The sequence below is a fragment of the Salvelinus fontinalis genome, chromosome 15 (assembly GCF_029448725.1).
Source record: "Salvelinus fontinalis isolate EN_2023a chromosome 15, ASM2944872v1, whole genome shotgun sequence".
NCBI lineage: Eukaryota > Metazoa > Chordata > Actinopteri > Salmoniformes > Salmonidae > Salvelinus > Salvelinus fontinalis.
In genome coordinates, this window is record NC_074679.1 from 32,827,178 (window position 1) to 32,971,356 (window position 144,179).

The 144,179-nt window shown below is 42.4% G+C and overlaps 2 protein-coding genes across 8 annotated transcripts in view; both read left to right on the forward strand.

The window, feature by feature from the left end:
• The window catches only part of LOC129811833 (fermitin family homolog 2), a 123,629-nt gene extending 120,073 nt beyond the window's left edge, over window positions 1-3,556 (forward strand). For all 6 annotated transcript variants that reach the window (XM_055863483.1, XM_055863485.1, XM_055863486.1 and 3 more), the window contains 3 exons: window positions 203-327; window positions 557-698; window positions 896-3,556. In XM_055863483.1, coding sequence (XP_055719458.1) covers window positions 203-327; window positions 557-698; window positions 896-1,069 — 441 coding nt within the window. In that variant the 3' untranslated portion in view covers window positions 1,070-3,556. The remainder of the gene's footprint in view (window positions 1-202; window positions 328-556; window positions 699-895) is intronic.
• A 13,625-nt stretch (window positions 3,557-17,181) lies between these two features.
• LOC129811835 (syntaxin-binding protein 6-like) lies at window positions 17,182-101,986 on the forward strand. Of its 2 annotated transcripts, XM_055863490.1 has the most exons (7): window positions 17,182-17,459; window positions 33,692-33,908; window positions 88,490-88,620; window positions 88,780-88,945; window positions 93,353-93,463; window positions 98,289-98,446; window positions 100,622-101,986. In XM_055863490.1, the coding sequence occupies exons 2-7, from the start codon at window positions 33,755-33,757 to the stop codon at window positions 100,643-100,645; spliced, it is 744 nt and encodes a 247-aa protein (XP_055719465.1). In that variant the 5' UTR covers window positions 17,182-17,459; window positions 33,692-33,754; the 3' UTR covers window positions 100,646-101,986. The 2 variants fall into 2 exon arrangements, with proteins under 2 accessions (XP_055719465.1, XP_055719466.1); XM_055863491.1 differs by lacking the exon at window positions 93,353-93,463 and having other exon boundaries at window positions 17,184-17,459.
• Window positions 101,987-144,179: the final 42,193 nt, after the last annotated feature.

A 144,179-nucleotide genomic window follows, 5' to 3' on the forward strand; every position in this document is an offset into this window, starting at 1 on the left:
TTGTTTCTACCTGGTAGTGAATTGCACTCACCTGGTGTCCCATGTCTGAATTAGTCCCTTATTAAAAAGGGAGGATGAAAACCAGAAGTGTTTCAGCCTTCCAGGACCAACATTGAACAGCCCTGGTCTGGGGTTTGGTTTCAGAGTGGAGGTGGTGTTTGTGTGTCACGTGTTCAACAGCCTTTCGATATGTGTTAATCAGATTTCGGCCCGGATCCTGGAGGCACACCAGAACGTGGCCCAGATGAGTCTGATCGAGGCCAAGATGCGCTTCATCCAGGCGTGGCAGTCCCTGCCCGAGTTTGGCATCACTCACTTCCTGGCCAAGTGAGTCCCTCTTCTTCCTCATACAGAAAATAACAGACATTTTCCCAAGTCTGTGTCTCTCTGTCTGCCTCTCTCGGTGTCTTTGTGTTTTTGGACTTGTTGTTTTATGGCTAACAGAAATGTTTTTGTCAGATACAAAGTTGCATGGTTGAAATCCATAGCAAGCATATTAGTTCCAAGAACCACATCCCAAGCAGTGAGCTCACTTGGAATTCTCTGTCATTCCCAGATTCCAGGGCGGGAAGCGGGATGAGCTGATCGGCATCACCTACAACCGTTTGATCCGGATGGACGCCAACACCGGAGACGCCATCAAGACTTGGAGGTTCGCCAACATGAAGCAGTGGAACGTCAACTGGGAGATCAAGATGGTACAAATTTCAGCTTTTAGACCAGGAAAAAAACTGTTTGAGACAACGTATTCAATACTCTAAACAGAGTCACCGTCAGTTTGTTTTCGCTTTATCATCTTAACATGGCATTTCACATGTAAATCTTTCACATCTTTCCTAAATGAATTGTCAGTAAAGTCCTATGGTTTTGACTGTGTGATCACCCTGTGCCCTAGGTGACGGTGGAGTTTGCAGATGAGCCCAGCCTGGCCTTCATCTGTGCGGAGGTGGACTGTAAGGTGGTACATGAGTTCATCGGAGGCTACATCTTCTTGTCCACGCGCGCCAAGGACCAGAACGAGTCTCTGGATGAGGAGATGTTCTACAAGCTGACCAGCGGCTGGGTCTGAGTCTGACTACCCTGTGCCAGGGGTCAGAGGTCAAGAGGGGAGGGAGGGTGGGGACTAGATCTTATGAGTTTATTTTATTTGTTATATATTTTTGATGGTTTTATTTTGGAACTGTGCTAAAGAGGCCCACACGGCCGCCCACTATCGTTATTGCTGTTAAGAAGCTGACACCCTTTATTTTTTGTTGTGTTAATGCTAACAAAGGTATTTGTAAACACTAATATTTTGCGCAATGCTGCAGCCCAGATGATCTCTGAACTCCAAACCCTGCCTGTGGCTCCCCCATCCCTCTCCAATGCACAGGGGACATCGTCTACTTCCTCAAGCAGTGATCACAAAGCTACGTCCATGAGAAAGTATCACATGTCAGGAGGCCTCTCTCTCACAAAGACTCTTTCTAAATCCCCCCCCCCCCACTCCGACTCACCTGAAGGAACTGATCAAATTGGCCCGTCAGCTACTCCACTACGTCGTCATCGTAATCCGACCAGACCACAAAATCATGTATCAGTGTTAATGAAGAATCACATAATTTATTTATCCCTGTTTTGTTTTCCTGTTTTAATTTAGCATTTTAGTAAGATGTGGCGCTCTACTTAGTTTTTGAAGTGGCCTGTGGTTTGCCTCACATGCTACTCCTGTGATATGATACTTTGTCTAATTTATGCTGCGGAGTGCCACTTCACTCTCACGTATTGTATAAATATAGGCAGTAGCAATCACCACAGTAAGAGTATCGGCGAAACGGCGACACACTTTTACTTCCTCGGCAGAGACAGGAAGTGATATGGGGTAATTTCCTTCCGTCATTAATGAAAGGCTGAGGAACGCATAGCTCATGGAGAGACTTGGGCACTGTGTCCTCTCCACCCAATGAAGGATTTTCACTTGATCTAACTAGTCCATATGAAGTCACGTGTAAGCACTTCTCCAGTGTACATATGATCCCTGAATAAGCTGTAGTAGTTAAATTAATTTGTTTTGTTTTTTTACAGTGTTTTCTTTGTCTGAGCATACCTCCAGTGGCAGTTTCCTCTCCCCTGTGTTCAGTAGTGTGCTTTAAGAGTTGAAACAAGCCTTGGTGCACACCTACAGTAGTGCTTTCCTGTTGTCTGCATTAGTTAGTGTGTCAGCAAAACAGGTTCTGAATATTCACAGAGCTCAACCAGGGTGAATGTCCTACAATGTGTTCTGTAAACACCTGAATAACCATGCCTAGTTCTTACAGCTAAAATATGTCAGTGTGGTGCTTGATCATCTAGAAGGGGTCACTGAAGGATACTCTGTTTGAGAAGTTATTTTTATGGTTATCTTGTTGACAAGTTCTGAGGTAATTACTAAAAATGCGAATGAGTATGTTATTGTCATGGAACATGTGGTGCCATGAAGGCTTGTTGGCCAAATGATGTGGCTCAGGTACATGCTGCTAGCCACATAGGGTTGTCAGATGCCCACAGCATGTAGGAAAGGCCTCAGCTCTGCCTTGAGACTCATACCCTTGCCATTGCATTGTGCATGTATAGTACAGCTGGAGAGATATTACCAATAATAACAGCGTTCCCAAGTGCAGCAGCCTCTTTACGTTATCGCCATTCATTATCTTACACCGTATAGTATTATTATTATTCAGTACCATTTTCATTGTTACGCACCAGCAATAGGTCACCAAGTTTGAAGAATGAATTATGCAAAGTCCGGGTTTCTTTTTTCCTCGGTATGAAGGAACATTAAATGAAGTATTCGTTTTTTGTAACTTATGTAAAAACACAGGTTGAATTGAATTGTACAGTTGTTCTTTTGTTGCTGCTTTTATTCTTGTTTTTTTTTGGAAGTGTATTTTTGTTTCCAGATAAGAGGGGAGCCATTGGTCAACATTGTGTAGTATGAAGATTTGTGCCTGCCAATGTTACGGTCTCATTGAGTTTTTAACATGATCTATATATGAAGATAACACTAGTCTCAAACTCCAGGTTGGTAGAAAGTTCATGAAGATTTGTCTCACACTACATATTATTATTATTACTCAGAAACATTGATAAAAGGGCTTTTCAATGTACTTTTTTCTTGTTGCCTCCTATAATCAGAATTACATTGCTAATTTCTGTTCTTGCCTTTTTTTGGAACTGAATTTGCGCTCTAGCTCTGTAAAATTTCACCAATGACACCTCCCTATGCTATCAAACTCTTACTCTGTTCAGTGCCTTTAAAAAATATATATCACTTAATTTTCAGATTTGATCACCATTGTAGCTTTTCTTTGAACAATGTTTTTGGTATGAAGGAGACCCTTTTAGTTGAGATAGAACCTAGTGTTTGAGACAAACGAGCATAAATGAACTGAAGAGAAGGAAGCTTAGCCTATTTTTTTCCTACTATAACGTTGTTTTTTGTTTGCCTCCAATGTCCAGAGCAGCAGTGCATGGCCTGCTGTTTTCAGACTGCAAAGAAATGCATTTATTTTAAAAAATAAAAATACTTTTTATTTAAGGTTTGAGTTATAATATTATATTCCTACTTATTCAAACATCGAGGAAGTGATGATCACAGATTACTGGGGACCAGAAATCATTCAGGATACCGCTTTAAAGCTACAGTATGTAATTTTCTGTATCTGCAACAATCGAAATTTGGGTGATTCTACCCTGTCTCCACCAGAGGGCAGTACGTAACCACCCCATCTTCCACCCACTGCTGCAGTCACGTCATATCCAGGACTGGATCCAAACTTCTCACTCACTGTTCTTAAAGCGGCTTCCAATGTTATCTGGCATCCGTCAGAAACAGAGTGGCAGATTGATGGGGAGTTAAAATGAGCTCAGAGTGTTACCAACCGTCTTCGTTTACAGGCTTTTGGCGCCCGATCCCTTTCCCGCCACGGCAACCGTCCGTCTGTCACCTGTGGAGCAGCTATGGTGTGGAGGTGGAGGTGCCATGATGATGGCACTCAGGCCACCTGGTGGCTGCAGTGTTTTGGCATCCTGTAGGGTGGGGTGGGGTGTGACTCAGACAGGTGACAGAGGTGCGGGTGGTGGGGGGATACTCAGGAGGTGTGTCATAGGTGTAGACGGTTGGATTTATTCTGTCTCTTTGGATTATACATATGTGATCGTAGCTACATTATCTGAGAGAAAATGTTAACATACACATCACAGTGCAGTTTCGAAAACAAAATGGGTAGCATAGTCTAGTCATGTTCATGGAATCGCAGAGACGTCTGAGCATGTAGGATTATTTATGGTGACATTCAGTATCCCTCTATGTGAATAGAACTAAGTGCTTGTCCACTCGTCTCCACCCTCAGTCCTGTCCTGAGGTCAGATGAGGTGTTACTGGTGTAGCTCTGGGTACAATGAAATCTCCAGGAACATCCTGCCTTCAAAAAGATGTCAAAATGACAGAATAGGGATAAAACGAGGCATTCTTCTGCAGTAGCATTTACACAGTAAAGTACTATTCAAAGCACCCTTATTTTTATCAGGGGTAGTGGTTCAGACATGTATATCTGCATGGAGGATGTCACTCAACCAACTAAAGCTGTGTGTGTATCCTCAGTGTGCTTTTGTGTCAGTACCTCATCTCACAGCCAGCCGCATCCTTTCCCCACGTTCCCTTCCCTGCGTCTTCTCCAGAGGGAATATTCCCATTGTGTGTGATGCTGAATGGGAAGTGGGGAAGTGCCTGTCCTCAACCAGTCGCCACTCCACCTAGTGTCACAGAATTCCTATGACCTCATGGTACAACAGGGTGACGTCCACCAAGATAGGAGCAGAAGGAGTAGAACTCTTCAAAGAAAATCCACTCCGTTGAGTTTGAATAGAATTACATTGAGTTTCAACTGATTTAATTAAATGACACACATTAGACACGGAGGGTATCTGACACCACCTGTAACTACTGAAGTGCCAGCTGTCTTCCACAGTTAATTTCTAAGAAGCATATTTCCTCGTCTTCCTCATACCTAGTTAAGGTAATGGAACTGAGGGTTGATTCATTTTAACTTGATTGGTTGAATGAGGATTTTTATTTGTTAGGGGGGGTGCAACTCAATATTAGGAAGGTGTTCCTAATGTTTGGTATACTCTGTGTGTGTGTGTGCACATTCATACTCATCGAGAGTGATGTTTAAAATGTGTGCACTGCTTACATTTCCTCATGACTGCATCAAAAGGCCAACTATTTGGCAGGCGACTCTATACTCCCAGTCTATCGGAAAAGTGAATGTTACACATTGGAATAGTGTAATGCCGTCCAGGAAAGCAGACCATAATAGGCAATAAACCAATGGGAAATTACAAACAGTCATTCTCTGGAGCTGGATATTAATTTATTTCAGGACTAATGCATCTTCCCATACTGGGGAAACATGTTTGTCTTTGTGTTCAGATGCTGACTTAGTAAATAGAGTGATTGCTTTCTGGAGAATGGATGTATTATGTCCATCTTGTTGTATTTCTCCTTGCCTGTAGAGGGTACTGATTTCCACTGAGGTGCTATGTGGCGCACATGGTTAAGGTACATTAGTGCACGCACATCAAATCCTGTCAAGTCAATCATTAAACACTTAACTTGTACTGAACTTCCTCCGCCTTGTTTGATTAGAAAGGACCATTGTTACGCACCAATGTACAGATGTCAGTGATGGACCTGTTGGCTGGGGCCAGGGCATGCGCCTTAAGTGTCAAGCTTGTACGTCATAAAGACTTAGATCATGTGCCAAAGGGTGTCCTCTCTGATGAGGTCACATGGTAAGATGGTGTTTATAGAGATGAGCTGTGTCTGTAATGGGAGCCAACAAAGTTTGTATAATTTGCGGCAAGTCGTTACTTTCACACAGACATGCACACTGGTGAACACCCCTCTACACACTCCCAAAGGATATTGCAAAAACTTTTCTTTGGATCAAATTCTAACTAAATATCACAAAATAACCACATTTTAAATATAATTTCATAAGTCAAATCTGCATCTTGGTAAACATTTTATAATCTCTCTAGTTGTGTTTACAGTCAGAACCTCTCAAGGTATAATCCTCTCTCCCAGGGCAGGTTGCAGCTTCAGGCATTCTGACTCAAAATTGGCTCATTTGCATTACCGTCGCCCCCGAAAGCCTCTTTAATTCAGTACAATCTTGTTTCTCACACGAGCTAATGCAGTCTGGAGCATTGACCTTATTTCAGAACATGGGAAACGGGTGTGAGGATCAACAATGAGAGTCAGGCCATGCAGGTCCCAGCACCCCTAAGGGGTTTGTGGGGTTTGGAGCTGTGCTCCATTGACATAGGCCTACATTACATGTTGTGTAAGAGCTGTAAAAAACAACATCAATCTCAACACTAAACCACTGAGAACGGTAGTCAAGGGAGGAATAAAAATGTATGCAAATGAATTACATACAATAGCCTATTTCGTTATGTTTGGAAGAAACAGCCATGTTGTCAGAGACGTCTCAGCGAGATCTCTCTTAATTGTGTGTTGCCAAATGACATCACCTCAACACAATCAATTATAAATGTATTATTATCAATGATCTTGTCCCTGACAGATCACTGACAGGAGCCCCCCCCCCCCGGGTCCAAATCTACCCTCTTCTACGTCAGCTCATCCGTTTCCAAGTATCTACTGATTACTTATCTGCTGCTTCACATCTCTAACACCCCCCCACCATAGAAACGTAATAGGCAATAAGCTCCGTCTCCACCATTCATCCCCGGGATCCGGCAGCCTACGTGTCTCCACATTATCCCTCTGCAGTATAGATATGAGAACTTCCCGATGTGACACACTCACTCTGACTGTAATAAAGCCCAAATTGGACTTTGGAAAATAGAATTGGATCCTCAGCTGCTTGTCATACCCAGGGCCTGTCTGGCCATTGATTGACTAAATTAGCTGGCCGGCTGACGGTTGTCTGACAGCAAAACAATAAAGAGTCAGCACTGATTGGGTTACTGCCTGCTGGGGACATGGGGAGACAAGGGTGGGACGTGTTGAAGATGAGGTCTCTGCAGTTGATACAGGGACAGCAGAGGAGAAGCTATCATATGAACTGCAGTGTATATGTAAAGATAGTGCAGTCTTCTAAGGATCTCATTCGTCCCAGACCGTGATAATGGATTGGTTCTTGTTAGCAGAGTGCGTTGGTGCTGATAAGTGAGGCGGTGTGAAATGTTCTGATGAAGAAAGACCCAAGCTATACTCTAGGTTCTATATTGGCTGTATAAACTATAACTAATGCCCAGGTTTTTTTTCTTGGTCAGGGTCCTAGTGATGACTAATGGTGGATGCATCACAGCCCATTTAGCTAGCACTGCATGAACATGGAGTATTACTGAATATGATCTGAATATGATCTGATACAGGGATTCCTCTGAAATTCCTGCTTTCACGTCTAAGTTAAGCTACCTTTAGGCAAAGAGTGAGATGAAATGTTTTCTCAGTGTTAGCACAATGCACTTCATATTGTCACACACTGGAGAGGTTAAGTGCAATGTGTTGTTTTACCGGGTCAGTCATAGCAGTACAGCACCACTGAAGCAAATCAGGGTTAAGAGCCTTGCTCGGGCCTCCCGGGTGGCGCAGTGGTCTAAGGCACTGAATCGCAGTGCTAGCTGTGCCACCAGAGATTCTGGGTTCGAGCTCAGGCTCTGTCACAGCCGGCCGCGACCGGGAGGCCCATGGCCAGGTGCAGTGCACGCTGACCAGGTCGCCAGGTGTATGGTGTTTCGTCCGACACATTGGTGCGGCTGGCTTCCGGGTTGGATGTGCATTGTGTCAAGAAGCAGTGCGGTTGGGTTGTGTTATGGGGGGCGCATGGCTCTCGACCTTCGCCTCTCCCGAGTCCGTACGTGAGTTGCAGCGATGAGACAAGACTAACTACTACCAATTGGATACCACGAAAAAGGGGTATATATAATATAATTTAAAAAATAATAAAAAAAATTAAAAAATATCCTTGCTCAAGGGCATATCGACAGATTTTCACATAGTCAGCTCGGGTATTTGAACCAGCGATCTTTTGGTTACTGGCCTAGTACTCTAACCGCTAGGCTACCTACCGCCCTACTACAAGTACTATTTGTTTTGACCAGAAATCCATTACTTGTGACTGCTTGAAAGCCCTTAATTGATTCATACTTATTGTCAAAGTCTAATCAAAGTGATTTTGTAGAGTTTATATAGAAAATTAAAATGCTGTAAATGTCTTTTCAATAATATTTTCCTGCTGAAATGGCTGCTCAGGGAAGTCTCCATATAAAAAGGCACTGGCAACATGTAAAGCTTCCTTCCAGTTTAACATCAGTTCTAGAGTGCATCGTTGGCGGCCCACTATTTAGTATATAATTGCTCTGCAATACATGTCAATTCTCCCTTATGTGTTTATTGTGATAATGTTCAAACTCATGAGTTTATATTGGAGCGCAGATTCTTCTTCTTGCTGATAAATATTATATAACATACTGGGATATCCAGCACCTGCACAAAACAAGGGTATGTTTGTGTACAGTCTACTCTTTTTCTTCCTGGTGTATACCACAGGCTAGGCTGTAGTGTAGAGTGGATCTGCTTTCACCTTGTGATTGAAAGGTCATTGAACAATCCTAGTCACGTGACACATTGTTCAACAGCAGAGAAAGTCTTTCTAAAGACGAACCGTTATGCCTGACCGAGCCGCATCAAGGAAGCAGTAGTTGTAATTATAAAGCTTACTGCACCTTCACTCTAAACATTGTTTCATTGTTTTCTTTAGAAATGTGCAGTCGTATGACCATAGTGAATCTGATCCTATTCGGAATGCTCAACAGAGCTTAATTACTTCCGCTTGTGTGGAGCATTGTGCTAGAATAAAGTATGATTAGGTATTAAACTGAGATACACTCGAGCAGAGAAACTTAATTGAACAAGGAAATCGGGAGACATAAAGCAGAACACAAGAAAAGTTAGGTTATTTATAATGCGAGTCAGGTCACGACCCAACTGTGTGACTAAAATAAGTGGTTTGGCTATGGGTGACGTGTCACAGAAATTCAGCCTGCCTCTCCTGTCTAAAGTCAAAGGGTTGTGAGATGAACGACGATTAGTGTTTGACTTCACACAAACCTACTCGAATTGGAACAAAATCATTTGGGTATGCACTGTCCCCACTTGCGTCAAGATGTCCACTATTGGTGCGGTCTGCCCAAAGCATTTCGCTACACCGGCGAATAACATCTGCTAAATATGTGTATGTGACCAATAACATTTGTTTGATTTGAAATGTTGAAAACTAAGATAAGATTTATCAAGAGCCAGTAAATCACTCTGATGAAAGAATATAAAACATGCTCTCTGTTGTTTGATTTACTCCCACTGTTTGGTGGTTCATATACACATGTATGGTTTATATACACATGTATATTAATCTTACAAGCAGATCTCATGCCCTGCTTTCCCACCCATCAGATAATAAAAGACCAATTCTCTCCTACATTTCTCACGTAATCCTATTTCACTGTAATGACCAGGGTATGAACTCTTCAACATACTGATTTGAACAAACAAGCCACATGAATGCCCTGTTTGAATGGAGCGTTTGATCAGTCAGAGGAAGGGAAGGGGGATACCTAGTCAGTTGCACAACTGAATGCATTCAACCGAAAAGTGTCTTCCGCATTTAACCCAACCCCTCTGAATCAGAGGAGGCAGCCATCTGGCCGCATGGGGAGAGGAGAAGCGGCCCGCGCTAGGAGAAGAGCAGAGGGTCCGGCCTTGCCGTTCTGCCCCCCTCCCCTCTCGTCCCCCTGTTTACACTATTCTCTACACAGGGACTGGGGCGCCTTGTTCTCACTCCCTCCTCTCCTGGAGCCCAGCTCCAGCTCCACCACAGTGATGTCATGGGCAGGAATGATGTTTATGTGTTCCAATGTGAGGAGTGTGTGTGAGGTGTGTGTGTGAGGAGTGTGTGTTGCAAGGGTTGGAAGGGGTGAAAACAGCCCTCAGGGTGATGGAACTCAAAGAGAGCGAGTGCTAGGGTCTGCAATACTGCTCCTCAACCAATCAAAGTTATATTAGATAGATGGATACAGTGTAGATACAGTTTGAGTCAAATGTTTGGACACACCTACTCATTCTAGGGTTTTTCTCAATTTTTATTATTTTCTACATTGTAGAGTAATAGTAAAGACATCAACACTATGAAATAACATACGGAATCATGTAGTAACCAAAAAAGTGTTAAACAAATTAAAATAGATTTTAGATTCTTCAAAGTAGCCACCCTTTGCCTTGATGACAGCTTTGCACACTCTTGGCATTCTCTCAACCAGCTTCACCTGGAATGCTTTTCCAACAGTCTTGAAGGAGTTCCCACATATGCTGAGCACTTGTTGGCTGCTTTTCCTTCAATCTGCGGTCCAACTCATCCCAAACCATCTCAATTAGATTGAGGTCGGGTGATTGTGGAGGCCAGGTCATCTGATGCAGTACTTCTTCACTCTCCTTCTTGGTCAAATAGCCCTTACACAACCTGGAGGTGTGTTGGGTTATTGTCCTGTTGAAAAACAAATGTTAGTCCCACTAAGCGCATACCAGATAGGATGTCTTATCGCTACAAAATGCTGTGTGTGCTGTCAAAATGCTGTGAACTCTGAAGCATTTATTTGGCATACAATTTCTGGTAACACCAATGAACTTATCCTCTGCAGCAGAGGTAACTCTGGGTCTTCTTTTCCTGTGGCGGTCCTCATGAGAGCCAGTTTCATCATAGTGCTTGATGGTTTTTGCGACTGCACTTGAAGAAACTTTCAAAGTTCTTGAAGTTTTCAAGATTGACTGACCTTCATGTCTTAAAGTAATGATGGACTGTCGTGTCTCTTTGCTTATTTGGCTGTTCTTGCCATAATATGGACTTGATATTTTACCAAATAGGGCTATCTTCTGTATACCACCCCTACCTTGTCACAACACAACTGATTGGCTCAAACACATTAAGAAGGAAAGAAATTACACAAATAAAAATTTAACAAGGTATTGAAATGCATTCCAGGTGACTACCTCATGAAGCTGAGATGGCAAGAGTGTGCAAAGCTTTCATCAAGGGTGGCTACTTTGAATAATCTCAAATATATTTTGTTTTGTTAAACACTTTTTTGGTTGCTACATGATTCCATATGTGTTATTTCACAAAATAAAGAAAACCCTTGAATAACTAGGTGTGACCAAACTTTTGACAGGCACTGAAGATAGATACATGGGTAGATAACAACCATAAAAAAGTGTTCCACCCATCTGACACGCCCACATAGCCTCTTCTGCCCAACTGAAGATGTGGCATCTGTCTGGTCTCTGTGGTGTGGGAGTGGTGTACGAAACACCTATTTACAAGATCTTACAGAATTGAGCAATAACTACTCTCTGTTTTTCCACTTATTGAGCAATCCTTTCCTGCAGTTTGAGAGGTGAGTTGAGCCTTTGTAACCTTGACTCAGTTTCATGCTGAATGTTTTGTTTCTTTCATCGTCTCCGCTTCTCAAATTCCCAGTCTCTCCTCAGAGACACACAGCTGCCCAAATTCCCAGACAAGCCGGCAGGAAATACCTGATGGCCCTCTCTAACCCCCTGGATTCTCTCTCTCTCACCCTCTCTGTTTCTCTCTCTCTCACACACAAACACGCACACACACACATTCCACATGGAACTACTGAAGAGGAAATATGACTCATTAGTTTGAGTCTGTTTGTCAGAGTGGGGTACCGTAGAGACGGTAATGCTACTATATCCCTGCCTCCACCTTGTCCTGTCCCCGTTGGCTCAGGGTAAGAGCAGCAAACTGCTACCATACAACATAGAGGTTCAAATTTACTAGCAATAATAAAGTCCCAGTAAATCACATTGCAGAGGTTCGGAAAAAAAGTATGTCCCAGAAGAGTCCCAAGAATCACAGTCAAAATGTCAATTCTTTCAACGAATGCTCTCCACATGTTGAACTAGATGCTTGCATGGTTCGAGATACTGAAAACACAACACAGAACTTCACAAACTATTGGAAATTGGTCCAGAGGAAGCTTTGACGGCCAGAGAAACAGTTCTAGTTCTATGACTGCCAACATAATCTACTGTATATCTAGGACTATCAGTGCTTGTGCTTAGGGAATTTTATACTGATCTCCAAATGACTCATATTCATGGGGCAATTAACCCGACCTTACCCCTTATTCTCCAGAATGGTGGATTCATGTCAGTGGTTGATGTTATGATCAAGTTAACAGGACTACAAAGAGTGTAGTGTTTGCTGAAAAGCAGGGAAGCGATGGCTGGTGCAGTACTTTCTGCAACAAGAAAATAGGTGATAGATAGCGAGAGGATTTATAATCTCTTATTCAAAAATCATGGATCACCATTGTCATAGCCACATCCAAGTGTCCCAATAATGACCAAATAGTCTTCAATGATTTCCTTTTGCTAGTTTATTTTCCTCGTGACCAGTCATGAAAGGAGAAAAGGAGGAGAACCTTTTTAAAACTACTGAGACATATTAAACCTGTTCTCCCTGTCTTTGGTGTATAAAAGAGAAACTCTGCCAGGACAAGAGTTAGAGGTCTCTAAAGAAACTGGATGACTCGTACTCAACCAAGCAGAAAACTGGACACACACACACACACACACAGCACACTCAGGGTCTGATTAATGCAGGGGCTTACCGGGGCTGAAGCCCCTGGGCCCAGGCCCATGAGGGGCCCAAGAGGCAGCAGCACAGAAAAAAAATAATCGAAAAAGTCTCAAAAAAATAAATAAGGAAAAAAATACAGTATATATTAAATATTCAGTACAGATTATATATATATATATATATATATATATATATATATATATATATATATATTTACTGCAACTGCCAACCACAATGAGTGTGGATAGCCTGCTGCTGCCTGCTGCTATGCTAATTGTCAGATGGGGACGAGAGGAGGTAGGGGGTCCACATGGATAAGTGGGTGGCCCTGCCTTGATTGGGTAACTGATTCATTAAAAAAATAAGATAAACTGCATAACAAATAAATGTGACTGGTCAATTGTGTCATTCAGGGGCTGGGCCCCCCAAAAATACATATACAAATAACATACTTTTTTTGCCAACCACAGGAATGTTCTCAATGTTCAAAATACACCAGAGAGCATAATTTACCCACAGAGGATCAATAGTTTATAAAAATAATTACTGTGGATCACAGGAGGTTGGGGGGAATGGGCTGATGGTAATGACTGGAGTGGAACCAGTGGAATGGTATCAAATACCTCAAACACATGGTTTCCAGGTGTTTGATGCCATTCCATTTGCTCCGTTCCAGACATTATTATGAGCAGTGGATGAAGTTTTATCACAAGCACATACAGGTAATTGCCAAAATAAAGGAAACACCAACATAAAGTGTCTTAAAAGAGTGTTAGCCCACCACAAGCTGCTAGAACAGCTTCAATGCGCCTCGGCATAGATTCTACAAGTGGACCTAAACAATACCAGGAAAATGCACCTCACACAATTACATATACTTTGTATCCCTCATTTATTCAAGTGTTTCCTTTATTTTGGGTGTTAATGGTATACAGTTGAAGTCGGAAGTTTACATACACTTAGGTTGGAGTCATTAAAACTTGTTTTTCAACCACTCCACAAATTTCTTGTTAACAAACTATAGTTTTGGCAAGTCGGTTAGGACATCTACTTTGTGCGTGACACAAGTCAGTTTTCCAACAATTGTTTACAGACTGATTATTTCACTTATAATTCACAGTATCACAGTTCCAGTGGGTCAGAAGTTTACATACACTAAATTCACTGTGCCTTTAAACAGCTTGGAAAATTCTAGAAAATTATGTTGTGGCTTTAGAAGCTTCTGATAGGCTAATTGACATATTTTGAGTCAATTGGAGGTGTACATGTGGATGTATTTCAAGGCCTACCTTCAAACTCAGTGCCTCTTTGCTTGACATCATGGGAAAATCAAAAGACATCAGGCAAGACCTCAGAAAAAAAATTGTAGACCTCCACAAGTCTGGTTCATCCCTGGGAGCAATTTCCAAACGCCTGAAGGTACCACGTTCATTTGTACAAACAATAGTACGCAAGAATAAACACCATGGGACCACACAGCCGTCATAACGCTCAGGAAGGAAACGCGTTCTGTCTCCTAGAGATGAACGTACTTTGGTGCGAAAAGTGCAAATCAATCCCAGAACAACAGCAAAGGACCTTGTGAAGATGCTGGAGGAAACAGGTACAAAAGTATCTATATCTACAGTAAAAAGAGTCCTATATCGACATAATCTGAAAGACAGCTCAGCAAGGAAGAAGCCAGACTATGGTTTGCAACTGCACATGGGGACAAAGACCTCACTTTTTGGAGAAATGTCCTCTGGTCTGATGAAACAAAAATATAACTGTTTGGCCATAATGACCATCGTTATGTTTGGAGGAAAAGCCGTTTGCAAGCCGAAGAGCACCATCCCAACTGTGAAGCATGAGGGTGGCAGCATCATGTTGTGGGGGTGCTTTACTGCGGGAGGGACTGGTGCACCTCACAAAATAGATGGCATCATGAGGGAGGAAAATTATGTGGAAGGAAAATTATGTGGATATATTGAAGCAACATCTCAAGACATCAGTCAGGAAGTTAAAGCTTGGTCGCAAATGGGTCTTCCAAATGGACAATGACCCCAAGCATACTTCCAAAGTTGTGGCAAAATGGCTTAAGGACAACAAAGTCAAGGTATTGGAGTGGCCATCACAAAGCCCTGACCTCACTCCCATAAAAAATTTGTGGGCAGAACTGATAAAGCGCGTGCGAGCAAGGAGGCCTACAAACCTGACTCTGTTACACCAGCTCTGTCAGGAGGAATGGGCCAAAATTCACAGAACTTATTGTGGGAAGCTTGTGGAAGGCTACCTGAAACGTTTGACCCAAGTTAAACAATTTAAAGGCAATGCTACCAAATGCTAATTGAGTGGATGTAAACTTCTGATCCACTGCGAATGTGATGAAAGAAATACAAGCTGAAATAAATCATTCTCTCTACTATTATTCTGACATTTCACATTCTTAAAACAAAGTGGGGATCCTAACTGACCTAAAACAGGGATTTTTTACGAGGATTAAATATCAGTAATTGTGAAAAACTGAGTTTAAATGTATTGGCTAAGGTGTATGTAAACTTCCAACTTCAACTGTACCTACAGTCGTGAGTCCGCAGTTTGGGCAGCATGTGTGCAAAATATACAGCTTGTGGCCATAGACATATAATCCATAGAAGGGTTTTGGAGCCTCTTACCCGTGCAATTTGACTGTTAAACTCATGGGTAAACTAGCAGTGGGTGCCAGTCCTGACTTGAATGGGAACTGCCATCTATGGATTATATTTCTATGGTTGGTTGCGGTTGTAGGTTTGCTTTTTGCAGATTTCAAAACACAATTGCTGAAAAAAAATTGGTTTGGAAAGCAAATGCCCACTCTTGTCTGTAGAACAAATATAACGTTTTTTCAGGGCCTCCCGAGTGTCACAGCGGTCTAAGGCACTGCATCGCAGTGCTTGAGGCGTCACTGCAGGCCTGGGTTCAATCTCAGGCTGTGTCACAACCAGCCGTGACTGGGAGTCGCATAGGGCGGCGCACAATTGTTCCAGCGTCGTCTGGGTTAGGGGAGGGTTTGGCTGGGGGTGGCTTTACTTGCTCATCGCGCTCTAGCGACTTTTTGTGGCGGGCCGGGCACCTGCAGGCTGACTTCAGTCATCAGTTGAACGGTGTTTCCTCCGACACATTGGTGTAGATTTGGTAGGTCATATTTCGGAGAACGCATGACTTGACCTTTGCCTCTCCTGAGCCCGTTGGGGAGTTGCAGCAATGAGACAAGATCGTAATTGGGGAGAAAAAGGGGGTAAAATACCCCAAAAAAGAGAAACGATTTTTTCTCAACAACTTGCAAATTTTTGTGAACAGCAGCAGTGTTCTTCAAAGTAGCTCATCTTGAGATAATCTATTGCCACAACAAGCACATCGGCCATCACCATGAGTAGCCTATGGCTTCATCTTCATCATTAGTAGCTTACTGTAGTCTATAATATATATATTTCCTCCTAATATTGTACAATCTATGTGTCATTTCATTGGCCTGGGCTATTGTTGGTTTGAAGTCAAGACCAGTTTAATCTTAGTTTGTCAGTGTCAGAGTAGCCACTCATTTCAGTCATTTGTGTGGTATTAAAAAACATTCAACTAGTGTCTTCCATCATGTAAATGAGGTGGAATTGCATGAAATGCATTTTTAAAAGGCAGATTTATTTTCAGACCCTGCCCCCCAAAAAATCCCATGGGTGGAAATCCTTTAAACGCCTCTGCTCAACTGTAGCCTATTCCACATCGCAAATGTTATTATGGGTTTATTATAAAGAGGCTTTTTCTTCATCAGTTAATTTACCACTCATCGAATTGCATCTTGGTGCATGGAGTTGTTTGCAGAAAATTATGGTCTGGGAGGCGCAAAAAAAAAAAAGAAAAGAAAAAAAGCCCTGGGGCCTATGATTTCTTAAACCGGCCCTGGGTACACTCTGTGGGAATTCCTATGGAACACCACACTGTGGGCATGGCTATGGGAATGAACACACTAGCATGCAGGGTGGCAACAGCTGGCATTTGGGGAGAGCAGGCATGTGGTGTGTACATTGACAACATTTATTTAGCCTAATAGGCTACCAGTCAATTAGTGCAGAACTTTGTGCAGTTAATCAAGGAAATATACATACTGTACGTTTCCAAGCAATAATTCCAGGCAATTAAATGAAGTGTTGCAAATATTGGTTTCATGAAAGTTTATAGCCAACAATTGAAAAACAACTTTGGTTGGCCTACCAAAAGAGAGATCGAATGCATTATCATGGATGCATAGGCCTATTCAAGGCCAATATTTAAGATTTGATATCAAGCAAAGTAAGAAAATATAGAAGGACAACAACTATAAATCCTTCTCATTCGAAGGAAAACAACTATAAATCATGGCAAACATTCTTGTTATTTTGGAGGAGTGCTTTTGAGAGTCAAATCAAATCCAGATTGCATTTACGTAGCGCCTACTCCACGTGACTGGCGGTTTGGAAACCTTGCTGTGAGAACCTGCTACTGCTTTTCCATCGAGACAGCAGTTGTGGCGCGCTAGTAGTCTAGCTCTGCGAGAGTTTGTGGCGCGCTGTCTTTCTTTGAAATACGACTGTTGAACGAAATTAGGCTACTTCTATGTCAAACACGACATGCTACCTTTAACTTTGATTAGATAACAGGAACGACTTTGCAAGTGAAAGTTCATGGACTCACGGTGATATCCTTTGAGGCTTTGACGCTTGAACCACACGTGAAACAGTCGCCTAACAAGAAGTGAGTTACTTTTATATTTACTGTTCTGCTTACTCTCGGGTTTTCATATTATGAAAATGTTATATACACATAGCAAGTTCAAATTGTGTGATGAGTTAGTTATCTACGTTTGTACATGGACTTTCGTTCAACTATTAACATTAGAGCGCAGAGTCCTGTTTGTGTCACTCTGTCTTCACGGTGTCTGTAGCAAGATTCAGCTAAATATCTCCTAGAAGTTGTTACTGTTAAAGGCACTTCATTAGTTTACGACCTATTGCACACGTCAAAACATTCATTCAATGGATTATTCAGGATTTGAAGACTTACATCTTGTAAAATGTATGCAAATCAAATCTTAAGTATTTGGGGCTGAAGTCTGACACCAAGTTAATTTCAATGCTACACTGTCTAAGTAAAGTTTGTTCAAATTGTACAGAACATTCGACTATTGCAAAATATAGCTTTCAAAGGCATGCCACTCACAGTACACCGCAACCACGCCGCCTAAGTTTGAAGTCTGATTTTCCCATGCTCATAATTTTCAAACTGAGACTATGGTGTTTTGAACACTAGCCAGACATTGTTCAAACTTCAAATAGCCCCCGATCTGATTTCAGGGAGGCTTTTGTCACAAGCTTCATAGAATGGCAAAAATGTAATTTATGCTCCTAATAATAATGCATCCTGCTAGTTTCATATAAGGATGCTTTATTGCAAGAGCTATATTTTCATAACCTGAAGCTCATTATGTGCTCATCTGTATATTAAGACATTAACTGTGGTTTGAACTTAATATAAAATGTCAGTCAGGCTCAGGGGAGAACGACTGACCCCTCTCATTGAAGCCACGACGTTCAAGGCCGACCACGGTACTGCAGGCACTCTTTGCAGAAAACGGGATCTCCCATTTTATAGGGAATGGGGAAATGGCCATTTTATATTACACCTGATGTATGTCCTTGAACCGATTATTCTTAAATCGCACACAGAATAAGTTATAAGGATCATTTAGTAGCTATTGGCAGCCTGCAGTACCCCGGTCGGCATTCTGCTTGACATACTCAATGAGAGGGGGCAGTACTGAGCTAGCCTGCAACGTCAATAAATCTCCCACATGAAACGACATTTTAAGACTTCCTTGGCTTCAAATGCACTATTTAGTGTTCTCATAGGAACGAATTGTATCACGTGATCGATAGCTTTTTCCATTCATAAATAGTCATTGGTCAGGCTATTGAGAAAGTCATTAATATACGTGGGATTTGATTTGTTTGAATACCACACCCAGCAATAAGGAAAAGTCACATGAGTATTATTGATCATAAGTTTGTTTGACTTTTATGGTTTATAAAAACCCAGGATGTCCTGTTCATATGAAGCTATTGTTGAAAGCAGTAACCTAATGGAAGGTGGTTTTCCATGAGAAAAAACTAAATATTTACCAGGCTAATGGCCAGATACTATTGTGTATGTGTAACAATGCAATGCTCAGACAGCTGATTTGAAATGGGGGTAGTACTTGACTTCAGTTCTCTCACACACCTGCACACACACAGAGAGAGAGAGAGAACATTTTCCACATGTTCACTTTAATAAATACAATCGTGTACCACGTGATCCTATGGAACATTACAAGAAGGAGAATGTAAAACACAGCCAAAAACATGGCTTGCTGAATCTATGGAACATATGTTCTGAAGTTCTGTGTTTTGAAGCACTTGTGGAAACTGTATCGTTTTGCAGGGCTATTGGCCCTACTCCAAAACCATATCAAAGCAATTCATTTGTTATTAGTTCATGCAGATGTGCATGTTGCTGTAACCTTGCTAACCTACAATATTACTCTGTCATAACTTAGTGGCTATCATATTGGACTTGAGTAATATCAAAAACCTCTTAATTTGATGTCATTGCAAAGCAATTAGGCTAGCCCCAAATGTATTATGTAACAAGTCTAACAACATGTCCGTTTTGTTACTACTAATTACAGTAGCCTTCAGGGTTACTCAAATGGCATGAGTGGAAGGTAATGTAAGGTGTGAACCCACTAAAATCAGGCTGTTACTAATCATTTTCCTCTGAACATTGTTATTTTTCCCAGTTCCATAGTGTTTAGGCAAGCTACAATGCTGAGCTTGAGTTTGTATTGGAGCCAAAGCGTGGAAAAAGCCATTTGGAAAGTGCAATACATTTAAGCTGGGTGGTAATTGCTCATTGCAGATAAATCCTATCTCTGTATTGCCAAGTCTCTGACAGGTTGGGGCCATGAGGGGCTGCTGCTTCCACCTTATTCACCTCATCTCTTGCTCTCCTTAATACTACTTCTTATCTCCTAGCTGTTGACCAACCCAATTAACTCCAAATGCACACCACACTCCCATGAAGTATTTAATTACAACATTTAGGCTGCTCGAGTACACCATGAAAGATAGGCTATTGGAAATGATTAGACTATCTAACCTATTACACATGGTGTGATGATTTTGACTGGTTTTTCTCTGAATATCCACTGCCATGCTTGCTGGAAGGGAAAGTGGAGGCACTCCTTTTTTGTGCAATGAGAAGATAGCCGAACTAACGAGGCCAGTTTCCTGTCTTCAGTGGCTCATATAATGGAGAGTGGAACAAAAACAATCCTTGCTAGTTTCCGATGAAGCTTCAACATGGGAACACACTGTCCCATCCCACCACTTGGCTGGAGGATGCACACATGAAATGACATCACTAGGCAAGTGTGTATGGGCAAACAGCCTTAACACACTTTATACAAATTACAAAGCATATTCATGCAAAACCAACACAGCTAAGGGAATGTTCAGTGAAACTTAAATAACAGGTTTCCAATTTGTCATACATCAGCTAGTTTGGACCTTTGTTTGTTTTACAGGTAAGGAGGATCCATTGACACTGTAACTTTGCTTGTAATACTTGCAGTGCATTTGGAAAGTATTCAGACCCCTTCCCTTTTCCCACATTGTTACGTTACAGCCTTATTCTAAAATCGATTTAAATACATTTCTTTCCTCATCAACCTACTCACAGTACCCCATAATGACAAAGCGAAAACAGGTTTTTAGAAATTTTAGCAAATTGAAAACATATCTTATTTACATAAGTATTCAGACCCTTTTGATATGAGACTCGAAATTGAGCTCAGGTGCATCCTGTTTCCATTTTTCATCCTTGAGATGTTTTTACAACTTGATTGGAGTCCACCTGTGGTAAATTCAATTGATTGGACATGATTTGCAAAGGCACACACACCTGTCAAAATAAGGTCCCACAGTTGATTGTGCATGTCAGAGCAAAAAACAAGCCATGAGGTGGAAGGAATTGTCCATGGAGCTCCGAGACAAGATTGTGTTGAGGCACCGATCTATGGACGGGGTACCAAAACATTTCTGCAGCATCAAAGGTCCCCAAGAAGACAGTGGCCTCCATTCTGAAATGGAAGAAATTTGGAACCACCAAGACTCTTCCTAGAGCTGGCCGCCCGGCCAAACTGAGCAATTGAGGTTGAAGGGCCTTGGTCAGTGAGGTGACCAAAAACCTGATGGTTATTCTGACAGATCTCCAGAGTTCCTCTACTGAGATGGTTGTCTTTCTTGAAGGTTCTCCCATCTCTGCAGCGCTCCACCAATCAGGCCTTTATGGTTTTATGGTAGAGTGGCCAGACGGAAACCACATTCAAATGTTTTGACATGATTTAGAAATTAATACCGTGAAGTCCAAGGAACTGTCCGTAGATCTCAGAGATATAATTGTCATGAGGCATATATCTGGGGAAATGTATAAAACATTTTTAGTGTTGAAAGTTTCCAAGAACTCAGCGGGAAATGGAGAAAATATGGAACTAACCAGACTCTGCCTAGAGCTTGGCTGACCAACTAAACTGAGCAACTAGGCAAGAATGCCCTGTGTCAGGGAGGTGACCAATAACCCAATGACCACGCTGACAGAACTAAAGAGTTCATTGGCTAAGATGGGAGAACCTGCCAAAAGGACATCAGTCTCTACAGCACTTCACCAATCTGTCCTTAATGGGAGAGGGGCCAGATGGAAGCCATTACTGAGAAAAAGGCTCATGAAAGCATGCCTGGAATTTGCAAAAAGGCACGTGAAAGATTCTGTGGTCTGATGAGACAAATGTAACTATTTGGCCTGAATGCAAAGTGTAATGTCTGGAGGAAACCAGAAACAGCTCATCACCCATCTAACACCATCCCTACCGTGACGCACGGTGGTGCATCCCCACAGCATCATGCTATGGGGATGCTTTTCAGCAGCAGGGACTGGGAGACTGGTAAGGATAGAGGGAACATGGCGCCAAATACAGGCAAATGCTTAATGAGAACCTGCTAAAGAGTGTAAACAACCTTTGACTGGGGGTGCGATTTACATTCCAACAAGACACTGACCCCAAGCATACAGCCAAAGCAACGCTGGAATGGCTTCAGAACAAGAATGTGAAAGTCCTTGAGTGGCCCAGACTTCAATCCCATTGAAATTCTGTGGAAAGACTTGAAGATTGCTGATCACCATCACTTCCCATCTAACTTAACAAAGCTTGAAAATCTGCAAGGAAGAATGAGAAAAAATCCACAAATCCAGATTTGCAAAGCTGATACAGACATACAAAACACGACTCAACTGTAATAGTTGCCAAAAGTGCTTCTACAAACTATTACACATTTCTAAAAACATGTTTTCACTTTGTCATTGTGTGTGTGTATGTGTGAGAGAGAACCTATTCAAGCTGTAACACAACATAATGTGGAATAAGTCAAGGACTTTCTGAAGGCACTTCAATAGAATGAATAGAACGCATTCAAGTCAATGATGGCATAATGGGTGGACTGGCAGCCTTTGCGAGTGTACCCATTAGAGCAAAGCAGGAAGTGTACCCATCAATATGTGCTATGATTTTGTTGATTTAACTCCATTGACATTACGAAAAATCCATTGCATGAGCCATATCAGTTAACATCATTTGAATTAACATTCTACATTGGCATGGAGAAGATTGCATCATCATATCAAGCAGCTATTGCGAGTGTACCCGTAAGATAACCAGTCAAATTGCCAGGGTTAGAGGTTCAAAGTCCATTATATTCATTGTTTGCTACAATACCTTGCTTGTTTCAGCAAGGGGCAAACATTTTTAGCCCATTGTTAAGAGTCCATATTATTGCCTCCCGAGTGGCGCAGTGGTCTAAGGCATTGCATCGTAGTGCTTGAGGCGTCACTACACACCCGGGTTCGATCCCAGGCTGTGTCACAACCGGCCGTGACTGTGAGTCCCATAGGGCGATACACAATTGGCCCAGCATCGTCCAGGTTAGGGTAGGGTTTGGCCGGGGAGGCATTACTTGGCTCATTGTGCTCTAGCGACTTCCGGTCGTCAGTTGAATGGTGTTTTCTCCGACACATTGGTGCAGCTGGCTTCCAGGTGTAAAGAAGCGTGGTTTGGCGTGTCATGTTTTGGAGGACGCATGACTCGACCTTCATCTCCCCCGAGCTCGTTGGGGAGCTGCAGCAATGAGAAAAGATTAATTGGATATCACGAAAAAGGGGGTAAAAAATGAGTCCATATTATTGCAGAAACGGAGTCAACCGCACAAATGCGGTCTTTGTTAGCTGTTCGTTCCAAACGGTTATGACTGTTATTTTCATGACACTCTTCATCCATAACCGTCGGTTACACGATTATACGGTAATTGTGCCAGTCCTACTACACTGTGCCAGTGTAAACCAATTTAAGATTTGTACTGTTTCTCACCTCACGTGATAGTTTTATGTGGAACTATGCCACTAATGTTTTCAGTGAATGTGTTCTTCTGCAATGTATTTCTCACCTTAGGCCTAGATCCTTCAATAAATATAGCATAAAGAATGTTGTCACCTCGTTTTTTAAAACATTGTGCAGACAGTGACCATTGTGCAATTGTGCAATCTCTCTGCTGTAAGTAATACTCTGGAACAATTTTCACACACCTGTTGTGGAACATTTCAAGTTAATGTAGGTCTATCTTCTACATACTGCATCCATTTCCAGCACAATGTTTTACCTGCCAAACGCTATGCAACTGTATTCCTTTAGAAATAAATAGTATTTTCCCTATATGAATATTCTCATTCCTCCCCTGAAAGACAGCTGTTTTAGAGCGGGCTCCCTCTCATCATCCTTCCTGCATTCTACTCTGTTAGAGGCCCACCCTCTACAAACTCACACTCGAGCAGAGCTGAAGAGTAGCTGTTATTCCTGTTGAGTGTGGAGCGTTCTCTAAGGAATGTGAATGGAAGATAAGCCCCAGGAATGTGATTTCCCCTGCTTATCGCCGTCTCACTGGCTCGATCTGCAAACTGCCATCTGAAAACAACACTGGATGTGGCACAAAGAAAGTTAAACATAACACCTTGGCATCACACCAGGCACGGTGCTCCAACTGTTGGTTGGTTAGTGCACAGATTAGTTGGGCCGTATTTGGGTGGATTTTCATACCGTTTTTGTACCATACCGCACAAAACAATTCAGGCAACAGGGATCTTGATCCAGAAGGGGATTGAAGATTGAATGTCTGTAGTCTGGTACCAGTCTTTGCCACTCTATCTCATTGCCAAAGAGACTGGCCTTTCAGCAGTCTTAATGTTCAATATGCAGCTGGATTTAAGGCGGAGTTGCGCGTTGGTTGTTGGAAATAACATGAATATGTTGATAACCTGTGAGGGTTATCAACTCATCAGTTCTCCTCGATCATTAATGATTGAATGTTCATATTTGAAGATGACAGAAAGGCCAGTTTCTTTGGCAATAACGAGTGGTAAGGAGTGGAATGTTAGCTAAAGAGACTCGTACTTAGGCTAGAATGTCTCTGCTGTAACCAAAAAGCTTGATCTAGCCACTTTCTAGCAAGTTAGCAAAACAAATGCATAACTGGAGCCCTGAGCTGTGTGTATATACTTTATTTGACACATCTTACATTTCTTGTAGTTATACTTCATTTATAGTCATAAACATTGCAATATCATACCGTCTGTATATCAAAATACCCCAGTATAAATGGTATATCGCCCAAGCCTATTTCAAATCCTCCCTTTTCTGAAGGATTCTTCAAAGGGTTGTTAAACCCTAAACTTTCTCCATTAACTGTAAATGTCAGAGGAAAGTAGCTGTAACAACAGCATTCCAAATTTCTCACTATACCAAAGATTAATCATAAACAATCAGGAATCAGTTGTTTCTTGATTTTTCTGGTTGTTTTTTAAATCAGTGTTTGGCAATTCTGGAAGATATCAAACTAATTGAACTGGCTTTGTGGTAGCCTCCGCTTTTGCTAATCCTGCACCTGTCCTATTGTTGTGAAGCTCTCTCAGCCTGGCTGTTGTGCCAGAATTCTATTGGCCTGTGTAAAGAAGTAAGCAGGGAAAGGAGTGGTGGGGAGTGCTGAAAGTTTTGGCTGTGGGCTAAAGTGAAGCACCCTTACTCAAGAGGCCTCTGGAGGGCCGTGAGCTCTGGCTGAACAGATTTCACGTTAACACGCTAAGCAAAAGGAGAGACTGCATCCGGCACCGACCCCTCCTTTCACCTCTTGGCGAGGTACAGTGATTTAAGTGTTTCTGGGAAGGGAGGGATTGTCACTGGAAAATGGGGTGACAGACATGGTTACAACGCAAGTCTCGTTTTCAGTGTCGTAAAAATACTTTAAAGTATTTTTGGGGGGGTATCTGTACTTTACTATTTATTTTTTACAACTTTTACTTCACCACATTCCTTAAGAAAATAATATATTTCCAAAAGTAGTCATATTTTGAATGCTTAGCAGGATAGGAAAATGGTCCAATTCACACACACTTATCAAGATAACATTCCTGGTCATCCCTACTGCCTCTAAACAGCCATCACTAACATAGAGAGTCTGCTGCCAACATATGGACTCAAATCTCTGGCCACTTAAATAAACAGACTTAATAAAGGTATCACTAGTCACTTTAAATAACGGCACTTTAATGTTTACATATCCTACATAACTCATCTCATATGTATATACTTTATTCTACACCATCTACTGCATCTTGCCTATGCCGCCCGCATGCCATCGCTCATCCATATATTTATATGTACATCTTATTCATCCCTTTACATTTGTGTGTATAAGGTCGTTGTTGTGAATTTGTTAGATTACTTGTTAGATTTTACTGCATAGTCGGAACTAGAAGCACAAGCATTTCGCTACACTCACATTAACATCTGCTAACCATGTGTATGTGACCAATACAATTTGATTATTATTTGATTAATATATATAAAATGGTCCCTTCTGGTTTGCTTAATATAGGACTTAAAAAGGATAATTATATTATAGCAATTATGTTTACTTAAGTATATTTAAAACCAAATACTTTTAGACTTTTACTCAATTAGTATTTAACTGAGTGTCTTTCACTTTTACTTGAGTCATTTTCTGTTAACATGTATTTACTTTTTCTATAGTATGACAATTGGGTACTTTTTCCACAGCTGGTTTTCACCATTGCCAGGCAGTGTCGGAATGTGAGGCTGATGTAATTCAAACCATCACTGAAAAGTGAAATCCACCCTCAATCTCCAAGGTCCTCCCTTCCATCCCTCACGCTTCAGTTGCCCACCTGAGGCAGGATATAGACTCCCCACTGTCTGCCGACAGCTTTGGGAGACACAGGGAGCCTTCTCTCTCTTCATTTGATTTGTGTTTGAGGCCATCTTTCAAAACAAAATCGAAGTTTTCATATGTTTTATTCATACGCGTAGGTGCTTAATGAAGCGTATTATTCCCACTATTATTAATTTCATTTAAGTTCTGAATTACTAGAGAATCATTTGTACAGAGATTGGTGGGCACCACTGGGCTGAAATGGTGGAAGAACAAAGTGTTTCTGTTTTTTATAGGAAACTGAACAAGGCCCTATCTGTCTGTGTGTACGCCTGTGCCATTTAAGATTAGGTAGGACTAGGGTTGCACATTTTGGGGAATATTCAGGGGTGGAAACTTTCCGTGGGAATTAACGGGAATATATGGGAATTAATATTAATACCATTTAAATGTAGATGTTTTTTGCATTGGATATATTTACCATATCATATGGAGACATAAACCTTTTACCTTATCATAAGTAGACATAATTGCAAATGATTAAATCCTTCCACTAAAAATGATCAAACTATTTTAGTTATGAATTGAACATTAATTAAATGAGTTGATTCTTCACATGGGATTATTTCACTGAACAACAAAAGGGAATATTGAATGATCCCCAATGATCCATCCCATCTCCCAAAAACGTTTTCAACATACATCTGTAAAATGATAGTCTAGAAACTAAAGCTTTGGTTTCTTCCCCTCAGGCTTCCGTGTCTTCTCCCTGGACCTCAATGTCCACCTCTTGAACATCAGTCTCTGAGGCCTCATCTTCACTGTCACTTTCCAACCTTGTTGAGGATGGCTCGTTGTCAGGCTCAAAAAGCCACACATTTGCCCGGATGGCCACCAATTTTTCAACCCTTGTATTGGTCAGCCTGGTGTGTGTTCCCAAACACGGGCCAGTTGTGCTCTGAGGTGGCTGATGCTAGTGGGATTTGGAGGATGATGGAGGCAACCGGGGAAAGAGCCTCAGATCCACAAAGTCCCTTCCACCAGGTTGCTGATGAGATATGTTGGCACGACTGCCATATTGCATCCATCCTAAAGCCCTTGACTGGAAGTGTACTTCGCCAGACTGCCAAGAACCTTGCCCTCATCCAGGCCAAGGTGGCGAGACACGGTAGTGATGACACCATAGGCCTTGTCGATCTCTGCACCAGACAGGATGCTCTTGCCAGCATACTTGGGGTCCAACATGTACGCTGCGGTGTGTATGGGCTTCAGGCAGAAGTCTTCATGCTTTTTGATGTATTTCAGAACTGCAGTTTCCTCTGCTTGGAGCAACAGTGAAGTGGGCAGGGTAGTATGGATTTCTTCTCTTACATCTGCAAGCAGTCTGAACTTCAGACAGGATGGCATTGTCTCCCTCAATCTGTGCAATGGCTACTGCTATAGGTTTCAGGAGTTTCAGGCTGCTTATCACTCTCTCCCAAAATACATCATCCAGGTGGATCCTCTTGATGGGGCTGTCCATATCGGCAGACTGTGATATGTCCATTTCTTGGAGAGACACCTTCCCCTCCAGGACCCTGTCAAACATGATGACAACACCACCCCAACTGGTGTTGCTGGGCAGCTTCAATGTGGTGTTCTTATTCTTCTCACTCTGCTTGGTAAGGTAGATTGTGTGGTGTAACTTGCTGACCCTCACATACCTAACCATTTCCTTGGCTCTCTTGTAGAGTGTATCCATTGTTTTCAGTGCCATGGTGTCCTTGAGGAGCAGATTCCATGCATGAGTAGCACAGCCAATGGGTGTGATGTGAGGGTAGGACTCCTCCACTTTAGACTAAGCAGCCACCATGTTTGCAGCATTGTCTGTCACCAGTGCGAGTACCTTGTGGTCCAAGGTCATTGATGACTGCCTTCAGCTCATCTGCAATGTTGCTTTTTCTTCTACATTAGCTGCAGTGAAATGTCTCTACATATCACATTGTGCCCGTGGCATTTTCTTGTAAAGATTAGTTAAGCAGTTAGATTAAACAACTCATTTTTTAAGATGTTTTAAAATGAAACGTGTATGGAAACCGGTGAATTAACACTCCTCAGTTAGCAGGCTCAAGCAAGCTAAAACCCACATGGTAGCAAGAACTAACTAGCAGAAATTGTTAACAAGTTAGAAATTATTTAACACACTTTGCTGTAGGCTACTATTTACTAGTTGACAAAAAATCATGTATGTTAAATACAATATATTCACCCCACCCAGTATTGTAATCAAAACTTACCAGAAAGCATGTAGTCCTTGGCTCAGACAGTGTAGTAGTGTGGCCTCAAGAGCTTCTCATTAGTGTGCAAGATCTTGAGAATCAGCTGTGCATGTGATGGAAGAGTGCACTGCACATGTGATAAAAGAATGCACTTTTATGAGCATGGCATAATTTTTGGGAATGTAGTATTATTGTTATTATTATTTGTATTTTATTTTTCTCCCCAATTTCGTGATATCCAATGGTAGTTACAGTCTTGTCCCATCGCTGCAACTCCCGTACGGACTCTGTAGAGGCGAAGGTCGAGAGCCATGCGTCCTCCGAAACACGACCCTGCCAAGCCGCACTGCTTCTTGACACACTGCTCATTTAACGCCAATGTGTCGGAGGAAACACCATACACCTGGCGACTGAAGTCAGCTTGCAGGCGCCCGGCCTGCCACAAGGAGTTGCTAGAGCACGATGGGACAAGGACATCCCGACAATGCAGTGCCATAGACCACTGCGCCACTCGGGAGGCCCCTACATGGCCTTATTTCTATTACTTCATATTGGATGACTCATTCATATTTCATTCACCCAGCTCAATGTAACATCAATAGGTTTAGGCTACTACATGTTCATGATACTATACCCATCATGAGGTTCTACAACCTAGTCTTCGAATGAAAGTTTACAACGTAGGTGCACAGGTCGAGAGAGAAATTTGAGTAGCAAGGTGACAGACGGTGACACATTCAATACCACCTTGCACACACTTCCCTGCATCTAGCTGATCTAGGGTTTAATCATTAGTCCAACAATTGGAAACAAGAGTTTCTATTGGACAAATTCAGATATGTTTATCCCTGTTCTGTCTGCTTACGTTAAACATTTTAACAGAATCGCCGAAATGAATACACCCCTGATCACCCGCACACACACTTCACTTTAATAGCAACCACATATAAACCGCATGGTCACTTTGCTTGTTGTATATTTCCTTCTCGCATCTACACGCACTCCTCCTCTCACCTTTTCTCTTTGCTTGTGGACTTCAGTGCCCAACACAACAGCTGTCTGTGACCAGGCGAAAAACCTTTCCAAGCCAAACCTTCATACTATAACCAATAACCGCTACACACAGCTTACATCGTTGTCACCATATTAGCTAGTCATAGTCAACATAGCTACTAGAACTAACGTGTTAGTAAACTCACTACAATCATGCAGTACAGCAAACAGTTAAGCAGTTACACTTGTGGCCCCGGTGGTAATAAATGTGATAAAACCAAAAGTTTACCTTGACTTGGAAGAGTTCCAGTGTTGGGTAGCCTTAGCCAGCTAGCTAACATAGCATCCCTCTCTGTTTGAGCCGGCTGTTTGAGTAGGCTAAACTAGCTAGCTGCATTTGCTAGCTGTGTAAGTGAAAAAATACAATGGTCTTGCTTCATTTCTAAAGAAATTAATTTGTTCAAAACTGTTCAACTTTTGTCTTTCTGTCTCTTGAGTCAACTATACACCCCATTTCATGCACTGCAGTGCTAGCTAGTTGTAGGTTATGCTTTCAGTACAAGATTAATTCTCTGATGCTTTGATTGGGTAGACATGTCAGTTCATGCTGCAAGAGCTCTCATAGGTTGGAGGGCACCCTCCTGAAGTTGTCATAATTCCTGTGTAAATATGGAAGGGGGTGAGAACCATGAGCCTCCTAGATTTTGTATTGAAGTCAATGTACTCAGAGGAGGACAGAAGCTAGCTGTCCTCCGGCTACCCCATGGTGCTACCCCAGGGAGTGCTGTTGAGGCATCAAGTGTGTTTTTATCAATTTGTTGATGTGAATATGTAGAATAGTTTTATCATTTTTTAAATTTTACTTTTACATTTAACTATTCACATTTTTATGAAATTCACTGAGGAGGATGGTCCTCCCTTTCCTCCTCTGGGGAGCCTCCACTGGTGTATGCACATGTCTGTAGATTTAGGTGTTGGATGTTTTAAACATTACAAGGAAAGACACTTTTGTTGGCTAATTGCTCTCAAAGAACTCTTGGCTTGTATGGTGTTTACTCTGAGAGAGACAATTTGCTTAGAGCCTCGTCTGCTGATGTTTTGAAATGCCATTTGCTGAGCTGGAATGTTTTACTGTTTGGTTTTTAGGCCAGTTAAATTGTGCCCTGTGGATAGGTGTACCTAGCAGTAGAAACAGTTACTGTGCCAATGCTTAGAACTAAATCTCGCCAGATGCAGCACCATTCATGATTCAGAAATCAAAATGTCTGAAAGTAAACAATCCTGTTTTTTCTGGATGGAATCTCGATGTCTCTTGACGTTTCATATCACCTGTTGTATTTATTGTTCTCAAAGAAAGACCACAATGTTTTTCTAGCTGGACTGTTGAAGATGAAGAGATGGGTGTTCAGTGTTTCCTCTATCTCAGAGCTTCAGATAAGTGTTTGGCAGTTGAGGAGGAGAAACAAGGAAACAAAATAGTTCCACAGAAACATAATCCGCAGCGTTGGAAGCTTAACCTTGATGTACAGTAGTTTGTTTATCTGGTTTAATAAGTCAACTGTTCTTCCTCCATCAAAACTACAAAAAGCTGTTAGTGTTTTCCCTACAATTAATTAGTCTTGGCAACGCTTCTAATGCTGCGGATTATGTTTCTGTGGAACTATTTTGTTTCCTTGCTTCTCCTCCTCAACTGCCAAACACTTGAAAAACAGTTATTTTGGGCCTGCTTATTAGAAATCCAAATTGACGATGGCAGTGTTGCTATGCCTCCTCTGAGTCGCCTAATTCATGTAGCATTTGTTGTGACGGACAGTTATATTTTTGTATCACCAGTGCACCACCTCCGTGTGTGTGTGTCTGGCTGAGACGATGATTAAACGCCATAGTTCTCTGGAGAGCATTTGGACACAATTAAACGCTGTTGTTTATGACTGCGTCCTCCATTAATGTAACCACAATTGCACTGTCTCAGCACTGCTTTCTCTGACACGATCAGCAAAGCACATTGTGTTTGAGGACCTGGGTGTTCCGTCTCATTCGATGACTAGCTGCCAGTTTATAATGTGAACAAAGTTACATTTAAAAGATATATTTCAAGTAATGTCAAATGTGATGACTGTTCAATGGCAATGAGATGTTTCTGAAAAGTTTCCTAACTGAAGTCATTAAAATTTTGCAGCAGATGTTGGAGGGAACATTGCCTGTGTAATATTAAGAGAGATGTTGATATTTGCACCACTCCACTGAAACGATGGCCTGTCTTCCATATTGGAGGCGGTCACTCATTCTGTCATTACATTTTTTTATAGGGCCATTTATTTTGGGGAGCAGAATGTTTCTGAAATGAGATTGGAGTGGTCTTTCTGACGCTGGGGACTGGAAAAGCACAAAGCAGTCAGATGTAATGGCCATTTTTCTTTTATTTCTTCCGGGACTGATCTCTCACTGCTTTCGCAATGTGATTTTTGGGTATGTGATTTCTTCTGACATGTAACAAAGACATTGTTTCTACCAGTGTGTCTTTTCCTCCCTTCATAAAAAGAATAATTCAGTGATATGGGCTGGACTGATTGATTTAGGCTACAATGTTCTGGAGAAAGTTTGCATTGACAATGCATGATTTATGTGAAAGTGAGAGCTACAGGTAACTGCCAAAATAATGGAAACACTTAAGTAAATGAGGGATACAAAGTATATTGAAAGCAGGTGCTTCCAGACAGGTGTAGTTCCTGAGTTAATCAAGCAATTAGCATCCTATCGTGCTTAGGGTCAATTGTAAAAATGCTGGGCAGGCAATTATTTTGATCATTGTTTTGGCTACAATGGCTATGCCCCAACAAGATGACAATGCCCCCATCCACAGGGTACGAGTGGTCACTGAATGGTTTGATGAGCATGAACATAATGTCAACCATATGCCATGACTGACTCAGTCACCAGATCTCAACCCAATTGAACACTTATGGGAGATTCTGGAGCGGCACCTGAGACGGCGTTTTCGGGGTCACCTTATTTTTTTCATTGTGAAGATAGATTTCTTTGCAGCTGCAGTGTTTTAAAACAGCCTATCACTCGAATGTTGTTGTATTAAATCAATGCATGCGCAAGCACTCTCGCAGTCTTCCTCAATTAGATTCAAATTGCATCCAAAGTAGATCATCCTGTTCAAGATTGATATATGCATATATATATATATATAGATGTCCTCGCTTACCTCTTTCAGGTAATACCTTCAATGCAGCATTAGCCTTCTATTTAGCTAATTAATGATGGGTTATGCATAATAAGCTTCTAACTTATAGCCTCTGTCTCTTCTCCTCTGGCCTCTCTCCTTTAAAAAAGCTCCTTAGCTCTTGGAGTCCCATGCAAGAAAAGCTAGACTAGAATAGCTTGTCGGACATTTTTTTGTGTATTTCTCATAGCAATAGACTATTCAAAGAGGGATGCAAGCTCGTGTTTGCTGAATGTTAAATACAGCAGCCAATAGAACTCACGGGTAGTTTGAAAGAAGAGCGAACGCGCGATGGCGGTAGGCGAATGCATTCATTTATTCAGACACATAACCATTCAATCTTCGTGAAGAGAAGTGAAAGCCATCAATCTAATTATAGTCCTATTATACAAGCATGTCATTAGAATAATGAAGATGAGGACAACAAAACGTATTTAACTGTTGTGAGGAAAGAATGAAGCAACAATAGAAGAGGTAGGCTATAACATTAGGGGCAATATTATAAAATGTATATATGAGTCAGCCTCCTAATACAAATAGGCCCTATTATATTTTAAAATCAAATTCTCTAGCCTATACTTATAACTGTGTAGGCCGTATGTAATGCACCAGAATCCGCATTTGACGCACCAGAAAGTTCTGTCCCAACTTTATCATGAGTTGGACTGGAATTATGCACCTCCTTCATGTAATACAGTTCACACTCAATAAGATTAGCCTACTGGAGCTTGTTTAATTTATTTACCCAAGAGAGCATATAGCTAGCTACATCAATGGGCTTTTATGTTTTTATGACATGCGTAAAGCCTATAAATCAAATGTATTGGACAATCATGTAGACAATCATGTAGGCTTTTTTTGGGCTTGATTTCATAAAATGTATTTAATGTATAGCTTATCAGGCTCAGGAAGCATCAGGCTTGATTTAAAAAAATATATATTTATATGCTTCATATCTTTTTGAATTACACTTCCGGTTTTGGCAGGAAATACTGGGCTACCCGGGAGAAAAGAGATTTATTCTCAGGATGCAACATTTGTAAAATACTGGGAAAATATTAAACCCTATAACCTTACCCCTTCCACCAAAGTCAAACAGTAACACTCACCAATGATCTTATCTCTTTCCATCCACAGAGGAGCGCTGACGACCTCCTCTCCATCTACCCTCTCTCTCTGCGACTCTCCCCCTCCCCCAATATGAGTGCCAAGTCAGCCATCAACAAGGCGGTGTTCACGCCCCACGATGAGAAGATGCTTGCAGCCGTGCAGGTGAAGAGGAGGACCAAGAAGAAGATCCCCTTCCTGGCTACTGGAGGACAGGGAGACTACATGACCTTCATCTGCCTCTCAGGTACTACAACCCTCATTTTTCACCTTTTTCATTTATTTGTCTTTCCTCTTTTTACCTCCTATCCTTTCCTAGTTGTACCTCTTTTTCTCTCGTTGTTCTGCCATTCCTCTCTTTACAGTCTTGTGTTCCTTTCCTCTCTTCACATCTGTGAGTGCTGGGGCTCCTGGGGCTCCTGTGCTGATGATGACTACTCCAGACTGACAGGTTTCCCTGTAGCATTGTCTGTGGCATGTGGCTATAATGTCCCTGCTATTGACAGGTTTTTTGATGGCAGTGGTATGAGTGTGTGTGTGTTTATTTGTATGGATGTGTGTGTGTGTTGGTGGCCCGACTAGAGGGTGCTGTGCTGCATCTGATCGAACGTGTGCCCAGAGTGATTATCCTCACTGTCAATGTTATCAGCCTGGAATTGAGGTAACATGCTAGAGAGACCACAGTCACATTGCAACACACGTCCCCTTCAATTCACCTTCTAATACGCTCTCTGAAGAGCCTGTTTACTGTTGCTGAGCCAATATAGCAAGACCCTTAACCAATTTAGGGGTTAAATGGATGACATTTACTTTGAAATATATACTTTTTTTAAACTGAAATTGGGTTTAAAATAGTTTCTGAAAGATGTTCTATCCTCTGAAATATTGCACTCTTAATCAGTCATGCTCATTAATATATGAGAGATCGAGAGGAACGGGTACAGAGCATTTTTTACTAGGCTAAATTACATTTCTTTAACCCATTCTGCAGTCCTATTAAACCATTCTTTGGCAGCATAATTATGTCATTATCTCAAGGTCTCAACTCATTTAATATGGATAGTGTGGGGAATTGATCTATCAGTTACACGCAACCTTGAAGGCCAGAACTACCTCGCTGGTGCCACCGTGTCAAGACTCAATGTAGTTTCCCAGTAAGTAATTACAACATGGTGCAATATGACAGTTGACACTCTTTTTACCCTGATGTCTCTAGTACTGTACTGCACTCCTCTTCACCAAAATATTTTAATATGTTATTATTATAATTATTCTTTTTAAATATTAGGCACCTTTCTTAGACCTTAAGCACCTACAAATTCGTAACGTGTTGTACGAAGTGGATTTGTAACATATACGAATTGCAAGGAGAAAAATAAATATTGATATATGCAGCCATGCAATCTCCTTAGGTAAACATTGGCAGTAGAATGGACTTACTGAAGAGCTCAGTGACTTTCAACGTGACACCGCCATAAGATGCCACCTTTACAAGTCAGTTAGTCACATTTCTGCCCTGCTAGAGATGACCCGGTCAACTGTAAGTGCTGTTATTGTGAAGTGGAAATGTCTAGGAGCAACAATGGCTGAACCGCGAAATGCCACACAAGCTCACAGAACGGGACCGCTAATTGCTGAAAATCGTCTGTCCTCAGTTGCAACACTCAATACTGCGTTCCAAACTTGCATAGTGCCAACTGTAAAGTTTGGTGGAGGAGGAATAATGGGTTGGGGCTGGAGTTTGGGTAAAGCCCTTTCCCGTTTAAGCATGACTATGCCCCAGTGCACATAGCGAGGTCCATACAGAAATGGTTTGTCGAGATCGGTGTGTAAGAACTTGACTGGCCTGTACAGAGCCCTGACCTCAACCCCATCGAACACCTTTGGAATTAATTGGAACGCTGACTGCGGGCCAGGCTTAATCGCCCAACATCAGTGCCCGACTTCACTAATGCTATTGTGGCGAAATGGAAGTAAATCCCTGCAGCAATGTTCCAACATTTAGTGGAAGAAATAAGAAATTAAGGAAGTTGTGCAAAATTGTCAGGGCCCATTTTGGCTTGTGAACACTACTTTCAAAACTCCTGGCTGAAATTATTCAAAACCTCCTATAGCGTCACTTTAAATATCACTGTAAATATGTGATGCAAAAACTGTGTTGATGGGAGTTGTTGGAGGGGGAAGAAGATGAATCCTCCGTTTGTCCCACTGACTGCTATAATGTGAATGGATGCACATTCACAATTCCATTCTGGGTTCCTTGTACATGTAGCTAGGTCTACTACTACATCTTGTAAGGGTTGTGCTTTGTGGAGCATCACAGATCCTGTCCCTCTATATGGCTCATCAGCTTGTAGGAGCTGTACACATTCACTACCAACTAGGCCAGGCCTGGGCAATTATTTTCCATGGAGGGCCACATAAGAATATATTTTTGCCATCGCGGGCCAGGCTCATATTACAGGACTATACATCATGTGTATGACTGTGTTGGCAGATATATCTACTGTAAATCACATCCAGATATGCTACATATTTCACTTTTTTAACATGCACAGAAATCAACCACATCCATGTTCTCATTTTGGTAGGTCATTTCATTATTAAACATGCAATGAACTACACGGAGGGAAAAGTACACTGTGCATTCAGCACCACGGACAGAACTCTTGTTAACGGGTATGAACAAACACACAGAGAGAGAGCTCTACATTACATTTAAACTACTCAGTGTGAGTAGATGATGTGTGAGTAAATGATGGGCACTGACTAGAGCGGTGAAGTCAGGTACAGTTTCTGACGTCGTTATGCGCAGGATTGCTAATAGGTGAGAGTCAGTAAGAGATGATCTGTGCCTTTTTATTTCATCACTGAACATGTCTGTTCACATACGTAGGTTGACCCAAACAGTACAAACATCTTCTGGGCATGACTCTTAATCTTTGGAAAGTTTTGTTCATCGAGAGATGCATAGAACCTCGTCAGTGACATTGTTTTGAATAGTTCTCCTATCACTGCATCAGACTGAAGATTGATAAGCTCAAGTAGCAGGTCAGTGGGAGCGTTATCCACATTGAAGGTGAAAGGAGAGGAAACCAACAGCATGTCATTTTCCAACACTTTGAAATCCTCAAAACAATGAGAGAACTCACTGTTCAAAGCACGTAGCAGCGATGTATACTTCTCCCGCTGGTCATCTGATAGAGAACAGACTAGTAGTGTCGGAAGGTGGGTGAGATTGTTGGCTTCTACTTGGCGGGTCAGGAGGAGTAATTTTCCCTTGAAGGCTTTGACAAGGCTGTACATGTGATGTGCAAACTACTTCCCTTGTAGTTTGGAATTAATTTCATTCATGAGGGCCATGATGTCCACGGTGAAGGCAAAATCATCCAACCATTCTTTATCTTGCAGTTGATACTCAGCAATCTCTGACTTCAGATTGGCACTCCACCAACGTTCAGTCAATAAAATAAACTAACATAACTCAAGTAGCAGATATAGGATATGGTAGAAAGAGTATGTGGCCTTTTCTGTAGTCGACAGGCTGGAGGTAAAATATATGATGTAATAAGACGAACACTTTTTACATAATGCAGGTTTCTCCGATCAAATGGCCGAACCTAAATGGACATTATGGAATGGAGGAGTTTCACCCCATTGTCATGATCAGTGGTTTCAAGTTTGAATCCGTAATTCTTTTTGACAAGCTGATCATGGCGAAAAAGAAAATACTTCTGCATTTTTGGCTGTGTAAACGCATTGCAAATAGGCTCGCGATAACTCCTGATAAGGTTGGGTAGCTGATATTCAGTGCTTAAATAGCCAACTTTATTAGTCATAGGAATCAGGACTAATTAAGCCAGTGCAATGGGCCATGTGGATGGGCATTCATAAAATTCCTTTGTGCTCTGACGTGGTAGGCCACACCCTGGTCTAGCCCGGATGTCGTTTTTTGGTGCTTTACAGACGGTAGGCTTACCACATAGATAGCCATTCATAAAATTATATTTCAGGAAACACTGTAGGCTATACCTCAATAAGCACGGACCGATGCCTTTTGGCTGTCACTTCCACGGACATTGGTCCAGACAATCTAAACCAATGATAGATGTTTATGTTTGGTTCAGATTTTGTCCGGTCTAGACCAGCCTTGATTTGGTCCAAACATAGACCTCTATAAATTACTTATTTTCAACTTTTATTCAGAACCGAAAATTAACCTGATTTCAACATCCGGATTTTTTTGTTGTTGAAAATGACGACCAATCGAAAGAACAGCTGACTCTTTGTTGACCACCATTTATGACATTTTTTGTCAGGGAAAGCCATACTTCTGTGCGTGCTTGTGTGTGTGGGAAAACCTCAAGGATGCGTTGACAATGCCATGACTGCTGCTCCAGTGGTACAGAACAGTAGGCAGTGAGGCTCAGGGAAATACAGAGGCACTTTTATTATGTAAGAAGCTATTGACACGCCTTTGGTACAGTAAGGCTGCTGTGTTGACATGGACACCATACTGACCTAGGATCAGTGTGCCCAGAGTGCTCTACTGTACTTCACTTTCTCTGGCCACTGAACGTAGTGTACCGCTACAGCTAGTGACCCCAGGCAAGATGGATGCCGTTCAGATCGGTCCAGTCAGGCCATTACTGGTCTAGTGCCCTACCGCATGTCTTTACTCAAGCAGAGAGTAGAGCATCCTTTCATTCAGACTATGCGAGAGGTCTCTCAAAGAACATTGTCATGAATGGTCTCGTTACGTTTGCATACAATGCACTTTATCATGACATAACCATTATTGAATAGTTTGGTACAAAATGTTACCAAGTAGCCTGATTTTAATTTATTGGTACTCAATGCACAGTGAAAATAAATTACTGACGATGTTGGTCTTGACAAGGTGTTCTTTACAGCGTACAGCATTGATCTTAAATCAATTCACGCTCATGGCCATGATTTTGTTCAATTGACCTTCTAGCAACAAGAAAGCTAAAAGTTTAAAGGTGTGTGTTTGTTCACTGAGTGTGAGTTTAGTGGGTGTGAATTGGATGGATGTTCTGTTGTTCTCAGGGAGCTGTGCGGTCGGTGCATTCTTCACTGAACCCTATAGGCCTGGACAAGATGCTGCGACTGCACTTTTCCTTGTTTTCTTTCACTTCTGTCTCGGCAGGAACCACACGAACGCTCGCTGACTTGACTGTTTGGCCAGAACTAGCGAGTGAGTCAGTGTACTCTGGGATCATCAAGTAGAATAGTGTTACTTAAATGACTCTACTACAGGGCATTTCCTGTAGCATTATTTGCCTAAAATCAATGGGCTGGCTATTAAGATTTACTATCGCTGCACTGTCAGTGTTATAGGAATGTATTAAACAGGGTGTGATGTATACACTGTTGGAATAATGGCTGGAAACTCTTGCACTGCTTTTTATAAAATGGACTTGAATTGGTGGAAATGTAGTCAGACATTGGAAGGAAGTTGGGACATAAAAAACAGTGGTACAGTGGATGCTGTTGTTGCTGTGTGTGTGTGCGCTTAATACGCTTGTATAAAAGGACATTGATCTCAGTTTCTCTCACACACACCTAAAGGATAGTGCATCAGGGCTTCGTACTCCATATGAGAGAAAAGGAAAGTGCTGGCGTAGTGCCAGGGACCCAGGCAGGGCCAAGTCAGTGGGATCAGACTTTGATCACCGTGTTCCCATGTCTGTCTCTCTCCAGTACTGAATCTCAGGGCTTTTACACTGGGCAGGACAGCTAAACAAGTGTTGAAGACTATATTGACAAAGTACAGTATAAACAAAGGGCAAACTAGCACCTTTGCAGTTTTGGATGTTCTTGTATCATTTTCCCGTTTGTCTGTCTGTGTGTCGGAGGCTGGTCAGGGCTTAAGGGAGTTTAGGGCAGGAAATGAGGAGCAGGCAGTGATATGGGGCCGTTCCTGTCTTATAATACACAGCAAGACCCTGCCATGTCACACTAACAAATTTGTGTGCAGGTGTTGTGTTTTGGTGTGAGTGTTTGTATTGTAAGTGCTTATGCAGGTGTAGTTTTGTGTGTGGGAGCACATGCTTTTGTATGCATGATGTGCTTGTGTGTTCACACCGGTGTGGATGACCATGGTTGCATGTGTAAAGGGTCTCTGTGTGTGTGTCGACATTCCAGCAGCCCCAACCCCCTGTAGGTAAATGTGAACTTGAGACATACTCCACCAAGCACAGAAGGCCTGACAAACATGAACGCATTGATCTCGAACTTGAATTGGGACCAATCCGTCACTGATTTTATGAACATTAGCCGCCTCCCCCTTCCAGGTCCCCACCAGTAAGCAGTCAGAACAGATTTGGCTCCTTCTCTCACCCTATTCTACTAAACAGATCAGACTCCGCAACAAAAGCCAAATGGCAATATATCCATTTGGAATATTGAATAGTTTTAGAATGTCGATTTTATGGTAATCACAATACATTGCATTCACATGACGAATACAACTAGTCATCACCTTCATAGATTATTGATTATGTAGGGAGATTGATTGGTGTGTAGCTCCACAGGCATATTTGTAGACTAAGCTTCTTAGCTGTAGTGAATAGGTAAGTCAAGAAAGCTGTTTGAATCACAGCAGAAATCCTCCCCACCATGATTATGTATTCACATGTGGTTTTGCAGAGAGGTCAGTGTAACCCACACGGTCCAGATGGAACGAGGATGGATGCATATTTATTTAGAGAGATAGATGGATGGCTTTGACACCATCTGTGCTACAAGATGGATGACAGTGCTTTTAAAGGCAGGTATCCATCAGGGAAAGGTTACACTGAATCTCTCAGCACTTCAAAGTCTCATGTAGTTAACTTAAGAAATATTGGATCATTGTACTTCTCCTCTCTCCTCTGCAACTCTCCCCTAGGTCGTTGCTGTATGAAAAAGTGTTTTCAGTCATCTTACCTCGTGAAAGTAGTCGTGACGAGAAAGTCAAAGATTTGGATTTACATTTCTTTGCCAGGATTTGAAAAAAAGTTACTGAGTGTTTAGCTTGAAATGAAGTCAATGTTCTCAGTCTTGACAAATAAGTGTTTGACTTGGTTGGTCTGGTATTGGTTTTGAGGAATGTTCTGTATTCTTCTCTCAAGGCTGATGATGCAGCAAGCCACTGCAGATTGATGCGGCACTTTGCTTTCAGTATTTACAGAGTGGAGAGAAATAGTGCAGGACTCCCTCAGCCACATCAGCAGGATGGTATCTGTGTGTAGGACTGTATGTGCCTGTCTGCGTGTGTGTGTGTGTGTGTGTGTGCAAGCTAGGCTTGGGCGGTATACCGCATACCGGGTTATTTGGAAAAAGCCATAGGATGGTTTCTCAATACTGTCAATTAGAGGTCGACCGATTAATCGGAATGGCTGATTAATTAGGGCCGATTTCAAGTTTTCATAACAATCGGAAATCTGTATTTTTGCACTGATTTGGCCTATTTTTATTTTATTTTATTTTTTACACCTTTATTTAATCTTTATTTAACTAGGCAAGTCAGTTAAGAACATTCTTATTTTCAATGACGGCCTAGGACTGGTGGGTTAACTTCTTTGGGCTGCAAGCCCGTGCAGGGTGCGAAATTCGAAATATATTTTTTAGAAATATTTAACTTTCCCACATTAACAAGTCCAATACAGCAAATGAAAGATAAACATCTTGTGAATCCAGCCAACATGTCCGATTTTTAAAATGTTTTACAGCGAAAACAGCACGTATATTTATGTTAGCTCACCACCAAATACAAAAAAGCACAGACATTTTTCACAGCACAGGTGGCTTGCACAAAACCAACCAAACTAACCAAGAACTAACCAAGAAACAACTTCATCAGATGACAGTCTTATAACATGTTATACAATAAATCTATGTTTTGTTCGAAAAATGTGCATATTTGAGGTATAAATCATAGTTTTACATTGCAACTACAATCGGAAATAGCACCGAAGCAGCTAGAACAATTACAGAGACCAAATTGAAATACCTAAATACTCATCATAAAATATTTATGAAAAATACATAGTGTACAGTAAATGAAAGACAAACATCTTGTGAATCCAGCCAATATTTCCGATTTATTAAGTGTTTTACAGCGAAAACACAATATAGCATTATATTAGCTTACTACAATAGCCAACCACACAACAGCATTGATTCAAGGCAACAGTAGCGATAGCGACAAAACCAGCAAAAGATATTAATTATTTCACTAACCTTCATAAACTTCATCAGATGACAGTCCTATAACATCATATTACACAATACATATATGGTTTGTTCGAAAATGTGCATATTTAGAGCTGAAATCCGTGGTTATACATTGTGAAAACGTAGCAAATATTTTCCAGAATCTCCGGATATATTTCTGACACTCACCTATTCTGACCAAATAACTAATCATAAACGTTACTAAAAAATACTTGTTGTACAGCAAATGATAGATACACTAGTTCTTAATGCAATCGCCGTGTTAGAATTCTAAAAAACGACATGCAGCTTACGTTATAGCGAGACAGCGCCAAAAATCAAGGAGGAAAACACAACAACACATTTGACAGAAATAGGAAATAACATCATAAAATGGTCCTACTTTTGTTGAGCTTCCATCAGAATCTTGTACAAGTGGTCCTTTGTCCAGAACAATCGTTGTTTGGATTTAGAATGTCCTTTTTCCCTCTCGAATTAGCAAGCAAAACTTGCCAAGTGGCGCAAAGCTGTCCATCGTCAACAAACGCAGAGAACGGAACAAACCAAAACTCCCGAAAAAATGTCAATCTGATTAAACTATATTGAAAAAACATACTTTACGATGATATTGTCACATTTATCAAATAAAATCAAAGCCGGAGATATTAGCCGTCTATAACAAAAGCTTTTCAGAAGCCAATGCGGAAGTCCTTTCCGCGTCTTCCTGAACAAAGGAAATTGGGGTCCTGTCATTCCAAGCTCTCTCTTTTGACCATAGAAATAGCTATACACTCCATTTCACCTCTCACAGCCTATTGACATCTAGTGGAAGGCGTATGAAGTGCATGTATACTAATAGATTTCAAGCAAATGATTAGGGAGGCCCTGAAACAGAGCCTCGATTTCAGATTTTTCACTTTCTGACAGGAAGTTTGCTGCAAAATGAGTTCTGTTTTACTCACAGATATAATTCAAACGGTTTTAGAAACTTGAGTGTTTTCTATCCAATAGTAATAATAATATGCATATTGTACGAGCAAGAATTGAGTACGAGGCCGTTTGAAATGGGCACCTTTTATCCAAGCTACTCAATACTGTCCCTGCAGCCATAAGAAGTTAACTGCCTCGTTCAGGGGCAGAACAACAGATTTTTACCTTGTCAGCTCGGGGGATTCAATCTTGCAACCTTACAGTTAATTTATCCAACGCTCTAACCACCTGATTACATTGCACTCCACGAGGAGCCTGCCTGTTACGCGAATGCAGTAGAAGCCAAGGTAAGTTGCTAGCTAGCATTAATCTTATAAAAAACAATCAATCAATCATAATCACTAGTTAACTACACATGGTTGATGATATTACTAGTTTATCTAGCGTGTCCTGCATTGCATATAATCGATGCGGTGCGTATCGTTGCTCCAATGTGTACCTAACCATAAACATCAATGCCTTTCTTAAAATCAATACACAGAAGTATATATTTTTAAACCTGCATATTTAGCTAAAAGAAATCCAGGTTAGCAGGCAATATTAACCAGGTGAAATTGTCACTTCTCTTGCATTCATTGCACGCAGAGTCAGTGTATATGCAACAGTTTGGGCTGCCTAATTTGCCATAATTATGACATCACATTGAAGGTTGTGCAATGTAACAGGAATATTTAGACTTATGGATGCCACCCGTTAGATAAAATACGGAACGGTTCCGTATTTCACTGAAAGAATAAACGTTTTCGAGATGATAGTTTCCGGATTCAACCATATTAATGACCCAAGGCTCGTATTTCTGTGTATTATTATGTTATAACTAAGTCTATGATTTGATAGAGCAGTCTGACTGAGCGGTGGTAGGCAGCAGCAGGCTTGTAAGCATTCATTCAAACAGCACTTTTCTGCGTTTTGCCAGAAGCTCTTTTCTGTACTTCAAGCCTATCAACTCCCGAGATTAGGCTGGTGTAACCAATGTGAAATGGCTAGCTAGTTAGCGGGGTGCGCGCTAATAGCGTTTCAAACATCACTCGCTCTGAGACTTGGAGTAGTTATTCCCCTTGCTCTGCATGGGTAACGCTGCTTAGAGGGTGGCTGTTGTGTTCATGGTTCGAGCCCAGGTAGGAGCGAGGAGAGGGATGGAAGCTATACTGTTACACTGGCAATACTAAAGTGCCTATAAGAACATCCAATAGTCAAAGGTTAATGAAATACAAATGGTATAGAGAGAAATAGTCCTATAATTCCTATAATAACCTCAACCTAAAACTTCTTACCTGGGAATATTGAAGACTCATGTTAAAAGGAACGACTAACTTTCATATGTTCTGAACAAGGAACTTAAACGTTAGCTTTCTTACATGGCACATATTGCACTTTTACTTTCTTCTCCAACACTTTGTTTTTGCATTATTTAAACCAAATTGAACATGTTTCATTATTTGAGGCTAAATTGATTTTATTGATGTATTATATTAAGTTAAAATAAGTGTTCATTCAGTATTGTTGTAATTGTCATTATTACAAATACATTTAAAAAATCGGCCAATTAATCGGTATCAGCTTTTTTTGGTCCTCCAGTAATCGGTATCGGTATTGGCGTTGAAAAATCATAATCGTTCGACCTCTACTGTCAATACCTTTCTTAGAAGTTTTTCATTACATTTGAATATTTGTAGCTACTTTTTTAAGTTAATACCTGCAGTCAACTTGTGCAATATGTTAGATGAAGCATATTGCGTTCTTCATTTCACCTGTCACATTATGAAGCTTAGCGTAGTTCCCCAGAACAGTCACGTGTTGGTAAATAGCACAACGGGAGGAAGCGGGAGCCGGTGAGTCTATCGTGTTCTATAACTATTGGAGAGTCTACGTTGTGCAGCGCACAAGAGGTGATGAAGTTACACTTGTATGCAATTCATTACTAACATCAGATATCTTATAATGGCTTTCTGCTAGGAGTCAAAGAGCTCTGGATGAGTTATTTTTTCCTGTGCTTCCTATTAGCGTTTTTTTCCTCCTCCATTCTTCTCCCCTCTGCTCAGTGTACACATGCTGCTCTTCCTTTGGAAAAACATTCATCACAACTTTGTTCCTTTAAAAAAAAAAAATCTCATTCACTTTCGCTTGTAAATGTCCACACTCATTGAAAATGACATTCGGTTGCTACTAGCTATGCTTGTATAACTTTATGAGCTGGATATGCCTGTCTGCAATTAGTTTGTTTGTTGTAGCTTCTAATTTTTTTCGAATTTTGTCGAAGTGATTTCACTATTTTATGCTAATTCTGTTAGCGTTCTGGTAATAAAGGCCTTTTCTTGCGTTTTTAGTACCCCCTTGTGTGCCATACCGGTAATACCGTACATCCTGAGATGAGCGAAGGACAGTATGATATGAAAATCTGGATACTGCCCAAGCTTAGTATGTGCCAATGCCAGTAACTGGGTCTGTAGTTAGATTTGTATGCACTAGTGGTTGCCAACCTTTTTTGAACAGTTGCACAACTTGAAGGGATATAAAATTCTGTGGCACACCTAAAACTTCCCTATGAATTTATTTAGTGGTAATGACCTCCATTTCATCTGGTCCATACTGCAAACCTACTATTTTCTGTGACAAAATTCCATGTCACGTTTATACACTACATGACCAAGAGTATGTGGACACCTGCTCTTCGAACATCTCATTCCAAAATCATGGCCATTAATATTGAGTTGGTCCCTCCCCTTTGCAGCTATAACAGCCTCCACTCTTCTGGGAAGGCTTTCTACTAGATGCTGGACCATTTCTGAGGGGGCTTCCATTCAGCCACGAGCGCATTAGTGAGGTCGGCACTGATGTTGGGCGATTAGGCCTGGCTCACAATCGGCCTTCCAATGCATCCCAAAAGTGTTCATTGAAGTTGAGGTCAGGTCTCTGTGCAGGCCAGTCAAGTTCTTCCACACCGATCTCAACAAACCATTTCTGTATGGATCTTGCTTTGCACACCTGGGCATTGTCATGCTAAAACAGGAAAGGGCCTTCCCCAAACTGTTGACACAAAGTTGGAAGCAAAGAATCATCTAGAGTGTCATTGTATGCTGTAAGATTTCCCTTCACTGGAACTAAGGGGCTAACCATGAAAAACAGCCCCAGACTATTATTCCTCCTCCCCCAGACTTTATGGTTGGGATTATGCATTGGGGCAGGTGGCGCTCTCTTGACATTCGCCAAACCCAGATTTGTCCGTCGGACTGCCTAATGGGGAAGCGTGATTCATCAGTCCAGAGAATGCGTTTCCACTGCCCCAGAGTCCAATGGCGGCGAGCTTAACACCACTCCAGCCGACGCTTGGCATTGCGCAGGGTGATGATAGGCTTGTGTGCAGCTGCTCGACCATGGAAATATATTTCATGAAACTCCCGTAGACCAGTTTTTGTGCTGATGTTGCTTCCAGACCAGAACAATTTGCCGAACTGACTTGTTGAAAAGGTGGCATCCTATGACGGTGCCACTTTGAAAGTCACTGAACTCTTCAGTAAGGCCATTCTACTGCCAATGTTTGTCACCGGAGATTTGCTCGATTTTATACACCTGTCAGTAACGGGTGTGGCTGAAATAGCCGAATCCACTAATTTGATGACATGTCCACATACTTGTGTGTGTGTGTGTGTGTGTGTGTGTGCTGGTGTGCATGCATAAGACAAACTCTAGAGAGAGACAGCTTGTTATGTGTGTGTAATAGAGGATGTTCTATCCAAGCCATCAAACTAACCTCGGTAAAGTCTGACCGGTTCCGCCACATAGCTCCTTTTCACTTAACTTCTTAAGGTTGCAATCCCGTTAACGGGATGATTTGACAACAGCCAGAAAGTGCAGGGCGCCAAATTCAAAACTACAGAAATCTCATAATTAAAATTCCTCAGACAAACATGTGTCTTATACCATTTTAAATGTAATCTTGTTGTTAATCCCACCAAAGTGTCCAATTCAAATATGCTTTTCAGCGAAAGCACCACAAACAATTATTTTAGGTCACCACCAAGCCACAGAATAAGCACAGCCATTTTTGCAGCCAAAGATAGCAGTCACAAAAAGCACAAATAGAGATAAAAGTAATCACTAACCTTTGATCTTCATCAATGACACTCGTAGGACTTCATGTTACACAATACATGTATGTTTTCTTTGATAAAGTTCATATTTATATAAAAAAATCTGAGTTTACATTGGCGTGTTACGTTCACTAGTTCCAAAAACATCCAGTGATTTTGCATAGCCACATCTATTCAACAGAAATACTCATCATAAATGTAGATGATAATACAAGTTATACACATGGAATTATAGATATACCTCTCCTTAATGCAACCGCTGTGTCAGATTTCAAAATAACTTTGCGGAAAAAGCAAACCATGCAATAATCTGAGACGGCGCTCAGAACTATAGTCAAATTAGCCGCCATGTTGGAGTCAACAGAAACCAGAAATTACATGATATATATATATATATTCCCTTTGATGATCTTCATCAGAATGCACTCCCAGGAATCCCAGGTCCACAATAAATGCTTGATTTTTCTATAATGTCCGTTATTTATGTCCAATTAGCTACTTTCGTTAGCACGTTTGGTAAACAATTCCAAAGGCACGAAGCGCATTCACTATAACGTGACAATGTCCAAAATTTCCGTAACAGTCAGTAGAAACATGTCAAACGATGTATTGAATCAATCTTTAGAATGTTGTTAACATAAATCTTGAATAACGTTCCAACCGGAGAATTACATTGACTTCAGATGTGCGATGGAACGGAGCTCACTCATGTGAACGCGCATGGTCAAAGAATGGTCACCTCATGGCAGTGGTGACTAATACTTCTCTCATTCGGCCCCCCTTCACAGTAGTCATCAGACAAAGTTATACAGACTGTTGACATCTAGTGGAAGCTGTAGGAAGTGCAAACAAATTCATATCTCGCTGTAATTTCAATGGGATCTTGGTTGAAAATCCACCAGCCTCAGAATTTCCACTTCCTGTTTGGATTCTTTCTCAGGTTTTTGCCTGCCATATCAGTTCTGTTATACTCACAGACCTAATTCAAACAGTTTTAGAAACTTCAGAGTGTTTTCAATCCAATACTAATAATAATATGCATATATTAACAACTATGACTGAGGAGCAGGCTGTTTACTCTGGGCACCTCTGTGCACCTTTCATCCAAGCTACTCAATACTGCCCCTGCAGCCATAAGAAGTTAAACCTCTTCTCCTTCTCTGTCTAACTCTATTCCTCTGGCTTTTATTACCATAGATATATATTTATTTGTGTTTTATTTAACCTTTATTTAACTAGGCAAGTCAGTTAAGAACAAATTCTTATTTACAATGACAGCCTACCAAAAGGCCTCCTGCGAGGATGGGGGGCCTGGGATTCAAAATTTAAAATAAATACAATATAAATACAGGACAAAACACGCATCGCAACAAGAGAGACAACACTACATAAAGAGAGACCTAAGGCAGCAACACATGACAACACAGCGTGGTAGCAACACAACATGGTAGCAGCATAAAACATGGTACAAACATTATTGGTGCACAGACAACAGCACAGAGGGCAAGAAGGTAGAGACAACAATACATCACACAACAGCCACAACTCTCAATAAGACTGTCCATGATTGAGTCTTTGAATGAAGAGATTGAGATAAAATGGTCCAGTTTGAGTGTTTGTTGCAGTTTGTTTCCAGTCGCTAGCTGCAGCAAACTGAAAAGAGGAGCGTCCCAGGGATGTGTGGGCTTTGGGGACCTTTAATAGAATGTGACTGGCAGAACGGGTGTTGTATGTGGAGGATGATGGCTGCAGTAGATATCTCAGATAGGGGGGAGTGCGACCTAAGAGGGTTTTATAAATAAGCATCAAACAGTAGGTCTTGCGACTGGTATACAGAGATGACCAGTTTACAGAGGAGTATAGAGTGCAGTAATGTGTCCTATATGGAACATTGGTGGCAAATCTGATGGCCGGATGGTAAAGAACATCTAGCCGCTCGAGAGCACCCTTACCTGCCGATCTATAAATGATGTCTCCGTAATCTAGCATGGGTAGAATGGTCATCTGAATCAGGGTTAGTTTGGCATATATATATAAACTCCTCCATTACAGCTCTTGCCACTTGGCAGCCCATTAACTTTACTGTGGTCCTTTCTTTGGCTGTGTAGAAGTAACATGTTTTTGTTTAGCAGTAGGGATCCCCATCTCTTTATTTTTTATTTTTTTATGACTGGAACTCTGATAGTTGAGGGGAAGAGGAGGCGGTGTGTTATTTAGATTTGTTTTATACATTCCTCTCGATCGCTCTCTCCTCCCCACCTTGCCCTTTGGCTGCTACCTCTCCTCAGCTCCTGATTTAAGGCTGCACAGAGCCTGTGAGGGTCTTCTCACACTGGAGGGGAACAGAGGAGAGGGGAGAGGTGGAAGGGGGATATTTGGACAAGGAGTTAGTGCTTTGAGTCCCCTCCAAGATTTTAAACCTATAATGGACAGACTTGTATTGAATATCTATGCATCAGACAAATTATCTGGAGATGGCATACTGCTATGTATTTGAGTTAGTGTGCCAATTTTGTGTACTTGTGTGGTGTAATGGATCAGAGCTAATAAGCTTATGTTTACAAAATGTGGAATTCTTGATGCTGTGAAGATGTTTGTTGCTAGTCTTCACTGCAGTGGAAAACTCAGCATGTTTTCTTGTAGATGCCACAAAAATTAATTGTATAAGTTTTATTGCACCCAAGTCTGAGTGAGGCTTTTAACAGCTTGGCTCAAGGCCAAAGAAGAATATGTTCACAATCTTCTCCATGAGACCAGTAAACAAGCTCCTGGGGCGGCAGATGGCCTAGTGGTTAGAGCGTTGGGCCGAATCCCAGAGCTGACAAGGGAAAACTGTCGTTCTGCCCCTGAGCAAGGCAGCAACTGTTCCCCGGGCGCCGAAGACGTGGATGTCGAATTAAGGGAGCCTGCCGCACCTCTCTGATTTAGAGGGTTTGGGTTAAATGCGGAAGACATTTCAGTTGAATACATTGTTGCACAACTGACTAGGTATCCCCCTTTCCCTCATGTCCTGTAGCTTTGGAGTACTCACCAATGCCCATGTTTGACTTACAGTAACAACAAGTGGGGTCGGCTGCTTCCAAACTCTTAACACGTAGCAGAGGATGCATCTTACAGAGGCGTTTGTAACCAGACAAACTCGAGTTTGGATGTCTCTTCTCTGCTGAGAGATGTAGTTACTTTCTAAATGATTGAAAGTCATGGTGGTTAATGTTTCACAGCTTGTGTTGTGCTGATGCTCGTAGGGGACAACGGTGCAGAGGATAACAATGAGGTGATTGGATAGTTAGATACACAAGGGCAACCGCTCAGCCAACGTACTGTATCATGACCAGAGTTGAACCAAAGGTATATTTCCTCTTTGCAATTGAAACTGACCTAGCCGTCCTCAGGATGTTTTCGGCAGTTTGGTTGTACCAGAGCATAATCTGTGAGGTGTGCAATGTGTTAAAATAAATTGACAGCATTGAAAATGTAGGGAGGATGAAAATGAAAATAAAGTAATATACAAAGTCTCTGTAGTGGCTGTTGTAAAAGGCAGCCATGCATATTATTGGCCAGTGCCCTGTACTTGTCAAACGGAAGGCCTTCATGACTTAACACTTAATAACCTGCTTTATTTACAGCTTCTCAGTGACTTCCAACCACTTTCTACTTCAGCAGTAATTAACTGCCTCAGATGTTTGGAAAAATAATGGTTTGAGAATTAATGCTGGCCAAAGATGAAAAAATATTAATGCCAGCTTTTGAACACATTTAATATTTTATTAATTCATACTTTCATTAGTTCATATTAATATTGTAGAGCAAAGTATCCAATGCTACATGCTACATGAGACTGTTGTAGAATGTAGCAATCATAGTGACCCTTTCCCTCTAGAGTCAACTCAAAATAAGCAAACAAAACCAATGTCTTATTTAAAACCTCAGGATCAGACCCATTTTCTCCTAAAATGACATACCCAAATCTAACTGCCTGTAGCTCAGGACCTGAAGCAAGGATATGGATATTCTTGATACCATTTGAAAGGAAACACTTTGAAGTTTGTGGAAATGTGAAATTAATGTAGGAGAATGTAACACATTAGATCTGGTAAAAGATGATACAAAAAGACATCATGCATTTTCTATTATTAAATGTTTTTACATCTTTGAAATGCTAGAGAAAGGCCTTAATATAATATTGCAGTTTAGTGGGTGGCAGCAGTGGGTGTGTGCAAAGTTTCAGATTGATCCAGTGAAGCATTGCAATACTGGACAATATTTTGTATCAAGTCTGCCCAAATGTGCCGAATTGGTCAATTGATACATTTTCAAGTACATAACTATAGAGAACATACATTTTGTATTACCATATATCATTTTTGTAAGTTTGCACACTCCCAGGAATGTCATACATGATGGATCATTTACATTACATTTACATCCATTTACATTTAAGTCATTTAGCAGATGCTCTTATCCAGAGCGACTTACAAATTCGTGCATTCACCTTATGATATCCAGTGGAACAACCACTTTACAATAGTGCATCTAACTCTTTTAAGGGGGGAGGGGGGGGGGGGGGGTTAGAAGGGTTACTTTATCCTATCCTAGGTATTCCTTAAAGAGGTGGGGTTTCAGGTGTCCCCGGAAGGTGGTGATTGACTCCGCTGACCTGGCGTCGTGAGGGAGTTTGTTCCACCATTGGGGTGCCAGAGCAGCGAACAGTTTTGACTGGGCAGAGCGGGAACTGTACTTCCTCAGAGGTAGGGAGGCGAGCAGGCCAGAGGTGGATGAACGCAGTGCCCTTGTTTGGGTGTAGGGCCTGATCAGAGCCTGAAGGTACGGAGGTGCCGTTCCCCACGCAGCTCCGTAGGCAAGCACCATGGTCTTGTAGCGGATGCGAGCTTCAACTGGAAGCCAGTGGAAAGAGCGGAGGAGCGGGGTGACGTGAGAGAACTTGGGAAGGTTGAACACCAGACGGGCTGCGGCGTTCTGGATGAGTTGTAGGGGTTTAATGGCACAGGCAGGGAGCCCAGCCAACAGCGAGTTGCAGTAATCCAGACAGGATCATTCGCTTATACTCTAACTTTCACACATCTAAATGGCTGAGCGGGGCGGGTGTAGAGCCAAAGACGGCAGCGGTTTAAACTGTACATTTGTATATAAAAATTGATTTTTATCAAACTATGCTACATTTTTATCTCTGGCACCCTCAGGGTGACAAATCAGAGCAAGATTACTGAATGTAAGTACATTATTTACCTTCAGAGGTGAATGTATTAAACCAGTTTCCGTCATGCATCTTTTTAGTTGTTGTGCACTCTCCTCAAACAATAGCGTGGTATTCTTTCACTGTAATAGCTACTGTAAATTGGACAGTGCAGTTAGATTAACAAGAATGTAAACTTTCTGCCCACGTAAGACATGTCTATGTCCTGGGAAGTTTGCTGTTCCTTACAACATCATGCTAATCACATTAGCGCACGTTAGCTTAACCGTCCCAGTATAGGGACACCGATCCTGTAGAGGATTTATTAAAGTTTCCCTGCCCTTGATTTGGTCTTTCTAAAAAAAAACACAACAGGAGACCACAGCCATGTAGTCTGAATGAGGTCTGAATGGTTTGGGTCTGGTTCATTGATCTGTCTGGTGTGTTTATGCTCCTGCAGGATAGGAGGATGTCTGTGGAGAGAGAGGAGAAATAGAGGGGGAAGAGAGAGTGAGTTCTCCAGGGACTTAGCATCTGATAGGCCTTACTGGGAAAAGAGGCATGGAGATGTGGAAAATATGAGTGGTGTGGTTTACCCAAACGCTTTTAATAGGTCTTTGGTTTTACAAAATCCTGACCAATTGAGGAGAGAATATATAATGTAACATATCAAATATTGATCCAAATGTCGGTATTCTGTAGCCTTCAGAGTTCTTTTTTTTTTTTTTTAATATGGTAAAGGACAACGCCATGTCTTCTACCGTTCCAAACTAAACCAACTGACAGTATATTCCCAGTTTGACTGTACTACATAGTGTAAGCTTTAACACATTTTCAATTTATTTCCAGTAGGAGCAGAAATGTCATTGAGGCAGCAGCTCAAGTTCCCCCTGTTGTTTTCAAATAGGTTTATAATTTTAAGCCATGCTGTGCATGAATACGCCATGCTAGGAACAATGCAAAACAAAGACGGTGGATCCAGCTCGCAGTAAATCACAAAGTGTGCCTTATCTCAGGACGTTACATGAGCCAAATGCTTATTCCACAACTCTTAATTCCACACACACTCATACGTGGCTCTCAATCTTCCCAAGCGGCGGTGGGAGTGTAATTTGTGCCGTGGACTGATATACAGCCCCCCCCCCCCAGTCCAACAGAGAGGTGTCGTCCGAGACCCCCAGTGCTGCATAAATAAAACATTGAGAGAGACGTTATCATGAATTAGTCACAACCTCTGGATGATTATGGCTCCCGGTGCTGTCACTGTCTTTCCCTCTCTTTGGGATCCCTCCAGGGCTCATGTTTCTCAGTGCCTCCTGCCTGTTATAGAGAAGCCTCTGTTGCTTTCGGATGCTCCCAGTTGAGGCAGATCTAGTTTCCACCACGCATTGAGATCTCAGATTGAGCTGTCTGTCACAATACAGAGGCAGTAGGCAGGAGGCTACTATCTCCCTACAAAAATCTGTGTCTATCTGGTACAAAATCCTCAGGAATATATACATTTCACTTACCCACAGAGATGCTTTTTTGTAGTGATATTGTGCTCTTGTCTTACTAGGCAACGGGTGTTTTCTGAAGCAGTTCAGATGCAGTACTCCTCTCAGTATCAGCATCTTCACCCCACTGGTTTCCCCATGAGGGAATAATGTCATTGGAAACTAGAATGATTGAACAAATTATTTACGTTTCTTCATGATACACTACGAATGACTACATGTAATTCAGCCTAATGCTTTCCTTTCAGTGAGGGTTTTGCCCCTTAACACTCTCTGCCTTTTGCACTGCAACCAAAGTCTGCTGAACCAGTCCCACGAGTATGGTCTCCTAGTGCCTCTGTGAATATAGATTACACTGAGAAAAAAACTACCCTATCTGTCTTAACAAAATGTTGCTTAGGGTCGTTGTCAACCCAACCCAATTCCTCAGGACAATGAATTGGCTCATTGGCTGGTTGTAACTTATTGTGTCAGTGTCAGAGAATTATCGATCAGCTTTTTGCAGAACAGTCTGCACTTTTCTCTTTCTCAAAAGCAAATATTTGTTCTGCTCTCTCACCGGCCTTGTGGGTTGGTAACAGGTAATAACAAATACAAGGCTCCTTTACCCTGGCACATAAATAAAGATACACTTTTTGGAGACTTCAGATTGGTGGCTTTGTCTCGTTACTCATTTCCATTTTCACACATCAAGGCGTATTCCTCTTGCCTGTCACATTTTATCTTTGGCACTTGATCCATTTGCTCCCACTCTACTGCAGCAGCTGGAGCAGAATTTGCCCCTAAAGCAATTTTGGATTAATGACATTCCCCAAACTCAGGTCGTAGGTTCCTGTCCATTTTATTACCCTAAACTGCCAGGAGTGTTTTTCAGCCGCAATCCCTCAGCGTAGTCTTGCAGTATGCTCAGGCTGCCTATACACATTTATCTTATTGCATGGAGGGAGAATGGTCTTCAGGAGTCCCCTTCACTGCATATTCATTGAAGATTATTTCTGAAAGGGGGGCGATTTTAAGTGAATGCTGCACGTTTATTGCTTTCATTTGTCATCTGCGTTGAGTGCCGTATACCATGAATAATCCACACTTTCACACGGGTGACATGCTCAATGAGGAATGCACATAGCTTCTAGCGCAAGGGCCTGTGTAAATGTAGCAAACACACACACACTTACATATACAGTGGCTTCAGAGTATTCACACCCCTCAATTTTTTTCACATTTTGTTGTTACAGACCGAAATTAAAATAGATTCAATTGAAATTTTGTGCCACTGGCCTACATGCCAATACCCTATAATGTCAAAGTGGAATTATATTTTTTTATACATTTTTACAAATGTATTGAAAATGAAATGCTGAAATGTCTTGAGTTAGTAAGTGTGCAACCCCTTTGTTTAACAAGTGTTTTAACATGATTTTTGAAGGACTACCTCACCTCTGTACCCCACACATACAATGATCGTTAAGGTCCCTCAGTCAAGCAGTGTATTTTAAACAGACTCAACCACAAAGACCAGGGAGGTTTTCCAAGGCCTCGCAAAGAAGGGTACCTATTGGTAGATGGGTAAAAAAAAAAGCAGACATCGAATATCCCTTTGAGAATGGTGACGTTATTAATTACGCTTTGGATGGTGTATCAATAGACCCAGTCACTAAAGATAAAGGCGTCCTTCCTAGCTCAGTTGCCGGAGAGTAAGGAAACCGCTTAGGGATTTCACCATGAGGCAAATGGTGACCTTTAAAATAGTTACAAAGTTTAATGGCAGTGACAGGAGAAAGCTGAGGATGGATCAAAAACATTGTAGTTACTCCACAATACAAACTTAAATTACAGAGTGAAAAAAAGGAAGCCGGTACAGAATACAAATATTCCAAAACATGCATCATGTTTGCATAAGGCACTTGAGTAAAACTGCAAACATTTTTGGCAAATTAACTTGTCCTGAATACAAAGCATTATGTTTGGGGCAAACACAACACATCACTGTGTACCACTATAAATATTTTTAAGCGTGGTGGCTGTATCATACTATGTGTATGCTTGTCATCGGTAAGCACTAGAGTTTTTTAGGATAAAAATAAACGGAATAGAGCTAAGCACAGGCAAAATCTTAGAGGAAAACCTGGTTCAGTCTGCTTTCCAACAGACACTGGGAGATGAATTCACCTTTCAGCAGGACAATAATCTAAAACGCATGACCAAATATACACTGGAGTTGTTTACCAAGACGACGTTGAATGTTCTGGAGTGGCGTAGTTACAGTTCACTTAAATCGGCTTGAAAATGTATGGAAAAACTTGAACATGGCTGTCTAGCAATGATCAACAACCAACTAGACTGAGCTTGAATAATAAAAAAATGATCATGTGCAAATAGTGTACAATCCAGGTGTGCAAAGCTATTAGAGACCTAACTAGAAATACTCAACTGTAATCGGTGTTAAAGGGGATTCTAACATGACTCCGGGGTGTGAATACTTATGTAGATTATATTTCTGTATATAATTTGTGACTCGTTTCAGGAAACTAGGCATATGTCGTGGTTCACTGCTTCATAGGAGAGCCATTTGAACGTAAACTTTTTTGGGGGCAGAAATGCCTTCTGGAACATGTGAAGTTTCATGTGCCTTAATAACAGACTTGTATGCCATCTGTAAATACAAATACAATTGTTAAATTACGAGCCTAGTTGGTTTACCCACAGCAAAAAAGGCAACCTTCCATGATTGGCTGAGATGAGTGGGCTGGGCATACCAAGAGATGAGTTTGGATTGCTCTGCCATATAGCACACTTCTATTTGAGCTGGTCAGTAATGAGGTAATCCTGTCTAACACTGCTTTTTAAAAAAATGTACCGCGACCTGTTGCTCTCCACTTTCTGGAGGTCCGAGGTTTGAAATCAGTGGAGTTAGAGTATAATAGCTAAGGAGATGGAGAAAACACCTGTATCCGGATTACATCTTCAAACTAATGGCAACCATGGCATCTGTGACAGGGAGAGGCATACATCCATGATGTATACGGGTAAGATGATCTAGTTAACTACATTTTCAGATATTACACGTTTCTAATTTTGACAGTCGTTTTCATTTCAAGTTAGTGTACTGTTAGCTAGCCAGCTAATGTTACATGTATGGTCTTATTATTCCTATCTCAGAGCCATTTGCTTTGCTAGTTTGGAATTGGTATTTTATTAGGATCCCCATTAGCTGTTGCAAAAGCAGCAGCTACTCTTCCTGGGGTCCTACATAAAACCCTAAAAATAATACAGAACATCAATAGACAAGAACAGCTCAAGGACAGAACTACATGCATTTAAAAAGAGGCACACTTAGCCTGCATATCAATGCATACACACAAACTATCTAGGTCAAATAGGGGAGAGGCATTGTGACATGAGGTGTTGCTTTATCTGTTTTTTGAAACCAGGTTTGCTGTTTATTTTAGCAATATGAGAAGGAGGTTCCATGCAATAAGGGGCTTTATATAATACTGTACGCTTTCTTGAATTTGTTCTGGATTTAGGGACTGTGAAAAGACCCCTGGTGGCATGTCTAGTGGGACAAGTGTATGTCAGAGCTGTGTAAGTTGACTATGCAAACAATTTAATATTTTCAACACAAGGTTTCTTCTAAAAAGAACTGACGCAGTCAGTCTCTCCTCAACTCTTAGCCAAGAGAGACTGGCATGCATAGTATTTATATCAGCCCTCTGATTACAATGAAGAGCAGAATGTGCCGCTCTGTTCTGGGCCAGCTGCAGGTTAAATAGGTCTTTCCTTGCAGCACTGGACCACACAACTGGACAATAATCAAGATTAGACAAAACCAGAGCCTGCCGAACTTGCTTTTTGGAGTGTGGTGTCAAAAAAGCAGAGCATGTCTTTATTACGGCCAGACCTCTCCATCTTTACAACCATTGAATCTATATGTTTTGACCATGACAGTTTACAATCTAAGGTAATGCCAAGTAATTTAGTTTCCTCAACTTGTTCAACAGCTACACCATTCATTACCAGATTCAGCTGAGGTCTAAAACTTAAGGAATGATTTGTACCAAATACAATGCGCTTAGTTTTAGAGATGTTCAGGACCAGTTTATTACTGGCCACCGATTCTAAAACAGACTGCAACAGCTTTGTTAAGGGTTTCAGTGACTTCATTATAGCATAATGTTAGCTAGCTAACAATGTACCTAGTTGGTTAGCTACCTGCAGATTCATGCAGGGTAGTAACGTCATGATTTGGGATTATGCTTTATTGTTTAGCTAATTAGCTACATGTCTTCACAAAAGACTCCACTATGCAAGTATACATTTCAATAGAATGTCAATGCGACAACTGCTAATCGACGTAGCTGGTAAATTCTTTCTGGCTATCTACTTCAATTTCAGAGCACGGGTAAGATAGTCTAGCTAGCTACATTTTCAAATATGTCACACTTCTAATTTTGACAAAGCCGTCTTCCTTTCAAGTTAGTGTACTGTTAGCTAGCTAGCTGACGTTAGCTGACTGGTTAGCTAACATTATGCGTATGATATTATTTTTATCAGAGCCATTTGCTTTAATAGCTAGCTAACATTAGGCTGTAACTAACATTGAACCTGGTTGGTTAGCTACCTGTAGATTCATGCAGGGTAGTAACATCATGAGTTGAGATTATGGTTTGTTTACCTAGCTAGCTAGCTACATGTCTTAACAAAGACTGCAATATGCAGGTACCAATTTCAATAGAATGTCACTGCGACAACTGTTGATAGATGTAGCTGGTAAATTCGCTCTTGCTATCTACACAGATTTCATTGTTGCCAGCAGCACAGTTGCAGTCACCAACGCTCTGAATAAAATAAAAACAGCCTAACCAACTCTGCTAGGGCGAGTAGAATGGTCAGTGAGCTGTTCTCTCATTTGTGTCTGGAAGTAGCTAGCAAGATAGCCAACGTTAGCCAGTTAGCTTGGGTGCTTAACTACTGTTGTTAGGACAGAAAGCGCAGATCAACCCTTGAAGAGATGGGTGGGCTAAAGCTTAAGAAAGTGTGAATGATGCTGAATGGGTGTTGACAGTAGGTACTAAAACATTCAAAGGCCATTTTCTTTTAAGTGAGGTTACAAGTTTATCAACTTTCAAAGTAGAATTACTTTCCCCTTGTTCCTGAAAATGCAAAAAAAATAAGCATTTCATATTTTGCTGCGTAAGACCGAATCAAGGCTGTCGGTCACATTTTCAATAAACATTTTCTTAACATGTTTTCACTGTCATTATGGGGTATTGTGTGTAGATGGGTGAGGTAAAAAAATCTACTTAATTCATTTTGAATTCAGTCTGTAACACAACAAAATGTGGAATAACTCAAGGGGTATGAATACTTTCTGAAGGCACTGTATGCACATACAAACACTTGTGCACACATTAACATGCATTAACATGCATGCACACAGTCAACAATTAGTTTCCCTAATTGTGGGTGGGTAGAGACTGCTAGCTGTGACAACAGGCTCTTATGCAATTTCCATATTCACAAAGCTGATCACTGTAGGAGGAATACTTACATGTAATTTGAAAGGTCTTTGCAATGGAATCTAGCTGTGATTAACCATTGAAAAGGTCATCTCGAAGTTACCTTTCGGTCGATAACTAAAATTACAATGTATTTAGGTCAATGTTTGGAGTTGTACTGTTGAACTGTTGAATACAAAAGGAAAACAATGTGAGGATGTTGAGTAAGTCCTTTACACTCAGTGGGGTAAATGTTCATGAATCATTAAAGTTGTGATGACTCAAGTTTGACAAAGTATATTTGTTTCTCTCTGAGTCTATTTACTTACCGTATCATTTTGTTATGTTGACCAGGAACCTTACTTAGCGTGAAAACACTGAAAACCTGGTTGTCTGCTTGAAAACACTGAAGTTACACACACCAAATGGGCTACATTACGCATATAAAATTGTGCAATTGTCCATAAAACATGCCTAACCTGGTGGCCCCACTCTAGAGTCCAGCACCTGTGTTTCCTGTGCTTAGGCCTATCGCTTCATCACTAAGATTACTCCTCTAGCATTGATATATCCCTAGCAATTTCAATTTACTTTTTAATGTCGTTCCCTCACCTTCCCTGTCAACGACCTGCCAGACTGCAGCTGTTTGAGATGACAGATATTTAGGAGAACTGAGGGAGCGGCTTTATAGGGAATGTTCTAACAAGCCGCACCACAATTGATATCTACAGACTTAATGAATTCAGAAGCGTATCTGATTCCAGCCTCATGTGCCAGCCCGCTAGCAGATGATTCTTATATCATTTTAAAGCCGTATTGATTTTGAAGGTGCACAGAATCTAGTGCTTCTGGAGTTAACTATCACTTGTAAGAGTGAATTAATTAAGATTTTCACAGCCTCGGATAAAGACTGGTTCAGCTTCTTTCTTTTTTTAAAGTTACCCCTATGGAAAGCTAAGAGGTTTTATTAAGCCGATTTCATTAATACAGCACTTGCAGTAGGCTGCATCTGTTTGTGGACGTAAAGAGTGGAAGTATTTCTGTTCCCATAGATTCCTGCACTCTTGGATAAACCTACAGGAGCCGTATATATCCCCCCCCCCTAAAACTTTAGTGCCTACATTTGGAGCTGGGCAGGGTACCAAACAAGCCTCTATAGATCCCTGTCTTAGACTCTCAGTTTATAATCCCCCCTCCAGACCCTAAGCATATGTAGGGCAGTGGTTCCCAAACTTTTTATAGTCCCGTACCCCTTCAAACATTCAACCTAAGGTTCCAAAGACAAATCCACGTTTTATTCGTAAGAGAAATTTGAACTGTTTTAATGAGCAGGCTTTCTTTCATGATTTGTTTTATTTTGACTGGAGCAAGATTGAGTTTATCCCTGATGTGGAAACTGCCTGGATATTCTTTCATGATGTTTTTTTCCAAATAGTAAACAAACATGCCCCATTCCGCAGGTTCAGGGTTAAAGGGCTGGATAATCCATGGTTTTCTTCTGAGCTGTCTTGTATTATTCACGACCGTAATCTAGCCTGGGCTAAAGCAAGGAAATCTTGTTCTGATGCTGATTGGCTTATTTTTAGGCAGTTAAGAAACAAGTGTTCTTTTCTTCTCAGGAAGGCCAAGTCTGAATATTTTATGTCTGTTACCACTGATAACCTGAATGACCCTAGAAAGTTTTGGAATGCTATTAAGTCTATGTCTGGTAACAGTAATGTTAATGAATTACCGTCATGTGTTTTGAAGGACTCTGTTTCTATATATGACAAAACTGAAATGCTGAATTGTTTCAATGAGCACTTTGTATCATCTGGTAGGCTGTTTGATTCAGTGTCCTCTGTCTCTGTACAACCCTGTGTGGATGAACTAGTGTCCTCTGTCTCTGTACAACCCTGTGTGGATGAACCAGTGAGAGCTGGTCAAACCTTTAGCTTTCTGCCATTCTCAGTGCAGGTGGTACATAAAGCCCTGAAATCCTTAGATCAGAGAAAGCCTGCAGGTCCTGATCTTTTGGATCCCTGCTTTTTAAAACTGGCAGCTGATTTCATAGCTGAACCACTTACATATCTGTTCAATCTAACCCTGGAATGTAATGAAATTCCAAAGATCTGGAAATCAGCATTTGTCTTACCACTTTTAAAAGGGGGAGATCCAACTCTTTTAAATAATTATAGGCCAATCTCAAAGCTGTCACCCCTGGTGAAAATACTTGAAACCCTTGTAAGTGAACAGCTAAAAGAGTTTTTATTTACTAACTCTATTTTATCAATGTACCAATCGGGCTTCAGGAAGAAGCATAGCACAATTACAGCAGCCATGAAGGTTTTAAATGATATCACTGAAGCCCTTGACAAAAAACAGCACTGTCTCACTTTTTATTGATCTCTCTAAGGCTTTTGATACAGTTGATCATGCTATACTAAGGCAGAGATTGTTGAGTGTAGGTCTTTCGGAGTATGCAGTTGCATGGTTTGCTAACTATCTGTCTGATAGAACTCAGTGCACTCAATTTGATGGGCTTATGTCTGTTAAACTGTCTGTCCTGAATGGTGTGCCCCAGGGCTCTGTACTTGGTCCTCTCTTATTCACTATTTATATAAATGATTTAGACAAAAATGTCCAAAATGCACAACTTCATTTTTATGCTGATGATAATGTTATTTACTGTTGTGCCTCATCTCTTACAAAAGCTTTCCTGAACTTGCAAACTGCTTTTTTATACTGTTCAACATACCTTGTGTCAATTGAAGCTTATCCTCAATACTGACAAAACTAAACTAATGGTGTTTTCTAATGCAAGAAATAGATCTCTGAACCTTTCACCTGTTACTACCTGTCAGGGCAAGGAGATTGAGGTTGTAACCTCATATAAATATCTTGGAATTCTAATTGATGACGGCCTCTCTTTTAAATTGCATATTCAACAACTTACAAAAAAATTTAAGCTGAAATTGGGATTTTATTTTAGGAATAAGGCCTGTTTTTCTTTTGAAGCCAGAAGGAGGCTAGTATCAGCTACATTTATGCCTTTACTAGACTATGGGGATATTTTATATATGAATGCTTCCGCTCAGTGTTTGAGATCAATTGACACTCTTTACGATGGCACTTTGAGATTTATTTTAAACTGCAAAACCCTTACGCACCACTGTACTTTGTATACCAGGGTTGGCTGGCCTTCTCTAGTCACTCGTAGGCTCAGTCACTGGTATACTTTTATTTACAAAGCCATTTTGGGTTTACTACCTTTTTTATTTGGGCATTTTTATTGTTCAGAAATGTGGTTAGTACTCTCTTCGTTCACTGGACTTTATCCTGCTAACTGTTCCAAATGTCCGAACTGAATTTGGTAAAAGGTATTTTATGTACTCTGCGCCATCGTCTTGGAACACCTTACAAAATAATTTTAAACTGGAAGAACTTGTCCCGATGGGTGTTTTTAAATCACTGATGAAGGATTTTGAGGCTGATTCCCTGACCTATCAATGTTTTTAATTTGCTGTTTTTGATATTGTTATACTCTTGTGAATTCATGAATGGTTTTTACTAGATTACTTGTAGTTTTTCATGTTGTCTGTCTGTAATTTTTTGTAATGACTTGGTGCTGCCTATCTTGGCCAGGACGCTCTTGAAAAAGAGATTTTAAATCTCAATGAGCCCTTCCTGGTTAAATAAAGGTAAAAAAAAAAAAAAAAAAACTCCAGGGTCAGCGTACTCTCAAATGTTGTTTTTTGCCATCATTGTAAGCCCCTACCCCCCCCCCCCCCACACACACACTATACGATACATTTATTAAACATAAGATTGAGTGTGAGTTTGTCACAACCTGGCTTGTGGGAAGTGGCAAAGAGCTCTTATAGGATCAGGGCACAAATAATAATATAATAATAATTTTGCTCTTTATTTAACCAGCTTACATATAAAACCTTATTTGTAAATCAAAAATGGTAAAGAACTCACCACAGGTTAATGAAGGTTGTGCTTGAAATGCATGCACATAATTCACATAACTCTGCAAATGTTGGGTTGTATTGGAGAGAGTCTGTCTTAAATCATTTTCCACACACAGTCTGTGCCTGTATTTAGTTTTCATACTAGTGAGGGCCAAGAATCCACTCTCACATAGGTACGTGGTTGCAAAGGGCATCAATGTCTTAACAGCGCAATTTGCCAAGGCAGGATACTCTGAGCGCAGACCAATCCAGAAATCTGGCAGTGGCTTCTAATTAAATTATATTTTCACAGAACCACTTGTTGCAATTTTAATAAGGCTCTCTTGTTCAGATATCGGTAAGTGGACTGGAGGCAGGGCATGAAAGGGGTCAAAGAATCCAGTTTGTCGTCCGTTTTGGGAAAGTACCTGCGTAATTGCGCACCCAACTCACTCAGGTGCTTCACTATATCACATTTGACATTGTCCGGTAGCTTGAGTTCATTTGCACACAAATCCTACAATGATGGAAAGACCTGTGTGTTGTCCTTGTTAATGCAGACAGAGAAGAGCTCCAACTTCTTAATCATAGCCTCAATTTTGTCCTGCACATTGAATATAGTTGGAGTCCCCTAATCCAAGATTCAAATCATTCAGACGAGAAAAAACATCACCCAGATAGGGAAACTCATCATCATGCAAGCGGTCAGACAAGTGAAAATTATGGTCAGTAAAGAAAACGTGTCAAAACTTTGCCCCATGATAACCAGCGAACTTCTGTATGTTGTAAATTAGTTACATGGTCGCTGCCCAAATCATTGCATAGTGCAGAAAATACACGAGAGTTCAGGGGCCTTGCTTTAACAAAGTTAACCATTAACCATGTAGTGTTCAAAACGTCTTTCCATCTGTCAGGCGTTCCCTTGGCAGGAAGACTCGCTCGGTGGATGCTGCAGTGTACCCAACTGCTTGCACGCGCGTTACCACTCCACTATGTCTCCTTGTCATGGCTTTTGCGCCATCAGTACAGATACCAACATGAGCAGCAGCTACGTTTTGGCTACATACTAGTGGAATTCCCGCGAAGAGTAACGGTTAATGTGATAGGATGTTAATTATTTGAGTAGGTTACCTGTATTTGACATTGTGTTGTTAATTTGCTCTACACTAGATGGTTTAATTTTGTTTTTGGCAGTGAAACGAGGCTTCTCGGATGTGGGGAAGGAAAAAAAACTCACCCAAATGTATAGCCCCGTTGGAAAATATAATAATTGCATCACATTACTCATTGTTATGGTTATAAGATAAAAAGTCCCTCAAATGCTCATATTGAGGCTGGAGTGAACAGCCTTTTGGGTGAGGTTTTTATGAAAAATTATTATTTGGAAATATTGAGCAGCGTCAAGGTAAAGCCAGATTAAGGGCCTTACAGTATGAGATAAGCTCTTGCCAGAGAGCGCTGTGATGTCACAGGTGGACACTTTGTCTGGCCAAAATGTCTTCATGGATTTCTTTTGTCAAATGTGATATTTGACAGGAAAACGTTCAAACCCACTTAAGCTCCTGCCCTTATTTTGTTTCTAAGTGTCTATAACCTGTTGTTTTTGCGACATGTTTTCCTATTTTGTAGTTATTCTAGTTTTACCTTAGTTAACCCTGTTTGTCTTGCTTGTTTCTCGTAATTGTTCTCTTTTAATAAAGTGAAGCCAGTTCAGAAAGGGATCCCCAACTGCCCGCCTCAGCTGACGCATCAGCTGAGATTGCACCAATTAGATGCTAGTAATTATCACGCTTACCTTATTTGGCGGCCTATTTAAGATGACCTGTTCTGCTCACTCATCCTGCTGCCTCTTGCTACTACTGCTAGTGTGTGTTTGCAGAGCCTGTATTGCCAAGACTTGCATTATTCATTCTTTAACCCCTAGAGTCGATTGATGCACCGGTGTGTTAGTTCAAGTAACATAAAAAAATCCCCATCAGTTCAAGCTAGAGATGTTTTTGTTGTATAGAATGCGTCTCAATCCACTGCATCCACAGATGTTGCACTTCGGCATCTGCGGTGAAAGGTGGTAGAGCGAGAGTGGTGTTTGTCAGACCATGAGACATCCCAAAAATTGGTCTTCTGTAGCATCTAAACAGTTTGGCTATTATGACCGCTCTATGGAAAGATGAAACTGTCACAAACATGGTGGTGGTCTGTTTTGCTCTACAACCCCCACAAGTGTGTCAGGGGGAAGCAAATAATTATATCTCGTAGAGATAGGACAGACAGTTCAAAACCTTATTCCTTATGGGGTTTTTTTTGACAATTTTTTACCGTTTATGAATGTTATTCAATGTGTTTCTATGGGCTATTGTAATAAAGGCCGAATTCAATATTCAATCAAATCATTAAATATATATATACACACACACACACACACACACACACACACACACACTACCATTCAAAAGTGAGTCACTTAGAAATGTCATTGATTTTGAAAGAAAAGCCCTTTTGTTTTTTGTCCAAATAAAATAAAATTGATCAGAAATAAAGTGTACACATTGTAAATATTGTAAATGACTATTGTAGCTGGAAATATGGAGTGAATGGCAGCTTCATTAAATAGTACCCGCAAAACACCAGTCTCAACGTCAACAGTGAAGAGGCGACTCCGGGATGCTGGCCTTCTAGGCAGAGTTCCTCTGTCCAGTGTCCGTGTTCTTTTGCCCATCTTAATCTTTTTTTTTTATTGGCCAGTCTGGAATGTGTCTTTTTCTTTGCAAATCTGCCTAGAAGGCCAGCATCCCGGAGTCGTTTGACGTTGACGTCTGTTGACGTTAAGACTGGTGTTTTGCAGGTACTATTTAATGAGGCTGCCAGTTGAGGACTTGTAAGGCGTCTGTTTCTCAAACTAGACACTCTAATGTACTTGTCCTCTTGCTCAGTTGTGCACCGGGGCCTCCCGCTCCTCTTTCTATTCTGGTTAGAGACCGTTTGCGCTGTTCTGTGTAGGGAGTAGTACACAGCGTTCTACGAGATCCTCAGTTTATTGGCAATTTCTCGCAAAAAACATTAAGAGCTATGATGAAACTGGCACTCACGAGGACTGCCACAGGAAAGAAAGACCCTGCATTACCTCTGCTGCAGAAGATAAGTTCATTAGTTACCAACCTCAGAAATTGCAGCCCAAATAAATGCTTCAGAGTTCAAGTAACAGACACATCAACTGTTCAGAGGAGACTGTATGAATCAGCCCTCTGTAGTCGATTTGCTGCAAATAAACCACTAATAAAGGACACCAATAAGAAGAGAACTTGCTTGGGCCAAGAAACACAAGCACTGGACATTAGACTGGTGGAAATCTGTCCTTTGGTCTGCTGAGTACAAATTTGAGATTTTTGGTTCCAACCAGCGTGTCTTTGTGAGACGCAGAGTACGTGAACGGATGATCTCTGCTTGTGTGGTTCTTACTTTGAAGAATCTAAAGTATATTTTTACTAGAAAATTGTAAGTAAAGAAAAACCCTTGACTGAGTGTCAACTTTTGACTGGTAGTGTGTGTGTACACATACACACTTTAAGGTGTCCTAAAATTCCAAATCAAATAGCTAAATGATCCCACCAACTGCTTGGACTCTTAAAGATTAATAAATGGTTAAATATATTTCTACGTGGTTTCCTTTCTGAACCTCTTGCCATTTTCTAGCAGCTGATCTACATCTGAGAGAGGAACAAAGGCCAAGTGATGAGTAAGTGTTGAGAAACCTAATTAGAAACAGAAGTTTCTTATTCATGATCAACATCAATTGTAACATGGATCAGACACTAATTCTAAGCACTGAAGTCAGAGAATGACATACAGTAAGTGTTATGGCTGTATGTCACTCAATGTCTGTGGACTTTTAGGCTACTACAGTATATGTGTGTGTGGTTTAGAAGAAGGCCTCCTCTGTTGACCGACTCCATTGTATCAATAATATTTTGACCCTACTATTTAGAGAATATGTTCTGCGTATGTGTGCGTGCGCAGGTCTGTCTACCAGATCAGGGTTCCCTTTAGGAAAATATAGCGCCTGACATTTGACTGGCAGCATTTTAATTTTCCAAACATTTGAGAAATGTATCAGACCCATTAATTGGGTGCGTAACCTGATTAGGGCGTCCACCCACGGTGGAAATCGCATTTATACTGAACAAAAATATTAACTCAACATGTAAAGTGTTGGTCTCATGTTTCATGAGCTGAAATAAAAGTTCCCTGAGTTTTTCCACATGCACAAAAAGCATATTTCTCTCAAATGTTGTGCACAAATTTGTTTACATCCCTGTTAGTGAGTATTTCTCCTTTGCCAGGATAACCCAATCCACCTGACAGGTGTGGCATATCAAGAAGCTGATTAAACAGCATGATCATTACACAGGTGCACTTTGTGCTGGGGACAATAAAAGGCCAGTCTAAATTGTGCAGTTTTGTCAACACAATGACACTGATGTCTCAAGTTGAGGGAGTGTGCAATTCGCCTGCTGACTGCAGGAATGTCCACCAGAGCTGTTGCCAAATAATTGAATGTTAATTCTCTACCATAAGCCAGCCGCCTCCAACGTCGTTTCAGATATTTTGGCAGTATGTCTAACGGGCCTCAACCACAGACCACGTGTAACTATGCTAGCCCAGGAACTCCATATCCAGCTTCTTCACCTGCAGGATCGTCTGAGACCAGCCACCAGGACAGCTGATGAAACTGAGGAGTATTTCTGCCTGTAATAAAGCCCCTTTGTGTGGAAAAACTCATTCTGATTGACTGGGCCTGACTCCCCAGTGGGTGGGTCTATGCCCTCCCATGGCTGCGCCCCTGCCCAGTCATGTGAAATCCATAGGTTAGGGCCTAATACATTTATTTCAATTGACTCAGTAAAATCGTTGAAATTGTTGCGTTTATATTTTTGTTCAGTATAGATTATGGTTATTCATATTAACAGAACGAGGATGCAATGATGTGCGGTGCTTCTTACCTAATTCTGATGCGTACTTTGAAGATGTTAGAATAACTGTCCAAATGTACTATTCCTCATCCAACAAGACGAGTAACGAACAGCAACATCACTAGCCTGTCAATCTACTATCCCCCATAGTAGAGAAGTTGACCTATTCTATTGGTCAGCTTGTCGAGAAAGAAATGGCCTGTTCCAAATAGACTCTGGAACAGTTGTGGCACGATAGATCCACAATTCATACAACCAGTAGGCCTAGGCTACCTAATTATATAGATTTTTTTTTAAATACGTTAAAAAGCTAAATATTCACATTATAAGCGCAGCAATGCCTACAAGGTAGTAGGCTACGCGGGGATGTTTGTTCCATAATGCAATTAGCGGAAAAACACTGTCCGCACATGCCAGCGGTTTTATTTAACATATGAAAATATCCGTTAGAAATTTAGAAAAAGGGGCGATATAATTTATATAATAAAATAATTGCCTGCACTGATATAGTCGGATTTTGGCACGGTAAGACATCCCTCATAATATGTAGTAAAACATTCAGCGCTCAAACAATGAAGTGTATGTTTTCAAAATGCATACTGCCTCCAGCTCATTGCAAAGTGGTGTGTGACGCGCTGATTAAGCCTGCCTTCAGTTGGCTGTGCATTTGCTGTTTGAGATGCTGTAGCAGCAGCAGCTCTCGCGCTGTTTGATAGATTTTCCACTCAAAGGCTCCTGTATCTGTATGCTGTACGATGTGATAAATAAGAGCCTACATAACGAATATACTGTACACACATTGGTAAATTAACCCATAGACCGATAAGCATGACCAGTCAAATGTATTTACATGGACTGGTATTTCCATCAATGGCTAGGCTAAAAAGCATTATTTCGCAATGGAACTTTTTCTTCTTCTCCCGGACAATTGGCAATTTTATTCATTGGCTTTAAAAAAAAAAATATATATATATATAGGCCTAAAGCCAGCTATTACCAGCTAATGGAAACCCTGGTGCAGACATAGGCCATCTTTGTAATATGTTTACCTGACAGTGACCTCTCTTGCCCCTAGCGTCTCCACTGTAGAGAATGTGATTATTAGCTGACTGCAGATCAGTGAAAGGCGATTCTGAGAATATACAGTCCAACCGTCCATCACTACTCCCCCTTGTACCTGGACGATCTGGTTATTGCTAAAAGGAGTAATATTCAGACATGATTCAGACTCAAACAACAATCTCCCTTGAGTCATGTCCTCGTGAGGCGTTTGACACAGTAGAAAACAATATAACCTCTCAAAATAATTGACATACATTGGCAATATTGTTCAGCAGGGCTGTATCAAAAATATTGGCCTGGATGTATGTGTTGTTTTCCTGTACAGGACATTCTCTCATCACACTGTTATATGAAAACAATGTCCTGTGCATTGGATTGAGAGAGATGATGTGAAGAACATGTTCTAATCATGTATTTTGCCATTGCACTGATATGAACTGATTTTCAAAAGACTCAATGTGAATGGTCCTCTGCTATAAGTGGGACACATGAGAAAACAGAAGAAAAAAACTATTTTCTTCACTCTTCCTCCTCAGTGCCAGGCTGCTCTAGAATGATGAGTAGCAGGGGTGAGGAAGATAAATGCTGCTTCCATTACAGGAAGTGCAGCCCTGGATGAGGGGTGCAGTGAAGGACTCTGTGTGAATTTATGGCGGAAAGTGGGTTTGTGTGAATCTAGTGGTGTCTGTGTATTGATGTGGGTGTGAAGATTATCAAGCGGACATAGGCTGAGTAGAAGTTATGAAATGCTTCCGATCTCTCTCTCTCTCTCTGATCATGGCTTCTCTTCTATGACTTTGGGGAAAGGAATTCTACACTACAGGTTGCAATGCACATTGAAACATCTCTCAATTATTTATCAAATATACTTGCCAAAAATTTGGGAAGCGAGAATGATTAGAAATGACACAATCTGCTTTTTCACCTCGCCATGCTACAGTGTTACTGCTTCAGTACTCTTCATATTACTCACTTTGTCATTTTATAATTGCATTCCTACTGATTATGGAATTAACTTTCTATGAATATTCAACCTGAGCCATCAGTGCATTTTCCTTAGCCCTCTGAAAGCCAGGCACAATTAAGCCTTCCACAAAATGCTTTTAAGTGCTCTGCTTGTCAGGATGTCAAGCTACTCTCTACAGTAACAAACAGTTCTGCAGTGCTCTGGCTCCGCAGCCAAGTGCATGTCAATAGAGCTCAGTGCAGGTCAAGAATTTGTGGAATACGAACACTGTACGCTATGTGGAAACAGTGTATTGTCTGACTTTGTGGCAAACCATTTGGATAATTTACTCCACTGAGAAGTCTATTGTCATTTGCATAAAATACAAACACAGGAGACCAAAGACCTGATGCTTGCAGTTATTTGCAATGGCCTTATCTTAAATGCACGATTTCTATGCATATAATGCCTTCCTTCTGTTGGCTAAACAACCATTGGCCAATTAGTGTTCCACAGTAAACCAAAACTCCGGTATTTGTTTTGATACTAGAACATGAAAAACGGTTTGTTAATAGATAAAAAATAAAAATAAAATTTAACTTCCGGTATTTCTGTCAAATGAGTCACATCATCTACTAGACTACTCCTCCGTGTCTCAGTGTCTGCTCCACTTACTCATTGCCAGCTCTGGCCTGTCCTGAGGAGCCACTGCCCTCACTGGGAGTCTGGCCTGTCCTGAGGAGCCACTGCCCTCACTGGGAGTCTGGCCTGTCCTGAGGAGCCACTGCCCTCACTGGGAGTCTGGCCTGTCCTGCGGAGCCACTGCCCTCACTGGGAGTCTGGCCTGTCCTGCGGAGCCACTGCCCTCATTGGGAGTCTGGCCTGTCCTGCGGAGTCACTTCCCTCACTGGGAGTCTGGCCTGTCCTGAGGAGCCACTGCCCTCAGTGGGAGTCTGGGCTGTCCTGAGGAGCCACTGCCCTCACTGGGAGTCTGGGCTGCATCACCACTTAAGCTGCACAGAAGTTAACACACATCAATAATGCAACACGGCATGTAGAAAGTTCAAACTGTTAATTACTGTTAACAAAACAATGTCCATTATTAAAGACTAAAACACTTTACAATGCAAGAAGATACTGGTAGTTTTCAGCTTGGAAGGCTAACTTTCCTCGCTAGCTTACGGCTGAAGGCGAAGCCAACATCAATTCACTACCCTAGTACCTTGTTTGTGATAATATGCAAATCACAATGGAAACTATTGCTTATTTCAAAGCTGATTGTCACCAAAAACGTTATTAATTTACTTCGTCTCCGCTGCCTCATGTCTCTCCCAGTCGACATCATCTTTGCTCGAGTCTCGAACTGACTGTGTGTGAATGATGTTATGAGTCTTAGAGACAGCGCTTACTTTTATAAAAGAGATTGCTTCTTCTATGTTAATCTTGTTGATCAGTACAATGAAATTAGTCTCAAATCAAAGTGAAAGATAGTTTTTCGTCTATAGTCTTATGAAATCAGCCTAAACAAGCTTGATTACTCCTATTGAATATGCATTCACCTGTATTGTGAATAGGCCTAGACTACATCTTGATTTACCCAGTTTATCAATAGATATTTAAATGATTACCATTTTGTTGTGTAGTTAGGTTGGTAAAAAACTTAGTCAAATTTATTTAAATGATTGTATTGATTAATGAATGAATACATTCAAAAAGTTTACATTTAAAATGTAATACTATTGACCTCAAAAGATTGAATTAAGTGCCATTCTGTGACTGGCTAATATGCCTTTTTTGTCGTGGTATCGTTTTGCTATAGAGTATCGTGATGGCATCAAGTATCGTGATACTAAACCTGGTATTGAAGTAAAAGTATTGATATCGTGACAACACTACGGCCAATACCTCTCTGCTCTGTTCTGGCGTTACAGATCCGGCCCCTTTCACTGCCCAGTTAGGCTGCCCTGTGTTTTTGTGTGTTCCCTGCTCCCTCCCCAGGGACCTGTTTTAGATGCAGAAGACACAGATTGTGTTCTACTAGACCAGATTAGAGCAGGGAGACGATGGTCTCAGCCTTGCTCACCTTGCCTGGCCTCTTGGTTGTTCTTTCTAAGCATGGAGAGGAATCGATTAGCCCCCAGACTAATCTCCAACCAAAGGGACTGAATAAAGTGCTCATTAGCTGTAATGTGATCCAGAGTGGGATAGTTTTCCTATCAGGGGTTACTGGTGTGGGAGGAGGTTACTGGAAGAAGATTGAGGACTGTTCTATTCAGACATTGGGTTGGTGTCCATTCTGTCTCAGCTTGGTATTTTAAGAGGTGGGATTGGATTTCATTCACAAATGGGAAATTGCCCATTTTCTATGCAGAATTCCAATTCAATCAACTAATTATCATGACTTTGATTAGCTGAATCTGCTGTGTTAGTGCTGTGTAATGCTTATTGTGTACACATTCACACTTTTCTGGGTGGTAGAGTGATTTCTCTGTAATCTCTTTAATCATACCAGTCAGCCAGGTCAACAAAATAACCATTTGTCCTTCAGAGTAGTTGGTATGCATTTATAACCTAAAGAGTGGTCTCACCTGCACTGCCTCTGCAGCAGGGCAATACGACAGTCAATTGTCTATACACGCTTATATGGTCAGGGAAATCCCGAAGGCCAGCACATTAAGCCTATATCAAAATCATCATTCATGACAGGGGTTTATTCTCTACTATGGCGCTGCTGTGTCATACCCATTACCCAGCACGGATCTTCCCCTGCAAGGCTGCAGTACAGTATCATACCCAGCACAGTCAGTCTCTCAGTCACACACATGCTGATGAAGGTCACCCCGAGGAGCAGCTGGAGTCCCTCCCTCTGTTCCCACAACACACACTGCAGGAGTACGGACCTGCTGTATGGGTCACACCAGGACCCTGCAAACCACCACATGCTCCCCACCCATCACCTAACTCCTTTCACAATACCGCTACTTTGAAAAGCCATCCAGGCTCTGAGGCTCTAGGAAAGTGAGAGGAGTGAACACCCCGTCCTGTGGTACACCCCGTGCTCATAGAAAACACTCCAACACAAAACTACAAGGATTAGTTTGTTTCTACTGCATACTCATTACCATAGCTCTGCAAGTATTTAGAACTCTTGAAAACAACATTATTCACCTCTAAATAGATACTCTTGTTGTTTTTTTCCACTGCCTGAATCATTGAGATTCAAACAAGCATTCTATTATGATACATTGATATGAGAACAAAGACCTTTCACACAAAGCACATGGGTTTGTTATGAAACTGCAGGGCACACAGCCTTCATTTTGGGTGAAGGAAAGGTTGAAGTCAGTGGTGGGGCAGAATGGAATGCAGATGGAATGACCCCACCCCTCAATCACCCGCACCATCACACCACCCACACTGCATTACAGCAACCCTGAACCTAACGCTGAATACAGGAGAACCTAGGCCTATAGCTTGTGCACTATAGCATTTACTAATCTTAGAGTGATGCTCAGTTTACAGCGAAAGTCAACCATACACGGTGCATCATTATTTGCACTAGAGTTTAAAAATATATATATAATTTTTTTATTTAACCTTTATTTAACCAGGTAGACCAGTTGAGAACAAGTTCTCATTTACAACTGCGACCTGGCCAAGATAAAGCAAAGCATTGCGACAAAAACAACAGAGTTACACAAACATACAGTCAATAACAGAAAAGAAAAATAGAAAAATCTACACTGCTCAAAAAAATAAAGGGAACACCTAAACAACACAATGTAACTCCCAAGTCAATCACACTTCTGTGAAATCAAACTGTCCACTTAGGAAGCAACACTGATTGACAATAAATTTCACATGCTGTTGTGCAAATGGGATAGACAACAGGTGGAAATTATAGGCAATTAGCAAGACACCCCCCAAAACAAGAGTGATTCTGCAGGTGGTGACCACAGACCACTTCTCAGTTCCTATGCTTCCTGGCTGATGTTTTGGTCACTTGAATGCTGGCGGTGCTTTCACTCTAGTGGTAGCATGAGACGGAGTCTACAACCCACACAAGTGGCTCAGGTAGTGCAGCTCATCCAGGATGGCACATCAATGCGAGCTGTGGCAAGAAGGTTTGCTGTGTCTGTCAGCGTAGTGTCCAGAGCATGGAGGCACTACCAGGAGACAGGCCAGTACATCAGGAGACGTGGAGGAGGCCGTAGGAGGGCAACAACCCAGCAGCAGGACTGCTACCTCCGCCTTTGTGCAAGGAGGAGCAGGAGGAGCACTGCCAGAGCCCTGCAAAATGACCTTCATGTGTCTGCTCAAACGGTCAGAAACAGACTCCATGAGGGTGGTATGAGGGCCCGACGTCCACAGGTGGGGGTTGTGCTTACAGCCCAACACCGTGCAGGACGTTTGGCATTTGCCAGAGAACACCAAGATTGGCAAATTCGCCACTGGCGCCCTGTGCTCTTCACAGATGAAAGCAGGTTCACACTGAGCACGTGTAACAGACGTGACAGTCTGGAGACGCCGTGGAGAATGTTCTGCTGCCTGCAACATCCTCCAGCATGACCGGTTTGGCGGTGGGTCAGTCATGGTGTGGGGTGGCATTTCTTTGTGGGGCCGCACAGCCCTCCATGTGCTCGCCAGAGGTAGCCTGACTGCCATTAGGTACCGAGATGAGATCCTCAGACCCCTTGTGAGACCATATGTTGGTGCGGTTGGCCCTGGGTTCCTCCTAATGCAAGACAATGCTAGACCTCATGTGGCTGGAGTGTGTCAGCAGTTCCTGCAAGAGGAAGGCATTGATGCTATGGACAGGCCCGCCCGTTCCCCAGACCTGAATCGAATTAAGCACATCTGGGACATCATGTCTCGCTCCATCCACAAACGCCATGTTGCACCACAGACTGTCCAGAAGTTGGCGGATGCTTTAGTCCAGGTCTGGGAGGAGATCCCTCAGGAGACCATCCGCCACCTCATCAGGAGCTTGCCCAGGCATTGGAGGGAGGTCATACAGGCACATGGAGGCCACACACACTACTGAGCCTCATTTTGACTTGTTTTAAGGACATTACATCAAAGTTGGATCAGCCTGTAGTGTGGTTTTCCACTAATTTTGATTGTGACTCCAAATCCAGACCTCCATGGGTTGATAAATTTGTTTTCCATTGATCATTTTTGTGTGAATTTGTTGTCAGAACATTCAACTATGTAAAGAAAAAAGTGTTATTTAAGAATATTTCATTCATTCAGATCTAGGATGTGTTATTTTAGTGTGCAAATGTAGGGAGATAGGCAATAAATAGGCCCTAGATGCAAAAATGATGACAATTTAGCATTAATACTGGAGGGATAGATGTGCAGATGATGATGTGCAAGTAGAGATACTGGGGTGCAAAAGAGCAAGAGGGTAAGTAATAATATGGGGATGAGGTAGTCGGGTGTGCTTTAATTGAAGTCGGCGGTTTACATACACTTAGGTTGGAGTCAATAAAACTAGTTTTTCAACCGCTCCACAAATATCTTGTTAACAAACTATAGTTTTGGGAAGTCGGTTAGGACATATACTTTGTGCATGACACGTAATTTTTCTAACCATTTGTTTACAGACAGATTATTTCATTTATAAATCACTATCACAATTCCAGTGGGTCAGAAGTTTACATACACTAAGTTGACTGTGCCTTTAAACAGCTTGGAAAATTCCAGAAATGATGTCATGGCTTTAGAAGCTTCTGATAGTCTAATTGAAATCATTTGAGTCAATTGGAGGTGTACCTGGGGATGTATTTCAAGGCCTACCTTCAAACTCAATGCCTCTTTGCTTGACATCATGGGAAAATCAAAAGAAATCACCCAAGACCTCAGAAAAAAATTTAGACCTCTGCAAGTCTGGTTCATCGTTGAGAGCAATTTCCAAATGCCTGAAGGTACCACATTCATCGGTACAAACAATAGTACGCATGTATAAACACCATGGGACCACGCAGCCGTCATACCGTCCAGGAAGGAGACGCGTTCTGTCTCCTAGAGATGAACGTAGTTTGGTGCGAAAAGTGCAAATCAATCCCAGAACAACAGCAAAGGACCTTGTAAAGATGCTGGAGGAAACGGGTACAGAAGTATCTATTTACACATTAAAACGAGTCCTATATCGACATAACCTGAAGACCGCTCAGCAAGGAAGAATCCACCGCTCCAAAACTGCCATAAAAAAGCCAGACCACGGTTTGCAACTGCACATGGGGACAAAAATCATACTTTTTGGAGAAATGTCCTCCGGTCTGATGAAACAAATATAGAACTGTTTGGCCATAATGACCATCTTTATGTTTGGAGGAAAAAAGGGGATGCTTGCAAGCCGAAGAACACCATCCCAACCGTGAAGCACGGGGGTGGCAGCATCATGTTGTGGGGGTGCTTTGCTGCAGGAGGAACTGGTGCACTTTACAAAATAGATGGCATCATGAGGGAGAAAAATTATATGGATATATTGAAGCAACATCTCAAGACATCAGTCAGGAAGTTGAAGCTTGCTTCCAAACTTCCAAGCATACTTCCAAAGTTGTGGCAAAATGGCTTAAGGACAACAAAGTCAAGGTATTGGAGTGGCCATCACAAAGCCTTAACCTCAATCCTTCAGAAAATTTGTGAGCAGAACTGAAAAGGCGTGTGAGCAAGGAGGCCTACAAACCTGACTCAGTTACACCAGCTCTGTCAGGGGGAATGGGCCAAAATTCACCCAACTTATTGTGGGAAGCTTGTGGAAGGCTATCTAAAACGTTTGACCCAAGTTAGTCAATTTAAAGGCAATGCTACCAAATACTAATTGAGTGTATGTAAACTTCTGACCCACTGCGAATGTGATGAAAGAAATAAAAGGTGAAATAAATCAATCTCTCTCCTTTTTTTATGACATTTCACATTAAAATCAAGTGGTGATCCTAACTGACCTAAGACAGGGAGTTTTTACGAGGATTACATGTCAGGAATTGTGAAAAACTGAGTTCAAATGTATTTGGCTAAGGTGTATGTAAATTTCCGACTTCAACTGTAGAAATCCCCATTGAGGACATCAGATAGCAGAGCAGGCCAGGCCCACTCCACCACAGAGTCAATAGGAGAGAAGCCCCTTGGCAGGTACCAGGTCTCTGCCCCTGTGTAATTAAAGGGTTCTTTTACACCTCCAGCCCCGGCTCCTGAGGAATTCTTAGTATGTGCACAGCAGGGCCCAGGCTGAATGGTCTGGAGAATGCCCTGTGTTATTAACAGAGCCCAGTGTGGTAAACGAGTGGAGGGGCTCAGAGTGTGTAGTCAGGGCCTCACAGCACACCCTCTCCATTTCCCCTTAACCGGTAGGAGAAATGAGAAGGGTTAGGAATGAGCTGCCACTGTATGGAGGCTGGAAGTATTTTATTTCCCCTGTGTTTGGTGATGAATGTGTTCCTGGGTTTCTTTTCCTAACATCTCCATTATTGCTGTATGTAATTCCTGTCTGACCTGTTGTCTGGCCACACGTCGGTCATAAATCCTGAGCTGTGTGTGTGTGTGTGTATTTGCATCTGAATCATTTTTATGGCTTGTCATTGTTTCGTCTTTATTTTCAGAAACATGACTCGCTCTCTACCAGAGAGATTGTGACTTTGTCCCACTTCTTCTGAATGTCCCTTTCCTCTCTAACCGGCTCCTACTCTGAAACCCTTCTTGTACTCTACGCAGGTATACCATTCAGAATAGTGTTCGACATATCTTTGACCTGATATGTCGGTCATAAGAAAAGATCTCTCACACTCTCTCTTACTCACTCTTACTTTCACTCACTCACTCTCTCTCTCTCACTGTCTCTCTCTCTCTCTCTCTCTCACAATAACTTTGATCTTCCAAACGACCCTCATTATAGCCGTTATGTCTGTTGTTAAATCTTCTCATCACTCATGTGTCTGTGGGGAACAGCGTACTGACTCCCATCCTCTTCATCTCTCATTTAACCACTAATCAGCAACATCTCCCTGGCACTATTACAACCTGTCAGCAGAATCCAGACAAATTAACTTCCACATCTTTCAATAAATTGCTGTACTCCCAGTAATGCATGTAGGGACATTCCTGTTTTAATAAGGCATCCTACATTCTACCGCCCGATTTAGCGGCTCCCCCATTGGTTTTTCATGGTTGACACTCATGATTTTCCAAGCCCTCTAAATCGCTTTAATGTGTGATCTATTGCGGAGTGTTTTAGATGGAATGTATTACAGAAGTGACTGAAGGCAAGAGGAGCTTTATTTTAAACAGCTCATTAGGGTGTAAAACATTCTGCATCACAAGGACAGAAGAAGAGAATAAATTACCTTCAGAACATGGAAGAGTAATGGGCTGGCTCCCGAGTGGCGCAGCGGTCTAAGGCACTGCATCTCAGCGCAAGAGGTGTCACTACAGTCTCTGGTTCGAATCCAGGCAGTATCACATCCGGCCGTGATTGGGAGTTCCATAGGGCGGCGCACAATTGGCCCAGCGTCATCTGGGTTTGACCGGGGTAGGTCGTCATTGTTAGTAGAATTTGTTATTAACTGATTAGCCTAGTTACATAAAGGTTAAATAAAAAATATATAAACTAAAGGCTAGCTTGAAGTTTGGCAATAATTTGGCTAGGAGATAGTCCTCCCATTGATAAGGTAGAACTAGGGCTGAGCGACGAGTGCTTTTGAGGTCGCTTCGGTTTGATTATTTAAAAAATAATCATGATTTTTTTTTTGTGATTTCGGTTTCAATTATTATTTTTTATATGAAATGCATTAGGAAATAACATGAAATTATTTTTTATGCAAATTCCAAAGCCAAAAATAGTGAACATTCAACTGCCAATATTCCGTTGTCTCTGTTAGGTCCACATTGGGTAGACATCAATAGGAAATTACTATGAAAGACTAAAAATATTTCAGTTGTGTATTACAACTTTTTTATTTTATGACTTTAGTCATCCTATTTAGCTAGGCTAGTCTGCATAATGATGTTGCAGAGCTAAAGAAACGCCTCATTGGGCTCACACAAAAAAATAACTAAAAATAATTGAAGTAATTGAACCAATGTTGGTCAATTAGCTGTTTAATAAACAGCCCCCCCTCCTGCACTAGGTAGAACATATCATGTTTTCATTATCCAAAAGACTCTCTGACCATTTAATGCTCATAAAAAAATGCAAGTCTCTTGTGTAGTAAGTAGTCTTTAAAATACGTTGAATTACTGACATCAGCCTATCTGTAACTTCTCACACAGTTCTAGTAAACATGCCCTGACAATCCATCCTAATTTTGTGGTGTTGTCATAGTAATGATCATTAGGTTACCCCATGCATATGCTACACACTCAGAGCCATTTGCATCACAGCGGAGTTGATGTTGTGCTTGAAGGTAATGAGACGTTAAATTCAAAATATATTCAAACATAGCTAAAAACACCTGGACAAACTGACTGGAAAGAAAATTGTATCCCTATTTCTCCATCCAACTGTCAAACTGACATGAATAACTTTTTCTCTCTCCAGTGTCCTGTTTCAAAGGGTTTTATTTCATTCTTGTCCACCCAGATAGTTGGAGCTGTTCAAATATTGAAACGGAGAATAATTGTATCTCTTTTCAGAATGCACAGATACCGTGTTCTGGGTATTGATGTGCCCCTGATTTAAATTACAAAGGGAAGTGTTACTGTCGGCAGATGAGAAAATAATTTTGGTCGGCTTCTGTCAGTTAATCTCCATTTTCCATGGATCAGACTGTTCTTTTCCCCTCCACAGCAAAGACCCTTTCATATTATGAAAATACTCTCTGAATATGGGATTAAAGGGAGATTAAAAATATCTAAAATCCATTTAAAATAACCCTGCCTGTGATTTGTCCCAGTCATTGAGATATAAAAATGTAAGGTTGTAAACTCTCAAAGAACAGGAGTTTCATGTATTCAAACTCTGTCCATAAACTGTGTGACAGGACAACAACCTCTCCCTCAACGTCAGCAAGACAAAGAAGCTGATGGACTACAGGGAACTGAGGGGGCTGTAGTGGAGCGGGTCGTGAACAAGTTCCTCGGTGTCCACATCACTAAGGAATTATGGTTCCCACACACCACACAGTTGTGAGGAGGCACAACAATGCCTCTTCCCCCCCAGGAGGCTGAGCAGATATGGCCCTTGGATCCTCAAAGTTATACAGCTGGATCATTGACAACATCTTGACTGGCTGCATCACCGCATACTATCCGACTGCAAGACGCTACAGAGGATAGTGAGTACGGCCCAGTTCATCACTGGGCCCGAGCTCCCTGCCATCCAGGACCTCTATACCAGGCGGTGTCAGAGGAAGGCCATAAACATTTTCAAAGACTCCCGCCACCCAAGTCATAGGCGGTTCTCTCTGCTACCACACGGCAAGCGGTACCGATGCACCAACTCTGGAACTAACAGGACTTTGAACAGCTTCTATCCCCAAACCATAAAAGTGCTAAATAGTTAGTCCAGGTAGCTATTTGATTTAAAGGTATAATCCACCCCCAGAAATAAAAAATCATGAAACTGTCAATTTGGTGAAAGCCAATGTTCTATCAGTGGGTAAAATAGGAAATTGTGTAGGAACGCGTCATTGGTATACAATTCCTGTTACTGGAGATTAGTGTAATCCCCTATCACATTTCATAACGCTTTTAAAACAATGACATACACTAGATCACCAAAATCAGCCAATAGATGGTATGGCCATACTTGTCTATAACACATCCATCTGTTTATATCGTCATGACAAAGTACAGATTTCGCATAGATGTGCTCAGTCCAAACAGTCTACCAAATTAGTAACGACCGTTTCTCCTTCAAGTACCATGTTGTAATGCACCGTGTCTGTAGGAAACAGATATATTACAGAAAGAAGGAGATGGGAATCCCATTGGGCAATTAATGGAAAAACGCCCCACCTAACTGACTGTCGACCAATCGCATTCACGTGTCATGCTGCGTCACGCGGTTGCTAAGCTAATCGTCACACAATCCGATTCTAATGACGTTTCCCATCTGAAAATGAGCTCTGTGGGAAAGCAACATAATGCTGCTCTCGCTCTGGGCAGGGACGCCATTTATAGCTCAGTGGCAGAGACAAGCTGCAAGTTGAACTCTGTGAGAGACTCCTAAATTGACAGCGCAGTATGTTTAGGCGATTTTACAGCTAGCTACTTCAAATGCTGATATTGAGTTTGGTATGATGGTGTGTAGCTATGTTTTGTAGCTAGCTACTTAGCTAACCAGCCCGCCCAGGGAGATGGAGAACATTGCATTGTGGGTTTTGTAGTAGACTTGAGAGACAATGGATTTCCCGAAATGATTTTCCCATGTTTATACCAATCTTGTTATTACAACAAAATGTTTTCACTTTTAGTGTTACTTAACATTGTTAATAATAGGACTTAGTGGTTTGGGGTGGATTATCCCTTTAACTATCTGCATGGACCATTTTTGCACTAATTCTTTTGAGTCATCACATATGCTGCTACTGTATATTATCTACCCTGTTGCCTAGTTACTTTATCCCTACCTATATGTACATATCTACCCCAATTACCTCGTACCACTGCACATCGACTCGGTACTGGTACCCCGTGTATATACCCAAGTTATCGTTACTCAATGTGTGTTTGTTCCTTGTTATTATTTTTCTATTACTTCATTTTTTTCTCTTCATTGTTGGGAAGGGCCTTTAAGTAAGCATTTCAGTCTACACCTGTTTACAAAGCATGTGACACAACTTTATTTGATTTGAGCCGACAGAGCTTGCACAATAACCACTTCAACATTGTCTTTGGTATGATAAAGATTTCACTGTTTAAGAGAATGCACATGCTTCCTCTCTAACACAGACAAACAGTTCTCTACTGTTTCTCCCACGTGTGAATAAATGATGTCTTCTGCATCTGCTGGGTGATTGATTAACTGAGTCTCACATTGCATTGAACCAAGCAGCGCTCCATTGCTCAGTTGTTAGGTACCATGGTGTGTCCTCTCCACACTACCACGGTGTCTGGCCATGGCATGGCCTCCACCCTGCACTAACATGGGCCACACAGCAGGTCCTTGTCCCTGAGCCCATGAATTGACTGTGGACGGGATTGTTGTGGGCTGCTGTGGTCTGTCTAGCCAGTATTAGCCTAGCGTGTGTCACAGTGACATGCTCTGTTGGAGTGTAACAATGTGTTCCAGTTCAGCTTGATTGGGGCAGGTTTAAATAGACCAGTAATGATGCAGTAGGCCCAGACAGAGCCGCGTTAGATGGGTCGTTCCAGCATTATAATAACAAGTTAGAGCATGGTGAAGGCATCTCCTCTTCACGGACTCAGAATCCAGTCAGCTCGCTTGTTTGTTTATCCGTCTGTATACATGGTTTCCAGGGAAGCAAGAGAGCTGTTTGAGTCTTGAAACATTAGCCTACTTTTTAAGCTGTGATTGGCCATAGAGCTTTTTGAAAATCATTTGACCACACTCACCACACTGTTTCTGAACTTTCACTTTTTCATTCTGTTTAAACATCACAGTGGACCATGTTAACTAGCCTACAAGAACGTGGGTCCGTGCCAAGTGAATGAGTCCAAACTCTACAGAATTTACCTTAACATGCAATCTCTACAGGGATGGCATTGATATCAGTGTCTATTGTCGGATGACCTTGGCTCACTCTGTACTGACACCTTTAGCACTGCGACGCAGTGCCTTAGACCGCTGCGCCACTCAGGAGGCAATATAACACATTTTAAGGGCGGCCCTCCGGACCCAATTCGGCCTGCAGGGACTAATGAGTGACACCGCTGCCCTAAATTAACCAGCTAGAGATGGCACCCCTCCTGTGAAATCAGTTGTTTTTGTACCATGCAGATTGCCATGGTAACCCTCCCTCTCTCCACGGTGCCACTCTGGCCGAACAGATCTGACTGAAGGATTTTAATTCTCAACAGGGTTTCAACCACCTGGAAGCTGGTGAAAGCTTTGAAATTGATCATATAGAGGAAGAGAGAGAGAGTCAAACGGTGCACGTCAAAAAGCTCTTAGGTCTTCCAAGCTTGATGAGTGCTTTATTTTCCCATCCACCTTAGTGCTTTATGGAAAGAGGGTGGACAAATGCGGAGCTACAGAAGTGTGTCCACACCTATAATGTGAAGTGCTATTAAGTTCTGAAGGTGTCTCTGGCCCAGGCATGAGGGGTAATCATGTTTCAGAACCTCCTGGCGTGGCTGTGTGTACGTGTGCGCATTCCTTCATGGTACAGACAGGTCTTTGAGAGTCTGCCATTAACTTCAAGTAATGATTTACACGAATGTCTGAGTTGCTTCTTCTTAATTCTACTCTGAAACGGGCATTTACTGCATATAATGTTATCCTGAATGGTTTTGTAAAAACCATTATCTCAAATGTTCATTATCTACTGGAACACCCTAGTCTCAAGTGAGTGAAAACAGAATCATGATTTACAGTGTGAACTTCCTTTGAGGGACACCTTTGTTTTCTCACAATCCTTTCTCTGACATTGGAGCCAAGGTCTCTGATGGGATGTAGTAATTGTCTGATAACATGGAGACAAACTCAGACAAGGTAGGAGTCAACAGCAGCATAAGAAACTGATTGGATCGGCTCAGAGGTGTCTGCTTGTTTAATTCAGAGTGTTGACAGTACAGCCGAGTGGCCCTGAGATTTCAGCACTCATTAACTGATGAGCCTTGTCCTTTAACAGAGAAACCCATCCTGGTTCTTGAGACAATGCCACTCATATCTCTCCAAAGAAGAGCAAAACAAACATGTCTTCCCCAAACAGTCTTTGTAAAAAATATATTTTTACTTCACTTCTGTAACGGACCATTTCAGATGCATTTCTCCCGTTGTTTCATGCTGTTGGTTTCCCAAGCGTTACATAACCGTTATTCACCATCCTGGCATCAAGCAGATTGTTTTGAAAGCGAGCTCGCCACGAAGCCTGTAATTTGCTGCTTTGCCATTGAGCAGAGGAATATGCTAATGATCGATCTGTTAGTCAAGGCTGTTCGGTCCCAAAGGGGAAGAATCATAACACTTCTTGTTGTCAATCTCCATGACTTTATTGATTTTCACGCACCGTTATTTTGAGCGATGACATAAGTCTGACTTTTCGTCTTACCGCAGCCTCTCTTCCTAAGTGATTCTTTAAAACCAGGCCTACAGTACTTCATTCTATAGAGCTCTTACTTTACTTTCAGGTCCATTTATTTCTGCCTCTTAATTTCTGTATACAGTTTGGTATTGTCTTCTGATCAGCAGGCAGCTCACACTTTTCATTTGGCATCGGTGTCAAAGGGATGGGGAGGATAGGGTTGGGATGATGGCAATTCAATATTATGGTCTCAGCAGAGTAGTCTGCTCTCTGATATTTTGTAGACGACACTCCCCCTCCACCGCCTCTCCCAACTTGCAGTAGAACCACTGTACAGTAGAACCATTTGGCTGTTTAATCCATTTTGGGAGAATTGCTTTGCGGTCGATACTGTATGTTAGACATATCTATTCTGCCCTGCCTTTCTAAAGTCTTCGAAAGCCAAGTTAACAAACAGATCACCTACCATTTTTAGAATCCCTCTACCTTCTCCGCTATGCAATCTGGTTTCCGAGCTGGTCATCGGTGCACCTCAGCCACACTCAAGGTCTTAAACGATATCATAACCGCCATTGATAAAAGACAATACTGTGCAGCCATATTCATCGACCTGGCCAAGGCTTTCGACTATCAATCACTGCATTCTTATCAGCAGACTAAATGACTGCCCCGCCTGGTTCACCAGCTACTTCTCAGACAGAGTTCAGCGTGTCAAATCGGAGGGCCTGTTGTGTGGATCTCTAGCAGTCTCTATGGGGGTGCCACAGGATTCAATTCTCGGGCCAACTCTTTTCTCTGTATACATCAATGATGTCGCTCTTGCTGCTGGTTATTCTCTGATTCACCTCTACGCAGACAACACCATTCTGTATACTTCTGGCCCATCTTTGGACACTGTGTTAACAAACCTCCAGACGAGCTTCAATGCCATACAACACTCCTTCCGTGGCCTCCAACTGCTCTTAAATGCAAGCAAAGCTAAATGCATGCTCTTCAACCGATCGCTACCCGCCCGCCCGTCTAGCATCACTACTCTGGACGGTTATGACTTAGAATATGTGGACCACTACAAATGCCTAAACTCAGGGGGAAAAAAGAAACGGCCCTTTTTAATTACACATGTTTAGTTTGCTCAAAATAAATGCAGTTGACAGTGAGAGGACTTTTCTGTTTTTGTGAAAGGGTGTCTGCTTACACTGTAAACTCTCCTTCCAGACTCACATTAAGCATCTCCAATCCAAAGTTCAATCTAGAATCGGCTTCCTATTTCGCAAATCAGCATCCTTCACTTATGCTGCCAAACATACCCTCATAAAACTGACTGTCCTACAGATCCTTGACTTAGGCAATGTCATTTACAAAATAGCCTCTAACACTCTACTCAACAAATTGGATGCAGTCTATCACAGTGCCATCCGTTTTGTCACCAAAGCCCCATATACTACCCACCACTGCGACCTGTATGCTCTTGTTGGCTGGCCCTCGCTTCATATTCGTCGCCAAACCCACTGGCTCCAGGTCATCTAAAAGTCTTCGCTAGGTAAAGCCCCGCCTTATCTCAGTTCACTGGTCACCATAGCAGCACCCACCCGCAGCACGTGCTCCAGCAGGTATATTTCACTAGTCATCCCCAAAGCAAACTCCTCCTTTGGCCGCATTTCCATCCAGTTCTCTGCTGCCAATGACTGGAACGAATTGCAAAAATCACTGAAGCTGGAGACTCATATCTCCCTTATTAACTTTAAGTATCAGCTGTCATAGCAGCTTACCGATCGCTGCAGCTGAACACAGCCCATCTGTAAATAGCCCATCCAACTACCTCATCCCCATGTTATCTTTTATTTTTTGCTTCTTTGCACTCCAGTATCTCTACTTGCACATTCATCTTCTGCACATCTATCACTCCAGTGTTTAATTGCTAAATTGTAATTATTTCGCCACTATGGCCTATGTATTGCCTTACCTCCCTAATCCTACCACATTTGCACACACTGTATATATACTTATCTATTGTGTTATTGACTGTACATTTGTTTATCCCATGTGTAACTGTTGTTTGTCGCACTGCTTTGCTTTATCTTGGTCAGGTCGCAGTTGTAAATGAGAACTTGTTCTCAACTGACCTACCTCGTTAAACAAAGGTGAAATAAAATAAAAAATTGTTTGAGCTCAATAAAAATATAAGATCCTTGCTGGTATATGATAACCTCTCCTTGTACCCTCTGACCTTTCTGACTTGATTCATTGCTTCCCTTTTCGGAATTGACCAGTGTAATATAGGATCGGATCCCTTCATGCCTCTCCTGTCATGGCTGACTGACTAGTTCTCGCTGTGCTCTGTAGGCGTGCTAGTCGAGAAGAACCATTTAAAGAAACCAGTTCCACTTTGTAGAAGCATACTTTTACTGGTTAAACAGAAGGTGCTTCCAGTGCTCACTGGAAGCCTGTAATATCAAAATGAACAGAGTAGATCTTACCAGAAGCACCACGCAGCTCAGGTAGAAAACGGGACTCTTCACACCAAGCCCCTGACTGTCACACCCTGAGATCAAAGTCCACAACTTCCGCTGTTAGATACAGCTGTATAAATGGACATGTACAATATATCCAAACATCTCACCAAGGAGATACTATCACAACAAACAGGATGATGCAAAAAAACAGACAGGGATCTAGCCCTACCTATGTTATTAAAAAGACAACGTGGCCTGCTCGCCTGTGCGTTAGGACCTGTGCGTGAGGACCTGGCCAGGAGGACCTGGCCTGCTCGCCTCCCTACCTCTGAGGAAGTACAGTTCCCGCTCAGCCCAGTCAAAACTGTTCGCTGCTCTGGCACCCCAATGGTGGAACAAACTCCCTCACAACGCCAGGTCAGCGGAGTCAATCACCACCTTCCGGAGGCACCTGAAACCCCACCTCTTTAAGGAATACCTAGGATAGGATAAAGTAATCCTTCCAACCCCCCCCCCCCCTTAAAAGATTTAGATGCACTATTGTAAAGTGGCTGTTCCACTGGATATCATAAGGTGAATGCACCAATTTGTAAGTCGCTCTGGATAAGAGCGTCTGCTAAATGACTTAAATGTAAATGTAACAACGTGAAAAACAGGAGAAGGGCTTGGTCTGACACTTGGCCTCAAAAACATGTCGGTAACTGATAACAACCTGCCCAGATGGGACTGTGTTTTGGAAACCAAACTCGGAACAGAAGAGGAGTGACCTGCACAAGGCCTCTCTGTCTATCCAGAAAGACACAATGGCAGATGGGGAAAGCGGAAACAGTGGCCTGGTATTTGGGCCAGCAAAAACAACACAGGAGCACGTTGGCCCTTCCAAACAGATATTGGCGTGCCTGGGTCCATCTGTGCACGCATGCAGTGGTTCTGACACATGACGGAACATTGAACAGGATGATCTGTAAACATAGAGCTTTGATCCATGGAAAGAGTCTGGGCTGCAGGGAGGTGTGGTGATATTCTGGTGATGTCACAGGGCAGGATGTGGATACTAGATACTACAGTAGGCCTCAGGCCATACTCACTAATATGAGTGCTCCTCTTTGGCTCAACCACACGTGTTGATTTATACTTTCCCTCTTTCTCCAGATACTGAGAGTAGATTATCTACCACAAGGCTTTAGCCGTTCTTGATATCCACTTAGATTTAGTCGACAGAGGACTAGAAGCAATACATAATTTTTATCAATACAAACGGGTGTTTTTCTTTTGTGCGAGTTGCATCTGGTGAAGTGTAAAAGGTGCTATAACTGCAGACTCTGAAAAGACCATCAAAGTCAACTTTTTATTTTCTTTGTCACACTGTGCCTTATCGTACTGTCAGACACTGTGTGGTTGGGTTAAAGACGATAGCTCCCATTGGAAGTAAATGAAAAATTAGTAGGAATATTTTGACTGGATAACTATAATGTCCAAGGCCCGGCCACGGGGAGGTCCGGTCAACATTAGGCCAGGCTGTCTCTCAGGAAAAAATAGCTTTTTATTTTCTGTTGATTTTGCTGATAAGCTTATGTTGTTTTTGGCACCAATGACCCCTGTATTCCTGAACACAGTTGCTATGGAGGAAGCTTGTCACTCTCATTGCTTGTGGTGATGCACTATTGTAAAGTGGTGTGTTCTCACATTCACTCTGTTCAAAACAGCACCTTCGTTATATGAACATTTGGCATCTAACTTTGTTCAATTTAAGTTGAATCCCTTACTATTGTTAACAGATAATTTGTTTAGTTTGAACTAATTGTTACTTAATTTCTTCTCCCCAGTGACGAATAAGAAGCCTTCCCATGTGTCCATCACCAAGGTGAAGCAGTTCCCAGGCTCATCGTCCTTCGCCAAGAGGTCAATGTGGACCATCGACCAGCTGAGACAGGTCAACGGCTGTGACCCCAACAAAGTGAGTTTACAGTTCACTGAACCTCCCTGCCGAGGGCTGAGTTTTTCCTGACTACATGACCTGACCCATTTCATTAGGGCAAATCTCATATCAACACCTACTGCCTGGGTCATGCTTGTTCTCCATCTTTCTTGCTCTGTTTTTGTATCTCTCTATAAGGACTGTCCAGAGTTTGACTTGGCATTTGACAATGCCTTTGATCAGTGGGTGGCTGGCTCGGCCGGCGAAAAGTGCACCTTTATCCAGATCCTCCACCACACCTGCCAGCGCTACAGCTCTCAGAGCAAGCCAGAATTTGTCAACTGTCAGTCCAAACTGCTGGGAGGTAAGAGACACAGTGACAAGACACACCATCTCTCTCTCTCGCTCTCACTAACTGTATGAAAGTCAGTGTTTTTTCTGCCTTTTCAGTTTTTTCAGGCCGCCTATGTCCAAACAATAACTTAAACGACTAAAACCAGATATTAAGTATGTAGAAAAGATAATGTGGGGGCCTCCCGAGTGGTGCAGTGGTCTAAGACTCTGCATCACAGTGCTAGCTGTGCCACTAGAGATCCTGGTTCGAGTCCAGGCTCTGTCACAGCCGGCCGCGAGACCCATGGGGCGGCGCACAATTGGCCCAATTGGGGGAGGGTTTGGCCGGCAGGGATGTTGTCCCATCACGCACTAGCAACTCCTGTGGCGGGCCAGGCACAATGCACGCTGACACGGTTGCCAGGTGTACGGTGTTTCCTCCGACGCGTTGGTTGGTGCATCTGGCGTCTGGGTTAAGCTGGCATTGTGTTAAGCAGTGTGGCTTGGTTGGGTTGTGTTTCGAAGGACGCATGGCTCTCGACCTTCGCCTCTCCCGAGTCCGTACGAGACTTGCAGCGATGAGACAAGACTCTAACTACCAATTGGTTACCACGAAAAAGGGGTGAAAATAGGAAAGATAATGTGTAGAATTTCAGGATATTTTCATTAAAACTGCAAAATTGCATCTCTGCCACATCTCAAAATGTATAGAATTGCAGCAAATTAGCCAGTGACGCCAAGCCCACCACCTAAGCCCCATTTTGATCCAGAAAAAGCTCTTTGTCAGATCTAGTGTTCTCACTCCAAGGTCTGTTTTATCTTTCAACTGAAAAGTCCTTCATGCCACTTACATGTTCAGATCTGATTTGTTGTATAACGACACTGAGTTATTATTCCCATTTACTTTGAGGACTTTTCATTTTAAGGATTGCCTTTTCCTAAATACATCATTAAATCTACCTAATGATATTTAACTGTACTATGATACATCATCATTAAATCTACCTAATGATATTTAACTGTACTATGATACATCATCATCATTATCATCATTAAATCTACCTAATGATATTTAACTGTACTATGATACATCATCATTAAATCTACCTAATGATATTTAACTGTACTATGATACATTATCATCATTAAATCCAGTTACTCCTGAGATGATGGAAAAACCAGTCCACTGAGAACTAACCTTTAGTCACAAGGAATATTAACTCACTCCCACACTCTAATAACTAAAAAATATATACAAGCTTATAAAAAAAATAACATACGTTCACAACACAACCAATTCCTATATGAATTGGCCACCTAGCTAAGCAATATGAAGTAATTTCCATGTTGTAGCATGTTATCCTTACAGGGGAGGTAGAAGGTAGCCTACTGGTAGAGAGGGAAGGCTTCTTCGGTGTTCCTGAGCCAGAGAGGGGGTTGTGGAAGACCCTGTTCTTAATCAGCTGTAAACCTGTTCTTGAGACCTGAGAGGGAGCTATAGTAGAGAGATATGATGTGTTTGATCAAATGTAATGAAATGTGATTCAATGGGCGTACTCCAGAAAAGCTATTTGTATTGACATTAATAAACAGTTATTTTGAGAGGAATATTGCACACTGATCATTTATTCTTTATAGACGTAGTACTGCTTGATCATTATTGTAACAATGCATTTAAAAATAGATCATTCCCACTATAGAAAAAGCTGTATTAGCCAATTACTATTGAGTGGAAGACAGCTCCTTTCCATTCCCAGCTACTCCTGCTGTTAAAGTTCCCTCTACTCCTCATTGCTATATGCCTCTGCCCTGATCTTCTCCCTCCTACATCATAAACCACAGCTTGTATGTTGTTCTTCCTTATTTAGCTTGTACAGTATAACCCCTGACAAGTACAGTAGTGTATAGCTGGCTGGGCTGTAGTTATAGTGTGGGTAGAGGTTATTGTATTGTCCTCCGGGGGGCTGAAGAATATGACAAAACATAGAGATAACATCTGTGGCCTAACTCTCATTCACTCTGTCAGACATCTCCAGTTAAATGGTCATCTGCATACTGGGTGTAATGGGGTGTTGTGTAGTGTCTCACTTATGCAACAACACACATACATACTTAAAACACTAACACAAAGCACACTTTATTCCAGTATTTTGGCAACGGTTTTTAGTTTATTTATGTAACCACCAGCTCAACCAGTAATTGACTCAAAATATTAGTTTTACTATCAATATCCAATCTCCAAATCTGCTAATGCTTTCAATCTAATAGACTTAGATTGGATATAGACCAAAGAAAGACATTGACCTAGCAATGCCATGCCTGTTCAATCACATCAAAGCCAACTCTCAGCTCCCAGGAAGCACAATGAGTAGCGTGACTGCGGAGGTGACCGCACAGCCAGAGACCTAGTGACAGTAGAAAGAAGAGGATGTCAGAGTGCTGCCACCACTGTCCCCTCCAGTTTAAGTCTCACACCAGTGCAAAACAAATATCATGACGCTGCTCCGGTGTGGGACAATAACTGTGTGGGACGCCAATCTTCTGACTGACCGGCATGGGGAATAGGGATGACAAAGCAACTACCTCTGGAGTATAGGACCCTATTCAAAATTCACATACACTACTAGATTAGATAGTTTGGTATAGATATAGCTTGAACGTATTTAGTGTAACCACAATGTATTGTATTGCTTTACTGGACTCGTTAACTTCCCAGATAAAAAATAACATCCTGCTGTCAATGTGACAATAAACAAGGTTCGTCCCGTTGAACTGTCACGAAGAACACATTGAGTCAAATGGTCAGGAACATGTTTACGCACTACCTTGTTGGGGTTGACACGATCACTATAATGGTGGTTGTGTTTGTGTGTTGAAGGCTTTAATAGACTAGTTGTTGTCGTAACTGAGATGCCTTCGATAACATACTTATTATTACACTGCTAGAACACACAGGGCCTAATGAGCCACGGGAGGATTCTGGGATAATGCCCTTTCTTGCTGGTTAGATTTGCCTTTAACACAGAACAGAGGCGCTTACTCTACACTGGGTCACTCTGACAGGCAATTATCTATTCTACACAAGAGCTCGTCATTGTTAGCTGGGCAAACACAAAGAAATGGCTTGTCACTTTGCCACCGTTTTAGTGAGGCAGAGTTATGTGTTAGTGAACATGATATTAATTGGCAGGCCGGACTCAGGGACGGTTGCTCTTATGCGTTGAGAGATTGTAAAGGTTTGACAGGACAAGGTCATCAGGCTTACTGTGGATTCTGTTAGCTTATGACAAACTTTATTCATCCTTTATTGAAATGGCCTGCTGGTTCACTCTGGCAGATCTACTTCATCTGAAGAAAGGTCTGGAATTATAATACAGAGGTGGGCTTTAAGGTGAGGGTGAAGGCACTCTCCATTGCTGTACTTCCCCTTGTGGTAACAGTATGAATTCCACATAATGGAGGTTTAGACCAAAAGGTTGTGCAATACTCATAAATAGGACACCTGGTTTTTTAATGCATGTGGTTAAATAATGACAAGCATTATTTTCTCATCAAAGACTTCCATCTTGGTCACGTCTTTTGGTTGTCACCTCACTAGTTATGTGTAGGTGATGCACGGAAAGCCTCCCTCATCCAGAGACCGCTGTAAACTCCCTTTAGAGCCGTGTGGAGGAGATGTGCAGCCAGGAACTTGTGTAGTGATACCTGATGGGCCGTGTAATAGGGCCTGAATTAAAGCAGCGTTGCTGGACTCATTTTGTTAAAACCACGTTATCAGGAACGACTGAGGCTGCAGCACGCGCTCTTCCCCACAGACTCTCATGGACCTCTGCTTAAGTTGCAGAGCGTGTCTTAGAATAGTGAGAGGGAGTTTAAAATATTGGCTGCTGCTTTCATCCATTTTTTAATTCTAGGATGCTAAATGCTAATATACACTCCTTTTATTAGCTATTGAATCATTATGGAAACTATCATGCAAATGCTTACTGTCAGGAGGGCACTTCAAGCAGACTTCTTTACACCATTTTAAACTGTTGTGAGATTTCTTAAGGGAAACCGTGCTGATAGATTATGCAGTCAAATACAGCTCAAGTGAACACGTGTTAGAATATAGGCTACCTTTCATCAAGTTAATAACAAACCATGCTTCATTTCTACTTAAACGATCCCCTAACTTCCCTCATCTACTCCAGTTACCTCAAATTAACATATTTGATTTCTTTCCTACTTCACTGTTTGAACGAAACCCTTTTAATGACGTAATACAGTAAGTCTGTTACATTATTTAACCAAAGTTAACAAAAATGACCATATTAGAACAAACTGTACTGTGTTGTAATAAGTATTATCCAACATACAGTAATTTCTTGGGTCTAACAGATAAAATAACAAAAACAAACCCAAATGAAGACATTCCTTTTCCATTTTCTTGTCACAGACGATGAAACTGTAGATTCAGTCGTTTTCCGTTGCAAGGTCTTTTTGAACAGAATGAGGAAAGAAGTTGTTTTAAACAGTCGACGCCAAGGTCGGCGGCTACTCTTAGAAGGTAAGCAGGAAACAAATCTTACATTCAACTAAAATAATTCATCATTTTACTAACAAGGCAGTTAAGCTCCTCAATCTTCGATCTTCAATTAATTATATAACATTTGATGGCTTACAGAATGTTCAGTGTGTGTTCTAGAATATCTGTATGCACACAGAGTATACGACTTCCAAGTGTGATACTGTCATTTTGCGGGACAGATGTACAGAAAGGGCTCCCCTTTTAGATGCACAGCTTATGTGAGTTATGTAGATCGACGATCACCTCACTGACAGCCTTTCAGATTAAACAAGCTAATTCACTCAGAGGAACCATGTCATCAACTTAAGTCTTATCTTCTCTCCACCTCAAGCACAAGGACAGTAAATGACAAAATGAGCATTACCTACGATAGTCACCTCAATACCAATTCATCCTCAAACTCTCCTTGAACTGATATAAACAAGGCAATTATGAACAGGGTTATGGTTTTTCATATGCAACCCTGACGTTTATCTCTTTAAACTTTCATGAGGGTTACGGTACTTGAATACCTAGTAGCAATTTGCTCCATTAGACCGACAGTGTCTCTTCGGTTCAGGGACAGAATGTTCCATGTTTGTTTCCATTAGCATCCCCACTCCCTGACTGCTGCAACCCTATTAGCAGAGCTGTGCCAAAATGAATGGGCAACTCTACTGTAACCATGCTGAGAATGTCAGAAGAATCTTCCCCTTTCTCCTAATGACTTTTAAAAAAGTGGATTAACACTGTATTAAGAAGAAAACGGGCGGCTTAGGTTAGGAGTTAATGTCAAGATTTGCATGAATTAGACAGCAGAAAAGTGGAGGGTGGAGTTAGGGAACGTTCAATGGATTTGTCTCCTTGGTTTCTCCGCAGGGAGGGGGGGGGGGCCAGTGGGTACAGCAGTGTGCCAGTGTGATGCCATCCTGTTGGGGAGCTCTGCTTTACAGGGTGGGTGACATGTTGAGTTCATCCTGTGTTGGCTACGTCAGTCTCTATTGAAGACTGTGTATCCTTCTCACTCTCCCTTTCTCACTATCTGTTTTGCCTTCTCTTCAGCTCTACATCTCTCTCAACTCTCGTCTCTCCTCCTCTCCCCGTCCCTGTCGCTGTGCACAGCATGTGCAGCACCATGTTGAGCTGCAGGGTGTGAAATTCTTACTGACAAACTAAGGATGACAAGGGAGTGAGTTACTGTAGCTACACAATGTTACAGCTGTTCCATTTTCCAGTAGCTCTGCTTTAAGGGGAACAACAGCAATATAACTAATATGGAAAGATTTTGATGACATGTGTAATGTACAGATTACTAGATGGGGCTGTACTCTACAGGAGAGTCTCTACCATAGATATAGAACCCATCTCTGGTCTCTACCCCCTGTCCTACCACACCCACACAGAGACTGTCTCAGGGCAGCATACTGGTACACTATTCATACTGGATGGTAATTGACTCTGCTTGAGCTTACCTCTTTAAGATAGTTGGCCTATGCAAGGGTGTGTTTGTGCTAGCAAGCATGCCTGTGCCTCTAAGAATGTATGCCTGAGTGTATGCTTGCATTGGTCTGAGTGTAGATGTATTAACTGGGTGATTTACAGTCCGGTTTTCCCAAACTCTTTTTTTTGCCCTAGCACTACACAGCTGATTCAAATAACTAACTCATCAAGCTTTGATTATTTGAATCAGCTGTGTAGTGTTAAAGCAAAAACCAAAACGTGCGCCTGAGGTGAGACGATGGGGGCTAGGACCGAGTTTGGGAAACTCTGAATGGCATAACCAATCAAGCAGGCTTTGAGAGAAAGTGGCGATTTGACAGTCATCATGTTCCTGCACATTAAACATTTTCACAACCACAACATTACATTGTGTCGGCCAGACTTGTGGTCACTTGATTATAGAGGTCAAAGGCTCAAGGAATCACCCTGGAATCGTGTTTTTGGATCATCTTTCTCTCTTCTACTGGGTTCATTGTGGGGCATTTCACTTTTCTTGAACTTTTGTTGCAGAAAAAAGGTTTTGCCTTTTTGTTTTAATGGCGCGCCCTGATTTATATTGATATCATGGGGATGTAGAAACGCATTCCCCCTCCATTGTTGAAGCAGGAGTTCCCTGGTCATAGGACACAGCTTCAGGAACGTTAGATTCCTTTACAGGGATAGTCAGCGAGCCATTTCAGGAAAAACACACCAGACAAACACAAATACGTTATCGTAACAAATTTCTCCCCCCAAAAATGTGCCAGCTCTCAACCCTTTTTTTAACACTGAAGTTACATTTTTCTCTGAGCAGAGATTACTTTTGTTTCCCAAAAAACCAACCCGGAGGTGCTTGTTTAAAAGCAAGACATCACTCCCCCATGATGTTGTAAAGAGAAACCTCAATAGAATCAGAGGACAGAGTTGAATCACCATGCGCTCCATCCCTCCTTCCAAATCCCCCTTACAGAATGACTGCACCTTAATCAACTCTACAGAGTAAAGACCCAGGGCATTAGTCACCACACAACCTGCCTCCCTGCTACTCTTTTAAATTACATTCACCATAGGAGGGGACTCAACCAGCAGCTGGCTGGAATTGCCCAGCCCAGGGAATGGAGTGAGAGTCGGGAAAGTGGGAAGAGTGTGTGGGATGGAGGGATGAGGGGAGTGTTAATCTCTGGGCCCTCTCTCAGCGGAGAGAGTGGATTAAAGGGATGTGGATGGAGGTGAAGAGGTCTCATCCCGTCTCTGCTCTCAGGGGAAGGAGAGGGTTTTATTTATTAAAGGATGGGAAGGGTGACGTAGAGGGAGACATGTTACTTGTGTCCCAATACAAGTCCTTATTTCAATACTGTGAAGAAGATGGAGGCCACAGCAAAGCTAGATAAACACACGTCTCCTTCCCTACACTATAATTAAACCCAGAGCCTAGCCAAAACCTTTCGACTTGGAGATCTTCTACAAGTCGAAACGCTGCCATGGAAAAATGTTGGAACCGCGGTGATGGCGCTGGGTTTGGCTCAAATGTGTGGTGTCTCTGTACTCATAATTTATTCCATTATCCATGAAAATGTGACATCTAGCTTTGGGGTGAGTGCCTACCGGAAGTGTTGTGGAATCAAATGGGTCGCTTTAGCATTAGCTAGCTTTGCATGAAACGGATTTTACTTTATCAAGTTAACTTCCTTTGAAGGAAAGCAGAGGAGAGAAGAGGAACACCAGCTGGCATCCCGTCTGCTTTGGGCTGTCATTTAACCCGCTGCGCCACAACTCCAATTATGTATCAGTCAGCATACCTGCCTGGGCGCCACAGGACAGCACTGCATAGCCTACACTCTACAGTATGGGTTCCCTTTGGGAGGACATGTTAAAATGACTGGCTGTGTTCAATATCTTTAGTGGCTTCCCTCTCCTGCAGCAGAACCTGGATGTCCTTGATCTTCCTATTCAATTATTTCAAAGCAGAAATGGAAGCAATATTGTCTTATCATCTAACTACAGACCTTTCAGAAAAGTAGGGAGATGGGACATATTGGATGATTTGTTATATTGTCAAAGCCCCGTTATAGAATTGGTTCTGTGATTGTTTATGATTTGGTTTTGATCTCATGGGCTGTTTAGAACTGAACTCTAACCCCATATTTCTCCTAAGGTCATCTAACACTGAAGGCCTCATTTACATTGAGTTCCGCTATATTTCCTATTCCTTCCACAACTAGCCAGTTGAGAGGAGCACATTATCAACTCTGGCCTCTTTTTTTGGTGGCGTTTCTTTTTGTCCATTGTTCAGACAGAAAATTGCAGTACCAGTCCCCAGTTTTGTTGAAAGAATGGCTTGTTCACAACTTTGGAACAACCGATCAAAAAACATCCCCATTGTCTTCTTTCCCAGGCAAATAAAGAACCACAGCCAGGTCAACAATAGAAGACACTTCAAAGGAAAAGCAATGATCAAAACTATTCCAAGGGGCGCGCTGCCCTTGGATATATCGCCACACAAAGAGATGATTCTAAAGTACTGCCACTGCGCCAGGGTAATGGCTCTGAAGTGAAAGTTTTGAGCACACGGCGGTCCCCAACCAAAAGCAAGGATTGTTAGTGTAGTGCTAGTCGACGGCAGGCAGCGCTCCCCAAAGCCGTAGATTAATAGCTGGCCCGTTTGAAACATCCGCAGGGTCGGTGCTATCGGAGGAAGACCATGTTCTGTTATTTCCACTCATCCACACAGCTGTGCCGCCAGCGCAAGGGGTTCAAAGTCGAACACACTCGTTCCCACTCTGCTATTATCACACTGTCTGAGAGGAGGAAAAGAGAAGGAGCTGCCACAAAAGTTTTACTGAAGAAAATAAGAATAATAACCCTTAGAAACACCTGGAGCTATTTGGAAGACTTTTAGTTAGCGAGTTGTTTGTTTCATTTCATTTGAGAGAAATGGCGTGATAGACAGATCTAAGCTTTGTAAACGAGGAGTGTGACACGTTTATTTCAATGGCTCATTTCTTACAGGAAACCAACCCCTGTAGAAAAACTCAGCTGGCTTCCTAGGACGTCCCTGATTGGAGTAACCCTGTTTTTTCACCTGTTCCTTGTCAATAATCAAAGTCCGGCCAGGGATGCTGAATGAAACATCAACATTAACTTCTAAAGCAGAGCATTTCTGTAAGGCTCATGTCACTGCTGCATTGAGTTATTTTGTTGATAGTGATTCATACTCTTGCAACTGCAGCACCTCACCCTCTTCTCCACCAAGGCACTGCATAATTTATAATATTTATCCCATCTCTTTTCCCCTCTGTCTACCCCCCCTTCTCCCCCCTGCTCCCCATTTCTCTCTCCTCTCCAGGTAACAGTATACTCCACTCTGCAGCAGACAGTGTGACCAGTGCTGTACAGAAGGCCAGCCAGGCTCTGAACGAGCGAGGGGAGCGGTTAAGCCGGGCGGAGGAGAAAACAGGGGAGATGAAGAACAGTGCTGAGCAGTTCTCAGTCACCGCACACAAGGTGAGACACACACACACATAGTCACGTGTCACATATCAGATCATTACAAGGGCTTGGGGAGTTGTTCCTCACCACATGAACTGAACAGATCAAATGTAGGCCCTACGGTAGGTATAGGCTATAACATTGCTAAAACATAATCATACATTACCGCATAGTGATACCATGTAACCCCCATTTCCCAATTGTATTTGACTAACAATTCATCCCATCTATCGTGAAAATGTAACCTCAGTAGGAGAAAGATCCCAGTGTTCTACTTCTTCAGGTGATTCAGTTGAAGTGGTTACTAGCTAGATGTTCTTGTTAGGAGTCCCCCTCTCCACAGTGTGTTCCTTTATTCTGTCCAATCCAGCACTTCTCCATGGGCTGCTCTCATCCTCTCCATCCAACTGTATCCCTCACACAAGTAAAACGAATCACCTGCTGCTTAACGATGTCATTAGCATAATATGGTTTTGCTGCAAAAACGGGAGGAAGAAATATAATGATAAATGAATCGTTCTCCGCTTCTAGCTCACGCCCACGACTGTGATCAATTCCAATAACTTTTTAAGTAGCTAGCATTTTTTCTGAGCCTGCTTCTGTCATCTCCTGTAAAAACGGGATCTCCCCACTTCGGTTGACCCACTTTCCATCCACTCTGGACCGGAACGCCAATTCATTCGTTTATAAAACGGTTCACATTGCATTAATTTTGAACACACAAATGAATAATGCATTATTGCAATGGCGGTCTAATTGAAAGCCATTTGATGGGACATGGTCGGCCCCTCACTGTTAACAGATAAAGACCCTGTGGTGTGAAATTAATCAATCTCATGGGAAAACTCTTTAACTCAGAGAATGGCCCTTTAACTCCCCATGCCATACAGGCCCAGTCATCCACTTCCCTATTGGGCTCCAGCTATTAGATGCTTCATTGTACGGGCTATTTAAATAGTTGGGTGTCTTGCACTTTTTGAAAAGCTAAGACTCACTTAAGCATGTACAGTATGTGACTTTGTTAAAAGCTGCAGCCCTATATGTGGATAACCAATGTGTCATTTGGTTTTAGCTAGCTACAGTAAATGCATTCTGCAATGTCTTTTCTTCCTGGGGATAACATTAAACTAAAATCCTTCAAAACATGAAGTAAATCATCTTTCCCCCTCTTGAGTCTTGATGTTAGTTGGGAACATTGTATATTTGCCAGCTATTGTACAGTAAGAAGGCAGGTTTGTGGTTAGAATCTTGTAAACTTTCCCCCTTGTCATGCCATTGAACAAGATATCATGTCTACCCTCTTTCTACCTGTGATCCAGTATTTTTTGGTTGAAGCTGAGAGCATACGGTATCTTGTGCTGGACTTCGTAACAAGGAAGAAGTTCTGTGTCAAGGTGACCTGGAGCAAGAAACCGCACTGCAGGTTCTGTTAGTCCGTCTCTGCAGTGTCTCCCACCTGCTTAGGCTCTGTGACAGTCCCAATAGCAGCACTGTTGTGCTCTCACCATCCCCTCAGCACGGCTGACTGGTCTGTGCTGCAGCTCTGCTGCCCCCACTTGTTAGCTCTGGAGATTTCAGCCCGCCTCTATTTTTAACTGTAGGGAGAGTAAAGTGTGTGTGCGCACGTCTCTGTGTGTGAATTAGATTGGTGGCTTTGGCCTTTTCTCTAATGAACCTCCAGCCAGGCCTATTAGAACCCTTGTTAATGAGCCAGGGTGATGAAAACACTGGGGCCTGGGCCTCTTACCAAGCCTGGGGATTGGCACCACTCTAATAGCTATCATTCCTCTCTGCCTAGAGAATAGACCCTGCTTCTCTCCCTGTTCTATTACTCACCATGCCAACCATGTTAGCTTCCGCCAGTTGGGAAAACAAAGCAGCATCAATTAGATTATTTTACTTAGTTGGTGGTTGGTTTTTAATGTGCTAGCTAAATTAAGAATTGACTGGTTAATTGACGGATTAATAGATTTTGCGTCTCACTTTGTTTCGATACTTTTTTAGGCAGATTTTTGAATGATTTGTGGCAACCCCAAGACATCTATTCAGAGGGGCTGTTGAAGAAATGTTTAGTTAAATAGCTTTCTCGTTTGGTTTAGTCACTGTATGTTTTATATATCCCCACAGCTTACTATTGTTGACATGTAGCCTACTTTTTGTCCCCTCTCTCTCTCCCTCCCCTCTCCACAGCTGGCCATGAAGCACAAGTGTTAAACCATTGCTAAGCCTTCGGGAGTAGGGGTCCGCCAAGAGCGCCAGACGCCATTAAGGACGGATTTCTGATTTTATTATTCTTACAACTTTTAACATGATTACTCTTGTTAACAACGATAACATTTACATTTTGTGTTGTTGTGTAGCTACCTTGTTTCTAATGAAGAATATATGATGACGTGGAGGGGGGAGAGCTCAGACAGTTAAGAGCAAAAGTTTCACAGCTAACTCCTCTTTCACTGCCTCCATTGCCCCCAAAGTACTCCATGACTTTACCCTGGCAAATGGTCACTGCCATCCCCAACCTAGAGAAACACACACACACACACATTGTCCAGATCTCCCCCCAAAAGGAGCAACTCTTCGACTCCGTTGTCTCTCTCAAAGAAGTAACTTTATATATACAGTGCTGGAAGAGGATAATTTAACAAGACAGAAGAGATTGGATGACGTGACACATGCATATCACATGATGGCTATTTCCTGTACTTGGCGACAACAATGTACATCCCTGTATGTGAACATTAACTTGTTAAACAATATTAGATCACTTTTGCCATTTGACTATTTGGCATCATACTGTTGCAAAGGCTCATTGGTGCATTCATTCATTGCAGACATAATATTAGCCAAATGTGTGAAGGACATGTTGCTTCAAACTCCTGCTGGAAGACTATATTTCAACTAAGATGGTATGAAATGTGCTGTTTTGCAAAAGAAAGTCTGAGTGACCAAGTGTTCAGGTGCATGGTCTGTCAAAAGGTTGAATGAAACTTACAGAGTAAAAACGAGCATTTAGGCTTTACTTTTGGCAACATTTCAAAGGGTTATTGAAGCGCTTGGTTGTAAGGACAAGATCAGACTGTTTATTGTAAGGTGAAAGACTACAGTACCATTGTAAATTAGCTTCAACTGTTGTTAACAAGCTTATAAACCTGTAAATTCATTCTATCACAATCTCTGAAAATAATATTTTCATTCTAACCCTTTCGATTCCAAACTTGGTCACATCTTGTAATTATTGTTTAATTGGGGTTTATTAAATGTTTTCTGTAAAACAGCTGACTGACACGTCTTCACTAGCGGCATTGTACAGTATTGGTGTCCATTCACTGACTGTGTAACCGTGGCTTCATCACAAACAAGTAACCACCCACAGTGTGGGTATGTTTATTACTTTTAGATTTTAGATTCTATATGTCTTGCTGTTACAGTGCACTGACAACTTTACCTTGCAGAGCACTTAAGTTCTTAATTCAATTCTCGTTGCCTCAACTTCTAGTCTGCTTTAGTCCTAACATTTTGGATATTCATTGTTTTTAATAAAAATATTGAAACTAATATGTATTATGGTTATGAAAGTTATTTATTTGCTATTGGAAGCCCCTTAGTTGGTCTCTGAATAAGTTATTATCCTTCTTTTCATAGGACCAGATGAGGTCCCTAAACAAAGTGCAATGGTTCTATATTGGTGCCTTTCTAAACATAGTCTTTCATTAGTACTTCAACAGCATGTGGTTTTGTGGTTTTGGCTATATTGATAACCAAAGGGAGAAAGTAAAGTATGTTTTGTACCAGGTTTGAAAGAGGGTGTTGCTTAAGATGTATGGTGCTTGTTGGAATTGAATTGTGTGAGGAATACAGAAGGCCATAGTATGTAGAAAAGGCTGAGTAGGTAGTTATTACAGAATGACTAGGGGGTTATTACAGAATGACTAGGGGGTTGTTACAGAATGACTAGGGGGTTGTTACAGAATGACTAGGGGGTTGTTACAGAATGACTAGGGGGTTATTACAGAATGACTAGGGGGTTATTATAGGATGACTAGGGGGTTATTACAGGATGACTAGGGGGTTATTACAGGATGACTAGGGGGTTATTACAGAATGACTAGGGGGGTTATTACAGAATGACTAGGGGGTTATTATAGGATGACTAGGGGGTTATTACAGAATGACTAGGGGGGTTATTACAGAATGACTAGGGGGTTGTTACAGAATGACTAGGGGGTTATTACAGGATGACTAGGGGGTTGTTACAGAATGACTAGGGGGTTGTTACAGAATGACTAGGGGGGTTATTACAGAATGACTAGGGGGTTGTTACAGAATGACTAGGGGGTTGTTACAGAATGACTAGGGGGTTATTACAGGATGACTAGGGGGTTGTTACAGAATGACTAGGGGGTTGTTACAGAATGACTAGGGGTTGTTACAAAATGACTAGGAGGTTGTTACAGAATGACTAGGGGTTGTTACAAAATGACTAGGGGTTGTTACAGAATGACTAGGGGGTTGTTACAGAATGACTAGGGGGTTGTTACAGAATGACTAGTGGGTTGTTAGAATGACTAGGGAGTTATTACAGAATGACTAGGGGGTTGTTACAGAATGACTAGGGGGTTGTTACAAAATGACTAGGGGTTGTTACAAAATGACTAGGGGTTGTTACAAAATGACTAGGGGGTTGTTACAAAATGACTAGGGGGTTGTTACAGAATGACTAGGGGGTTGTTACAAAATGACTAGGGGTTGTTACAAAATGACTAGGGGGTTGTTACAAAATGACTAGGGGGTTGTTACAAAATGACTAGGGGGTTGTTACAAAATGACTAGGGGGTTGTTACAGAATGACTAGGGCGTTGTTACAGGATGACTAGGGGGTTATTACAGGATGACTAGGGGGTTATTACAGAATGACTAGGGGTTATTACAGAATGACTAGGGGGTTATTACAGAATGACTAGGGGTTATTACAGAATGACTAGGGGGTTATTACAGAATGACTAGGGGGTTATTACAGAATGACTAGGGGTTATTACAGAATGACTAGGGGTTATTACAGAATGACTAGGGGTTATTACAGAATGACTAGGGGTTATTACAGAATGACTAGGGGTTGTTACAGAATGACTAGGGGGTTATTACAGAATGACTAGGGGGTTATTACAGAATGACTAGGGGGGTTATTACAGAATGACTAGGGGGGTTATTACAGGATGACTAGGGGGGTTATTACAGGATGACTAGGGGGTTATTACAGAATGACTAGGGGGTTATTACAGAATGACTAAAGGTTGTTACAGAATGACTAGGGGGTTATTACAGAATGACTAGGGGGTTATTATAGGATGACTAGGGGGTTGTTACAGAATGACTAGGGGTTGTTACAGAATGACTAGGGGGTTATTACAGGATGACTAGGGGGTTGTTACAGAATGACTAGGGGGTTATTACAGGATGACTAGGGGGTTGTTACAGAATGACTAGGGGGTTGTTACAAAAAGACTAGGGGGTTGTTACAGAATGACTAGGGGGTTGTTACAGAATGACTAGGGGTTGTTACAGAATGACTAGGGGGTTATTACAGAATGACTAGGGGGTTATTACAGGATGACTAGGGGGGTTATTACAGAATGACTAGGGGGGTTATTACAGAATGACTAGGGGGGTTATTACAGAATGACTAGGGGGGTTATTACAGAATGACTAGGGGGGTTATTACAGAATGACTAGGGGGGTTATTACAGAATGACTAGGGGGGTTGTTACAGAATGACTAGGGGGGTTGTTACAGAATGAATAGGGGGTTGTTACAGAATGACTAGGGGTTGTTACAGAATGACTAGGGGGTTGTTACAGAATGACTGGGGGGTTGTTACAGAATGACTAGGGAGTTATTACAGAATGACTAGGGGGTTGTTACAGAATGACTAGGGGGGTTATTACAGAATGACTAGGGGGGTTGTTACAGAATGACTAGGGGGGTTGTTACAGAATGACTAGGGGGGTTGTTACAGAATGACTAGGGGGTTATTACAGAATGACTAGGGGGGTTATTACAGAATGACTAGGGGGGTTATTACAGAATGACTAGGGGGTTGTTACAGAATGACTGGGGGGTTGTTACAGAATGACTAGGGGGTTGTTACAGAATGACTAGGGGGTTGTTACAGAATGACTAGGGGGTTATTACAGAATGTCTCATAACTACTCAAATCTAATAGACAAACACCATTATTTTCATTTAAACATAACAGACCAATATGTTTTAGTTTGAATGTAACATATTGAGTTATTTCAAAACATCTGTCTCGTTGTCTATATCAGATTGCATACCATCTAAATAAACAGAAATTGTCTCAAGTCTCTCTTTAAATTGTTGACAATGTTTTTTTGTGTGGGGGGTGAATTTGACAATAAGGACAATAGATTTTGTAGGAAACTAGAAAAAGTCATGGAAGAGGCAAGATATGTATAGGTAGTGGTAAGGAGTCGTGAAGTACCTGTAGTTCAACTAGTAATTTAACTACATTTTGCAGTAGCTTGGTGGTTGTTGAACTAAATTCAAATCTTGGTAGTGTTTTCATTACTTGTTTGCCATATAGTGGTGTAGTTAATTAACTAATGGAACTAGACAATACTTTTTTTTTGCAAAAAATAAAATACAGTTAAAGTAGGCAAACATTTTGTTTCTTTTTCGTCATCAGACCTGCCCAAATTCACTGGAAACATGCTTTTTGTGTTTAATAGGCTAAATGACACATTCAGTGAACACCTGACTGCAGACTGAACTTGCATTTTGTAGTCTGAAATTTCAGATTTAGTCAATTTAACACAAAGTAGTTTGAATGTATTGAACTACTTTGTCAAAGTCACTTTCTTTAGTTAACTAAACTATATTTGTATTAAGGGTAGCTTTAGTGTACCTTAGCTTCTCCCAGTGTGAAGTGCTTGGTATAATTACTTCTCCAATGCTATATACTGTAGGTCATACCCTGTAATCCACTGCTTTACTGGGGTCCCTTTTTGTAAGAGCTAACATTATCAAAATGGCACAGCTTGTGTGCAGGCTTATGTCTAAACATCTACACTGAACAAAAATATAAACGCAGCATGTAAAGTGTTGGTCCCATGTTTCATGAATTGAAATAAAAGATTCCAGAAATTCCAAAGCTTATTTCTCAATGTTGTGCACAAATTCATTTACATCCCTGTTAGTGATCATTTCTCCTTTGTCAAGATAATCCATCCACCTGACTGATGTGGCATATCAAGAAGCTGATTAAACAGCATGGTCATTACACAGGTGCACCTTGTGCTGGGGACAATAAAAGGCCACTAAAATATGCAGTTTTGTCACAATGCCACAGATGTCTCAAGTGTTGGCATGCTGACTCCGGGAATATCCACAAGAGTTGTTGCCAGAGAATTTAATTTTCATTACTTTACCATAAGCCCCCAACATTGCTTTAGAGAATTTGTCAGTATGTCCAACCGGCCTCAGCTGCAGACCACGTAACCACGCCAGCCTAGGACCTCCACATCTGGCTTCTTCACCTGCGGGATTGTCTGGGTGTGGAAATATTTCAGTCTGTAATAAAGCCATTTGTGAGGAAGAACTAATTCTAATTGGCTGGGCCTGGCTCCCCAGTGGGTCAACCTGGCTCCCCAGTGGGTCAACCTGGCTCCCAAGTGGGTGGGCTTGCCTATGCCCTCCCTCCCAGGCACACCCCTGGCTGCGCTCCTGCCCAGTCATGTGAAATCCATAGATAAAGGCCTAATTAAGTTATTTCAATTGGCTGATTTCCTTATATGAACGGTAACTCAGCACAATCTTTGAGATTGTTGCATGTTTTATATTTTTGTTCAGTATATATTTGACATATCACGGTACTGCTTTTCTCAAATTCCCCAACAGATGGCGACGCAACTGCAAACAAGTATGTCTTTTGTGAACCCTCAATACCTTTGAGTTCATCATATATTCATCCCAAATACATATATGGATGTTCTTGTGAAGTTCAAGTTTTAAGTTATCTTAATGTTTGTATTGTATTTGTGCCATTTCAAGTTCACCAGTTATAGGCGTACTGTAGGGACTGCAGGTGTGTACAGTGAACCATAACATGCCAAACTATTCTTTCTGTTGCTACAACTTGCAGATCTTTTTTTGCAAAATACTGTCAAAAAGGTGTCCGGTTCTTTAAAGCTGCACCACTAGGCCAACAGATGTTTTCTTGTCTAGCCCTTATCCCTATATCAAAGTTCTCCAAAGTGTTTTCAATGGGAGTTGAGGAGAGATGATGGTGGGCGGACTGAACCTCCGACTCCATTGAGTCGCTGTCAGTTGATACTTTTAAGAATGTCAATTCTTAACCCTTCACCTGTGTTTGTCCTCTGTAGCTGTGTGCCTTTCTTTGTTTGCTGAAATCCATTCTTCTTAATAAAACTTTTGTCAAATACAACCACAAACTGTTTCCTCATATTGACTGACGGCGACTCGGAGGTACACACCGCCCAGTCATCATAACCCAACTTAACCAAGATGTACAGTGCCTTCAGAAATTATTCATAACGATTTGACTTATTCATCATTTGGTGTTACAGCCGGAATTCAAAATTGATTATATTGATTTTTCAATTGATTGGACATGATTTGGAAAGGCCCACACCTATATAAGGTCCCACAGTTGACAGCGCATATCAGAACAAAAACCGAGCCATGAGGTCGAATGAATTGTCCGTAGAGCTCCGAGACAGGATTGTGTTGAGGCACAGATCTGGGGAAGGGTACCAAAAAATGTCTGCATGATTGAAGGTCCTCAAGAACACAGTGACCTTCATCATTCTTATATGGAAGAAGTTTGGAACCACCAAGTCTCTTCCTAGAGCAAACTGAGCAATCGGGGGAGAAGGGCCTTGGTCGGAGGTGACCAAGAACACGATAGTCACTCTGACAGAGCTCTGGAGTTCTTCTGTGGAGATGGGAGAACATTCCAGAAGGACAACCATCTCTGCAGCACTCCCATCAATCAGATGTTTATAATAGAGTGGCCAGATGGAAGCCACTCCTCAGTAAAAGGTACATGACAGCCCGATTGGAGTTTGCCAAAAGGCACCTAAAGGACTCAGACCATGAGAAACAAGATTCCCTGGTCTGATGAAATGAAGAATGAACTCTGGCCTGAATGCCGAGTGTCGCGTCTGGAGTAAACCTGGCACCATCTCTAGGGTGAAGCATGTTGGTGGCATCATCATGCTGTGTGGATGTTTTTCAGAGGAAGGGACTGGGAGACTAGTCAGGATCGAAGGAATGATGAACGGAGAAGGTACGGGGAGATCCTTGATGATAAACTGCTCCAGAGCACTCAGGACCTCAGACTGGGGCGAAGGTTCACCTTCCAACAGGACAACATCCCTAAGCACACAGCCAAGACAACGCAGGAGTGGCTTCGGAACAATCCTTGGAATGTCCTTGAGTGGCCCAGCCAGAGCCCGGACTTGAACACGATCGAACATCTCTTGAGAGAACTGAAAATAGCTGTCCAGCAATAATCCCCATCCATCCTGACAGAGCTTGAGAGGATCTGCAGAGAAGAATGGGAGAAACTCCCCAAATACAGGTGTGCCAAGCTTGTAGTGTAAACTCAAGATGACTCGGGGCTGTAATTGCAGCCAAAAGTGCTTCAACAAAGTACTGAGTAAAAGGTCTGAATTATTTTAGCAAACATTTCTAAAAACCTGTTTTTTGCTTTGTCATTACGGGTGTGTAGATTGGGGTGTGTAGATTGGGGAGGGGACAATTTAATCAATTTTATAAGGAGGCTGTAGCGTAACAAAATGTGGAAAAGTGAAGAGGTCTGAATACTTTCCCGAATGCACTGTATGCATTCATCAATAGGTTCTCCCAGGTCTTCCTCACATTTTTGTTTTACATGTTTTGTGTCATCGGGAAAAACCTTGATCAACCCTTAATATAGTTTAGAAATCAACTTTAGACAGCTTCAGACAGCCTTAAAATAGTTTAAATCTTTGAAGCTTCTTGCTTGTCCAGTGTTTTCTGCACCGAGAAAATGAAGTGTTGTATCTGCGAAAATTCACCTCAGCTCTGTCACAGACTGGTCTTCCCTGGCTGCCTGACCCTGATGAGACCCCTGTCACAATCTGATCCTGCTCAGATGAGGCATGACAAATAATTACATTTGTGTACATTTATACATTTGACATTTTCAACATGTCCCTGATTGAGTCTGGAACACCAACATGTTTCAAGCAGACCACCATAGTCTCTGTGCCCAAGAACACAAAGGCAACCTGCCTAAATGACTACAGACCCGTAGCACTCACATCCGTAGCCATGAAGTGCTTTGAAAGGTTGGTAATGTCTCACATCAACACCATTATCCCAGAAACCCTAGACCCACTGCCATTTGCATACTGCCCAAACAGATCCACAGATGATGCCATCTCTATTGCACTCAACACTGCCCTTTCCCACCTGGACAAAAGGAACACTTATGTGAGAATGCTATTCATTGACTACAGCTCAGTGTTTAACACCATAGTACCCTCAAAGCTCACCACTAAGCTAAGGATCCTGGGACTAAACACCTCCCTCTGCAACTGGATCCTGGACTTCCTAGTTGGCCGCCCCCAGCTGGTGAGGGTAGGTAGCAACACATCTGCCATGCTGATCCTCAACACTGGAGCACCACAGGGGTGTGTGCTCTGTCCCCTCCTGTACTCCCCGTTCACCCACGACTGCATGGCCAACAGTGGTAGGTCTGATCACCAACGATGACGAGACAGCCTATAGGGAGGAGGTCAGAGACCTGGCCGTGTGGTGCCAGAATAACAACCTATCCCTCAACGTAGCCAAGACTAAGGAAATGATTGTGGACTACAGGAAAAGGAGGACCGAGCACGCCCCCATTCTCATCGTTGGGGCTGTAGTGGAGCAGGTTGAGAGCTTCAAGTTCCTTGATGTCCACATCAACAACAAACTAGAATGGTCCAAACACACCAAGACAGTCGTGAAGAGGGCACGACAAAGCTTATTCCCCCTCAGGAAACTAAAAAGATTTGGCATGGGTCCTGAGATCCTCAGAAGGTTCTACAGCTGCAACATCAAGAGCATCCTGACCGGTTGCATCACTGCCTGGTACGGCAATTGCCAGTCATAGACTGTTCTCTCTACTACCGCATGGCAAGCGGTACCGGAGTGCCAAGTCTAGGACAAAAAGGCTTCTCAACAGTTTTTACCCCCAAGCCATAAGACTCCTGAACAGGTAATCAAATGGCTACCCGGACTATTTGCATTGTGTGCCCCCCCCCAAACCCTATTTTTACGCTGCTGCTACTCTCTGTTTGTCATATGCATAGTCACTTTAACTATACATTCATGTACATACTACCTCAATTGGGGTGACCAACCAGTGCTCCCGCACATTGGCTATCTGCATTGTGTCCTGCCACCCACAAACCCCTCTTTTACACTACTGCTACTCTCTGTTCATCATATATGCATAGTCACTTTAACCATATCTACATGTACATACTACCTCAATCAGCCGAACTAACCGGTGTCTGTATGTAGCCTCGCTACTTTTATAGCCTCGCTACTGTATATAGCCTGTCGTTTTACTGTTGTTTTATTTCTTTACCTACCTATTGTTCACCTAACACCTTTTTTGCACTATTGGTTAGAGCCTGTAAGTAAGCATTTCACTGTAAGGTCTACACCTGTTGTATTCGGCACACGTGACAAATAAACTTTGATTTGATTTATCCATGAATAGAATCAGTTGAAATGACCATAATTCCCAGATCCCAGACTCTAGCCTACCCATCAACTCAAGATGGAACTTTGTATCTGTTCACTGATTGTTATAATATACTGTGAATGTCATATGAGCTCTGTGGAGTGTTCTGCTCTGGCTGTCTGACCCTGCACGGACCCCTGTCACCATCTGATCCTGCTAAGATGATCAGCATAGTGTTGTGTACTGACTGCACCATGACAGTGAAGCCTGTAGAGCTGTTTATACCATGTCAGTATGAAAAGTAGGGAATTAAACTAAAGAGTAGCCAGTTTCTGCTCTGCTTGTTTTTACAACTCTGAGAGAAATTGCAACCCGGACAGCAGGTGCCTCTGTTCATCTTTCCTGTGCTGGTCCTATATGCCAGCCTTTCATAAGCTTTGCCTTCACACAGATTGTTCGCATGCTCTGTGGTGTCTGTGCGGTCCTAAATCCTGCTGGCTGAAACTGGAAAACAGCCTACCCAATCGTCAGCATGGTCCTAAAACACCGGTGCCATATTTTGTAAGACAGTGCAATAATAAAACTGGAAGGGACTAAGGGCGGTCATGTCTCCAGGGAAAGTTGCGCCCCTGCTTGTTATAATTACCTTTGGCAGCAATTACAGCTGTGTATCTTTCTTGGTAAATCTCTTAAGAGCTATGTACACATGGATTGTACAATATTTGCATTAGTCTTTAAAGAATTCTTCAAGCTCTGTCAAGTTGGCTGTTAATTATTGCTAGCCTGCCATTTTCAAGTCTTGCCATACATTTTCAAGCAAATTTCTTCCAAAACTGGAACAAGGCCACTCGGGAACATTCAAAATCTTCTTGCTAAGCAACTCCAATGTATATCTGGCCTTGTGTTTTAGGTTATAGTCCTGCTGAAAGGGGATTTGTCTCCCAGCGTCTGTTGGAACGCAGACTGAACCAGGTTTTCATCTAGGATTTTGCCTGTGCTGAGCTCTATTCTGTTTCTTTTTATCCTAAAAAAACTCCCTCGTCCTTGCAGATGACAAGCATACCCAGAACATGATGCAGCCACCATCATGCTTGGCAATATGAAGAGTGGTACTCAGTGATGTGTTGGATTTGCCACAAACATAATGCTTTGTATTGAGGACATAAAGTTAATTTCTTTGCCACATTTTATGCAGTTTTACTTTAGTGCCTCATTGCAAACATGGTGCATGTTTTGGAATATTTTGTATTCTGTACAGACTTCATTCTTTCCACTCTGTAGGTACTCCACAAAACTAACCTAAATGACAATGTTGTTGATCCATCCTCAGTGTTCTCCTATCACTGCCATTAAACTCTGTAACTGTTTTAAAGTCACCGTTTGCTTCATGTTGATATCCCTGAGTTGTTTCCTTCCTCTCCGGCAACTGAGTTAGTAAGGACGCCTGTATCGTTGTAGTGACTGGGTGTGTTAATACACCATCCAAAGTGTTATTAATAATAACGTCGCTGTGCTCAAATGGATATTCAGTGTCTGCTTTTTTATTTTTACCCATCTACCAATGGTGCCTTTCTTTGCAGGGCATTGGAAAACCTCTCTGGTCTTTGTGGTGAAATCTGTGTTTGAAATTCACTGCTCGACTGAGGGACCTTACAATTATCTGTATGTGTGGGGTACAGAAATTAGGGAGTCATTCAAAAATCAATGTTAAAACACTAGTATTGCACACAGAGTGAGTCCATGCAAGTTGTGAGCTTGCCATAACAAACGGGTTGAATACTTATTGACTTGACTTTCAGCTTTTAAATGTTTTATTACACTGAACAAAAATAAAAACTCAACATGCAACAATTTCAAAGGTTTTGCTGAGTTACAGTTCATATAAGGAATTGAAATAATTGAAATTTAAATAAATGCATTAGGTCGTAATCTATGGATTTCACATGACTGGTAATACAGATATGCATCTGTTGGTCACAGATACCTAAAAAAAAGTGGATCAAAAAATGAGTCAGTATCTGGCGTGACCACCATTTCCCTCATGCAGCGTGACACATCTTCTTCGCATAGAGTTGATCAGGCCTTTGATCGCGGCCTGTGAAATGTTGTCCCACTCCTCTTCAATGGCTGTGCGAAATTGCTGGATATTGCCTGAAACTGCAACACGCTGTTGTAAACGTAAATCCAGAGCATCCCAAACATGCTCAATGGGTGACATGTCTGGTGAGTATGCAGGCCATTGAAGAACATTTTCAGCTTCATGGAATAGTGTACAGATCCTTGTGACATGGGGCCATGAATTATCATGCTGAAGCATGAGGTGATGGCGGCGGATGAATTGCACTACAATGGGTCCCAGGATCTTGTCACAGTATCTCTGTGCATCCTAATTGCCATCGATAAAATGCAATTATGTTTGTTGTCTGTAGCTTATGCCTGCCCATACCAAAACCCCATCGCCACCATGGGGCCCTCTGTTCACAACGTTGACATCAGCAAACTGCTCGCCCACACGCCGCCATACACGCTATCTGCCATCTACCCAGGACAGTTGAAACCGGGATTCATCTGTGAAGAGCAGAATTCTCCAACGTGCCAGTGGCCATCGAAGGTGAGCATTTGCCCACTGAAGTCAGTTATGATGCCGAACAGCAGTCAGGTTAAGACCCTGGTGAGAACAATGAGCATGCAGATAAGCTTCCCTGAGACTGTTTCTGACAGTTTGTGCAGAAATGTTTGGTTGTGCAACCCACAGTTTCATCAGCTGTCCGGGTGGCTGGTCGCAGGTGAAGAAGCCGGGTGTGGAGGTCCTGGGCAGGCGCGTTAGAAATGCTCTGCGTTTGTGAGGTCGGTTGGACGTACTGCCAAATTCTCGAAAACAACGTTGGAGGAGGCTTATGGTAGAGAAATTAACATTCAATTCTGTAGCTACAGCTTTGGTTGACATTCTTGCAGTCAGCATGCTAATTGCACACTCCCTAAAAAGTTGAGACCTCTGTGGCATTGTGTTGTGTGAGAGAACTGCACATTTGGCCTTTTATTGTCCCCAGCACAACATGCACCTGTGTAATGAGCATGCTGTTTCATCAGCTTCTTCATATGCCATACCTGTCAGGTAGATGGATTATCTTGGAAAAGAGAAAAGCATATAATTTGAGAGAAATAAGCTTTTCATATATATGGAGCATTTCTGGGATCTTTTTATTTCAGCTCATGGAACATGGGACTTTACGTGTTGCATTTATATTTTTGTTCAGTGTAATTTGTAAGTATTTCTAAATACACTGCTCAAAAAAATAAAGGGAACACTTAAACAACACAATGTAACTCCAAGTCAATCACACTTCTGTGAAATCAAACTGTCCCACTTAGGAAGCAACACTGATTGACAATACATTTCACATCCTGTTGTGCAAATGGGATAGACAAAAGGTGGAAATTATAGGCAATTAGCAAGACACCCCCAATAAAGGACTGATTCTACAGGTGGTGACCACAGACCACTTCTCAGTTCCTATGCTTCCTGGCTGATGTTTTGGTCACTTTTGAATGCTGGCGGTGCTCTCACTCTAGTGGTAGCATGAGACGGAGTCTACAACCCACACAAGTGGCTCAAGTAGTGCAGCTCATCCAGGATGGCACATCAATGCGAGCTGTGGCAAGAAGGTTTGCTGTGTCTGTCAGCGTAGTGTCCAGAGCATGGAGGCGCTACCAGGAGACAGGCCAGTACATCAGGATACGTGGAGGAGGCCGTAGGAGGGCAACAACCCAGCAGCAGGACCGCTACCTCCGCCTTTGTGCAAGGTGGAGCACTGCCTGAGGCCTGCAAAATGACCTCCAGCAGGCCACAAATGTGCATGTGTCAGCATATGGTCTCACAAGGGCTCTGAGGATCTCATCTCGGTACCTAATGGCAGTCAGGCTACCTCTGGCGAGCACATGGAGGGCTGTGCGTCCCCACAAAGAAATGCCACCCCACACCATGACTGACCCACCGCCAAACCGGTCATGCTGGAGGATGTTGCAGGCAGCAAAACGTTCTCCACGGCGTCTCCAGACTCTGTCACGTCTGTCACATGTGCTCATGTGCTCAGTGTGAACCTGCTTTCATCTGTGAAGAGCATAGGGCGCCAGTGGCGAATTTGCCAATCTTGGTGTTCTTTGGCAAATGCCAAACGTCCTGCACGGTGTTAGGCTGTAAGCACAACCCCCACCTGTGGACGTCGGGCCCTCATACCACCCTCATGGAGTCTGTTTCTGACCGTTTGAGCAGACACATGCACATTTGTGGCCTGCTGGAGGTTATTTTGCAGGGCTCTGTTATTGCTCCTCCTGCTCAAAGGCGGAGGTAGCGGTCCTGCTGCTGGGTTGTTGCCCTCCTACGGCCTCCTCCACATATCCTGATGTACTGGCCTGTCTCCTGGTAGCGCCTCCATGCTCTGGACACTACGCTGACAGACACAGCAAACCTTCTTGCCACAGCTCGCATTGATGTGCCATCCTGGATGAGCTTCACTACCTGAGCCACTTGTGTGGGTTGTAGACTCCGTCTCATGCTACCACTAGAGTGAGAGCACCGCCAGCATTCAAAAGTGACCAAAACATCAGCCAGGAAGCATAGGAACTGAGAAGTGGTCTGTGGTCACCACCTGCAGAATCAGTCCTTTATTGGGGGTGTCTTGCTAATTGCCTATAATTTCCACCTTTTGTCTATTCCATTTGCACAACAGCATGTGACATTTATTGTCAATCAGTGTTGCTTCTTAAGTGGACAGTTTGATTTCACAGAAGTGTGATTGACTTGGAGTTACATTGTGTTGTTTGAGTGTTCCCTTTATTTTTTTGAGCAGTGTACATAATTCCACCGACACAATCTCAATTAATCCATTTTAGATGTAGGCTCTAACACAACCAAATATGAAAAAGTAAAAGGGTGTGAATACTTTCTCTAGGCACTGTACGTATCGTGGAATTGAGAAACCCAGCTACCTATACCCTAAAGTCCCTCCATACCTTAGACACACTATGACAGTGGCACTGTTTAGCCAGACATTCCATGTACAGTACTGTGTGTCTTTTCTGCTGTGAGACTTGTCTATAGTGGGACTTCCATCTGCCAGTAGTAGGTCCTTATTAAACATTATTGATTGTGTGGAACTCTTTGTACTGGTATTAATTGGATGACTTCATTCTGGTGGACTAGGAATGGAGTGAACTGACATTCATGACCACCGGTTAGTAGAATGTCTGTTGATATAATCAAATAGTCGGTTGCACGTTTCAGTGTAGGAAGCCCTATCAGGAATGTGACTTGTGTTACTTTCTTACAATAATACTCTGAATTTTTAGGAAGTTGCTAATGACGCTATTCCATTTTATTCAATTATCCATGTTATTCCACAGACCAGATCTGGAGAAGTATACGGTAATTATATCCTTCAACAATAGCACAGCAGGCGGGACTCAAATCCACTCCCAGATGAAGACTTACATTTGGATTGCAGGCACAAGCGAGCAGAATTGAATCTTGTCAAAGCATCTATATTATCCTCCTGTTCTCACCCACCCACTAATAGTGTTTTAATAGCATAATTAATGATCCTGTCACTTTGACAAGCAGGGGAGTGGGGTACAGTAATGATGTAGAAATACATGATCTATCCTTACTGCCCGGGAGGGTAACTAAGTACCCCATAAAAACGCTCCGGAGCCGGGCTTTGCTGTCATGACTCGCTCCCCAAACAGGCACTGAATCATCCTCTCCTCCCTTCCTCCTAAAAACCTCCCAATAGCCCACCTGCCCTGTCATAAAGGGGCCTGGGCCTGTTCCAAGGCTAATAGGACTGCTGCAGCCTCTCCTGTCCCAATGCACACCAGCACAGCTGTTAATGGTCAAAAGACAGAGTTAGCTACAGGTAGTTCACAGCGATGCTCAAGCTAAACCTGACCCTGTCCTAACTGGTGTCAGTGTAATGCTTTAGCTAAGCCTAACTTGGCATCTATTTGGAATTGGGCGCCCATCTGTACCTGGTTTCCCCAGATCTAAATTCATCTCCAATAAAAAGCAACTCTAGAAAAATCAGTTCAGTGAGACAGGTCCTTGGGGGATTATTTGTTATAATGCAGCAGGGCTGGAGGAGTGGTTGTACTGAACTTTCATATTTTACCACTAGGGGTAGTAAAGCCCTGTCAAATGTTCCACTACCCAGCCATACAGTATGCCAGGGCTCATCAACTATGTAGATTTTCCCCAGATTTTTTTTCCTTGAGTGGCTGGTCAAGGGACCGGAACATAATGATAAAACATTTGGAGTTTGCAAATTGACCGCAAGAAGCCCAAACAGATATATTTTACTAAAAACAATCATTTTTTACCTTGCTTACATTTTCATACAACCACATATACTGAGTGTAAAAAACATTAGGAACACCTTCCTAATATCAAGTTGCTCCCCCCACCTACAGAACAGCCTCAATTCGTCAGGGCGTGGCATTTACAAGGTGTCGAATGCGTTCCACAGGGACGCTGGCCAATGTTGACTCCAATGCTTCCCATAGTTTCCCATGTCAAGTTGGCTGGATGTCCTTTGGGTGGTGGACCATTCTTGATACACACAGGAATCTGTTGAAGGTGACAAACACAGCAGCCTTGCAGTTCCTGACACACACAAACCGTTCCGTCTGGCACCTACTACCATACCCTGTTCAAAGGCACTTAAATCTTTTGTCTTGCACATTCACCCTCTGAATGGCACATATACCCAATTCATGTATAAATTGTCTCAAAGCTTAAAAATCCTTCTTTAACCTGTCTCCTCCTCTTCATCTACACTGATTGAAGTGGATTTAACAAGTGACACCGATAAGGGATCATAGCTTTCACCTGGATTAACCTGGTCAGTCTATTTCATGGAAAGAGCAGGTGTTCCTAATGTTTTCTACACTAAGCATATATCTATATTATGCGTGAGAATACTTTGGAACAGATTTCCAAAATAAATCCAAAAATTGCTCAGAAAACTTGGGGGGCCAAATAAAATCATCCGCGGGCCTCCAGTTGAGGAACCCTGCAGTACGCTGTAGCTCTTTATTTTATTGCCAATTGATCACCAAGTGTATTTATTTGTGTGTGATTTGGTCTTGGTGGATACATTGACTGTAGTGGAGAGGCGTGAACCACTGGCTGATTGAGGGAAGTTCGATAACTTAATAATTGTGTCAGTGAAGACATTGAGGAGAAAAGTCTCCCAGCGTCTGGAAAACTAGCATACTCCAGTGAATCTACTGAGCTGCAGGTGTAGCAGTAGGTCCGTCCTGAGAGGATGTATGTAGACTGGCATTGTTCCATTTAGACCCAGAGAAAAACCTATTGTTCTATTTGGACTCGATTAGGGAAATATACAGTGCATTTGGAAAGTATTCAGACCCCATGACTTTTTCCACATTTTGTTACGTTACAGCCTTATTCTAAAATTGACTAAAAATAATCATCATCATCAATCTACACACAATACCCCATAATGACAAAGCGAAAACAGGGTTTTAGAAATGTTTGCACATGTATTAAAAATCAAAAACAGATCACTTATTTTGATAGGTATTCACCTTTTGCTATGATACTCGAAATTGAGCTGATCTGTTTCTACAACTTGATTATAGTTCACCTGTGGTAAATTCAACTGATTGGACATGATTTGGAATGGCACATACCTGTCTATACAGTTGAAGTCGGAAGTTTACATACACCTTAGCCAAATAAACTCAGTTTTTCACAAATCCTGACATTTAATCCTAGTAAACATTCCCTATCTTAAGTCAGTTAGGATCACCACTTTATTTTAAGAATGTGAAATGTCAGAATAATAGTAGAGAGAATGATTTATTTCAGCTTTTATTTCTTTCATCACATTCCCAGTGGGTCAGAAGTTTACATACACTCAATTAGTGTTTAGTAGCATTGCCTTTAAATTGTTTAACTTGGTTCAAACGTTTCGGGTAGCCTTCCACAAGCTTCCCACAATAAGATGGGTGAATTGTGGCCCATTCCTTCTGACAGAGCTGGTGTAACTGAGTCAGGTTTGTAAGCCTCCTTGCTCGCACACACTTTTTCAGTTCTGCCCACAAATTTTCTATAGGATTGAGTTCAGGGATTTGTGATGGCCACTCCAATACCTTGACTTTGTTGTCCTTAAGCCATTTTGCCACAACTTTGGAAGTTTGCTTGGGGTCATTGTCCATTTGGAAGATCCATTTGCGACCAAACTTTAACTTCCTGGCCGATGTCTTGAGATGTTGCTTCAATATATCCACATAATTTTTCTCCCTCATGATGCCATCTATTTTGTGAAGTGCACCAGTCCCTCCTGCAGCAAAGCACCCCCACAACATGATGCTGCCACCCCCATGCTTCACGGTTGGGATGGTGTTCTTCGGCTTGCAAGCATCCCCCTTTCTCCTCCAAACATAACGATGGTCATTATGGCCAAACAGTTCTATTTTTGTTTCATCAGACCAGAGGACATTTCTCCAAAAAGTACGATCTTTGTCCCATGTGCAGTTGCAAAACGTAGCCTGGCTTTTTTATGGCGGTTTTGGAGCAGTGGCTTCTTCCTTGCTGTGCGGCCTTTCAGGTTATGTCGATATAGGACTCGTTTTACTGTCGATATAGATACTTTTGCACCTGTTTCCTCCAGCATCTTCACAAGGTCCGTTACTGTTCTTCTGGGATTGATTTGCACTTTTCGCACCAAAGTATGTTCAACTCTAGGAGACAGAACGCATCTCCTTCCTGAGCAGTATGATGGCTGCGTGGTCCCATGTTGTTTTTACTTGCGTTCTATTGTTTGTACAGATGAACGTGGTACCTTCAGGCATTTGGAAATTGCTGGGATGAACCAGGATGAACCAGACTTGTGGAGGTCTACAATTTATTTTGGTCTTGGCTGATTTCTTTTGATTTTACCATGATGTCAAGCAAAGAGGCACTGAGTTTGATGGTAGGCCTTGAAATACATCCACAGGTACACCTCCAATTGACTCAAATGATGTCAATTAATCTATGAGAAGCTTCTAAAGCCATGACATCATTGTCTGTAATTTTCCAAGCTGTTTAAAGGCACAGTGAACTTAGCGTATGTAAACTTCTGACCCACTGGAATTGTGAGACAGTGAATTATAAGTGAAATAATCTGTAAACAATTGTTGGAAAAATTACTTGTCATGCACAAAGTAGATGCCCTAACCGAATTGCCAAAACTATAGTTTGTTAACAAGACATTTGTGGAGTGGTTGAAAAACAAGATTTAATGACTCCAACATAAGTGTATGTAAACTTCTGACTTCAACTGTATACGGTCCCACAGTTGTCAGAGCAAAAACCAAGCCGTGAGGTCGAATGAATTCTCCGTAGAGCTCCGAGACAGGATTGTGTCGAGGCACAGATCTGGGGAAGGGTACCAAAACATTTCTGCAGCATTGAAGGTCCCCGATAACACAGTGGCCTCCATCATTCTTAAATGGAAGAAGTTTTGAACCACCAAGAATCTTCCTAGAGCTGGCCGCCCAGCCAAACTGAGCAATCGGAGGAGAAGGGCCTTGGTCAGTGAGGTGACCAAGAACCCAATTGTCTCTCTGACAGAGCTTCGGAGTTCCTCTGTGGAGATGGGAGACCCTTCCAGAAGGACAACCATCTCTGCAGCACTCCAGAAAAATAATAGACTGACGAGTTTCAGAAAAGTCTTTATTTCTGACCGTTTTGAGCCTGTAGTCGAACCCACAAATGCTGATGCTCCAGATACTCAACTAGTCTAAAGAAGGCCAGTTTTATTGCTTCTTTAATCAGCACCACAGTTTTCAGCTGTCCTAACATAATTGCAAAAGGGTTTTCTAATGATCAATTAGCCTTTTAAAATGATCAACTTGGATTAGCTAACACAACGTGCCATTGGAATAATGGTTGCTGATAATGGACTTCTGTACGCCTATGTAGATATTCCATAAAAAAACCTGCTGTTTCCAGCTACAATGCTAATGTTGTAAATGACTAATGTCTACACTGTATTTCTGATCAATTTGATGTTATTTTAATAGACAAAATAATGTGCTTTTCTTTAAAAAACAAGAACATTTCTAAGTGACCCCAAACTTTTAGTGTAAGTATTCAGACACTTTGCTGTGAGACTCGCAATTGAGCTCAGGTGCATCCTGTTTTCATTGATCATTCTTGAGATGTTTCTACAACTTGATTGGAGTCTACCAGTGGTAAATTCAAATTGATTGGACATGATTTGGAAAGGCACACACCTGTCTATGTAAGGTCCAACAGTGCATGTCAGAGCAAAAACCCATCCATGAGATTGAAGGAATTGTCCGTAGATTTCCGAAACAGGATTGTGTCGAAGCCCCTAAAGGACTGTCAGACCATACGAAACAAGATTCTCTTGTCTGATGAAACCAAGATTGAACTCTTTGGCCTGAATGCCAACCGTCACGTCTAGAGAAAACCTGGCACCATTTCTACGGTGGGGCATGGTGGTGGCAGCATCATGATGTGGGGATGTTTATCAGCGGCAGGGACTGGGAGACTAGTCAGGTTTGAAGGAAAGATGAACGGAGCAAAGTACAGGGAGTTCCTGGATGAAAACCTGCTCCAGAGCACTCGGGACCTCAGACTGGGGGCGAAGGTTCACCTTCCAACAGGACAACGACCCTAAGCACACAGCCAAGACAATGCAGGAGTAGCTTCGGGACAAGTCTCTGAATTTCCTTGAGTGGTCCAGCCAGAGCCCGGACTTGAACCCGATCGAACATCTCTGGAGAGAACTGAAAATAGCTGTGCAGCGACGCTCCCCATCCAACCTGACAGAGCTTGAGAGGATCTGCAGAGAATAACGGGAGAAACTCGTTAGATTTGCCAAGCTTGGGGCGTCATACCGAAGAAGACTCAAGTCTGTAATCGCTACCAAAGGTGCTTCAACAAAGTACTGGGTAAAGGGTCTGAATACTTATGTAACTGTAATATTTATGCATATTTCTTTTTTTAAACATTTAAAAAATATATATAAAAACTGTTTTTGCTTTGTCATTATTTCTTATTATGTGTAGATTGATGAGAAAAAAACACAATTTTAATCAATTTTAGAGTAAGGCTGAAACACAACAAAATGTGGAAAAAGTCAAGTGCTCTGAATACTTTCCCGAATGCACTGTAACTATAATTTGAAGTCAGGGGTGCGTTCAATTTGATTGAACATTTGCTACGTTGCGGTATGGTTTGTATTGAACGACACGTTTTCCCAAAACGTTCTTCAAGATTCTTGTCGGTGTGGTGGGGTGTGGCTTGAAGCAAAGAGTGATGTATTTAAAGGGAATCGGCCATACTGAGAACGTCCCCCAACCCACAGCCCAACCCGTTGCTTAGAACAGCAACGTTTCTATTTAATTAAACATTGCAGAACATTTTTTGGTTCTGAACGTAGCCCAGCAGATGTGTCATTTGTATCTATACACATTATATGAAAGCAATAAGGTTTCACCCTTAAAGTAAGACAGTTGCTCACCTATTGGCATGTGTATGTTTACATGTACAGGTGTGGATGTGCACATGCGTTTGTTTGTGTTTGAATGGTTACTATACCATATGAAGCCTCAGCACAACCATCATACGGCACGATACTAACCACTTGAGGAGTGAGACATGAGTCGAGTCACCTTCAATGTTGCCTTGATATTCCAGTCAGCCAGTTGATGATGTCATTAGTTCACAGAGCTGGGTGGCAACCTTGTCTGCAGTCAACTTTTTAATCTTCCAACCTAACCAAAGTTCCACCAACGCGATTAGACAAAAAGAGTTTGGCTTGTACCTCTTTTTCTCTCATTATGGCTATTCGCCTTTCACAGTAATGGTGTTTCTGTTTCCTGGGAGATACATTTTACCCAAAGAATTGTTCATAACTTCAACAGGATATTACCTGCATCTGCCTCACAGGTGTTTCAGAAAAGAATTTCCCTAATGCATATTGTCTGGGAACCACTTTTGCCCCCTTTTTTTATTTGTCTGTCTGTGTACTCTGTATAACATTAACATCATTACTCAGTGGTGAACATGCTGTACAACCTATGCTATAACTAAATATAGTATTTTACAGTCAAGTTTCATGGTAATGTAGTAGTTTTGTGATGCCCAAAAACACAAGCTAAGAAGAACTTTAACCGTTAGGCTTAAACGCCATGACTTTTCTGATGAATTATTGGTGGGTGTCACCAGTGTGTGCGTACGTGAATGCGTAAGTATGCGTACTATGTGTGTGCTTACAGTATATGTGTGATTGAGGAGGTGTAGTTTAGAAATCACCTCGGCAACCTGCCCATAGTGACTTGGCAGATGTGAGGTGTGGAACAGCTGCTCAACTCTAAATTGGGCCGCCCATCCTTCTCCCATCCTCCCCTCTCTGCCTTTGCGTTCCCGTGGAGTGCAATGTCAGCCACGCTGGAGTAATCATTCATTATCCACAGCCTCATCCAGCATCCCTCTACCTCGCTCTCTCTCCTTTGCTCTCTTTCTACAGTTCCCCATCCATCCTTCTCTCTACCTATTCCCGTCTTCCCATTGCACCTACAGAAGGTCGAAAAGAACAGAATGGTCTGTGTTTGCATCTGTGCACATGTATGTCTGCACCTGTGTGTGGGAGTGGCCAATGCGTGTGGTGTTATACTGTACACAACCAGATAGGATGGGGAGTAGCAACCCAAAGTAGGCGGTTCTGTGTTTATAAATAAGTGGCGTGGGTAATTTAGGAGCCAGTGGGTAAATGTGTGGAGTGGTAAGTCACTCATTTGACTGAGTGTAAATACCAGCTTGAGGTCCTGGTGGAGATCAGAGTGCTTTAAGCAGAGAGAGAGGGGATGAAGACAGGGGGGGGGAATAAGAGCTGCACTGACCCACTTCTACTCCTTACAGACCCTTGGGGGTGTGTATAGTGTGTGTATGAGGAAGTGTTTGGAGTGGGAGCATTGTCTTCCTGTGTGTGTGTGTGTGTGGGTGGGTGGGTGGGTGGGTGGGTGGGTGGGTGGGTGGGTGGGTGTGTGTGTGTGTATGTGTAAGCATGCTCCTCCTGTATGCTTCACATTTCCCTCACTAAGATCACCATATCCCATCCCAGCTCCCCCTTTCCAACACACTCTAGCTATGATTTAATATCATATTCCCTGCACTTTGTTCCAGGGAATGCAGTCGGTGCCAGCGCTCTTTATTAACTTGCAGGGAAAGATACAGATTGCCTCCAAACAAGCTAAGACGGCCAATCCCTCATCGCAGAGCAGTGGAACCTCCAAACCAGGTCCCAGTCACGACCTCATTACATGAACCAGTGGGCTTTCCATTGCCACATGTCAGATTGGACGTTACTGCAGACCGTTAGTGCTGGTGTAGATTGTGCTGTGGCCTGTGGTCCCTGGATGCATGTGAAGTGGTTCACACACCGTAACACACCTCCCTGACCTGTTCCACTGTAGCTGTAGTACTGTAATAAATGATGAGCTCTGCTGCATTGGCTATATAGTAGTTGTCCATACCAAATCACTAGGTCATTTGAAAGTACTGTGTGTCCATAGTCACTTGGCCATAAGAAATCAGTTGAAATTACAGTCCCGATAACCCTATAACTGATACCTGCAATATGGACAAACAAATACTGCTTAGCGCCCTGCCTATACACACACACACACACGCACACACACACACACACACACACACACACTTCTCAATAGTGGTGTGTGACGGATGGCTGGTCATTAGTCGTCCTTACATAGATCAGCCTGTCTCAGTCAGCCTCTGTTTACATTGATCCACAGGGTGAGAGCACTGATTGAATTCGGCCGGCCGCCCAGCCGTGTGTCGTTTGTGTGCGCGTGCCTCATCAACCTTGTAGCTTTCAAAGTGCAATGTGTGTGTTCATGCAAGTGTGTGTTCCTGACAGTGTGCTCAGACAGTGTCTTTGATACCCTTGTTACTTTGTGAAGGATATTCAAACTATCGATGCTGAGTATGAGCTGCCTGGATATTTGGTATTCAGTACACACCCCACAGTTTTGCAGTGCAGGCAGTGTGAACAGACTAAATTGAGCTGGAATATGCAGGGTGAGAATTCATGACAAAATCGGTCACTTGCCATTTGTCTTTGATACTTCAACCACAGCCTTTTTACTATTCCCAAATATCACTGGAGGATTGAGAAATGGGAGAGAGGGCTGAACCCGGGTCTGCAGGAGCAGGGTTTGTCTTCGTATTGACAATGGAGATGTATCTGTGGGGCAGAGTGGTTTTGGACAAACCCAGTGTTTCAGCAACTAATGGTAGCTGTGTCACTGCTGCTCATAGGCAACAATTAACACGGATGAATCCCATTGATTTAGACCCATCTCTCTCTCCTAGCTAGTGCTCTGTTCCTCAGTTCTTCTTCTCTTTCTTGCTCTCTGCCTCTCTACCTGTGATACATCGATTGATCTTGGGCTAAATCTCATTAATAGGGTGTTCATTCCCTCCTCTCACCTCTCTGTCCTACAGGCCATGGTGAAGATGTCCTGTATTCATGAATGAACAGCGTGGTCTTCTGAGTCTTCAGACTGTAGCTTTTGTTCCAGCTTCAACACTACTTGAACAACCTGCAATAAGGAACTAACAAGCCTGCTTCTGTGTACCCTTATACACGTGCCTTTTGCTGCAGCAGGACTCCAGCCCTCCTCCTCTCCTCCTTTACCCCTCCACATAGGGACTACTAGTACGACAGTGGCCGTGTGGAAGAGGTAGCACTTCCACCAGCCGCCACCGAGAGGCGCTGCCGCTCAACCCCTGGCACTTGAACTATCGGACAGGCGACAGCGTCAGCTGCTCACTTCGGTTCCAGCATGTAAAAGTAGCCAGATCTGCTCAGCTGTCTCTTCTTCAATCCACTGCAGTTCGACTCTTCCACCCAAACTCCCCCTCTCAACATATCTCTCTCTAAGGGTTCCAAAAGGGTATTTCTGCTGTCCCCACAGGACAAGTATTCCCAAACTGGGGTACACACAATGCCGCCTGCGGTACGCCAAATAAAAATGTCATTCACATTTATATTTTCCAACAGGGCTATACATTTGGGTGAGGTTTTTTTCTCGCCAGAGTAGTATCACATTAACCGTTACTCTCTCGCTGGAATTCCACTAACTGTCCGTATGGAGCCAAACGTAGCTACTGCTCATGTTGGTATCTGTACTGAGGGAGCAAAAGCCATGACAGGGAGACATAGTGGAGTGGTAATGCGCATGCATCAGTTGCTCCTGACGCCACTTGGGTACACTGCAGCATCCACCGAGAGGCTCTTGCTGCCAAGGGAATGCCTGACAGCTTGAAAGACGTTTTGGACACTACAGTGAAAATGGTTAACTTTGTTAAAGCAAGGCCCCTGAACTCTCATATATTTTCTGCAGTATGCAATGATATGGGCAGCGACCATGTAATGCTTTTACAACATACAGAAGTTTGCTGATTAACAAGGGGCAAAGTATTGACACGTTTTTATTAATTGAGAGATGAGCTTATAGATTTCTTTACTGACCATAATTTTTACTTGTCTGACTGCTTGCATGATGATGAGTTTCTCACAAGACTGGCCTATCTGGGTGATGGTTTTTCTCACCTGAATTATCTGAATCTCGGATTACAGGGACTCTCCGCAACTATATTCAATGTGCGGGACAAAATTGAGGCTATGATTAAGAAGTTGGAGCTCTACTCTGTCTGCATTAACAAGGACAACACACAGGTCTTTCCATCATTGTAGGATTTTTTTGTGTGCAAATGAATTCAACCTACCGGACAATGTTAAATGTGATATAGTGAAGCACCTGAGTGAGTTGGGTGCGCAATTACGCAGGTACTTCCCCGCAACGGATGACATAAACAACTGGATATGTTATCCCTTTCATGACCAGCCTCCAGTCCATTTACCAATATCTGAACAAGAGAGCCTTATCAAAATTGCAGCAAGCGGTTCTGTGAAAATTGAATTTAATGAGACGCCACTGCCAGATTTCTGGATTGGGCTGCGCTCAGCGTATCCTGCCTTGGCAAATCGCGCTGTTAAGACACTGATGCCCTTTGCAACCACGTACCTATGTGAGAGTGGATTCTCGGCCCTCACTAGCATGAAAACAAAATACGGGCACAGACTGTTTGGAAAATTATCTAAGACTGAGACTCTCTCCAATACAACCCTACATTGCAGAGTTATGTGCATCCTTTCAAGCACACCCTTCTCATTAACCTGTGGTGAGTTATTCACAATTTTTGTTGAACAAATAAGGTTTTATATGTAAGATGGTTAAATAAAGCGCAAAATTATTGATTATTATTATTTGTGCCCTGGTCCTATAAGAGCTCTTTGTCTCTTCCCACGAGCCGGGTTGTGACAAAAACTCACACTCATTCTTATGTTTAATAAATGTATCGTATAGTGTGTGTGGCAGGCTCACAATGATGGTAAAAAACAACATTTGAGAGTGCGCTGACCCTGGTGCTAGAGGGGGTAAGCAGCTGGAGGTTGAATGTTTTGAAGGGGTACGGGACTATAAAAAGTTTGGGAACCACTTCCAGAGGAGAACCCTTTTTGATTCCAGGTAGAACCCCTCTTAGTTCCATGTAGAACCCTCTGTAGAAAGGGTTCTACATGGAACCCCACAAAGTTATATCTGAAACCAAAACAGATCTACCTGGAATCAAAAAGTGTTCTTCAAAGGGTTCTCCTACGGGGACAGCCGAAGAACCCTTTTAGGTTCAAGATAGCACCTTTTGAGTCTGTCAATCTCCTACATTGATTAACAGCAACAGCGTGTGGGTGGAGGAGAAGGTCATTGACAGGTGTAGGTGTTGAGTTTATGAATTGATGCTTTGTTTAAATCAATTTTGAACCTTTGTAAAAACTAATCAAAAACCTATGTTCAACCCGTGAGTAACAGTGTGGGGGCTAGTCTGAGTAAAGCTGAGGGAAGGTTTCTGACAAATCATTCTGTATTTAGCTGAAGCCATCCAGTTACATGCATCTTGTGGGGTTATTGAGCTCTATTATACAGATCAGAGGGATTGGTAAAGATACACTATGTAGGTTAAACATCACATTTGCCACTGTTGCTTTAATCACATTCACAGATAATGTCATGTTTAGATGGTATGAGGTAGACGGCATATCGGAAGTCATTGTTTTCAATGAGAGAGCGACGGTAAATGCCGTTGAGGCTGTCGGTGAATGCCGTCAGCCGCCACAGTAGACGGGACTTGGCTTTAAAGTTCAAGTAATTCAACTTTTGGCGTAGCGTTGTTTTCTACCGGATGTTGATTTGCACTGATTGTTTACTAAAGTCACCATAGCAACATATACCGTCGTCCTGGCTTGCTTCTTTCTTGTCCCGCTATGCCGACAGGTATGACAGCGTCTAAACGCAGCATAGCCCTGTGTATTCCTCACTTCTTTCTTATGGTACATTTTCAACAATGATTTTACAGCGTCACAAATTCAGTTTTTTCCTTTGTCATTCACTCTCTCTGTCTCTCGCGCTTTCTCTGTCTCTGTCTGTCTGTCTCTCTCTGTCTCTCTCTCTCTCTCTGTCTCTCTGTCTCTCTCTTTCTGTCTCTCTGATAAAATAATTTATATGTTTAAAGATAATGATTAAATAATTCTACCCTGAAACGTAACCATTAGGGAGTATAGTTTATGTAGCATGTATAAGGAACAATTAAAGTATTAAACATAAGTCCAATTAGTTTGGACTGGGAGAGAGAGAAATGTATGTGTTCCTAAGAAAATACAGAGAACAATTAAACTGTGTTTGAACCGACCTGGCGAGAACTCTGAGAAACTTCTCAAGGTTTCCCTAATCTCGGGGGAATGGAACTGTCGGCTGGGTAGTGATACACAGTGGGGAGAACTATGGAGATGGATAAAACTCACCTACTGTTTGTGGGTATGTATGTGCGTAGGATATCTACTGTTTGTGTGAAAGTATGTGCGTAATTAAGGAGCATGGTATAAAATGGATGTCTTTGTATTCTTGACTTTAGAACGTTCTCTGAATAAACTGTACTAGGCTTTTGCATAAACTAAGTCTTTGCCTAATTATTATTATACCCAATGGTCTTACAAACCTCTGGGATTGGTCAAAGCTATTGATTGATAGTTATTATCATTGGGATTGAAAATTCTCGTGACACTCTCCCTGTCTGTCTCTCTCTCTTTCTTTAACACTTCACTTAAAAGCTCTGTGCTGGGGCAAAACAATGGAAAGCGTGGAATACCATGGCATGAGAGATAATCTCTGATCGCAGTTCCCCTTTAACCTGTCATGATATTGAAAGGAAAATCTCATTTGCGTGTGGCAGGGCAGGAATAGGAATGGTGTCAGTAAGCGGATTAGGGCAATACACCCGACTGCCACATTGGCCTCTCTCAGGGGATACTGGCTAAAACAAAATGGGCCAGGGGGACAACCTGTTGTCAGACCTCACCGCTTGATAGAGTTTGCCCTGCCTGACAGCTGGAGAGACGGGCACAACGATATATCTCTTACCTTGTGTTTAATCTCCTGGATTTTATCAGTCTTTCTCTTTTCTCCTATTGATCCCTATATATTTCTAGCTTTCTTTTGTTTTGTCGATCACTCTCTCCCTGTCTCTCTCTGTCTGTGTCTTTCTCTTTTCCTGCCTGGCTCCCGCTAGTTTCTCTTCCTACTCCCTTGCCCACCCGCAGCCCACTTGTAGATGTATAGTTCAACCCCCAGACATCGACGGGTTAAACTTATCTAAATTGCCTCCCCATGTCCAGCTGTAGAATGACTTCCTGATCAGAGAATCAGAGAAGTAACTATACCTTTCCTTGAAATGCTGTCGGACTTAGAATGAGATCTAAGAAGTGCTGAGGTGTTTCATTGTGTCCAGGGCTGATTGGTAATGTGGTCTAATTGATCTTTCTTTTTAGTGTTCCTCTTGGCCCTGACGCAGTCCTCAGTTTCCTCTTCTTCGATCTTAAATTCCTCAGTGATATGGCTACTGCACGGGATGACTGCAATGCAGCTAAAACAATGAACAGCTAAACAAGTTTGATATATAGTTGAAAGGGTTGCTACTTACTATAGGTCTTGTCTTGTCAGGCAGGCCTGGCTGTTTAAGAGTTGAAAGTGTTTCTCTGTTGTCATGAGTGAGATGAGGCCAGAGAGCAGAACGCTGAACACTGGGCTTCTTCTGACAGCTTGGAGAAATGCTTTGCTCACCTCCTGTCTCAGTCCGGATACTGCAGAACGCAGGGAGAGAAAGAGAGAGCAGAGAGAGCGAGTGAGAGAGATGGGAAAAGGAGTGAGAGAAAAGAAGCGAGGGAAAAGGAGAGAGAGTCCATTGTTCTATGCTCTGATCCTCCTGGCCTTTCAACAGAGCCAGGCACGCAAAGCACAAAGAGAATTTCAAAGCATGTTGATGCAGTATAAACAAACACGCATATACTGTAAGCCTACATATACACACAGACATTCACCCATCAGGATTATACAGAATACCCACGCATTTACGCAGAACACAACACAGCCTACACGCATGCAACTGAGTGGAGCTGACATATAGTCCTAACTTACTGTGACATGCAAACACAAGGGAATGAACATGTTTCCATCAAGCCGGCTCGCTCTTCCCAGCTGTCTCTTGTAAACAGTAGTGTCTTGCCCATGTACTGTAGCTCCATGCTTTATACAGATCTAACAGGCGCTTTCCATTGGGTATTAGCCCTCATATCTCACCTCACTCTCACACATTCCCTTAGCATGAGGCTGCAGGTGGCAGGTGAACAAATGGCACCCAAAGCCCTCTGTGCGTCAATTTAATAAATATAACAGTGGCTTCGAAGCCTTGCATTTAATCTAAGAGCAGTGTGGTAATATCCGCTATGTTATAGCATTGGGTCAGCAGTAAGAGACTAGAGAAATTCATCTTAGAAGCTAGAGGTGGTACGGCTAGTCTGGATGTCAGGTTCCTGCCTCTGTGTCTGTATGAGCCAGCACTGTTGTCACTGTCTCACCCTAAAAACAAAGACATTGACACTTCAGTTGACTAGCAGAGACACAATTGGTCGCCCTGGTTGTGTTTGGTAGGTCCAAACTGTAAATCAGGCAGCTAGACAGAGACCTCCTGGTCAGGCCAACACGTGTCCTCGCGGGCCATTTCCCCTCTGTCTGGCATGCACGCACACACACACGCAGGTTGGCGTTCATTGTCATGAATCTTGCCCTGGAGGCAGAACTGAGCGATTTCTGCTAGATGGGACAGCTGCAAAGTCAAAATTGTCTATCGTAAGAATTAATGAAAACAAACATTTGCTTTTTTGGTTATAATTTAAGGTTAGGGTTAGGCATTAGGGTTAAGCAGTGTGGTTAGGTTTAAAATGAGATTTTATGACTTTGTGGCTGTGCCAGCTAGTGACCACTCTGCAGAGTTGCCTCCAGGGCATGATTCATGGTAATAAATGCCAACCTGCCACACACACTACACTGTGCTGCCTCCGAGGCCAGGGTGACAGGCAATTAGTGGTGTTTTTAATGGCTGTCTGTGGGTGTGATGCGGCCCCATCCCCCAGCAGTCCCATGTCACAGCCCATCCTGATAACCGTGTGACCACTGAAGCGCTGCAGCAGTATGGGCCAGGCTGGGCAGTCTGTGAACATTAGTATTTCAAAAGATATTCAGCCATGGGGATTGGGTGGATGGAACACACAAGATATACTGTATATTGTATAAGCCTGTACTGTAACAGAACACATACTGTACAGTCTATGCCAAACTCTCACACGCGCATACAATGTACTTCTATCCAAAATGTTGCAGCTTATTTTGTATGTAAGCTAATGGATTTATCCCCCAGTCAAAGCTTTACTCTCATCAGTAAATTTGGTTTACCGCAGCACCGTGAGACAGAGAATAGCAGTCTCTGACACGTTTTAGTTATTGAGTGCAGTAATCCCCAGCAATTAAGAGAAATGAGATGTATGTCTTTTTATGAGGAGATAATGTTTCTCTCTCCCACTGAAAAGCTGATTCTTTTTGAAAGCCTGCTTCTTTCAATCAGGGGGAGAAGTCTGAGATGCATTTGTGTCTATTGTATTATCCATGAACCAAGGATTCCGTTCTTGTTTCCCCTCCTCTGAAACTAGGCTGGCAACTTCTTTGCCCAGCAATTCATCATGGCTCGCAACACAAGTAATGTTGATCATGCTAGCCCAGCACGTACTCTATATATACAAAAGTATTCCAATTAGTGGATTCGGCCATTTGAGCCACACCCATTGCTGACAGGTGTATACAATCGAGCACACAGCCATGCAATCTCCATAGACAAACATTGGCAGCCGAATGGCCTTACATTAAGAGCTCAGTGACTTTCAACGTGGCACCGTCATAGGATGTCACCTTCCCAACAAGTCAGTGCATCAAATTTCTGCCCTGCTAGAGCTTCCACGGTCAGTTGTAAGTGCTGTTATTGTGAAGTGGAAACGTTTAGGAGCAACAATGGCTCAACCGCGAAGTGGTAGGCCACAAAAGCTCACAGAATTGGCCCGCCGAGTGCTGAAGAGAGTAATGTGTACCAAGTTCCAAACTGCCTCTGGAAGCAACGTCAGCTCAACAACTGTTCGTCGGGAGCTTCATGAAATGGGTTTCCATGGCCGAGCAGCCGCTCACAAGCTTAAGATCACCATGTGCAATGCCAAGAGTTGGCTGGATTGGTGTAAAGCTCGCCGCCTTCGGATTCTGGAGAAGTGGAAACACGTTCTCTCGAGTGATGAATCATGCCTCACCATCTGGCAGTCCGACGAACAAATCTGGGTTTGGCAGGAGAACACTACCTGCCAGAATGTATGGTACCAACTGTAAAGTTTGGTGGAGGAGGATTAATGGTCTGGGCCTGTTTTTCATGGTTTGGGCCCCTTAGTTCCAGTGAAAGGAAATCTTAATGCTACAGTATACAATGGCATTCTAGACGATTCTGTGCGTCTAACTTTGTGGCAACAGTTTGGGGAAGGCCCTTTCATGTTTCAGCATGAAAATGTCCCCATGCACAAAGCGAGGTCCATACAGAAATAGTTTATCGAGAGGAACTTGACTGGCCTGCACAGAGCCCTGACCTCAACTCCATCGAACATCTTTGGGATGAATTGGAACGCCGACCTCACTAATGTTCTTGTGGCTGAATGAAAGCAAGTCCCCGCAGTAATGTTCCAACATCTAGTGGGAAGCCTTCCTAGAAGAGTGGAGACTATTATAGCAGCAAAGGGGGGACCAACTCCAGATAAATGCCCTTGATTTTAGAATGTGATGTTCGACGAGCAGGTGTCCACATACTTTTGGTAAACACCATGATGCTTGTTTTCTAGGACTTTAGATTTAAGAGGTTTCTAATGTGGTGGCTGTGACAGAAGTGGTTTTGCTTTGGTGGTAGTAATATAACACACACACAGTAATGACTGGGTTGCAGAGGTGTGTGTTCAGCCACGGTTAAGGAGATGGATTGACGGTGTGTGATTATGTTAGGGGAAGCATTGTGAGTACAGTTGGAAGTGGAAGGCACAAAACAGCGGGCAGCACTGGAAACGGAGGCTCAGTATGTGTGTATGTGTGCACTCCAGCGCCCCTTTTTGTGGGTTTGCCTTCATGGCAAGACTTCAAAGCCAGCCATGTGTGTGTGTGTGTGAGACCTTAATGAGGACGAGGCTCCGTGTTGGGTTCTCCCCCAGCACATAGAACAACAGGCTGTAGAGAATACCTTTTACCACACCATAGTAGGGAGTAGTGGGTAAACAAACGGTCAGGTTACAGCATACACCCTGTTGTTTATGTGGTGAAACTTCCCTTCCCTAACCCCTATAGCATTCTGTCATGTCACTGTCACTGCTGCATCATACAACACCCTTTTTGGAAGGTTATCTTGTGAGGTGATGTTAAGGAGAAACACCTGCTGACTGTGAGTCACAGAATCCTCTCTGACATATAGACTGGCCTCTTACCGTCATCCTCGTCTCTACTTGCTCCCGTCACCCGTCAAACTTGCCCCCCATTGAGACTGTCCCACATACAACCACCTCACTCCTGCCACCGCTCCTGTTTAAGTCCCAGCCTCCGGGGGAGAATGGTGGTGAAAAGGGCTTGTGTTACCTGCCCTGTGTTACTCTGAAAGCACTATAGAGTCAGAGTTTCACAGGCTGACCTTCACTCCTAGTAGGGGATAGAGTGCAATAGTGTGTACTCAGCACTATCTGACAATATGAAGCGGGGGGGGGGGCTGGTCATGGGGAGTGGGAGTAGACCCTCCACTCTGATGTAATGGCTTCCGTGGTGTGTCTGTGTCTGCATGTGTGGGGGGTATTCTGTTGTCAGCAGTTTACACATTTTACTGCTCTCGCATGTTGTATGTGGCTACATAGGAGTCGGTGCTATAGACTGCGGAGATTGCTGGTGGACCCTGAGAGAACCAGTGACTTGGGTTCTCTGCCTCTTTGAAGTGAAAGTTTGTTTCCCCAGTAAGTAAAACACGTTAAGACATGAGAAAATCAGTAACGCTGTCCAGTCTCCTGCTACACTAATTACCGTTACCTGTGTGAGTACACATTGTGTATCTCAATTTATGCAATTATGTGTGTGCATACGTGTGAATTCTAGCATGTGCGTGTACATGAATATATAGGCCTATGTGTGATTACAGCAGTAAGACTTTCCTCCCCCATGATGCTAAATGGGGATCCCCTGTGAGCTGTGTGTGGGTGAGTTAAGTAACCCTGGGAAGGGAGAACATGGCTTGTCTTCTATAGATAACAGCCCAGTCTTTATCAGCCCAGCCGCTGCTACAGCATCATACACACTTCTGAGATCTCAGCAGTGCCTCAGGTGCCCAGTCCTTCACTCCTCACAGTAGAAGACATTCTATCATCATCAAACTATACACGTCATCAAACCAACAGTGTTTCCCAACCCTGACAAGGTGTACTGTTGGGGGTACTCGAGGACCAGGGTTGGGAGCCAACTTGACATAAATACTGTCCTATATTGAGTTGACTACATTTGAACAGTATGATAACAAACTTAAACTTTCTTTACAATTACGATTTAAAACTGAAGACGGCTCATATACAGTTGAAGTCGGAAGTTTACATACACTTAGGTTGGAGCCATTAAAACACATTTTTCAACCACTCCACAAATTAACAAACTATAGTTTTGGCAAGTCGGTTAGGACATCTACTTTGTGCATGACACAAGTAATTCTTCCAAGAATTGTTTACAGACAAATTATTTCACTTATAATTCACTATATCACAATTCTAGTGGGTCAGAAATTTACATACACTAAGTTGACTGTGCCTTTAAACAGCTTGGACAATTCCAGAAAATGATGTCATGCCTTTAGAAGCTTCTGATAGATTAATTGACATCATTTGAGTCAATTGGAGGTGTACCTGTGGATGTATTTCAAGGAAAAATGGGGAGGCTTGCAAGCTGAAGAACACCATCCCAACCGTGAAGAATGGGGGTGGCAGCATCATGTTGTGGGGGTGCTTTGCTGCAGGAGGGACTGGTGCACTTCACAAAATAGATGGCATCATGAGGTAGGAAAATTATGTGTATACATTGAAGCAACATCTCAAGACATCAGTCGGGAAGTTAATACATGGTCGCAAATGGGTCTTCCAAATGGACAATGACCCCAAACAAACTTCCAAAGTTGTGGCAAAATGGCTTAAGGACAACAAAGTCAAGGTGTTGGAATGGCCATCACAAAGCCCTAACCTCAATCCCACCGAAAATTTGTGGGCAGACCTGAAAAAGCATGTGCGAGCAAGGAGGCCTACAAACCTGACTCAGTTACACCAGCTCTGTCAGGAGGAATGGGCCACAATTTACCCAACTTCTTGTGGGAAGCTTGTGGAAGGTTACCTAAACCGTTTGACCCAAGTTAAACAATTTAAACGCAATGCTACCAAACACTAATTGAGTGTATGTAAACCTCTGACCCACTGGGAATGTGATGAAAGAAATAAAAGCTGAAATAAATAATTCTCCCTACTATTATTCTGACATTTCACATTCTTAAAATAAAGTGGTGATCCTAAATGACCTAAGACAAGGAATTTTTACTAGGATTAAATGTCAGGAATTGTGAAAAAAATTGTTTAAATGTATTTGGCTAAGGTGTATGTAAACATTCAACATAATCATTCAACCCGAATTCAACTATATTTATTTTGGTCCATATGCACATGGTGTGTGTGTCAGTGTCTTTGTTCCCTGTATGGGTTCCAGCAGATGGGATAGTAGATCTACAGTAATGAAGCATATTGCCATGACTCTGACCTTAACCTATCGTCTTCCTCAATTTGTCTCTGTCATTTTCAGTGTTTCCTGCATCTAGTCTAGCTGGTACCTTTTATATGGCTGCCGCGAATCTCTGACACCATTCTCTCTTTCTACTCTTCATTCACTCTTCCCTTCTTCTTTTCCTTCCTTATTCCTCCCTCCCTCTATTGCACTTTCTCTACTGTCCCTGTCTTTCGCTGTCCTTTTACTTTTTTTGGAAAGCTTTTTAAATGTCACTTCTCTCTCACGGTCTGTCTTTTTCCCTCTCTGCCCATCCCTCTTCCCCAATCCCTCTCTCTCCGTCTCTCTAGTCTCTCTTAGCCTATGCGGCGTCGTCAGAAAACATCCGGTTTTCAGGGATACAATATTTTCAACCTAACTTCCAGTTCCCCTTGTACACCTGCTACGCTAGTTTAACTCTCTCTAAATCTCTCTTTTGGTCTCTCTTTGTCTTCTCAGTTCTCCCCCAATCTCTTAAGCTTTCATCCCTCATTGCCCCTCTCTCTCCTTCTCTTCTTCTCTTGTGGTCCTGCCCAGCGGTAGGTCAGTAAGTTGCAGAGAGAGGACCATTCCTCACTGTGGTGTTGTTCCCTCTCTTGTCTTCCATTAAAACCCTGAGTGTTAGCCCTAGTCGGGAGCCTGCACCTGATCCTTACCCTCATTCTCCTCCTCCCTCTCCTCCTCCAGCTTCCCCCCATCCTCCTCCTCATGCTCCTCCTTCCCAGCTTACGCCTTCGCCTCCTCCTCCTGCTCTTCCTCCTACTCCTCCCCCTCCTCCTCTACCTCCCCTTCCTCTTCTCACCTTCACTATCACATATTCCAATCCCGCCCTTCTCCCTCTCTCCCTTGTTCCCTGCCACAGTGTCAGATTCTCCTGTGTCTATATTAGCGTCCCCCTCTCCTCCCCCCATCCCCCCATCCCTCCATCCCTCAACCCCCTGGAGCGGAGCAATACTGCTGATGCATCACAACCTGGGATAATTTGTTTAAATGACAGATTAGGAGGGTAACTCGATTTGTGGCTGATACTGTATGTAGTGTCTGTTACCGATCTAATAAAGCTCAACATCCCTCTCTTGTCCCCTACCTCCCTCTATTCCGCCCTCCCCTCTTGACGAGAGCTGCTGATTTCAGCGTTGTGTCTCCATCAGTGAGGAAGAGGGGAATGGAGAGAGAGAGAGGTTAGTCTCTAGGGCAATAATACACTGGGAGCCAGGCGTCAGGAAGGCCCCCGTATTTAATTGAATTCCGGGGTCCGGGGAGGCTGCTGGGTTTGGCGAGGCGCTCATTGATTCATTGATCGGCACGGAGGGGCTTTAAAAATGTGCCTGGCTGCCGCAGCCAATCAATCAAACAATCAAGCCTCTCCCTTTAGCCTGGCGTCGCTCCATTTACGTCTAACCTCCCAGCCGGCTGCTGTAAGCCTCAAATGAATAACTTCTCACCACACCAGCCTGCCTGCTCTTCATCCCACTACTTGGGAAATAGACTCCCCACATTGCACCTCAGCCCAGGTCCTCGTAAAGCACCTATATACACAGTCCAGATCCTCGTAAAGAACCTGTATACTAAGTCCAGGTCCTCGTAAAGCACCTATATACACAGTCCAGGTCCTCGTAAAGCACCTATATACACAGTCCAGGTCCTCGTAAAGCACCTATATACACAGCCCAGGTCCTCGTAAAGCACCTATATACACAATCCAGGTCCTCGTAAAGCACCTATATACACAGTCCAGGTCCTCGTAAAGAACCTATATACACAGTCCAGGTCCTCGTAAAGCACCTATATACACAGTCCAGGTCCTCGTAAAGCACCTATATACACAGTCCAGGTCCCTGTAAAGCACCTATATACACAGTCCAGGTCCTCGTAAAGCATCTATATACACAGTCCAGGTCCTCGTAAAGCACCTATATACACAGTCCAGGTCCCTGTAAAGCACCTATATACACAGTCCAGGTCCTCGTAAAGCACCTATATACACAGTCCAGGTCCCTGTAAAGCACCTATATACACAGTCCAGGTCCTCGTAAAGCACCTATATACACAGTCCAGGTCCTCGTAAAGCATCTATATGCACAGTCCAGGTCCCTGTAAAGCACCTATATACACAGTCCAGGTCCTCGTAAAGCACCTATATACACAGTCCAGGTCCTCGTAAAGCACCTATATACACAGCCCAGGTCCTCGTAAAGCACCTATATACACAGTCCAGGTCCTCGTAAAGCACCTATATACACAGTCCAGGTCCTCGTAAAGCACCTATATACACAGTCCAGGTCCTCGTAAAGCACCTATATACACAGTCCAGGTCCTCGTAAAGAACCTATATACACAGTCCAGGTCCTCGTAAACCAACTGACCCTTTGAAATAACTAACAGTGGAGCCTAAGTCCCCACTTTGGACTGTGTGTGTAAGAAGCCTGCTAAGAGAGTCTGCAGTATCAATAGACAGGAGTACTGCACACAGGGCGGAGTGAGGGATGCACCAGACGAGGGAGGGAGGAGAGGAGTCACAAGTACTGTGGCCTAACCTGCAATGCTCTCTCTCTCTCTCTCTCTCTCTCTCTCTCTCTCTCTCTCTCTCTCTCTCTCTCTCTCTCTCTCTCTCTCTCTCTCTCTCTCTCTCTCTCTCTCTCTCTCTCTCTCTCTCTCTCTCTCTCTCTCTCTCTCTCTCTCTCTCTCTCTCTCTCTCTCTCTCTCTCTCTCTCTCTCTCTCTCTCTCTCTCTCTCTCTCTCTCTCTCTCTCTCTCTCTCTCTCTCTCTCTCTCTCTCTCTCTCTCTCTCTGTCTCCCCCCTCTTCCCCCTCTGTCTCCCCCCTCTTCCTAGAAAACAATCTCGTATGGCAGTTAAACAATGTCCTACAACGTCGGCAGGCGGATTAGTCCACGTTTATCGCTCCGTGACTGGAATTCCACCGCAGGTCCCGAGTAGCCATATGGCATTATCAATGTTGCTCACCATGGCAACCCTGTCACCTTAAGACTGCGCCTCCCTGGCACACTGCCTGAGTGGGCATCTGTCAGAGGTGACCAGTGGGTTATCTCTCTTTCTCTCTTTCACCTCCATCCCTTCTTCACTCCCCTTGGTTCTGTAATTTTGGGCAGAAACGTGTAGAGATGGAGACAGATGATGAGTCTCTATCGATTGGGAGGGACAGTATCCCGCCTCATATTTCCTGACGCCCTTGTAACTTTTGCCGTAGTCAGGAGATGGCTAGGAGGGATAAATCCCAAATGGTCTATTTTACCAACGTGTCCTTAAGCTTTCAAAATGTCTCCCTCTGATTTGTGACCTTGACGATGGACGCAGGAGAGGGTGACAGGACAGGATGAGTTGTCACATACACCAAACACCAAACCTGAGCTGGCACTCGATGGAGATGGAAGGTGTCCGAAAAATACTGTTTCATAGGTCAACATCACATGGGTACATGTGAGTTGTATACGCCCCCAGCCAATTCCATTATTTTTTAGGGAAGAGGTGGATTGTGGAAAATGTGTGTTTTAGACTAGAGCTATCAGGACGACCTGGTAGTGCTGCTGACCAGAGTAGGCGGTCGGTGGTCACAGTCAGCCCCCAGAGCTAGTTGAGATGAGTGTGTAGCCTGCAGATACAGTGTGTGTGTCTGTCTGTGTGTGTGTGTGTGTGTGTGTGTGTGTGTGTGTGTGTGTGTGTGTGTGTGTGTGTGTGTGTGTGTGTGTGTGTGTGTGTGTGTGTGTGTGTGTGTGACTTCCCCTGGGTCATGGGTCTGTGAAGTAGTGTTTGCTTATCTGTGTGTTTATACTTGTATGTACATGTGTCTGTATATGTGCTTCCCTCAATGGGAAGGGAGTGATGTTTCTGTGAGGTAATGTGTGTGTACATCTGCAGCTACACGTACAGTATATCCACACTAGTGTGTGTATGTGTATCTACTGTATGTTAGTGTGTCTCTGCGTGTAGGGCCGTGGTCGATGAGTTTGATCCCCTTGGTGATGAGTGTGTATTTGTGTGTGCGCACGTGTGTATGTGCGTGCACATGTATGTGTTTTTGTGTGTGTGTGTAACCATCCCCCTGTGTCCTTGGCAGAGCGGTGCTTGTGGACAGACTGCTGTGACAGCCCCAGTGAGTCAGCTTGGAGTTGGATAGGGTTTCAGATGCTCCGGGCACTGATTTGAGATCTGTCATTGGGTTTCAGATCACCCACAGGGTGTTAGCCGCTCTGGGCTGCAGGGTAGAGGATGCTGACTTCAGATCATTCATTATGGACTGCTGTGCTCCAGGCTATAGGTAGACCCTCTAACAGCAAAACTACACAGACACCGTGATGAGAGTCCATAACCTATCTGGGAAAAAGGCTTCATTTCATAACGGGATGCTATCTGAAATACATTTCTGCCACACTTCATAATGGAAGGATATTCTTGCAACCTCAGCAACAAATTTGCATATTTGTTGTCATTTATATAAGCCTAAATTGCAATATCAAACCTTTCAATTTGTGCAGGGTGGTTTTTGCTATTTTCCTACTTAGTTGTAGGAATATTTGGATTTTTTTGTGAATTTATGTTTGATATTATTTGCTTATTTCTGTGCATCTACTTCTCTCGCTGCCGAGGAAAATAGACTTCGAGGGAGCCTCGCTTTGCAGACGTGCTGCTTTTGCGTGCGGTATAGCATGTCTCATAGATAACTGTGAACTGTTAAACTGCGGCTCACGTTACGGAGACGTTACGGTGAAGTTTGGCCGTTAGACATGGCTGCTCCTGTCAGTCTCTGTCAGTCACTATCTCAGAGATGTATTCATACAAGGTGAGATCTGTTTGGGTTGTGCCCCTGGTTGCCTTTTCCATAGGCAAATTAGAGGATTACTTTCATTTGTGCTTTACAGGTGAAGATTTGTTTCTTAGAACACACAGAACTTTTGTCACGCTTTTGGCTTTCATGCTTTTGACTATGTACGCAGGCAGGAATGCTTGCAGATTGTTTCCTCTTCATCATTTCCACTCAATTTATCTATTGATGGACATTGATTGGCTAAAGAGCCCTCTAACCCTGCTTCCTGGTCTAAATCATTTGTTGGATAAAGGTGTAGGGTTAGTGGATGAAAACCAGCTGCATTGACATGTGTAAGCAATATGGCAGAAGCTTATCTTTGGGTTGGTTTATTCTGACCAGTGCAGATAGAGGAGAAAATGGAGACTATACCTTTAACATTCTTGAGATCTGTATCTGTTTACTTCCATCAGCAAACAACAGTCAATATGTTCAGGACAAATTGAAGTCAAGCTTGGAAGGATAACACATTGCCCTTTTCCTCTCCTCCTCTCAGTAGCAGATACAAGTTAAGTCAACTGTTAACAACTATTAGAATCCCCATCTCCAATTAGCAAGAAAGAAGAACTGTTTAATTACTTCTGACAATGTTCTGTTCTCTAGCTAGCATGAGAGTGTTCTTGCCCTCAAGGCTCCATGGCACTGTTGAATTAGAAATGTGTTTTACAAGTATTGTGGTGGCCCTATATATATATATATCAATATGTGCATGTTTCCCCTCTAAAATAGCCCACTATAGCTAATTGACATAGTCACGTGTGTGGTAGTATACCTACGTTGTGTTGGTTTTTAATTGCCTGCTGCCTGGCTCATTAAAAGGAAAAGGGTAGAAGGTCTCTGTGGTGGTAAATAAGGACGTTGGTGATGTGTTATCATCCTTGTCTCTCACTTCAGAGGAAAGGAGATGGCTCGTGGCTGTTCTCATTCACAGGCACAAACACCAATTAGTGGGAAAGAATGACTGTTTAATTACTTATGACAATGTTTTATCTAACGAGGAACTTGTGCAGAGGAACGCCCGGGCTGCCCTCCTGCCTCACAATCCCTGGATTAGAGGATTTTCAGAAGATGTTGTGCTTGTGCATAAAAGTTGGATCACAGTATGCCAGTATGCATATTTATCTGAATAAGGGCAATTAATAGATCATAAACAAGAGAGCCATAAGCTCTGTACAGCTCTTTTTTTATGACTACGTTTTCTCTTATCTTTTCTACTCACACAGAACACAGTTGTCAAAAAGATATCTTTGATGAGTATTTTACATTTTTTTGCTGTGAGATGACTGGACTATTTTGTTTCTGCTTCCGAAGATGGCCGCCTCTCGGTGTGGAGCTAAGCCCATCCTCTCACTACAGCCTTTGTCACTGCTGACTGTGTGATGTGCAGGTTTGTTCCCTGTGAAAAGCTGCTGAGGGAACCCTACTGGGATCTTATTAGGAACACTATCTATGTGAGGATGCTGAGAGCGCATAACATTACACAACTCCACTAAACAGCAAACCAGTAACATAATAGATACAAGCGATACAGTGTACCTCCCCCTAACAACCCCTCTATACTTCAATGTATCTGCAGTAACTAAGGAACACAGGATATAGAGTCATGTCAAAGGTGGGATTATATTGAGCATTTTAAAGAGCACTGATTGTGCTCGGTTAGGAGGAAACCATCAATACTTGACCTTGTTATTACATTTTAACAATTTCATTGGGGGTTAAATATATTCTGAAAGTATCCAAAGAATTCCGCCCTGGAGAAAGAGGTCTACCGTTTATCAAGCACTATCCACCTTAAGAGTTAATAAGACATTGGAGTTGCTTAGATTTCCTGGGTATTTAACAACGCACAATTTAAGACCTCATATCTTAATCCCACTCTGAAATAATGTTCAAATACCAGAGCAGCTGAAATATGGGCAGCTATTACTGAAAATGCCTGTACATTCAGCTGAAGAGGAAACATTTCTTATTCCCTTTCCCCATTTCAATTAGTGGGACTGGGAAACCCTGGTCTGACTCAGTGGGTTATGGTTCTGACCCCTGAGGTCAATGGTTTTATATATCAGGTCTCTCTCCCTCTCTCTCTCTCTCTCTCTCTCTCTCTCTCTTTCTCTTTCCCAGCCATCCTTCCATTTTGTGTTTCTTAATGAGAATGTTTTCCACATCATAGCTTTTCAATCTGTAGGGGGTGTTCTGCCCGAGGCATCAGATTTCTGCAGACTTCATGAGTGTGGAGGCTGGTTTCCATGTGTAGTTCCAGGGTAGCTTATACCATTCCCTGAAATTCCTTAGCATGTTGCTTTAATGAATAGTTTCACACAAAATACCCATATGAAGCCTTTTCCGACCCTGGCAATCAGTTTGATTTAACATTTTAAAGAGCAATGTTTCGAAACTGATTTACATAATAGGATACAGTACATGATGCCGTTCATAAGCTCTTCATATATGTTACAGCGACGTTAACCCTGACTTAAAGACTGACTTACTATATGTAATGTAGAGAATGGATTTCAAACATTCAAGGAATGCTGTGAGCAACCTCTTAAAGTTTCAGAAATGTTTCATGGCACTTGTTATTCATGGTTTGTGTTTCATACGTCTGTTGCATTATTGAAGAGGAAGTCTGAGGAAGCTGGCTACATTACCAGAGTTGGTCAACTGGATTTCTCAGAGGAAAAATAAGAAATAGGATGATTGTGAATACGAGGGATCCTTTTGACTGTAAAGCATCCTCTAAGTCCTCCCTAAGGTTTTGTGTTACAGTAATGTAAAAAGAAACATTCACAGAGATATATTTCAGAGCTTCCCAGATATGGGAAGTGCTTCTCTCGACTGCAGTTAGAGAGGATTCATTTTCCCTATTAGCGGATTTAGGGTCATTAAGACAGATTTGGCCTTGTTAATTTCGTATCCTGATAGACAAGTCAAGACTCCCAGTAGCCATGGGTGAGAGAGTAGGAAATGAGCACATTATGGCTCTGGTTACATGTCAAGGGTTTAGTATGGTTTCGGGTGTTGACGTGGTGCTACTGTACTAGTGGAGGAATGAGCATAGCCCTATTAGGAAGACAAGGGCTTAGATCTGACATACTGTACTAGTGTAGTGTATCCAATTCCCTGTTGCTGGGATTAGGGGGGAATTTGTCAATGGTATCATCAGTTTCTCAGTAACATAACAAAACATGAAAGAAAAAAGAAGAGCGTGGCATTGCATCACCATGCACCAACCAATAGAGAACCACGTCTTGTATCAGCAAAAATGTCAATATCAGCCGTCTTCAGATACCTCCTTTCTTCTCATAGAACAAAATGGTGTCTCTTTATCTGTAAATACTGTGCATAAAATGTCCTAAAGCAGCCAGTCCAACCTCTGCAGCCCTGGCATCATCGTGTATCTACCTGCAGAGGGAGGATCCATAGAGGAAGTGTTTCCCTGTAGAGCCTAATAGCGATTTCGATTGGACTGCGTCAACCAATAAGCTGTCAATTCTCATTCTCCCCTGCAACCTGCCTCTATCAACCCCAGGGCTACGCTATTTACATAGAGTACCCACACACACGGATACACACACATGCAAACATTCATGCATACTAAGCAGAGGCACGAGGACACACACCTACATCCACATGCACAAGCTGTTCACAGCGACAGCAAGATGACACACACGGACACACACTATCTGTTTACTGCAGGAACTTTCCATGCTGTTTATCCATGTAGCTGAGTACATACATGCAGTGTTTTAGTACAGAAA

Bases quoted from the DNA above. Each gene is read 5' to 3' on its own strand.
- LOC129811835 (XM_055863490.1), top strand. From the start codon at position 33,755: ATGAGTGCCAAGTCAGCCATCAACAAGGCGGTGTTCACGCCCCACGAT. The intron at 33,909-88,489 runs GTACTACAACCC...TCTTCTCCCCAG, and splicing joins GACCTTCATCTGCCTCTCAG to TGACGAATAAGAAGCCTTCC. The intron at 88,621-88,779 runs GTGAGTTTACAG...TCTCTCTATAAG, and splicing joins ACGGCTGTGACCCCAACAAA to GACTGTCCAGAGTTTGACTT.